The sequence below is a fragment of the Phodopus roborovskii genome, unplaced genomic scaffold, assembly GCF_943737965.1.
Source record: "Phodopus roborovskii unplaced genomic scaffold, PHOROB, whole genome shotgun sequence".
In the NCBI taxonomy this organism is placed as follows: domain Eukaryota; kingdom Metazoa; phylum Chordata; class Mammalia; order Rodentia; family Cricetidae; genus Phodopus; species Phodopus roborovskii.
The window spans coordinates 15593542-15737720 of NW_026126461.1; the positions used below are offsets into that span (position 1 = coordinate 15593542).

Consider the following 144179-nt stretch of genomic DNA (forward strand, 5'->3'; position numbering starts at 1 on the left):
GAATGATCTCAGATTCTATTCGCGCCTGCCTTGGATAGAGTAAAAACTGAAACTGGAGTGTCAGGAATTGCTGGCTCTGTAACACTGGCCTCTACTCTTGAGTATAAGGGCAAGCAGCTTCCTTTGTCCATTTTCTTTCTTTTTAAATTATTTACTTTTTATTAAAATTTAAAATAATCTTATTTTACATAGCAATACCAGTCCCCTCTCCCTCCTGTCCTTCCATTTCCCCCACCAACCCCCATCCCATCCCCCATCCACTCCATAGGGAGGGTGAGGTCTCCCATGGGGGATCATCAAAGTCTGTCACATCATTTGGGGCAGGAACTAGGCCCTCCCCTGTGTATCTAGACTGAGAGAGTCTCCCTCCATGGGGAATGGGCTCCCAAAGCCATTCATGCACCAGGGATAAATACTGGTTCTATTGCCAGAGGCTCCATAGACTGTCCAGGCCTCTCAAATGATTCGGTTTGGGGATCCCACATTCTTTAGATTCCCTGTGCTTCCTCTTTATTACGAAGTAGAACCAGTCCACACCAAGGAGCTCTTGGATTACGGGTCTGCCTTGCTGGCTTCTATGTTCAGCTCCCACAGCGTGTCTGCGGGTTCCCATTTCTTCTATGACGTCGCCACATTTCTTCCCACGGCTCTCCAGAAATACCTCCCTTTACAGGCTGTTGCTCATCACCCCTGTTCTCCCCTCACCCGCTGGGAGGCGGCGGAACCATTAGAGGGATCTTTCGGGTAGGGCCGGAACACTTAGCAGACGAAGGCACACCGCTCTGCCTGAATCTCTATCGGCAATGCACGTCTAAAGGATGTTTCTCGAATCCCTATGGTATTAATCACTTTTCTTGCCACTGTGACAAAATGCCTGGCAGAATGACTTAGAGAAGTGATGTGCTTGGCTCACGGTGGAGATTCCCACTCTTAGCTTCTCTCCTCTTCTCCATGGCAGACAGGACAGAAAGGCGGTAACTGGGAAGCGGAATAGACAGGAGCCCGGGCGAGGTGGTGAGGAATTCAATGGCATGCCCCCAGGGACCTATTCCCTTCAACCGCACCCCATCGTCCTCAGTTTCGCCAGCTCTATTCAAATAGAGTCTACCTTCACAAATCTCAACCCGGTCAACTTGACCCTCACACCTACTGTCGAGAAGTTGCAGAGGGTCTTGTTGTAAGTTGCAGTGCAGCACGTTAGATATTATCCGGGAGGAGAAAATGCCTGGGGACCTCAGGGACTTCCCTCTTGGGACATCATGGAAAGTTTCACAAGAGTGGTGCCTGGGGAAGATCCAGGTTTGAAGAACTCTGCGGATGGCGCGATCCGCATGGCCTCTTAATGAAGAAAACAAGCAAACAAAACAAGGGACCTTGAGCCTGCAGAGGTTTTTACTGAACAGCTAATGCTCACTGAATACATCGCCAACACCTTACCTGTGCAAGTGAAAACATGAGGCTAAAATCTCATTGCTTTTGTAGTAAATAGACCCCTGGAGATGGTGTCCAAGGTCATCTCAGAGGTCATCGGAAAAACAAACAAAGGAGTCTCTTCCTTGGTGAAACTATTAGTATTTGCAAGGGTCAGACACTGGGAAATGGTGCGTATCACAGTGCTAATTACATGGAAGCCAGTGACGAGCGAAGTCATAGACATCATCACGATGTCATCTATGTGACAGGGACATAATATGACAGGGATTCTGATTATATTGTTACCGTGTTCTGGTTTACCAAGGAGCAACATGCCCAGACTTGTTTAAATGACTGTCCTGGAATAGGATGAAGAATTTCTTTCCAATGCAAGTGCCTAAACACCTTGGTGACGGGCAGCTGCTGAGTTGGAATAGTTGAATGGATGAATTCGGTCTGCAGGGTTCAATGTCAGACTAGGCTGACATTGTCTGCGTAGGGCACTTACAAGCCATGGAAGGAGAGCCACTGCAATGCTTTCGTTGTGTGAATGGAAATGGCTCATATGTTTGAAGGCTTGCTCTCCAGTTGGTGGAACTGTTTTGGGAAGGCGTAGGAGGTGTGGCCTTGTTGGAGGTGTGTCACTTGGATGGGGGATGGGCTTTGAGGTTTCAAAAGGTCATGCAAGGGCAAGCCTGCAGTCAAATGTTTCCTTTTGGAAATTGCTTTGGTTGTGTTTTCTCTTCACAGCAACAGGACACTGACTAAGGCAGCCCCATCACATCCTGTCCATGGAGGTACTCACCAGGGGCTCCCAGGAACAACCCCAGTCTCTGGTGCCATGATTCAGTCAGTATTCGCTCACTCATCCAATTTTTGCAACACTACCGAATGTATCATAGTTAATGAGAATTAAATATAAATGATATGAAATGTTAAATATTCATCTTCACTAGTGCATAGATGAGTATATTATTGTCTGTTGTTATGAATATGTATTATTGAAGATAAAAGGAAACAAAACTCGTTTTGAGCTTTAGAGATCGAAAGGTCTCCTTTCTATCCTTCTCTGGATAGTATCATTAGTTCCAAGGAACTTCCATTTTCATTTTACATGGTTCCAGTTAGCTCTGGTCAATTGCTCTGACCAATTCCACCAAAATTATTAGGTGGAAAATTCCAGAGTGGAATTGCACGACTATTACTACTGTCTTATTACTTACTATTCTTCGTCTCCTCTATGCTTGAGGAATGAACATACTTTGTCATAGTGGGTCTAGGATAACGCATGACGCCATCAGTAGTGTCTGAAGTTGTAGGTGTGCCTAGGGCGCTGGAGTGTGTGTTCAGGAGGACACAGGGTACTGTGATACGTTTACCATTATCAGACATCCAGGAAGAGGGGGCAGGGGCTTCCTAAACCACAGCTTCAGGAAGGGGCAGCTATGGAGTTCCCCCCAGCTCTGCATGGATGCAGAAGGCACATTTCCATGTTGGCAGCGGTCTCCTTTGACGTGAACCTGGTTTGTGGCAGGATCCATGTTTGAGTTTCCTTCAGCCCTTTTCGGATCCCGACATCATGGCTTCTTCACTCTAACACTGCAGAGCCGGGCAGAGCCCCTGTTAGACGGTTGCATGGATGCTACCCTCGGCAGCCAGCTGTGACCCCCCCCCCAGTTCTTCCGAGTGGCTTAGACGGGTGCCGTCTGCAGCACGTGAGCCAGCTCGTAGCTTTTCTTTATATATATGTTCAGTCTTCAAAGGTAGAGCTCTTCAAACAGACTCCGCTGGATCTGGGCAGCCGGCCAGCACATCGCAGCACAATAGGGAGTACCTGACAATTTCCTCGTGCTGAGTCAGCAAGAACTGGGGAGATGAGCCATCCATGCTCATCTTTAGGGACCGGGGGACTGCTCTGGACTTGGCCTCTCAACACTGACTTCTTGCTTGTATTTCTGGTGTGTGTGGGGGGCGGGGGTCAAAAGCAGAGGTTTCTGATTTCTTTCTTTCTCTCCTCCTCCCCTACCTAGCCACACTCCTTGCTCAACCCCCCTCCTCTGTTCCTGTCTCTCTGTGCCTCTGTCTGTCTCTGTCTGTCTGCCTCCTCCTCCTCCTCTCTCTCTGTGTGTGTGTGTGTGTGTGTGTGTGTGTGTGTGTGTGTGTGTGTGTTGGTTTTGAGATAGCTTCTTATTATACAATTAAGGTGGTCTTGACTCACGATTATTGTGTTCGCTACCTTAGCCTCCTAAGTGCTGGACACCATGCCCAGCTTTCTGATTTCTATGGTTGAAATAATTACAGAATAAAAGAGTCAGTGATTAAATCGTGGCTTACAGGTCTACAGCTTTGATTTCACCCTGGAGTCTTCCTGTCTATCCTGACCCTATGGCCAACCATAGGGTGTCTTCTTTGCTGCTTGTATTTACCCAACGGGTAAGCCTTATTGTCCCTTGACTCCAGTGACCTCCACGTTCACAGCCTTTTAGCTGCCTGTTTGCTACTTGTTGCCTCCTCCACATTTTGTTGCCCTGAGATGCTGCACCTCTGGGATCTTAAGCTTGGATGATTTACTCAGCTGATCATCAGAAGCTAGTGGGAAGTCTGTACTTCAACATGAGGTGACTGATTTCCAGTTTCCACTTGATGCCACACGGAGCTGTGACTGACTCCTACCTCAGAGAGATACAGCACAACAGCCTGTGTAACCTTCCAGAACTTTCCTCTCAGGAATTCATCGCTTTACTTCTTCCTATCTGCTGGGTGGAGTAAAGTTGTGCTGAGTCACGAGCTAAGCGCTCTCCCGTTGAGGCTGGCAACTACAGCACAAAGGGAACTTGGGTTTCTTCTGCTCAAAAAAGTTCTGCAACAGCCCTGCATCCTCAAGTTCCCATGAGGGTGAATTTTGCTGTGTTGAAGACTCGGTGGTTCTTTGGTTTCTTTGCCCCTTTACAGCTAATCTCAACCCTAACATGTACAATCTTACCGTGTGCTGAGTTTCCTTTCCCTGTTTGTGTGACATTGCCCTTGGGACTCAAGTCCAAGTCTTCCAGATTCTCTCTGGGTATGGTTTCCCTCTTTGCCCAGGCTCAGAGGCCATGCAACACTCATCATCAGGTGACTCAGAGCCCCCGGGGTGCCTGAAAATGCTTGGCCGTCCTGGCCTGTGTCTGTGTGTGGAGGAGCATTTGTAGATGGGATCCCCAGGGGAGGCATTGCTTCAGTCTCTGCCACCGCCACAGCCCAGAGGCTCACTATGGCAAGGTTGCTGACTGAAAAAGGAGCTGTGGAAGCAAGCAGGGTCCTGAGCTCAAGGAAGGGGCTGCAGTTATGTACAGTGCTTTGCAGAGTAGTGGAAAGGACACTCGCTGGGCAGAGGCCCGCGGACAAAGGAGGCTCTCCTGAGGGCTGCACTAGCAGGAGACAGCACCACCTCCCTATGAGAGGTGCCCGTGTGTCAATCACTTATCGACTCTGGTGTGGATGCTGCACTACAGAAATCATCATGGAGTTCAGCGTGAAGAAACCCCTATGGGAAAAATTAATGAGCAGGGCAGATCTGTAGGAGCCAAACATGTCGTCCCAGAGCGAGCCAGACTAGTTAGTAAATATCCCTGAGAAAATGTCATCTTCCTGTGAGGCAGCAAAGGGGACTGTCTTAGTTGGGGTTTTCATTGTTGTGAAGAGACACCATGACATTTAATTAGAGGTTCAGCCCATTATCATCATGGTGGGGAGCATGGTGGCGTGCAGGCAGATGTGGTGCTGAGCTTCCTACCTCCTGCAGGGGACAGGAAGTCAGCTGACCATCACACTGGAAAAAGCTTGAGCAAAAGAGACTTCAAAGCCCACCCCCATAGTGACACACATCCTCCAGTGAGGCCACACCTCCTCATAGTGCACCTCCCTTTGGGGGCCATTTTCTTTCAGACCACTGCAGGGACTTAGGCCTTCTCTCCCATGGAACTCCAGAATTCGTCAAGACAGAAGCACATCTCTGTGTCCTCTAGACTGGGATGTGAGAGACAGTTAGCAAGTGTTTGTTGACTGACTACATGAAAATTTCTTGACTACGGGCTGAACCCTTAAACTGGTTCCATAACGACAGAGTTAAGTGGCATGACGGAAGAAAAGAGACCACACAGGCGTGGAGTGGAGTCAAGAGTCTCAGGAAAAGCCAGGGCCGTGCGGTCCGAAGCCGGAAGGAAAGCGGACCGTCGCTGAATGCGGGTTCCAGGTAAATTGTGCCTTCCCTACGAGGATGTTACTAGACTCTTTTACACTAAGTGCATGTGAGACAGAGCATGTCCCTGGAGATCTGGGTGCCATCTTGGCAGGAGACAGCCACTGCTGATTAGTATGGGAAATCCAGAGTGACCCCCTCATGAACGGTCCCCGCCCCCTGGAGACAGGAATAGTCCCTGAGGTCTAATAAAGACTTGAGTGGCTTGAACCAGTGTCTAAATGTCCTCTGGTGGATACCTCACAACAAAACCGCTGCAGATTCTGGCTGAGTGTCTGTCTTCACAGATCCACTACACTGCTGGGCCACACATAGCTCGAGGCTGCGCTAAACAGAGCTTGCAACCACGTGTGCTGATATTTTCCAAATCAGATCATAAAATCTCCCAGTGAGAACGGAGTCTATACAAAATGACAAGTTGTGTGGTTTGGAGGGTGGTGATAAAGTTGTAAGCTACATAAGAACAAGGACTTACTTTCTCCTGATTTCTGCCATGTGCCTGGGCCACAGCACACGGTGGAGCTGAAAGTATTTGCTCACTGGTTGATTACAGGGCCATTATAGCCCCTGGTGTAGGCTTCCTCTCTTTAGGATGGAAGGAGGTATCAGTTCCTATGGCCATATCACATAGACAGGATAATGAAACAGGATTCACTGTCACAAGATGTCATTGCCCAGCCCCCAGGGCTCTCAACTTCATCCCCCATCCGCCCCCCCCCCAACATTCAGTAACCAGCATTCTGCATATCTCAGGTTCTGTAACCATCCACCCTTAGGTGAGTGAGACCGTGTGGTTTTTGTCTTTCTGTCCCTGCCTACTTTAACGTAGTGTGAGGTTTCCCACTTTAATCCATGTTGTCAAAGACATAGGATTTCCTTTTTTTTCCTACAACTTCCTTACATTGCTGTGCTCTCCCCCATGCTAAAAAATAATGAAAAACTTACGAAAAATATTAGACATAGAGTACTGGTGTTTATGGCAGTTTAGGAAGGGCCCGCTGAGTTTGTGAGAGCTCTGTTTGGGTCACAGAGCTCCTCGTGCCTTTAGAGTCAGCGTGTCTACAGGCAGAGACATGGTTCGTCAATTCACAGCTCCCTAGCGGCTGGTAACGCACCTCCCTGCCCGTGACATGGCTGGTGGGAGCTGGAAATAGAACCTCCTCTACCGGCCAGTGTGCCTGCTGGGGCTGCCACCTGCCCTGACATGCACCGGGCACTTCCGCTCAGGGGGAGGTTGAGCTCTCATTTTTGAACACTGGAGCCAACGTAGGGGCTCTGACGCACATGCCTCCTCACTGCAGTTCATCTCCCACTAAGTGCAGGATTTAAACCCCGTTTGCCTCTGCTGAACTGAGAGAGTAATGTGATAATCAGTTTGCTGATGCTGATGCTCGCAAGAGTGACGTCCGCATCCGTGTTGCTAGGCAACAACATCCCCCTCCTCCGCTTCCTGCGCATCACTGGGTGGCTCGGAGCATCACGGACTTCCCTGCCAGCAGCATCCTTGGCACTAATGCTGTGCTGAGGTGCCTCCAGCTACCGTCTTGCCTTGACCAACAGGGATGCCTGCCTGATCTCATGGGCGAGACCGTTAATATGAACTGAGTCTTCAAAGTTGTCCGTGGCTACTTTATGGGACACTGGCGTCCTCAGTATGGGGCCCTGAATTTCATCTCTACAGGATCTGCTTGGTTCTGACTCCTCCCCTAAGTGGGTCAGGGTAATTTTAGACGACATCATTGAGTGTTCACAGACATCCTGTGAAGTCATGTCCCCATTTTGCAGAATGAGAAAAGAACTCTAGAGAGCCTGAGGAATCTCGGTATGATGTGGATTTACACTATGTCTGCCAGACTTGGGACTATTAAATCTGCTTATGAACGGAGCTCCCAAACATTGCTGAAAACAAAATTACCTGGAAGGTATTTTTTGTTTTTGTTTTTTTAATTTCTAACACTGAGGTACCACCACAGCCAGTTACATCTGAAGGTCTGGGGTAGACAGTTGGGGACCCACAGGCTTACAGACTCCATCGCTGTTGGCTCTCACCCAGCTGCTTCTTAGAATCACCAAGGGAAACATTTCCACATTGGCAGTGTCCACACTCAGGAGCTTCTGAATTACACTGTGTGGTCCTCGAGTCCAGGAGAGCCATGGCTGAACTGTGACAGTGAAGAGAGCCCACCATGTATAAAACAAAGGCTTTGCGCTCTGGGTGATGGCACACACCTCCAATCCCAGCACATGGGAGGCAGAGGCAGGAGGGTCTCTGTGAGTTCGAGGCCAGCCTGGTCTACAGAGTGAGTTCCCAGGACAGCCGGAGCTACACAGAGAGGCCTGTGTCAAGGGCGGGGGAGGTTTGCTGAAGACGCTCCTAGACCCTGTGGGACTTGCATCTGCGCTTCCTCAGCACAGTGTGGCGCTGTCCTCACTCACCAGCTGGAGGGAGAACTTCTCCCTGGCTCAACAAGTAGGTGGAGGAGGCAGGGCAGGGAAGGAGCAGCCAGGCCCCTGGAGCGAGCCTTAGTGCAAGCCTCCCACTGCACACACATAGCTGGCTAGCTCAATAATGTGCTACAGTCATCTGTCCTCTTACGAAAGGATCCAAAATGTCCTTATTAAACTCAAACAAGTCAATTTAAAAATTAAGACACAAAAATAACCCTTTCACTGCCTTAGATTCTCTTACTTTTTTTTTTTTTTTTTTTTTTTTTTTTTTGATAACACCAAGTGTCATTTGTGTATCTGTTGTGTATCTGGTTTTGTTTTGAGTTGTTGCAGTTACTGTGGTCAGTTACACTGCACTGTTGAACAATCCCCAGATCTCAGTGGCTTAATGCAAACTCATGTCCCATTTTTAAGGTGGATCTGGGGATGGGGAGCAGGCAATTGGGGCAGGTGTGGTGCTTGCACAACTGTTTGGGCAGAATAAAGTACCTATTCAGTGCTAGGCTCTTACATTTTCCTGCACTGGGGGAATCCTGTCCAATGCTGTCCCCCAGACACGGCATGGCTGATGTAATCACGAACACTCAGTAGCTATGGCTTCCCCCACAGGCCTGCACAATCGTGGAATAAGACGCCGCAGTAAGAGAGGGACTGGCTGAGAATCGGTCTGTAGGAGCAGGAGGACTAAGAGAGGGCAATGGGGTAAACAATATATTGCCTGCAGGTATGAAATTGTCAAAATTATAATAATTTTTAAATGTCCAGCATAAATTGACACACTCAGTGTTGCTCACATGAGCTATACCTACCTTAAAAGGGACGGTACGTAGGAGGCTATTTATGAACAGCTGTGATGACAAACACAAAAAAATGAATATGTAGATATGACTTCTGTGAGCACGTCTCTGAGAGCCTTGGCAGCTGTCCACAGGATGTGCTTCACAAGGACCCAGCAGCAGCAGGCTGTGGGCGTGACTGCCTGGGTCACTAACGCATGCTGGCAGTGAACTGCACAGCACCGCCTGAACGGGTATCATGGGAATGAGCTACAATGTTTCCTTCCACACAAAGCCAGACGAAGCAGGGGGGCGAGGGAGTGTCACCCTGCCTGTAGATGGTCACTGCACACTGCCAGCCGCCCGCCCGAATAGATAGCAGGGTCCTGGTGTCATCACCGTGACCTTCATTTGCTGATTTCAGTTTCCTTTAATTTAAAGCTTATATACAGGAGCATATCTGATTACAACAACAACAAAACCCAAACACCTGTCCAACAATCAAAAATAATTCATAATAATTTTGAACCTACCTTGAAAAAAAAACCTCAGAGAAGTATGAGAATATTTTTTTCTCTTTCTTCCCTCTTCCTCCCTGCGTGGAGAAGCCCTCTGTGTTCTTCAAGACTCTTGCCAGTGTGAGGTCTTTCTACACCACCTCCTAGACAGAACCGATGCCTCTAGCTGCCCACTCTACGCTTGCCCACACTCTTACAGCACGCATCATGCTGTGCTTCCCATCTATTTGTTTATTTAACCAGTGTACACAGAGCTCGCTGTGATGCTTACTGTTTAACCAGCATCACTCTGTCTGTCTGATCCTTGTGACCGCACAGGAGAGGACCACCGCCAGCATCACTCTGTCCGATCCTTGTAACCGCATGGGAGGGGCCGCTGCCATTCCTTCCTGGCACAGGACACACCCAGCCTCAGAGGAGCAGAAGGCTGGAGCTGGCCCAGATAGAGAGACGCTCTCGGCTAGATCGGGAGCCTTGAAGAAAGAGGGTGGCTATCATGAGCATAGTGCTCTCAAGGGTCTGGGTCAGGGCTTGGCATTGGGCATGGCTGTTAAGTAAACAGACCTGCCCGTGTACTGCGACAGGTAATCTTGGTTGTCAAGGTGACTATAGCCGCAAGGAACTAAAACCCACCCACAACTGGACACGAAGTAAGGGATTTTCTTGATTTGGTTATTTGAGTGGGCAAGAGATCTGGGCCTCTGTAGCTCTCTCCAACCATCCCTACATCCAGGGACCTCAGTTATCCCCTTACAGAATAGGACAAACAACAGATACTTCCTCTTGCTAAGTTACAAATGTCCAATAATTGATTGCCAGTGCCTAGCTTTAAAGAAACATGACAGAAAAGGCCTGGGAACCTAGCTGCATGAGCTTGTGCCTTGAGGGAGGGGCTCAGAGAGGGTCAAGCTTCTTAGGAAGGTCAACAAGCCTTGGAAGCGGCAGAATAGATAAATAAGCTGAGCGGCCGGGTAGCTCCTGGACTCCTAGTGTGGGTTCTATGCAGCAGACCCCACTGCCCTGTTCGGTAGTGGCCTGTTTTCCCTTTCCTTCTGGGCTCAGGCGTTGACTCTGCTGCATGTCCTTTCTTCATGGCGTCTCCGGGTCAGCAGTCTGTGGGGGTAGAGGCAGGCACGGGTAGGCTGGCCGCAGTTTCCCCTACACATGTTCACCGATGTCTTCATCTCCCTTTCCTCCAGCCCTCCACCCTTCCCACCACAGACCTCCTGTTTCTGCACGGCAGAAGACTTCAGCTCAGGAACTTCCAGTCTGTTCGGCTGCCTCATGCACAGGCTGGCTTCGGGGACTGGCATAGTAAAAAGCAAAACCGGCCCCACTGTGTGTAACAGCCAGCTGCTTCCCGGCTTGTTCCCTGTCGCCTCAACAAAGGGGCTAATCCGCCTGCCTCCGCTGCTTGCAACTCTGCACACCGCATCTTGCACGCAGTAGGTACCAAATGCAGACTTCACTACTGACACTGTCCTGGGGAAGCAGGCTTTCCTGCTGCTGTGTCTCAGCTGAGCCTTAGAAAATTGGCCCTCTTGCTGCATGAGTTTGAACCAGCATTTGGCTCCAGGTCTTCGGCTCTTGGAGCCTTATGGGTTGTGGGGGCCTAAGAGCTTTTAAACACGCAGTGTCTTCAGTTTTATTAAAATAGCTTGTCTATGACTCAGCCCATGTTCTTGCTATACAAGACGCTGCCGTACACTGTGTTCAGAAAGGGTTGCTGAGAGGGCCAACGTGCAATCAAAGGCTATCGTGACGAATACGGTAAGAACGGCGGCTTCCTGCAACAAGGACCTTTAAGGACTCCAAAAGTGCCAGACACTGACTACTCACTGTGACGTCTCTCCTTTGGAGGGAGTGCTTCAGGCTGATTAATGGCAACCACGGGTTTTCTTTTGCTTTAAAAATAGACACATGCCACCAACTACTAAGTGGATACACAAAATACAGCGCATTACTGTCCTGCCATAAAAAATGAATGGAGCCAGGTTTGATGCAGTCTAGAGCTCCAGTACTTGACATAAGGGCCCAAGTGACACAGTGCTGTGTTTGGGACTTTTGCTAAAAGAGTCCAGAGCCAGGTGTGGTGGCACATACCTGTAATCTCAGCACCGAGGAGGCTGAGGCAGGAGGGCTGAGTTCAAGGCCTGCTGGGCTACATGGGGAGATGTTCATTAAAAAAAAAAAAAAAATCAGAGGGAATTAGAGAGTACACTTCAGGAGTGTGTGTGTGGGGGGCATGTGAGCGTGGAATGCTGAGTCACTGTGCATACCAAGACAGTAAACGTATCCAATAAAAAAGTAATACCTGTAAGTATTTGCAAACATCTCGTGCCATTTTATAAAAATAGGGCAAAGAAAAACAATTAGAACTATGTACACAGATTAAAAAAAAAAAAAGATCCATAATATTGAACACCTTACCATAGCATCTCATCTCTTGGAGTAAAAATGCAAGGTCTTCTGCGCAGCCTCCCACCCCATTTTTGGTGGTGGCTTGTCAAGGCCTTCAGGCTGCTGGAGCTGCCACCCACCTCACCCCATGGTGTAGGGTGTGCTGGTGGGTGAGTCTTGCTTCCCGGGCCTCAGGAATCTGCCACGTCTTTCTTTAGGACGTGAAAACAGCTGGCACACGGGTGGCTGGTGGAGACGCTTCCCCTGGGCCCTTCCCTGCCGACAGCTGCTCTGCCTTTGTAGCCGACCCCAAACCTCGGCATCCGTCTACACGGATCAGTGGAGAATGATTTCACCCTACTGCCTTGCCTTCTCAAGTTTGAGTGGCTCCGTAATAGACTAAGTATTTGGAGGTTCCAGATGGCTCTGTTCATGGGAGGTCTGCAAGTAACCAGCTGCCTGGTAAGACTGTTCTCCTTAAAGCTTCTGGTACCTCTCCCTCATCTCCTTAAAGCTTCTGGTACCTCTCCCTCATCCGCAATGAAAGTGTTTCTATTGTCTGCACCAACCCAGGCCCCGCTGTGCCCGGAGAATTCTACCTCTTCTAACCAGGTAGCACGATTCTGGTGACCAGAATTTATTGCTGCATCTTAGGGGTACCCTGTAGCGGCACGCAGTCTGCATTGCCTCCCAGGCACCCACTTCCCTCTCTTCCAACAGCTCCCAGAGTCCTTTGCAGGGTGACCACAACTGGCTCAGGGGGCTTTGGAATGCCACAGCATGATGTGCTGTAAGGACCATGGTGTCTGGGCTTTTTGAAAAACTTTCTCTAGGAACCCCCAAAGTAACAGGACTGCTGGGGACCATCACGGCCAATACTCGGGATGTTTGCCAGAGTGTGAAAACACAGGATGCATGGTTGGAGACAGCAGTCCTGACACTCCCCACTCATCGCTGGCTCCAACCGAAAGAACGCTAGCGTGCACCTGCCAGCGTCTCTTTCTGTCACTCAGGCTAGAGACTGACCCCGAGGTTTCAGACCTGATAGGACACCCTGAGGAGGAGCCGTACCCCAGCTCCCACAAACTGCCACTTGCTGACAAGCTGCCTCTGGCTTTATCTAGTGCCATTATGTGAGATTTTTATTTTCCACATTACAAAGGCTTTGCTGTCATAAAACATGCAGGAGACTTGCCATGCTAACACTTCTAAGTGTTCACCCCTGGCCTCAAGTGAACTCTCACTGTTTGGACAATGTTACCTTTGCTGCCAGCATCTTCTCTTCATCCTAAACTGAAACCCTGCACCATTTCAGGCCGACTGCCTCTCTCCTGACTTCAAGCCCCAGTGATTGCTATTCTGTGTCACGAATGACCGCATTAGTATCACCCGAGTGATACTTACTAATCATATAATTATCTGTGCCTGACTTACCTCGTTTACTAGGTCTTTGACGTTCACCACATTGAACAATGTACCACAACGCCCCTCTTTCTTGCTGCTAGCTAATAGTCCACTTCGAATACACGTTCTGTTTCTCCACTTGCGGGCGGGTGGATGTGTGCTATTTCTGGGGTTTTATTTGGCTCTTGCAAATAATGCTGCTGTGGAAACTGGCGTGAAGGTATCTGCACGAGCATTACTGCCGTGTCTCCACCGCGGCATAACTGGCTATGCACCGGTGTGCTTGGGCGTTGAAGGAGCAGCTTCGCTGTCTTCCATGGTGGCTGCATCCCTTTCCCGGTAACGTGCTGGTAGGTTCCAACTGCCCCATCTTCTCACCAACACTTGTCTTCGGAAACTAATTAAAGGGGGAACCGTGTGATTCCGGGAAGAGGCCTTATTACTACCTCATCTTTGTAAGAAGAGAACCGTTGGGCTATTGAGACCTCAAAGCCCGCAGCTCTGGCCTTTTAAAGAGTTCCGTGTTCTTCAGCACAGTCTTCTTAACTCCGCCCCATCCCACCACCAAAATGCTGGGCTGTGCATCTGCAGTTGAGACCTCACAGCTGTGTAGACTACCCCCTTCCCTGATTGGAAGACGTTGGCCACGTATACTTGTTGGCGGCCGCCTTGCCACGCCCGCCCGCCCCCCCCCCCCAGCTCTAGAGCCTGCGGGGAGGATAAAGCCACTTATTTTCCGGGGCCCTTAGAGTACGGACAGCTACAATTCCATCTCACAAGGGTGGGGCCCCGGATGTGTGACCAGCCCCCTCCTTACAGGCCAGAGCCCAGTTCCCTGCCCTCCGCCAGCTCCAGAAAACCTGGGGAAACTTTCCATTTAGAGTTGAGAAAGACAAGGGAAGAGGGAACCAGTGAACTGTGACACCCAAGGCCTTGCTTCTTCCTTACCAGGGCTTTATTTCTCTCACAGACTCTGAGGCACCGTCATTTGTCTCGATTTGGCACCCTCATGATTTTGTTTTTTTTTTTTTTTTTTTTTTTGTAGTGCTTTTCCTTAAACAAGAAAACATTGGGTGAGCTTTGTACACTGTCAGTTAGTGTTTTAACAATAATTTAAAAATGCTGCTGTTGTCTCACTGGTACAGGGGACCAACAGTCACAGTACAGTACAAGGAAGTTACAGTGGGACAGACCGATGCACAGGCAGGTGACGGCGGCGACAGAGCAGTGTATGTACAGACGCCCGAGCGCACATGGGTCGTACAGGGTCGGAAGTCCATCTGAGGGGCTCCGTACCGTTACGGAAATGCCGACCTGCACCCTTTCAGGGTACAGACGCTCTTGCCTTCTGGCCTCGTGGCCGCCTCACTACAAAAAGTTCAGAGTTGGACGGTCTGAATCGTTAAAAAAAAAAAGACTCTTAAAAAACATAACAAAACAAAAGAACTTAACTCTGGACAAAATAAAATTTAACTTGGAACATTCTGAACTCAACACAGAGAAACCCCACCACAAGGGGGCAGTGCAAATTTAACAGAGGCAGTCAAGATTGAGAACAAGGGTGCTTGGAATCTCTTAAGATGTGCGTTTTAAAACTCTTACATCTATTTGTACCTCATTTACCCTTTTTTGTTTGATATATTGTGTGTAAAAAAGATGGAGGCAAAAATAGTTTTCTGAACTATGAAAAACATTATTACAGGCACGTTTGCTGTTTCATTCCCGAAACATCTCGGTTTACCAGGTTGAACATTCAGAAGCCGCAGGTTTTTTTGTTTTGTTTTAAATCTTCCTTGGACCTTGAGAAAGTTGCATCCTTCCTTTGGGGCAGAGGTTGGTTGATGGTGATGGTCCGGTTATGCAGATTACAGTGAAGTATTCCGGTGTGATTAACCCATGCAAGCTTGTGGTCATGTCACAGGCGTGGCTTCTCCTCGGGGGGTTCCTCCTCACCATGCTCCTCCAAGACCACTGGGTCTCCGGGTGACTGAGATAGTGACTCCGTGGGGGAAGGCGGGGCCCAGCGGGACGGGAGGCGGCGGTTTGCTGGTCTCTCTGGCCTGGAGAAGCAGGGCTCTAGGGATGGTGCAAGTGCAGAACAGGGTAGTTCCTTCACGAGAAAGAGAGAGAGAGAGAGAGAGAGAGAGAGAGAGAGAGAGAGAGAGAGAGAGAGAGAGAGAGGCAGGGAGGAGGGAGGGAGGGAGAGAGAGACAGCATTACTCAGACCTGCCGTGTCGCGTGGGCAACGGCCCCAACACAATTCAAACATACCGAAATCAAAAGGAACAGCACAGGCCACTTCAGTATCTGAATGATAAGGCATGCATGGAGAGGAACTTAAAAATGATCAGTAAAACACCCTGCATGAATGGCCCGTGACACCCGTGACACATGGCACATGACCTTTTACGCTGTGACCCAGGACCAACACAGGACAGGCACATGGGTCTGCTTGGAGGGCATCTCCAGAGCTGGACCGGAATACAGAGAGAAGTGGGGACAGGGTCACCCTGCTCCAGTCCCACGCTTGGGCCACTGGAGGGGACCCTCATCCCCTGGGCTAGTCTTGAGGGACCTGGGGTTGCATCCAGCTGTATTAGCAAGGGGAGTCAAACACAACTCTGCCACTATTTACGCCAAGCTGACTGGCAGGCGGCTAAACAAACTCCCACAGTGTAGGAAAAAAAAAAAAAAAATGCTGCAGACAGAAATTTTAATTGCGGTCTAGTTTTCTTTAATGACTCGTCCCCGAGGCGGCAGCAGCCTTACAAACTGGCACTAGACTATGCCCATGTGCTTGTGTTTCAGCCACCGTGGCATTCTGAGGGCTGGCCACACGGCTCACAACACTCGGCCGCGGTGCAGATCATCCGTGGCGGTTTGCTTGTCTAAAATGGATACAGCGCTACGCTACGTGTCCCTCGCCTGTATGCCCGGGGACAGGGATGTCCGAACTTGGAAGTTACAAACGCACGGACAGGCGGAAAGCTGTGTCACGGGCAGTGTGAACCACGGATGACACTCACACAGACCTCGAGGTGGTGTATGACAGGGTCAAAAGGTACAAGGAGGCTGCCATGGAATAACAGAGGAAGTCAAGAGGCGAACGCAGGATTTAGACGTGACGAACAATGGATGAAGAGGGTAGAACAGGACAGATGGAGATGTGTGCGGTGGGCAGGCGATGGCTCTTGGGGGAAGAAGAGAACATGAGAGAGGGTGCTCACAGATGGCCAGTGAGGGTGTCGTGACTGAGCGAGGCAAGAGACCCACAGGCTTCTGCAAAAGTGGCGCAGTAACCGGTCAGCCTTTCCCTCATCCCTGAGGGGCCATGGAGACCACTCCGTCAGGTGCTTCCTCTTGGTAGGCATCCTACCTGACCTAGGAGGATCGTCCCTGGGCCACTGATACCAGCGGTACCACGGCAGCCGGGATGTGCCTAAGCTACCGCCCGGGTGTGCATAGGAAGTCAAGATGGTGCTGTGTTTATCTGTGTCTGGTGACCTGACCTCACAGCGAGCGCCTGGAGGAGGGTGGGTACGGTTTGCGAAATCCATGTCCCTGTTCCCTCCGCTGTAGGCATGTGTACATCTCGCGTTGGCGCGGCGGCCAGCCCTCTTCCCACTGAGGCCGAACAGAACAACCTCTTCTCAAAGACCGCTAAACCTGTGCAGGATGCTAACACGCAGCCGTGATGTGCAGGAAACTAACATTTGCTCAGTAAGACACTCAGTAAGACAGGGACGAGAGATGCTGTCCTTTACCCAGAAGCCAGTGAGGTGGCTGTGGCAATGGCCTTTTCCAGCACTTTCTTGGCCATTCTCCCTCTCTCCCACTACCATGGGGACACAACTTTTATCTGATGGTGGCTATGTCTCCCCTACCCCTGAGACAGAGTATCACTATGTAGCCCTGGCTGGCCTCGAACTCATGATAGCCACTGCCTCTGCCTCCCCAGCGTTGGGACTAAAGGCGTGCGCCGCCACGAACATCACTCTATTCTAGTTCTTAACTTCAGGTAGATTAGGAGGGTGACTACAACCTTGACTCAGACCAAAATGTGTTCTTTCTTATAGGTCTCACTCGGTTCGGGCTCTCGCAGCCATGAACTGAGTTCTCAAAACTACAAGGGACGGCGACATCTATTATTCATTCAGGCGATACTTATCAAGAATTTACTTTTTCTCCAACAGACTCACTTGGAAGGACAAGACACATCTGGGTTTATTCTTTCTGGCATGATTGTGTGAAAAAAAATGAGAGAAGACTGAACACATCGTGCACACCACAGCCCAGCACACGGCAACACACACACACACACACACACGCACACACACGCAATGGAAAGGCCAGTAAGCAGCGGTGGGTGGGTCTACAGCCAACAGGCGCTGGGCTCGAGGACAAGACACGACATAAGCCTGACACGGCCCCTCCTGGCCTGTGTTTCTCTCTTTTCCCAGCTGCAAACTCCGAGAGGAGAGACCTCAGCAGAATCTACACGCTAAGCAGTCGACCCCGGGGGCAGGCTAAGCGGGCGGCGGTGCTCGGTGTCTGTTCCTGGCCGTGAGAGTGGGTCTCCACAGATGGGGATGAATAATGGCCATGGGTACAGCGGCTACACACACACTCTGTGGACGGGAGAGGGCACTTACAGCGAGGCAGGCAGGGCTAGAGTCCCCATGGGGCAGTTAGTAAGACAGTTTGGTTCTGGACAGACAGACAGAGAAAGAAGAGAGAGAGAGAGAAAAGTATGTTTCAAACAGAAGATCAGTACAAGTGCAGTCCCTGCTCCAAGATGGCGGCCCCGGGTTCACTCCGAGGCAGGCTGGGTAGGGGCAGGAAGAGGTGGCCATGACCCTCAGGTCACAGGACTGTCTCCTGCCATGTGTCAACAGGCCGAAGAAGGAAGCGGAACCCAGGACCGGCAGTGTCCTCGAACCAAGGCTGAGGATCAAGAAGCTATTCTTGCAGCTCCCCGTGAAAGAATTTTGTGTGTGTGTGTGGTTCAAATACACTGTGGCAATGGCCCCTCATGAAGCCACACGCCAAGGCCTGGCCGGCAGGCAGCAGGCACGCGTGCACACATGGTTTCCACCCTCTCAGTTTCCACACTTGTGCCAAGGCGTGCAGAGACAGCAAATACGCCCCAGGTACGAACCCTAGACCAGGAAAGAACCCAGACCAAACCACGTCCCTGTGACTTCGAGGACAGTGACAGCAGACGTTGTATGGGTTACCCGGGGCCCGTCTTTCGGCCTGTTCCACGTCACAGGTCACTTCATTTGTGCCAGGTGACCAGGATCCCTGAAACCGCAGCACAGACCCACCCTCCGCGGGGCAGCCGAAGCACAGCTAATAGGGAAGGGGGCAGTACCCAGTTTACCTCCATGGATCCTGGTTCAGCTGCTCCGGCTTCTCCGGGGTGGCTGTCGCTGGTGAGACCGAAGGGGCCATGGGTGGCTAGCTTCTTCTCCTCCCTTAAGGCGTGCTCCAACAATTTCTTGTTGATAATCCGGGCCACATTCTCAGTGAATGTGCAGCCAGGGGGAGCCGATAAGTCCTGCCTCCCTGGCGTGCAGTCTCCCCCACCCTCCCTGCAAACCTCCGAGCCCGCCCCTAGGGGGCTGGGTGACCTTCCTCGGGAACCGGTGCCCGTTTCCTGGCCTGGACCCAGCTCCTGCCGCGGTTCTGCTGAGCGGGAACGGCTCCCGGCTCGAACCCCGACCGGACTGTGGTCAATGATGTTGAAGAGGCTGGAGAGGCCGTCGTTGATGGTGGTGTGCACAGGGCTCTCCCTCGTGGTGGTGGATCGGGCCCAGGCCGACTCGCTGAACCCTTTCTGGGCCACGCCTGGGGAGGTCCTGCTATTTGGCTGGTCAGCTTTTGAAAGGGGCTTTCTCTGAAGCTTGGGGGAACCGTACTTTGGAGAGCAGCAGGTGCGTTCAAACTTGGCCTGCACCTTCTCGATGGCGGGGGCCACGTGTCTGCTCCTAAGGCTTCGGGAAGGAGAAGACACCGGTGTAGTGCCGCCTCCGGCTTTTGGTGTGAGACACTTGTGGGGGCTGCTGGTAACACCGCTGGCACGCAGGGTCTCAGTCTGCAGGCCCACACTGATTGTCTGCACCGTCTGTGTCCCTGATGTCCTGGACCCGTTGGTCTGACAGGCCATATCCCTGACTTGTGGCCCGGTGGGACCAGAGCAGATAGCATTCCTGACAGAGAAGGCCACCTCCTTCATGTCATCGCTCATGTTCTTAGACATATCTAGGCTGTGCAATGGGGAGGTGAATCCCGGGGATGGGCAGGCAGGTCTGTCCAGGGGGCGGAGAGACCCCTCCACATAGTCTCGGGGGTATTTGGGTGGGGCGCAAGGCCACCTGTTGAGCACAGGTTCCGCATGACCTCCCTTGGCATCGGGCAGGTTCCCTCTTGCTCTGCTTACGGGAAAGGGGCCCTCAGGGTCCACCCGGCCCCTGCCCTCACCGCCTGACACTATACTGTCAACCCGGCGGACAGCAGGTGGGCTATGCAACACATGCACCCCAGACTGCTCGGTGAGGACATGGCTCCGCAGTGGCTGCTTCTGGCAGTGCTCTGGGCTGGTCATGGTGTCTGTTGTCATGGTGATACTTGTGGTCAGGTACCAAGAGGAGTCAGGGAAAGGCTCCGCCGTGCTGGCCTCATGTCCTATCCGACCCACCTCGGTCCTGTCAGCCCAGAGATCTGGAGGCCTATCGGTCCCGGCTCTGGGGGGTGTGTAGTCCCAGTTTTTGCTGTTGAACTCCTCGATATACTTCAGGTCATCGGGCGACAGCGGTGGAGTGACATCCTCCCTGCTGCTGGCAGGCGGCAGGCCCTTCTCAGGCAGGAATGGGGAGACGTCCATCAGACGCTGGAATTCAGACATACAGGACACGGAGACAGCCCTGAGGAAAAGAAGCAGAGGAGGTGTCAGCTCCGAGGCTGCGCCCCACACGATGGACACACGGGGTGCCTGCCTCTAGCCTACCTCTACAAACCGGGCCAGCCGCTCGATGGCCCGGGTGGTTGGCATGCTCACCCTACGGATGCCCACAGTTGTGTAGCTCTGCAATTGTGCCTGCAGCCTTGCCTTGGTCTGAAATTTATAGAGTTACCCCCTCAATGGCCGCACAGACACAGGGATTATCTACCCACAGTCACAGCTAATTCCAGACTATGCTCTGGCCACTCAGACCACCGAAGAGCATCCTCTACTGGCTTCCATCAACCCGAGCAGATGAACACGAGATGATCCCTCTGGCTACTGTGAACCACAGGATGCGGCAGAGAGAGACTCTGGTGAAACATGTAAAGGCCCACATCTCTTTCCACCAGACCAGCCTCATCCTCCAACAGCTCGAGGGGCTAACGGTCTCCGTCGGCCTCTTGGAAGAGTGTAAGGAAATGGAAGCCGGGACTCAGGTCTTCAAGTCCTGTTTCAAACAAGTATCCCATCCAGCCCAGCCAATTCAGTAAGAAGGCAGGCACACTGTTCTCTCTCAGCTTTCCTCTCTGTGGCCAAGTGGTCTCTCTCTGTATTAGTGCTTCCTGTCCCCCAGACACGTGCACAGCAGGAAAGGGGGAGGCTCACAATAACTGGACTTCGGTAGCCATCGCCCAGTGGGTACAAATGTGCGTGCAGACCCTCAATGCTAGCGTTTTAACTCCCCGCGTTTCAATCTGACACAACTTTGATGAATTCTTTCCCATCTGCTCTTCAGCCTCCACAGAGGCGGTGGGGTGGCTCATCTGCAACTCAGAAGGTGGCTGGGGTGTCCATGCAGCTTGGGTATTCACCAGGGCAAACAAACGGTCAGGGGCTGGAGGCTGGGTGTTGTCACCAACTCAGGAGACAGAGCCTCCGTGGCCTGGAGTCACAAGTGGGAGGCTAGGCAGACACCAACATGCCATCCCACTAGATCAGTTTCCCCTCGGCTTGACAGAGATGAGACAGGGTAGAGCCGCATGGACCTTACAAGTGGCCACATTGCTGAAACAGGACTGGGTACACCCAGAAGGTGTTTGGGTGCCTCCTGGTGCAAGAGATATGGCAGAGCCCCCATATGGTTATAAGTCAGGGGGCTCATGGCCAGGAGAGGGGCCGGCGCCTTCACAGTTTAGTGTTGGACATTTAATGCTACTTAGAATTTACAGCCCGCATGTTAACCACCTCTGAAATCAACGGATGCGAATAAGATTTTAAAACACAGTTTGAGAGAGAGAGAGAGAGAGAGAGAGAGAGAGAGAGAGAGAGAGAGAGAGAGAGAGAGAGGCCTAGGTTATCAAAGCCTTCTTCATCTGGACACAGAGCAGATTCTGCTGTGAACAGGGCAAAGTGGAGGGACAGACAGCTAAAGTGCGTGAGCTGCTTCTCTGTGTCAGATACCGGCTGGCATTCTGCGTGTTCATACGTGTAAACTGAACAAAGAAAATAAAATACCAAAACCTCTCAAAGAAGCTGAAACTCTCCTACTTGCGAATGAAGCAACCGAGGTCCAAAGCACTCAAGTCCCAGACCCGCGGAAACAGAGCAGTAAGACGCACACACAGATGGCTTCCAGAGACCAAGCCCATGAGTACACTTGGCATTGCCTGGAGAAAACCAGATAAAACGGCAGAACCATGCCCAGGCAACTCTGCTGGCTGTGTGGGAAACAGACATCATAGGCTGCCAAGGAGACGTTCATTTAGAGCCTCCAAAGTCACAGGAAAAAAGAAAGGGTAAGAGGAGCTGGAAGTGGCAAACTGGCAGAGAAACAGGATGCGATGGAGATGATACGCATCCATCCACAGAGGGAAGAAAAGGCAAAGCCAGAGAGCACAGGCTGTCAAGGAGGAAGCTGGCGTGCCCCCAACATGAAGGGCGGCAGCTACGGTCTGCTTCCTCTGGGGTTCACAGCAGGGTCCCCCTGTAGCAATGCCTCAGAATGGACTGGCTTTCTGAACTGTTGCTAACACTAATCTAGGAAATCAATAATTCAATAGCATCCACTTACTGTAAATTACGTTTGGAGAGTACGCAGAAATGCTACATCAAAATGGTGGGACCTGAAGAGCAAAAGGCTCCCAGTTTAGCAATCAATTTTCCTTACCTCTGAAGATTTCCCTTGCGACTTTCTTCTTCCTGTAAAAACAGAACAAATGTTTGTCGGAATCAGTCCATTTTGGCTTCCTAGGAATCCTGCCTGCACTGAGGTGACTTGTTTTGCGCTGGCCCCTTACGATGTGCTTTAAAACGAATGCTCACTGAGGCCAAGTTCAAGGCACCTGCCCTGGGCCCTTTGAAGTCCAGCAGTAAAAGCGGCATCTTTAGCATCATGGGAGGGTAGGAGCTTCAGTAGTCTCCCCAGGGAGGGAGGGGCCTGCCTGAGTAAGAAAGACTGGCTATAACGCTTGTTGAGTAAACGGCTCTCCTGCATCCCCGCAGAGGACTTCCCTGATGTATGGAGTTCACAGAACTGGCAATCCAGAGTAAGTCCGAGTGTGTGTCTGTTGGTGTAGGAGTGGAGGATCAGAGTTGAGTAGAGGTTTGGAAGACCGATGTCCTCTGGTCCAAATCTTGCTATGGAGGTTGGTATGGGTGGCATCTTTGGGGCAGGGACTCCTGCTTGCTTTTGAACATTCCAAATTAGGATTAGAGGTAGAAAACAGTGACTTCCCCTTAAGAGCACCAAGAGCTATCCTGGCAAACAACATGGCAAGGGCAAAGGTTGTCTGTCTATTGAGAAAAGACTTGGTTTGGAAGAAACGCTTGACAGTAATGAAGCGTGTTCACTGGGACAATCATACTGAAGTGAGCCCTTCCTCACGCCTCACGGAGGAGTAAGGTTTTCACTTGGACCTCGTGCTCTCTCTGCTACAAAGGTGGACCACGGACATTGCCTGCAGATCTGTGGCGGCGCAGACCTAACAACGGACATTCTACTGACCCGATGCACACTGCTGAGGGTAAGGCATTTGACTTCACTGACATGACTGTCCCTTAATCCCAAAATTTGGATTCTGAAATTTTGAAATACTTCAAAAGCTGAAATTTTTTTTGACATTTGTTTCACACACAAAATAAACATAGACAAATTGCCTTTAGGCTATGGGCACAACGTATAAATGAAACTTAAGTGATTTCTGCGTTTGAATGGAGTACTATCCCCAAGATACCTTATTATGAATATATAAGTGTCCCAAACTCGGTTAAAGTTGGAAATCTGAAACCCTATCGTCTCAGCATTTTGAACCAGGGACAGTCAACTCACATAATGTCCCCGTATCTCAGCACTTTCTGAAGCAAGTCCCTGAAAGCATGAAGCATTTCACAGAGCAGTACCCAGTACAGCCACTGTTAATTGGCTCACATGCCAGTGTCCCCACCCAAACATCCAGGTTTTATTGAGACAGGGTCACACTATTCCTATACCAGTTTTTAAAATGAAGTTTTAAAAACAAAACCAGGGCAAAAATAAGTGATACTGTACCGCAGAAATTTTGGTGACTCTGTTCAGCTACCTGTTGATCCAATTGTTGGATGTTTCCCCCTTTTGCCCAGAATAACATATTTATAGCGGCTGCCATTTAGTGGCATCTACTAAATGTTAAGATATTCCTTAATATAGAATTATTTCTCAGCTGTTAGTTTTCTAGAATCAGAAAACTGTATTATGATTTAAAAAAAAAAAAGTTGAAAATATGCATTAATTTTGTCTATCGACTATACTTGTTCTTGAGAGTTTTCGTGTTACAAGGGACCCCAGACCGGCATTTCTAAACCCAGACAAGACAGCGAAGTTAACTTGACCACAGCAGGAGCAAGGTCAGGGCCACCAAACAAAACCACCACCATTGGCAAGAGTTCTCTTGGCTCAGTGCGCAGGTTGTCTGGGGAACTTGCCAGGAGGGGAATCTTCCAGACACTGGCTCCATCTAATGATGGCTCCCTGCTACTGTTAGGGACCTCTGAGGGTAAACCCAGGCTGACCTCGTCCAGGCAGTTCCTGAGGGGTGGCGGATCCTCAGGCTCATCATCCAGGGACAAAGCATCCAAGTACAGGTTCTCACTGGCGGAGCACCTGTCCGACTCCTTCAGTTTGGAAAGCGGCCGGTCTTCAAATGGGGAGTCAGTGTCTACACAGGGCCACATGGATGCAGGCCGGGATACACGGGGGCCTCCTCGGTGAGGAGGAAAAGGGAGGCTGCTGTCTTCCTTTTGACTGCAGAGGAAGCTGCTGCTTCTCCGGGGACTATTCTCTTTCTGCAACTGAGTGACAGAAAATGGAAATAATCAGCCTCCCTTTCCAGTGTGACAATTTCTCCAAGACCATCCTTTTTCAACAATGTTGAATTGCATGTGTCTACCTGAAAAGACTTGGCTGGAACTGGGTCCAAAATATCTCACAATATCACATACCAGCACTGCACCAGCTTCCTGATACAAATATTATATTTTTAGGGTTTCTGCTGTTGTCTTCTTCATTTCTGTTGTAGTCATATAATTTGTTAATCAATTATTGCGCTCATGGGAAAATAGACATTTTTTTTTTTTAAAGTTTAATGGGAATAAGCATCGTGTTAGTACTTTCTTTTGCAATTCCCCCCAGAACTTTAGCTATGCTCTGTGGAATACTGCCATGGATGGCAAACTTCCGAAGTGAACCCCGTTTTCCTAACCAACCCAAGGCAGATAACAAATTCTATATATAACCCAAGTGACTGAACTGGGTTGTAGCCATACGGTGCTAAAGACCAACTTTAACCTCGCTGAGAGCTTTAAAACTTAGCTATAAAGATGATTGAAGATCTGACACACTTTGGGCCTGAGTCGGTAAAGACAGTCACTTGGCGTGTTGACGAAGGAGCTGGGGTTACAGTCAGTAGGGTAGCACCAGCTTGGCACACGCAAGGCCTGGGTCCAATTCCCAGCCCTTCACGACGTCAGCGACTGCAGCCGTGCGTGTGTGGCTTGCTGCTTTGTAAGCAAAAGTGATTTCCCAACTCTTGCCCAGCTCAATGGGAGTGTGCAGAGGGAGAGCCGGCAGAGGGGCTTGGCGCGTGTGGCTCACTGGGCAGATACGCACCTTCCGTCCAGTGGGAGATCTTGGGTGGGGGCATTTATCAGAGAGGACTGATGGGATGTTCCGGGGTGTGGCTCACGGGCTTCGCCTCTCTTCTTCACCGCCTCTCTCTTTCTAAACACTTTCAGAAAGTACAATCAAGGCCCAAGGCTGTTCTCACCCAGCACTTTCTAATGCGGTAAGTGCACACTCCCCTAGATCCATCATTCTCTTGACTAAGGCCACTATCAAACAGTCAGAATGGCATCTGTACTTCACTGGAAAGAGCGGCCAGCTCCAGATTTCCAGTCCTCACGTGCTGAGATGGTGGAGGAAGTTCTCTTAAACCCAATCCGAGCCTGCATCCATGAGCTTGCAGGATCATGGCTTGAGAATGGCCGGGAGGAAGCTGAACAGGACAAAGGGGCCTCAATTCATCTTTCTGATTTTATATGTCCCTGGATGCTATTGTTAGTCTATGAGAAAGATAGGCGTGCCAGCAGCAAAATCTTAGATGCCAGCCTACGGCAGGTTTGCTGTTAAATTAGGGAATAACCAGATCACTGCAGATATGAGTCAGTCCCTTCCACTCTCTTCCCCCTTCCTAATGACACATTTCTTCACAGTTCCCTTAATGCTACTATATATACACAGACAGATATATACATACATATATACAAGTATATATGTATGTATATATACACACACACATATATATGTATATATACACACACATACATATGTATATGTGTATATGTACACACACACACAAAGCTTTTTATTGTATTTCTGTAACACATGTCAGTGCAGTTGAGTTTCAACACATGATCCTCTCCCAAGTTATTTTGGGCAAAAGTATTAAAATGCAAGAATCACATTGGGAGCTGCAAATGTGCACTGAGGGTGTGTGTGAAGGGGGAGAAGGACTAAGGAGAGCAATGAGCAAACGCGCTCTAACTCAGTAAAGTGGGGTTCAAACATCAACCCAGGCAGCCAGCAGCAGTTTGCACGGGGGCAGCTAAGTGTCCGATTTCCTTAAGGAAGGAAGGAAGGAAGGAAGGAAGGAAGGAAGGAAGGAAGGAAGGAGGGAGGGAGGGAGGGAGGGAGGGAGGGAGGGAAGGAAGACGAGCCGGAGCAGCCAGGGCTGGCAGTACCTGCTGCTGACATAGACACCTTAGACACTTGTGTGCTGCAGTGATTGTCTAATGGGTCCTTAACGCGCAGGGTTTCCTGGGGCCAACACCTACTGCACTTGGGATCTTGCAGCAGGACGACATTTAATGCAAATAGAAAATTTAACAGGTTTGTATTTCAAATAATTGAGCACAACAAAATCTCAAAGAGTGTCACCTTACAACTGGGCGAAAAGAAAAAAGGTCGCCTGGTGCACAGTTTTTAGAGGACAGGCTGGCTGCTCAGGTTCTGAAGGCAGCTGGCTTGAGAGAATTAACCGGAAGGGAGAATCAGTGACACAAGTATAGGGACTTTCTGTGACAGTGACCTGGGAGCTGACCGATCCTATGGCGAGATCTATGTGACTCCATGAAAGTTAACTAACCCCCCCCCCCAAATCAAACGTGGGCTGAGATGAGAGTTCCGCCTGAGCCACATCCCCACAGCCACTGGCCACACACACCGCCTCTCGTGCTGTAGGAATTACGCAGGACTTTAATGGCGCGGGCAAGTACGAAGCGCAAGCCCTGGAAGGGGAAAGTGGGTTTACTGCTGCTTCTTCCAGGAACCCTATCACGTTATCACGGCCAAGGTCATACAGCTTCCCTGGGGGCCAAATATCAAGCACACACTGTGAGGGATGTTCAGTTACATTTCTGGCTCGTCTATGGAATGTGCAGCCAGACATTAAACCAGCAAGCAACTGAATGAAACCTGTGCACGTTTACACACACACACACACACACACACACACACACACACACATCTCCATGGGCATCTGGTCAACCTCCTCTTTCGGATCGTGCTTCCGGCCACTGTATTCGTTTTCAAGTTGGGCGGTGACTACTCGAGTGGGAGGGCTACACTGATTGCCCAAAGCCATGCCTGCATGCATGCAGCACCCTTGCATTGTGGACCTGCCTGACAAGCAGGGAGTCCTACAGGCACCGGGATCTACAGCACAGAGGCGAGGGCCAGGCTGCTGCAACCCTGGGACGCAGATGTGAAGCTCAGCTCTTGGTTCTTCTTATCATTCCTCACAGCAGTATTAAAGTGAAGGGACAGTTCGGCACTGGGTCACTATTGCTTCAGAAATCGAGTGTTATCAGTCATGTCTGACCAAGTTTTTCCTTTGCTAGAAATTCCTCATCCCACAAAGGAAAGCAAAGGCCTCAGATACCTGCTTAACTTGACAGTGTGGATTTCAAAACTGAAGAGCCCTGGGACAGAATCATCAAGCAGCAAGCAACGGCCAGGCAAAGGGGATGCCCAAAGGACCATGACAGGGATATGGCAGGGACACTTGAGGTGAGCAGTAAAAAGCAGTGGCTAAGGATGAAGGGCCCTAGTACCAGGCTGCCAAGCCTTACCTCTCGTTTCCTAGGAGATGCCTCTAGGAGGGAGGAGAAAGCTTCATGCATTTTACAGGGCCCAAGAAGCACAGAAAGTTAGAAGAATTACCAAGAGCACCCCCCCCCCGTCCCCACCAGGGGTTACATAAGCACTAACAGTTGTGGAGGAAGTGGCTGCCAGTAGGTTGAGCTGCCTGTAGTTTGTGCACCAGAGATGCAGCTCCCATGAGTCATCTTGCTACGGTGAGCTTTTCAGTTGGGTTTCCACCTGGGAGCCACCCAGGCTCCCGTGAGTAACTCCTCATCCATGGTGCTGTGAGTAACCGAAAAACCTCAACGCTTCACTAAGCTAGATTTTTTTGGGGGGGGTCATTCTTGGTCTGAATCAGAACTCCATCTGAGGCAGAGGCATCTGTTCGCCTCTCCTAATGAAAAGTCAGGTTGGGTGTGATAAGTTGCCGATCATTGTGTAAGAATACGGCAGACCCACTCAACCGAGCACAGGCGCTGGGCACAACCTGGCAGATTCTTCACACTGCTGTATTTCCAAACCACACAGGAAATGGTGACCTTCCTCTTGGTAGTGTTTGGAGAATTTTGAAATGGAGCCATATCAAATATTAGCAAGGTGACTCACACTCACTGGTGACCAAACCCAGAAAGGCCTCGGCCCCTTCTGTGCTTTCTTCCTCTCTGTAGTTCCTAAGTCAAAGGCTCTAGGTCATTTCTAAATCACGTGGTTCATTTTGTGTACCTCCTTATGCAAATTTAAACTGGAGTTCACCTTTGCCATTCAACCTTAGCAGGGGAACCGTGTCGTACATGCCTTAGAAGAGCCCCACTCGAGACAGGCTCTCCCGCTAACAGCAGAGTGACCATTTCTAATGGAATGCCGCTGTACTTTATCATTTTTAACTGACTGTTATTTCTTGAGGCTTTGTGCATTTATAAGAGTGACAGGTTGAAAGAGGCAGGTCTCTGTTGGGGTGGGGATCTAGCCAGGGAGGAATTCAGAACCTTCTTCTCAGTGTGAGGTGAAAATTGAATTTGCACGTCACGCTGGGCCTTCTGCAGCTCTGCAAACTGCACCAGGCTCACGCAATGCGGAAAATGACTATCTGGGTGGCAGGAAAACAGTTCCCTCTGCTCTCCCCGAGACCATCTGAGTTTGTTTATTGGGAGATGATGAGCTACCAGATTCCTCCCTTGGTTCTGGTCCTATCTAATCACAGCTCAGCAATATACCCACAGCAGGCAAACAATGACTTCTAACTCTATTTGGTAATTACTTCACTAATGGTAAGGATGCCATTCAGGCTGCAGCCATCTCTATGACCATTTCTCCCACGGCAACCCCAAGTGTCAGCTTACTCTGAGGCAGAACTCATTGAAGATAATCCAAAATGACCACCCCCCCTCTTCAATTTTAATCTTCACATCCCTGCACATGTATACAAAGGCAAGTAAGTCACCTACAAACTCTGCAATAAAAAGACATGTGTCATGTCAGGGTGAGATGATTCCCCTCGACTGTCAACTCCACTGGGTTGAGAAATGTCTAGATAGCAATGCTCACCTGGTGTGTTTGTAGTGGCATTTCAATTAAGGCCATTACATCCTGGGGGGTAATGAAATAATTCCTAGACTAATTCAAAGTTGCTGGCATTACTGGAAGGTAAGAGTCGGGGGTCTAGTTGGATGAACTGGGTCTCTGGGGCTGTGACCTTGCAGCTACGGCTTGCCTAGCCCTCCTATGCTGTTCTGTGCTCCCTGCCCACCATGAGATGAAGTAGCTCCTCCACCATGCGCTCCAGACGCCAAACCACCGCTGACCCCGGCAACGCTAACCACACCTTTCACGTGTTTGCCCCAGCACAAGAAGCATGGGAGTAGACGTCCAGCACAGGAAACCCAGCACCTCCTACCCTCCCTCTGGATGCCCTCAGCAGAAAGCAGGTGACGGCGGCGAGCCCCTGTCTCTAGGTGCTCCCCGGACCGCTCGCTGCCCGCATGCTGCCCGCTGCAGGGCTGCGCATGCGTACCTGCTCCAGCTGCCACAGCAGCTCCTCCTTCTGCCGCCCCCACTCCTGCCGCTCGCTGTCCAGGCGCTCGAGCAGCTCCACCTTCTCGCGGTTCCAGTTCTTCTCCCGGTGGTGGATCTGCCAGCGCAGGTCCATGACCAGGCCGTGGCTGTCGGCCAGCAGCTTCTGGTGGACCTCTCGCTCCTTCTTCAAGGCTCCTCTGCCCTCGGCAGAGGAGTCGAGCTCTCCCAAGCTTTTCTCAGCCTTCTCTTCCAGCTGCAAAAGCAGACAAGAGTCAGGACCACCCTCTCTGAAGTCCAGAGTTAGAGAGAGGAAGAGATCTCGGACATCTACACAGGACCGTCCCAGGATGGGTCCTTAGCCAAGCACGAGTGATCCCGTGGGAAAACAGGGCAAGTTTCATCTTAAAGCCAAAATTAAGATGTAAAATCTCAGATGCTTGCGCACAGCTCTTCTAGACTCCTCGGCTGCACCTCCCAATCTAAGCCACTCTGTCCTCTGCCTCTACAGCTCCTTGTAGGTGACTCAGTCCAGTATCTTCGGCCCCTAGCTGGGACAATGATGGAGCCCAAAACTCGTTAATAAATGTTTGTCGAAGAGAAGGGGGAGGGGGTGGGGTTGTGAAATATAGAAACCAGAGAACTACCTGAGAAAAAAACATAGAACTAGACACAAAGGCTAGGGTATGCACGTAGGTCTTTCTTCCGCTGGGCACCCAGACAGGAAGCACCCTTCAAGGCACGTGGTGCCCAGCAGTCACACAAGGCTTCCCACTGGAAACTACGGGAGTCAGATGATGATGATGGGCACTGCCGAGCAGGTGAGGCAAAAGTTCACACCCCGACAAATGTGCTGGCTGACTCCCGTGAACTTGACACAAGCCTACACAGATCGGGGAGGAGGGCGTCTCAGTTAAGAAAAAGGCTTCTTTAAGATTGGCCTGCAGGCAAGCATGTGTGATGTTGTCATGATTGGTAATTGATGGGGAGGTCGCCCAGCCCTGGGCAGGTGGTCCTGTGTTCTATAAGAAAGCAGGCTGAGCAAGCCATGATGAGCAAGTCTGCAAGCAGCACCCCTCCATGGCCTCTGCATCAACTCCTGCCTTCAGGTTCCTGCCCTGAAATTAACTCTTTCCTCCCCAGGTTGCTTTTGGTCAGAGAGTTTTATCAGAGAAGTAGACACCTAACTAAGACAATGAAATTCTAAATTTCAAGACCAAAGGAGGAAACCCCACACAACACACAATAAAAGCAAAATCAAGATTTGCCAGCAGACCTTCCCTTCCAGACCGACATGGGAGGTTCTTTAAACAGAAGGAATACCGGACCAACACTTTAATCTACACAACAATCCACAATGGGAATAGAAGATATTGGTATAAAACTCATTTCCTCCACTTAAATTGACTTTAAACATGGCTTGTTGTCGGAAGCAGAAACCAGACATGACACATTAGTATTTATAACACATAGTGGAGTAAACAGGATTGGTACAGGGTGAGGATGGGGATGAACTTCCTGCTGGTCAGATCCCAGGTACTGCAAGGTATGCTGGGTAGGGGAAAGGGACCCTCAGCTGAGGAACTGTCTCTGGCTGGCCTGTGCAAATGACTGCAGGGGACTGTCTACTCAGAGAGCCTAGCTGCTTGTGCCAGAAGGGTTTACTCAGCACAACAGAAATGCTGTATTTCCCTATGTTCTCCCCTGCACTAGAGATGCAGCCTTGGGCCTCACAATGCTAGGCAAGTGCTTTTATTTGGAAATTGTTTCCAGTTTGTTACCAAGGGCTGACAACAGACTTGGGATGCCCCTGCCTCTGCTTTCTTACAGTCTGCACCTGTATGTAAACACTGCCCCATCTGTTACTGGATACTCAGTATTTAAAGCAAGGCTTAGTTTGGGAGGAAAAAACAAAAGCAAAATGGAATTTGGGCTCCAATGAAAATATGTACGTTTTTGTTTTGTATTTAAGTAGTAGACCGGCTGACAAGCCAAGACAGCGTAAGCAGCCACTCACTGATCCTGGACTGTGACCGTTTGAAGAAACATCATGAACAGGTGGGCGGAAGATGAATGGTCTGGGCTTCTGAACTGGAGGTCCTAGCTCGTTTCCTGGCAGGAAGGCGCTACTCTCCCCTGAGGCTTTTTGTAGCCAACCCACTGGTAGACCTCAGGCTCCTCCGAGACAAAGATGCAATGTTTGAAAAGTGGCCAGCACCAACAAGTATGTCTTCCTTCCTAACTACAAGGATTCCCCACACCAGTGATACTTCTAAGGGATTTGAGCATTCCTTACACACCTCTCCCCCAGAGTTCATGGCAGACCAGACACCAGGATGAACAGAGGATCTGGTAAGAAGCCCTTGCCTGGGCAGCCAGGGACCATTAGAGCCACGGTTCTATCATTTCATGGCTTTTGGCCTTAGTGACTCTGTTCCTGCTTCTACAAGAACTGAGCCCTAAACCTGATGTCAGAGGACAGAGCAGGTGAGCTTGGCAGATGGCAGCAGGGGTCCCCAGGGTCAGTGGTAGTACAGGTCAACCTGGAGGCACCTAAGTTCCTGCGCCAGGACAGGTGAATTTGGGGGTGCCTGGGGTCAGTGGTAGTGCAGGCAAACCCGGGCGGTGCCCTGGGTCAGGCGGCACAGGTGGCCTCGAAGGGCACCTGGAGGCCATGTGGCAGAACAGTGACCTTGGGAAGTCCTAGGAGAGCTGTTGTCTTTGGAGTGATGGCCCTTTCATCTTTCATCAGCACTGAGGGTTTTTACACGGTGTCTCTTCTTAGGGGACTTTTTCCTTTCATGACGGGGCCGACCCATATAAAAATCTTAATTACTTTATAGTCTGCCCCACAACAAAGGCTAGAAAATGCATGACACACACAGACCTCTTCCCACCTTATGCCCTGGAAGCTCCCTGGTGCAGACAGATGCTGTATTGCAGACTCCCAGACAAGCTGAGCTTGGCAGGGGCTGCTGCTTCCTGTGGGCTGAGCCATTCCCCAAGGCTGGGCTGTAAATCCCCGCTGGAGGTGGGTCACATGGCTTTTCCCACGCTAGCACTGGCTCAGGGTAGAAGCAAGATGCCCCTTCTGGGCCTCAGTTTCCTTGGAATAAAAAGGAAATTGGACTTGACAAGGTTTCCAAGCCATGGAGGGGAAGGCCATTTTCAGGGTTTCAAAAATTCTCAAGGGCGGCCAGTCTTTTTTCAGAGGTGACAAGGACCACAGTCTGAAGCCAGTGCAATCAATGGTGCACACCTTTTAGCACTTGGGAGGCAGAGAGGCGGGTGAATCTCTGTGAGGCTAGCCTGGTTAGCAAAAGTTCCAGTCAGTACAGCCTGGTCTACAAAACAAAACAAAAACCCTCTACTCTGGCTTCCTGGGGTCCAGAACAGTCTGCTGCACATGGGGACAGCCCCGCGCCGCCCCTCCTTCAATGGGACCCCTCCACATCCTTGTTTCGCATCCACAGGACAAATAGCGCAACAAAATGCTACTGGTGAAGGCGTAGCTCTCCCTTGGGAAGGAGACTACTGTGAACAGAGTGGCTTAGGAGGTGAGGGCTTCACTGACAGCCTCAAGCTCTGCTCCTCCGTTGCCCCCTGGCCCCCACCACGGGTTGCTGTGGAGAACCTCGCTGCAGCTCTTCCCCGCCCATCCCGGATAGGGTAGTGGGTTACAGACAGGATTCGGGACGGAGGCGAATACCTGCTCCAGGCGGCACTTCAGGACTGCCCACTCCACGTCCCAGGCAGCCTTGTCGCTGGCATACTGCTGCTGCAGGCGTAGACGGGCATGCTCGTCCTCCCGCAGCTCGGAACGGAAGTCCTCCAGCAGGGCCTTGAGGGCCCCGAACAGCTGCTGGTTTCCCACCGCCTGTGGGAGCAAAGGCAGCGAATGTCACAGAGGCGCTCGGCCAGCGGGGACTGGAGCACCTGCCAGGCTTCCAGCAGAAGGCACTTATGGGGTGGGGTCTACCCTGGCCAGAGACCTCCTGTAGGCCAAGGCTCTGAGCAGGCGTGTTCAGAGGCAGCATGGGTGCTCTCAAACCTGAGGGTTAGTTAGAATTAAGAAGTTGCCCAAGGCCACTGGGAGCCCTAGCAGCCAGCTTTCTGGACACACTGTGGGACTTTAGATATCCGGGCTGAGTTGGGCTGGCTGCTACACACCACTTCAGCGCCAGCTACTGGACTAGAAGCCATCAGCAAGGGCCTTGTGGCTCTCAGAGACTCCTGGTCACTAAGAGGCTAAGATAATGACAGGCAAGGCCGGGTAGGAAGGAGCTTTTGCTCAGCTTATTCACAGGGCATTGCTGATTCCAAGACTGAACTATTATTACCTTATTACTGTTGTGTTTCACATAAAAGCTACGAGGCTTTCCAGACCCTGCCCAGCCTTTGAAGGCACACTTCAAAACTGATTTCATGGGCACTGTTTCACAAAGCCTGGCACACAGCGCCTGTAATCCCAGCATGGGGAGAGTAAAGGAGAAGAAATGCCAGTTCCAGGCCAGCCTGGGCTACACAGTGAGAATCTGTCTCCTAGGAACCGAAGAGGGGAGAGAAAAAGTAGGAGAAAGTCTGTCTGAATTAAACACTCTCAGTCAATACGGCTCTTAGATAAAACGGGCGGCTATGACCGGATCTTTCCAGTTACACATAAAGCACCGAGTTCACGAGTCCTTGATGGATGCTCGTGGTGTGATTTACTCAGGAAACACAGGGAACTAAAAAACCAAGTCCCCCCTCACACATCTGAGTCCCCCCTCAGAGCATCAGAGCCCATGGGATCACACAGAATTCCTGGCACTCAGAATATTCACTCCCTGCTCAACTCAGCAAGTACACAGGTCCCGGCTCAGATTCTACGGGAAAGACCACCCCTCAATCACGTGCCTTCAACTCTCTATCAAAGGAAAGCTATGAAGGCGGGCCAGCACACAACAGCATGCTTACTGAAAACACTACAAACTCCACTGTGGGGTTCTCAGGTGCAAACCGCACAGGTGACAAAGTTGTGTCTCAGACACTTGTGGGCCCACTGACGACAAGAGGCTGCAGTGTCCAGGGGAAGACCTTCAGCCACCATCGCCGTGTGTGGTGCGCTTAGATTTAACAAAGGATTTTGATCACTGGCAGCACACTGATTACTGGAGGGGCATGGTTGTCCCCACAATTTATGAAGAAGCCACTGTGGTTGACTTTTGGCAGAGTGGTGAGGTGTATCACCATTTATTTCCCTTTTTAATTTTCTGACTGGGAACACCAAGCATGTACTTGTGACAAAAGGCGTTCGGAGTAAAGTCAGTTAACGTCTGAAAACTGTGGCAGTTAGGAAACTTTAAGCTCTACAGCCCCTCCAGCCATGTAACTGTTGCCCTGTCCTCATGAAGATGGATGGATGCTCATGGACACACAAGACTCCAAATCAAAAGGACCTACCGGGGACATAAGTGTAAACACAGGGGCAGCTGACCGGTACCAGGCGCTGCAACGGTCCTTTCGGAGACACGCGTCTTCAGAAGGATGCAGGGGGCGGCTCAAGGGTTAAGAGGATTGGTTGTTCTTCTAGTGGACCAGGGTTTGAGCCCAACAACCACATGGTGGCTCACAACCTTCTGTACCTTCGGTCCCAGGGATCCAACACCCCCTTCTGGTCTCTGTGAGTACTAAATGCACATGTGTGCATGTGGTGCGGGCAAATTACCCACCAGCATAAAAAACAAAGGCACATTTTCACATAGCATTTTCTGAAGAATGACGTGTTGTGAGAGACTTATTTTCACCTTTAGATCTTTAAATAAAAATCACTACCCTTTGAACCAAAAGAAATGTAGGTGGAAAATAACAGAGTAATTTTGATTCACTCTTTGGTGCCTGTCAGCTGCCCATTTACGTGGAAGAAAACGTAGTGAGCTGTGTAATACATGTAATCAACACTTCTCCACGAATCCCGAATCATGTGAAGGCTCGGCTTGCGATGGCACAGCGCCCGTAGCACATGAATACTAACATTAGAATCATGTGACCATTCAGCTTCCATGTCACATGGCCACTAAGGACATGACGATCAGGGCTTCACAGCCTCTCTGCAGATGGAAAATTTGCTTTCTCTGGGACTAAAGTGGGCACTTTCTGGCAGTGAATCGGACAAAAATTAAGCCTTAGTGTTTCTAGGTACACTTGGGCTTTTATGCACACACATAAATCCAGTAATGGCAGCCACTGCTACTTACCATTTCTTCCTTTTACTTGTTCTACGTGCATGTGTGTTTAGCCTGCATATATGTCAGTGTGCCACACGCATAGTTAACATGTGGCTATGAACCGCCACATGGGTACCGGGAATCAAACCTGGGTCTTCTGGAAGAACAGGAGACACTCTTAACCGTTAAGCCGTCTCTCCCCTACTTATCATTTCCATGGGCCAGGGTGTGTGCTAACTTATCCATCCACATGACATGTTATTTCCCATCAATCTTGATGTATTTTATGGAGGAAGAACCAAAGCTCAGAACAAACACGCTAGGCTCCGCCCTCTAGAATATAACTTAGGTCATCTCTACCGATGACGGACAAGCCAAGCCAGAAACTAAAACATCGCGTTACAATGTGCTCAGCTGTTTTCATTTTGTTGGGGGAGCCATCCTATCTCTGAGAAACTGTAGTCTCCCTCATTAAGGGAAATAATAACACTTGAGCCAACGAAAAAAGTCACCTTTCCCGTGTCTTGTAGATACCTTTTGCTAGGTTAGGTTTCAGGGTAGAAAGATGACCCAAAGCAAGGCAAAAGGCGAATGTGTCAATCCCAGGAGGCCTACAGACTGATGGCTCTGGTCCACAAAGACTTGTCCTTCTGGAAAATCATTGGGACACAAGAGCTTTTTGAGCCTTTCATGCCAGAGCCGAGCTGTGTATTTTTTCTTTCATTTATTTATTTATGTATTTTTGGTTTATGTATTTCATTACAGGTGAGTTTTAACCCAAACAAAACAAAACCACACGATTTCCCAAATCTCTTCAAACTGGATGGTTGATACCAATGTGTTACTGTTTCCTGCCCCTTCACTTAAGGGTGTCACAGCTCATCTCTCCTGGAGGGAGCAATTTACAAGTCCATAACTGAGGTCTGTGCTTACCGGTCATACTTTATGACGGGATCAAGGTTGGCTTTCAGTTCTCCAGATTGCTTTGCAAGCCTGTGGTGCATTCAGAGCAAGCACAGGTGTGGGGGGGTGGGGGGTGGGGAGGATGGATAAGGTCATATATACCAAGATAAGTGTGATGACATCCCATCCATGGTTTCAGAATCTGAGACTTCTGAGATCTATGCATCACATGAAGTTGTAAGTATGTGAAGAGCAAAGCCACCATGAACCATGAACTCTGCCTGGCTTACCCCTGGGCCATTCATTACCTCAGGGACTGGGTTTAATCTAAGGGAGAGTGGGATACACCGACCTGCCACTGTGGGGTGGCCTGTAGAATGCCAATCACAAAGCAGCCATGATAGCTTCTGTCTATTTATTTATTTCAGCTATTCACAGCCCAGGGGAGTCTCACAACGCTGGGGGAGCTGCCCGGATGGCCTGACCCATGCACGGCCAGTTTCCATTTGACAGAGATGAGAGGGTAGCTTTCGTGGTGTTCAGTAAGAGCAAACAGATCAATTCCAGGCAGTCCACCTATTGGCAGGAAACCCCAAACAAGACCGTAAAACCACAGATCTGCCTATCAGCAACAGTTTCCTAAGTAAGCCTTTTTCCTAAGTAGCAGAGACACAACAAAGACCAACTGTGTGTGATTCTGTGCTCTGGTCTGTCTGCTTTGGTCTGGTTTGCTCTGGTCTGGCTTCCAGCTAAGCTACAGAAATATCAGGGTCTACAGAATAAACCAGGCCATACTACACAAAGCCCAAATGTAAACACTTTCTAGACTCAAGAGGGGAACTTTTTAAAGATTGAACTTTTTTAGGGACTGAAGCCAGGGCCTTGTGCATTTGAGGCAAGTGCCCTACTATTGAACTACATCTACAGCCTCAGTCACTGAGGTCTATTGTTTGTTTTTTTAGACAAATGTTGCTATGTAGTACAGGTTGGCTCTAACCTGAAATCCTCCCGCCTCAGCTTCCTGAATAAGAGTGGTGGTTCATAGTCCTGATTCATAGTTCTGACATGCTAATCTTATCTATTAGAAGTGCTTTTTCTAGAAGTTTCTTTGTCTTGGGAGGGGAAAAAGAAAGAGGCAGCATGAACAGCTAGAAAACAAGGCTTCAAGTACTAGAGTTGGTCAAAGCCTATTAGTGGAAGGCCAGCTTTGGTGGCAGCCTCTTATGGCATTTAACACTGGGGCTGGACTGGGGACAAAGGACCTTAGCATCAGGATGAAGCCTTAGAGCTTAATGTGAAACCACATTTATTAAGTTATTACTGTGAATCTTATGTTAGGTTCGCCACATTCACAGTACAAACTGTGTCATATCTCTGAATGCCAGAGTAACTTCCCTTTAATTCATTATTCTAATGCCAGGAAAACAAGCTCTTTTCTCTCTAGCCATGCAAGACATCCCAGGACCACAGGGTCCCAATACTGGCAACATGAATCACTTGTGTCTCAGATCTTGGTTTCAGGAATTACGAAGAAGAGTATGAAATTCACAAACAGCCTCAGGAATGCTGGCCTCAAATGGTCACCGGTAGCTGACAGCCTAGAGCTTGATGTGAGCGATACAGCAATAGATTCTCTCCTCTGCTCAGCCACAGCTGCAGCTTGAAAGAAGATGAAAGCTCATACTATGCAGAAAGTCACTGCCATGGGATGATGTAACTAAAGACTAGGAGACAGGGAACATTGGCACAGCCAAATGTTTGCCAAACGGATGGATTTTGCTTCTAACCTGCACTCAGTGTGAGTCTGTAATTTGGTATTTTTTTAAACATCTCTGCATATGATAAATGTTGCCATCTACAGCATTCTGCGGTGAGAATGTGCAGAAAGATACAAACACACAACTGGCCCCCAGAAATGTTACTTTTTGTTACTTGCTTGGGAAAGCAGACTGGCTGTGCTTCCCATGCTATGTATCGAGGCTCTCCCAGCTTGGAGGGGCCATGCTCTGCCTAGGAGCTCTTTAAAGCATATCTAGCAGCTCTTGCATGCAGGCTGCCCAGCTAACAACCGTGCCACTCCCAGACAGGAGAATCTTCTAACGGAGAATGTTCAGTCTCAGCCAGCCAGCTGTCGGGTAGAGCTCATTAATCTCCTGTCTTCTTCCGAATGGCACTATGCACCCATTCGCTTTCACAGCTGAGGGCTGGCAGATTCAATGAGATACAGACCTAATCCTGACATGCGCACTCCCCCATCAGCCCATCCTCCAGCACGCTGCACCCAGTGGAAACTCACACGTCTGGCCTACTTTTAAGAGTAACCCCAGAAGAGAGGGGAGATAAACACTTAAACCCTCTGATGGGTGGTTCCGGCTCATTGACTTTACATTACTTTTCACCCCAAAGGGTAACATTTTCCATGACTGCTTAGAAAACCAGATGTGTTGCACCTCCTTCCCTTTTCCAAAGCCTTTGGATGCGCTCCTGGGAGATGCCCAGCACATGATTTCAGTTCTGGCACGTCTGTCTGTCTATTGATAGGAGCCAATCACGGACGCTGCAGAGCACTAACTGACAATACCTCTTTTCAAAACAAGAAAATACCTACACTTTAAAGCTTTGTTCATAATTTGTAACATTCTAGTTTCTAACTAGATCACTGCTGGAAAACTTATTCCATGACCTCAGATCTCCCCAGGGATTCTGGCGCACTGACGCACTTCCTGATGACTCCGAGGAGAGGCCCCTTTGAAAGTTATTATCCCCATCCTGAGTCACATTGTTCAGGGAAAACGAAGGTGGGTGGGGTGTAGACAAGCGTCCTGATTTGAACATGAACAGAAAGTAACATCTCCTTAGCCTGCACTGCAAAAGGCAAAAGATAGCACTTTCTCATTGGAATTCTGCACCGGAGGCCTGCCAGCAGCCATCTCCACTTGACCCACACCACTTTGGGCACAGGGGACAGATGAGAAGCAGCAGCTGCTGAACAGGATTGCAGGAGTAATCCAGGATGCCTGTGGCTGGAAGGCTGGGTCATGCCCAATGCCAAAATCTGCACCCTTACACCAGAAAGCAAGCCCCCTGAGCGGGGACACCAAGCTTTGTGTAGGAGCCCTCTGAAAAGCCAAGCAGGCTCAGGGAAGTACTTGGAGAGCTACCTCAGGTTCGAAAGGAATGCAAAACAAATAACTAACATAATAAAGCTTACCTTATCAATGGTGTGTTTGGGGGATTTGGCTTTCAGGGTTTCTTTGTGGCACTCACTGCAGTACATGTAGTAATGTCACAAGTCCACTGCTCTCTACGCACACTATGACTTTTTCCCCAAAGTGTCACCACGTGTTTTCATCTGGGTGTGTGTTTAAAGAGAAACGTGAAATACTTTGGGCATGATACTTCTGTATTTTTCCTTACAAACTATGTTACCAGTGCAGAGCCCTTGGCAATGACTATTCAGTTAAACACCAACCAAAGGGCCCTGCAAGGTTGTCCCCTGGCTGTGATAAAAATGAGTGGCCTCTCTGCTTAGAAATCTGTCTAAGGAATAGCTTTCTTCTGAGGCCAATTTTCTGCATCCGAGGAGGCACGAATACTCTGATAGACTTGATCTTACAGTGGCCCTGAGTTATGGGTTAGCCAAGTGAATAGATGAGCTGACATTGGAGTGAAGGGGCGAAAAGCCCGACGGCTAGCAACACTGTGGCCCCACCCCCACAACTCTATTCCCCAATACTGACAGGTGCTCACGTCAGTGAGGACTTCTCTGCAGCCAGGAACACCAACATCAGGAGTAAGATGGCAGAGATGTGGCCTAGCAGTCACCTGCGGGTACAGAACGCCGGGCTTAGGGTAGGCACCCACCTGCCTGTTGAGGGGTCCCCCATCTGCACTCTGCAGCCGCGATCCATTGTCACTGGTCTGAACTGGAGAGTGTGGGGCATGCTCTCCCACGGGAAGGCCGCAGCCTCGGTCAGCGTCCTCGTGGTCTGTTCCATCTGTCTGGTGACCCCCGGGGATGACCAGCTCAGCAAATGGGGGCGCACTCTCTGGATGTTCACTCTGAAAGCAGCACACAAGACGATCACAACTTTGCTCACACTCTTCTATTCTACACACTGGCGTTTCCCCTGCGACGGCGTCTCTTTATGGGAGCAGCTCAGCCGTGCCTGTGAGAAACGGAACTGCTGGTCCCACACACTGGAACTCTGTGTGGCCTGCCCGGTAACCGAACCGCTCACCTGCAGCTGAGCCCCTAGGCGGCTAGCTTCACTCACTGCCCTTCTTACACTTCAGCAGCAGAAGTGCTCCAAGCATTAGAAAAGGTTAATTCTTTGTAAATGATGATTGCTCGCGGTGGCAGTTTTATAAATGACAGGAGGAGGAATTCCAGTGTACTGGTCAACAAGAAACCTCACAACCACATCTAGGCTTTGCTTAACCATGTTCTTCCAAACCATGGACCCTGGGAACCTGGCTGAATGGTTTAATGACGCTCTTCCAGCTGAGGAGAATTACCATTGGCACGCGGTGTTCACGAGAGTCAAAAGCAGACAAAAGGGTTCCTTCAGCAGCAGCTCGGGGCTCCATCTACTCACAACGCCAGAGCGGCTGAATCAGTAGCTTGTGTGGCCGCAGGGGCCGCCCACACCGTGTGTAACCGGACTTTGACAAGGTCAAGGCTGGGGAACAGACGGGAGGCGCAAGCCACAGGGCACTGTGACTCAGTGACAAGTCAGGAGGCTGAGGTGCAAGAACTTCTGCGTTCAAAGCCAGCCTAGGCCACATACATACAAAGATCCCATTTCACAGACAAAAACCTAAGGGGCATGAGGAATGGCTCGGGGGCTAAGGACACTGACTGCTCTTGCACAGAGAGGGACCTGGGCTTAGTCCCCAGCACCCACAAGGTTGCTCACAATCGTAACTCCAGTTCCAGAGGGACCCGACGCCCCCTTGTGGTCTCTGTAGCCCCCCCCCCCCGGGCACATACATGGTGCACAAGACACCTGTATACCAAACAAACAAAACCAAATAGAAAGCCACAAACCCTGCTCTCCAAATCAAGGGATTGAGACACATGGCGTGAGCACACACAAATGTCAGAGGTGACAAAGTGACCCGCGTGACCTCTACATCCCTCCAGCGCGTGGGAATACGTGCAAGGACAGGAAACATTTGTGCACCAGCTTTTATAAACCAGTGAGTTTGAGCGACACAGCGAAGACCCCGGGTGATGACTGTAAAGATTTATATCCATCCACAGCAAAGGGGATGTGAGTAAAAACCGTCCCAGGGTGGAATTAAAGACCTCAGAGCTCTTAGAACCAAGTCCAGCTACAGCACCCGCTCGTTTCCCGGCATGCTGGGACAGGCCACTCTGTTTCCCTGGCTTGGATTGATATCGAAGGGTAAGTAAAAAAAAAAAAAACAAAAACCAAAAGGAGACAAGGGGTGGCACGGTGGTGTGGGGGTGTCCAGGGTAAACAGATGTGCATTAAATGGGCCGCATGGGTGGGGGCGTTACCTCCGTGAGGTCCTCTCCTCCCTCCTCCATCTGCTTCCCCTGTCTCCAGTGTTTCAGCAGCCACCTCAGCTTAACATAGAAAAGGAAGATGTTCTGCTTCAAGGACCGGAGCTCCTGCTGCAGCAGGTTCTTCTCGTCACTCCAGCTCCGCTTGTGGAGGGTGTTCTGCAAGGCCAGGCTGTGCATCTCCAGCTCTTTCCACCGCAGGGCATAGAGGTGGTCCTCCTCCATCTTGAACAGAATTGAGAGGAAGCTATGAAGAGCAGTCAGCCCCATGTGCCATCCAAACCCAACCAAGGTTCTCAAGAGCCATGTACTGTCCAACCCCATGGTTCACAGGGGATGTGAGGCACCGGAGTTCTGAAAAGTTTAGGGCGATCGACGACCCGATGTACAAACCCTCTTGAATTTCGTGATTTAGAAGCAAGTGCTATTGCAGAAGAAGGGATTGAAACCATCTTCATTGTCAACCTCTCTCCGTGCTTTTTAGATATTTCCAACCCTCATCAGGAAAATGTTATTTGAATGCATGGCTTGCGATGGACTCGGACACCGTTTAAGGAGACCGCACTTCCCCTGGGTGCCTGCGCTTGGCACATAAGGACTCGTTACTATGGCAGAGATGAAAAGTCAGAAATTCACCCCTTACTTCCTGAGGTTTCTGGCTTCTCTCAAGCCCTGGTAGAGAACACTGAGGCAATGGAAGACCTAGTGTGCACTGGGAAGTTCCTGAGTGTGCAGGACTCAACTGCACAGGCCTGCAAGCAAGTGCGATGGCCTGCTTCCAGGCTTTAGACTTAGCGTGCCCATTCGATATGCTCACCGCTTAGGGAAACAAGCAACACTGGAGAATTAAGTCAGGGTCTCACTATGGCCTTCAGACTGCCTTCCTTCTGCTGGGTTAAAGGCCAATCCTTTGCCCCACCCTTCAAAGTAGCTGGGCCCACAGGAACTACAGACACATGCCACCACACCTGGCTGAGGCCTTCTTTCCTTCCTTCCTTCCTGTTTTACATTTATATGGAGCTCTTCTGAGCAGCAAGCAATTATTGTATTACTGTATCAGTACTAAGCAAAATGGAGGAGCAAATAAAATCTTATTTTGCAGATAAAGACTCAAGATAACCTTCACTGTAGTAGAAGTGATACAGGAAACCAAAGGCTTCTGAAGCAGACCAAACCCAGGGTTAGGAATGGCGGCCATTCCACTGCCTTCCGACTTAACGCTTACATCAAAGGCCAAGGAAGTGGTTTTCCCATAAAACACTAGATTAAACCTCGAGAACCATAGGAGTCTAACGACGGCTGCCTGGTGGAGACAACAATATGGCTGATGTCTTCTGAGAAGGTCCACATGGCTATGCAGGGACCTTCACCTGCTTGGATTTCAAGCTGGAAGGGGAAACTCCTCAACACTCCTCAGAGTCACAATGCTGGTTATCCAGGTAGGGGGCGATGGCACCGAGTTGGGAAGAGCTTGGCGCACTGGGGACCCAGCTCTGCAGCTCCTCATCCCAGCTACCTCTGTGGGAAGCAGCAGCTTCTTCCACGATGCTGTGGAAAGGTCCGGGCCTCTGAGGGGCTGTGCTGGCGCCAGGCAGTACCCTATCCAGACCCTGGGAACCTGCGGGCCTCCCCGCTCCCCTGTCGGTCTGCTTTCTCCGGTTAGGCGCCTCTAGAGCTCAGAGCTTGGCCTTTAGCTCTCTGTCCCTCCCCTCCTCAAGAAGCTGAAAGATAGCGCCTCCTCCTGGAAGCCTTTTCAACACACTCCTTTATGGTAGGCCTGGATGCTGTGCACAGCCACTGTGTCAACAGCTTCTCCAGTGACGGCCTCTCCTTTTGTGGGGCAATGAAAACGCCTGCACGTGTGTGCATTGCACGTGTGTGCATTGCACTTGTGTGCGTCGCACGTGTGTGCGTCGCACGTGTGTGCATATGTGCGTGGGGGGGCCGTTTTCTCTCTTATGTAATCCTCTCTCTTTGGTAATACGTGAACCGTCGCCTCTGCACGAAACGTTTGGAAAGGAGTGTGCAGCCGAGGAGGACACAGCGGGAACACTTATGACTGTGGCTTCCAACTCTGCACTTTCAAGGCTGCAAGGTACAGCAGACACTCCCTCAATCAGCCTGTGACCCGCGCAGCACACATTCCCAGCCAAAACAAATTCTTGGAGGTACGGAATGACTCATTGTGCATAGTATATGGGTTTTGGAACATCAAGGTTTGTTATTCGATGATGCCAACTGCTCTGTTTTGCTTCCTGTTGAAGCCACAGCTCTCCCCTAAGGAGAGAAGAGCAGATGTGGGAATTCTGCACCCAGGTACCCGCTCACAACTTAATTAGATGGAAGGAGGCAGTGCAGTGTTCCCGGACGCCCAGGACGGGAACACCTGAGTCTGGGAACCCCTTAGTGGGTCAAGGATAATTAGCCTGCAACACTGTGGTTATTTTAAAAATAACCACAAGTTAATCAGGCCATAGCTAGATTAATGGTAGTTTTTTTTTTTTTTTTTTTTTTTTTTTTTTAAGACAACACTTTAGGGTGAGTCGATGTTTCTATCGGATAAGTCCCTTCACAGGGACAGAAATGCAGCCTGATCACATGTAAAGCCCTTGTTTCGTGTTAGTTTACTGCAAAAGTTCAACTAGACCTGAACACTACATTTCTCCCTATCCAAGGTTTTGCTTTCTGTGGTTTGTTGTCTGTGGGCCAATTCCTCCACAAATATTAAATAGGGAGCCCTCCCCCCCAAAAGCTAATTTATCCACCTTAAATGTTTACCGCAGGATATTGTTATAATGGTTTAGTTCATCTCTACCATGCATGATTTGCAAGTTAAACAATACAGGAATAAACATCGTATGAGAGGCTTGATACTCTTTGTGGTTTCAGGCATCTATGGAATGTTCTAGCATGGCCCCTCTGAGGATCAGGAGAGAGAACATTACTGAGAAACGTGCTACAGAGTGGAGGACAGTTTTCCCTGAAGCATCTAAGCGGGGACCACTCCGCTGAGTGGCCTATCTATGTGCCTGCGGGTCTTGGCACCTGCATGCAACGGACAGCGTTATTTTAAAATGCACCGTGGCGCTGCTGCGAGGGCCTCTGCAGTCCTCAAAGCAGGCATGCTGGAATCCGCATGGAATATTTACCTTACGGATCTTGTTTGTGTACGTCTCTGCCTCCTCTTGATGCAGTCTGGCCGCCTGCGCGAGCTGACCCTGTAGCTCTTCTACCGACACACTCTGCTCAGGTAAAGCGGGGGAGCCCCTGAGCTGATTGGCAGGATAAAGGAAGCGTTTAGTGGAAGTGAGAACTCTGCCTCGGGGGATGACGCAGGACACACAGCTGTACAGGGTGACACACACGGGGGACATGGCAGAGTGTCTGCAGCAGTGAAGTGAGCACACAACCTCCCCAGGGCTTTGCACAGTGTCCTGTCCTGCTGTCCTGGCTTCCATGGCTGTCTGAACTGCTCTGTGTCCTTTTATGTAGGTGAGGCAGCGGGAACCTTTAACCACGCACGGCCAGAAACCAGCCAAGGAAAAAAAGGTTAGTCAGGGTGGGCCAGAAGGCTCTCCGCTACCACAGCGGCTTCTAACATTCAAGTAGAAGGGCCCGGTGACCACACCTCCGTTCAACGTGGCCACCACCATAGTCAGCAGCCTAGATTTCACTCCCCTGAGCTAACAGGGGCCTTCTTAGGGGATCCAGCTCATCTGGCCATATGATTGCATACTGGGGACTTCCCCACCCCACCAAAGGTGCCTTTAATCCCACAGCGTGGTCATGGTCACTCAGAGTAGGTATGGCTCCTTCCAGGACAGACACCTGCTCTTAAGATTCTCTGTGTCACACCACGTCCAAGGACCACCCAGATCTATTAATACTACACTCCATCCTAGGGACAGGCCAAGGGATCTGTACCACTGTCCTTATTGATAAAGCTTATACTTTATGACCAATGGCCATGAGAGATTATTCATTATTTTTTGAAGGAATGTTTTATTAAAATCTGAGGCACCATTGAAATTTAAGTAAAATGTTTTCCCACTAAGTCTGTGCTACTTAAAGGCAGGCAATTAAAAACAAAACAAGAAAGAAAGAAAGAAAGAAAGAAAGAAAGAAAGAAAGAAAGAAAGGGAAAGAAAGGAAGGAAGGAAGGAAGGAAGAAAGGAAGGAAGAAAGAAAGGGTAAGGAAAGAAAAAAAAAATCAGGACAGGGTCTATGTAACCAGGCCGGCCTTGAACTCTATATGTATTCCAGGCCGGCCTTGAACTCACAGAGACCCTCCTGCTTCTTCCTGCAAAGGAGCGTGCCACTACACATGGCTGGGTAGGTAGGTGGTTTTATAAACTAGGACCTCGCGTGGACTTTTGTAATAAAGACATGGTATCTCACTGGCCCCTTCTGCCTGCCTTTAATTAATTTCTACTTCTCGCTGAGAAAACTGTTCTAGATGTTGGTGTTACTCGGCTTGTCATTGGGCGAAGACCACACCCCCAGGAAAGAAAATACAGAACTCAAACAGGCAAGCATGGAGGCAGAGAAAGCTAGACACTGGGGGTTTGACGCCTTTGCAGTACACTTGGGAGGTCCAAAAGACTTAAAGTCACCGGAATGGTAATGTCTGCCCTTAACCCTAACACTCCTAACACTTGGAAGGGAGGCAGAGGCAGCTATTCTGGTTTTACATAGTGAATTCCTCTTTGAGTTTATCATGATGGCTAACTTCAATTCTAATGTCTCAATTTCTTTTAAAGTATGTGCCAACTTGTGTAGCAACATCTTACTCTTCCCTCATGCCTGTCCGGAGCAGTGTGCAACACACTCAACGCTCATCGCCCACTTGATAATGCCATTTGCCGTCTGAAGTTCTCAGTCGGACCCTGCTCTTGGCTTACTCACACTCTCCTTCTTACCCATTTGCTTCTTTTGAAGTTTGCTATTTTTATAAATAAAAACTCTCCGCCCATTTCATACGCCTGTCCTCTGTGTTTCCCGCCACACACTTGTCTTCCCAACACTTTCCACTGTCCTGTCGTTCTTCGGAAATCAGTTTTGTTTGCTGTGTGAGGCTGCAGGGTTATTTCCCTGCTCTAACTGGTGGACATTTTTCTCAACTGTGTGTGTGAGCCCCTTCCCCCTCAGTGGGCTTTTATTGAGTGGTCCTGCATACGGCTTGGTTGAGAGCGTGAGTGTGATTGATTACAAGTTGACTTTGTGCTTGCCAAAGGCATCGTTTTAGACATAAGCCTTGGGGATTCTTAGAACAAACTGGTAACGTAAGTTCGGATCTTGGTCCTGAGTATGGTCGGCTGGGGTTCCTTTTCTTCCCAACCCCACAGCCTGTGCTGGTGGACAGGTCCTTCTTTCCTTGCTTCTGCCTACCAACCTGTAGGCACATTTTTTCCCTCATTGATGTTGGCCCCTGTCAACCCCTGACTTCTGTTCCCTCGGAGCTACCGAAGCCAGTGGTCACCGCTGTGGGCAACTACCATCCGAAACCGCATGTGTCTAGGCCGGATACTGCTCTCTGTCCTCCTCGGCGTGAGCTCCAACTCTAGAAGATAGCTGGGGACTCACTATTCAGGTGGATATTTTAGATACATATTTTTAAATGGAGATATTTACTTATATATGTGTGCCTGTGTGAATTCATGCGCCTGGATATGAAGATGCCTGCACAGGCCAGAAGAGGGTGTCAGTTTCTCTGGAAGTGGCATTGCACTTGATTGACAGTTGCTCAATGTGGGTGGCTGGGAACCAAACCCAGGCTCTCTGGAGGAGCAGCAAGTGCTGTGGACTGCTAAGGCGTCTCCCCAGCCCTGGAATGCTTTGTATTTTATATGGTGTAATTGGGTACTTACTATTCTGTGAACCACCCACAGCACTGGGAGAGTTCTACAGCTCAGGGATTTTCTACAGGGCTGTTTCAGGGGGCCTGGGTGCTGGCTGCCAACCTGACTTTCCAGTTACACATTATGGATTCGAAATGTGAGCACCCTCTAGATTTCGGTGATTTCGATACTAGCCAAAGTGTTGCATTACTAAGACACAAAGCAGGCATTCTAGTCGGGTTCACTGTTAAGAAAAGCATACGATAAGCTACCTGGGGAACTAAATGCAAAATTCATTTATGTTTTATGTGCACCTTAAACACACAGCCTGATGATAATTTTATACAGTTTTTTTAAAATAATTCTGTGTGTGATGCTGCATGGTATGGGATTTTCTATTTATGGAGTTCAAGCGTTTCAGATTTTGTAGCATTTTGGGTTTCAGTGAAGGTATGCTCAATCTTATATTACTTCAGTTTTAACCTTAATAAATATTTAAAATAATTATAAGGAGATGATAAGCCTCTCTTGAGCGACATGTGACTGACAGCATGCCTTTCCATTTGAGCAACACTTGTGCAGGGTCACAGAGATCCTGTGACATCATCTGAGGGTATTCGCCTGGGGTAATGGATTTACTATAGAGGGCCAGTCCTGGCTGTGGGAACCATGTGCTCTTAGGATCCTGCTCTTTCAAGTTTCCCTTTCATGGGCAGAGAAACATGAGAACACGTGTGGTCACTCCAGTGTTACAAAGAACAAAATACAAACACACTGTGTCAAGAAGTCCTTCTAGAATGATTCTACTGCCACGCAACTGCAAACAATCACATACATTTAGGGAACAGTTGCACACAACATAAATTTCCTGTAGAAAAAAAAAATCAATATTTTTACCACCCCAAGGTCTGGGTTTAAAAACCACCCTTTGCTCACTTACCTCTTTTAACCAGAGGGATCAACGATCTCACTCTGATGTGTCTATTAAGTCAGTCTGTTACACACTAGACATACTTGTTCTGAGCCTGCTAAGACACCAACCTCGGCACCAGACCTCCCTCCCCGTCAGCATCCCGAAACCCACCAACCGGACCCCTCCCCGCTCATCCACACCGCTAACTTTTTGATCAGGTGCAGGTAAAGCAGCTTGTATGACCTAAGAAGATGACGTCACTGCCACGCTAAGCAAGAGGAGAACACTTGCCCACACCCTCCTCCACCCAGCAATCAGCAGCACAGTAGAACCCTATAACTGCTCTAGGACCATGACTTCATTTCTGGTGAATTCCATTTTGTCCTGGCGACTTTCCACACCATTCCTTCCACACGCAGTGGTTGAGGTGCACACATGTCCAAATACTTGGCACGAGCCCCATGTACTTTTCCTGGGAATGGTATTTCACAGCTGAGACACAGAGGAGCACAGATGCTGTGTGCTTCAGTGGTCTGGGGATAAAGGGGATGAGCAAGAGAGAAGAGCCCTTTGAGATCTGACAGAGAAACTCAATCCTCTGGCACTGGCTCCGTTTCATTTATGTGTGAAACCCGACCAGCGTCCATGCTTGGCCGATTCTCTCAAGACTATTTTTAAGGCGCCTTGCACATTCCATATGAAATGTCCTATATGATGCTTGCTCTTAAAGAAAGTCGATCTCTTGGCAGACTTAATGGGACAAAGCCAGGGATCCGGGCACACTGGCAGCCTACTGCCAGTACATACTGGGCGGACAGGCGACAGGAATGTTGAACCTTCTAAGTCTGGTTGCTCGTGAGTGTTTTGGCTGCTAGTTTCTGTGCATTTGCATTGTGAGTTAGCAGGAGTGAGTGGGTTCTGACTTCCACCTTAGAGAACGCTGGCCGAGCACACCTTTCCTTTCCCGGTTTGGTGAAGCGTAGCATCTGAACAGCCGGCTGTTGCATTACACCTGCTCGCTCTCTGCTAAGCATGGACTTGCCTTTTCCTCTCAGCATCAGCAATGCCTGCCACTAGAGCGACTAGCAGCGACCATATAAACCCCCCCCAAAAGACAAAAAACCCAAAGCATTCTTCTAAAGCAGCAACTTGCTCTTCCAGACTCAACAACAGCACTTCCAAGTCCAAAACCACACAAGGAGTCTCACAGACGGGCCTGGAGGCTTTTTTAAATACTTCCATCTAAATTCTGAAAGATGGCTTTTTAATGCCAGGGATCTTGCCTACCTCCAACCTCCCCCACCTCCATTCAAAAACCAAGGCCAAAGAGCTCAAGGAGTTCCACACACGGGTTCAAAGTTGGCTGGAGGACAGACTCCATGGTTATTTAAAGGGCGATGCAAGAGGGGACAGAGGCGACTGCCAGCAGGTCACACCCCAGCTACATGCCAGCTGCATGCCAGCTGCACGCCAGGCCTCACTCTGGATCACTGGCTACACTGGGCCTGGGGTGTGGCTCAATGGTAGAGAGCAGTTGCTTAGCATGCACCAGGCTCTGAGTTCAACCGCAGCATAACGGTTGACAAGTACCATACCTCCTTTACCCCCCCCCCCAGTGACCCTAGAGTCTGTGTGAGTCTTCAATGCATGGCATCTTTGTGATCAGGCTGCCCTGCAAACTCCTAGGAGCCCCATGCTGCAGCCATGACAGGCCTCACCTGTAGGGAATTTGAAGGTATTTTCACTGGGAGGCTTTCCTCGGAACTGCCGATTGTACAGCGCTCTAACATAATGTTACATTGTAACCAGCAAGTCAATAGGAGAGACACGCCCTGTGCCAGGACAGGCAGCCTCCCTGACTGGATCCTTACAACTGAGGATTGTTTTGACAAAAGGAAAAACTACAGCAGGACCAAGGGCTACTGAACGGTTAATTGCATTTTCTAAAAGTAGATGCATTTACATACTTGATCCTTTTTCTTTTCCACGTGGGACGCCTCTGTGAATAAAATGAATGGAAAATGTGAGGTTCTCAGGCCTTCTAGGGAATGGTGCTCCCTTCACCTGGCCCTCTCTAATGTTCTAAAGGTACCTCCCTTTAACACACATGAATTGAAAGGAACCTGAACTCAAAGGACGGTGGTGCTATGGTAAGACACCTTGCCATCGAACGACAGTGGCCGGAAATACAGCCCTGGAGAGCGTAGGCTCTGGGCTGCTGGGCTCTGCTGTCACAGAACACTAGGGCAGGCTAAGAAAACTGTTCTGGGCTCAATTCTGTTACCAGCTGGCTTGGGAGGAGGGATGGGGAAGAGGGGTTGGCAGTCACCGTCTCTGCAGGGGCCTCATTTTTGCCGTCCACAGAACAAGACTCTAGTGTGAAGACGAGATGTCTCCTCCCGGGCTCTCTGAGCTGTTGGCGATGTTACCGCCCACCTTTACTCAACCACCTTTTGTGGATGGAGACTGATAGTCCCTCTGTATTTACTTCAGTTTTCTCTCCGCAAAACTGTGGCTGGCATCTGAAGGCTGTGATGCCCGTGTGCACACATCACCTCAGCACCGACAGAATCCAGGAGGCGTCTCACTGGTGAAGAGCTCTGAGGCTTAAAGACTTTCTCTAGACACGACATGCTAGAATAACCATTCTCCTGAGGTGGAGGCTACATTTCTCAAGTAGTCCATCACAGGAGGAAACCACTACCATGTGCTAAGGAGCTACAGTTTTCATCCAGGAACGGGGAGGTGACCCAGCTCCTGGAGCACTCTGCCCCTTGTTCTTAACCTTCCTTTAAGCTCTCCACAGCATATGCTACCTGGGAGATAATCTCCATTCACAGCTTCAAGAACCACCGCATGCAACCACAGGAGAACAGAGCAGATCTTTGACCACTTCATAGACGAGGTATGGGGGGAGAAAAGCCTCATTCAGGAGATCAGGCTAGTAATGGACACCCAGGCTGAAGCCTCAGGGCTCAGAATGTCCTGACAGGCTGGGAAAAGTGTATTCCGGGGCTGCCCTAGTGATGAGTCTCCAAGAGCCATTTGAAAAGGGTGCATTTATGCCTGCCCACACAACTACCAACCTTCTTAGATGGGGACCCTGTGTGCCGTGTGGGCTACCAAAGGGCTTTGTGTGTGCGTGCATGCGTGCTTGCCTGCGTACATGTGTATATGTGCATGCGCACGTGCATGCGTGTATATGTGTGTGTGCGCGCGTGCGTGTTTGTGTGTGTTTTTGTGTGTGTGTGTGTGTGTGTGCGCGCGCAAAGGTTGTATTGGGGAAACGGAAGATAAAGTGACAGACGCTCACACTGGGTGCCCTGCCTGGAAGGCCGGGGACTCTGCCACTCTTCGCACCTGGTGGCTCTCTCCACGGGTGTATGGTGACTGGTAACTTAGCACCAGTATACGCTCAGCTCAGGGGCTTTTCCTGTCACACTCCTCTGCATAAACCTAGGTAGCACCTTCTCAGGTGACCTGGCACCTGAGGTTCACAGTGGGACTGCACAGGGTGCCTCTCAACACTTTTGGTTTCTATGCTTTTGAGGTGATACACATGCCTTCATGTGCTCAACCACAGGGTATACACGTGATGCATGAGCTCACGTGTGTGTGTTTCTATGCATGCGCGTGTGTGCACGTGCACAAGGGTAAAGACGTGATGCATGCGCTCACGCGTGTATACACACGTGTGTATGTGTGTATGCACACGTGTGTATGTGTATATGCATGCACATGTGTGTATGAGTATGTATGTGTATATGGGAGTGTGCATGTGTGTACACGTGTGTGTATGTGTGCACAGGGTAAAGACGTGATGCATGCACTCACGTGTGTGCACACGTGTGTATGTGTGAGTATGCACACATGTGTATATGTGAGTATGTATGTGTATATGGGAGTGTGCATGTGTGTACACGTGTGTGTATGTGTGCACAGGGTAAAGATGTGATGCATTCTCTCACATGCTGTGTCTATGTCGGGGGAAACAGATCCCTAAACCAGAGATGTTTGGTCTCTTTTGGCTGTGACCATCTCTGGTAGCGGCATAAGCAGCCCCTACCTCATTACACAGTGTCACTATCACTATGGGGCCCCTTTTCCAACCCAGCGGGCTTGCTTGCCATCAGCTATTTCCATCTGAGCCCCCCTTTCAGCCCTGAGACCTGGGAGCCGCTCCCGGGTCTCAGAGCTGAGTGGGAACGGCTTCACAGTGATGAAGGCATACAGAATCTTCAATGCCTCAGAAGTCCTGCTCACTATCCAGGGGGGAACCTATTGTGCTAGACTTCCAACTTCACTGACGCCCTCCCCAACCCTCTCCGTACTGGGAGTTACTGGCGACTCAGAAGCCCCCTCCTGTACAGAAGTGCTGTCCACTTTTCAACAACACAGGAACTGTGCAGGTGATTTCGAAACTGCATATCAGGTTACCATAGTAACGGAGAAGGCTGAGGAAGCTGTAGATGGAAAGAAGACGTCCCAGACCCTGCCCACAGGCCCGAAGAATGTTCCCAGACACCATGAGGGCACCTCGAACAACACAAGCAATGATGAAACACTAAGGAGCTTCCTGCAAACCTGCCTAGTTTCCATCCCTCCTGTCTGCTGTGGGACAGAAGTCAATGGAATGCTCACCGATCCATGCAGTATATCTTATCACACCCCAGACACTCCCAGATCTACTGATGGGGGGAGACATGCTGCTGCATTTGGCCATCATTCCATCCATCAGGAGAGTTGCAAGTCACCCACGTGCAACTACATAGCATACACTCCCTAGTTATTCAGTGCAAAGATGCTGATCCTGGAAGGTCCTCCTGGGCTCCACATCCTCCTGTAACAATCCTCAGGGCCTTGCCATGGGTAGGAAACTTCACGATGAGCCACATGAGTGGTGGTGGGGGGGGGGCGGGGGAGCAGCAGTGAGCCCAGCAGCACACTTACCTCTACGCTGAAACAGCTCGGGCCTCCCAGCCCCTGGCTCCCGGGGTCCCCATCAGCACGCCGGTGCAGCTCCCGAGTGGCGCGGAGGCGCAGGCCCTCTCTCTCGTCCCCTCGATCCTGACTGAGCTGCCACTCCAGCTGGTCTCTTAGTTTGGACTGTTGAGTGCATGAAGGGGATTTATTTTGTTTTGGATTATTTTAGAACAGAAGACAGAGGGGTAGGTAAGGGGCAAAAACAATAGTGGGTAGGTGATGGGGGGGGGGGGGGAGGGACCTACCAGACAGAGTAAAGCATGGATGAAAACAACTGAAACACTTAAGCGGACGGACGAGGAGCACAAAACCGAAAGGATCGTGGGCCGTGGGATGCGCTACCGCGGAAAGCGGGGTGGAGGGGGTGGTTATGCATAACACTGGTTCTAAGACACATGCATCGGTGGGGGCACGGGCGTGGGGACGCAGAAGAACTACCCACGAAGGACATGGGGAAGAGGCTCCGCCTTCCTTACTTGTTGAGCAGCCAACGCCACAGTCCGGGGTGGCAGCTGGGCCATGCACCCGGGGCGGGGCCTGGGAAAGCCGTCCTTGCGTCCCCTCGGCCCTCACCCTGGGCAGCGAGAGGGCGGCAGGAGCGAGTGGCAGCCGGACGTTTCCATCAAAAGCCTTCTCAGGACCGGCTCCTCTCCCCCATCCTGGCTTATCTTCCAGAGGGAGTAGGTGGGCCTGGGGTGCCTGAGACTTCTCAGAGCTGCACTTGTCCCTCTGGAGATAAAACCCAGAGGGAGCTGGGCGTCTGTTACTGAGTCTAAGTGTCCTGACTGTGACGGCAGTTGCTCTGCACTCTGTCTTAAACTCCTCACAGCTTCTTCGTCAGGGTGGCTGCCATGGAAGGAAGGCTGCATCGGTCCCTAGCTGCCTCCACTGGCTTAGCCTTGCCACAGGAGGCCCTCTAAACCAGGAGTAGTGGGGGCAATTAAAACAGGAAGGGGGGGAGGAACAAGGAAGTAGAAAGGAACTTACAAAACAAAATTAAAAGAAAGAAAAAAAAAATGAAAACCAACCAAGAGAGAGGGTTTGTTTGACGCCGAAGCTTTTTAGTACAATGCAGGTCTGAAATTAAAACCAAGCAGCCGTGAGCAGAGCCAGCGCCAGAGCAGCAAGACCAGCGAGGAGGAGGAAGGACGAGACGGAGCAGGGAGGCGGAGCCGCGAGCCCCCTTACCTGCAAGTCTGGGCCCAGCTCCTTCCCCAGGGTCCCGATGGGGGAGTCCCGGGACACAGAAGTCACAGTGGAGAGGAAGCTGGGTGACTCTGTGAGGTGGGACAAGGGCGACAGACCGTCCGCAATCCGGGTCATCTGCTCCAGGAAGGCTTGAAGCTCCTTCCTGAACGCCCGCATCTTCACGTTGATGGTCTCCAACAAGCGGGGCTCGTCCTGGCCGCCCTCGCCTTCACCTTGGACACCAGGCGAGGCGGCCCCGCTGCCCCGCGGGCCTGAGTCCTGGATGAAACCATCTGTGTCTGTGATGAGGCGCTCCACCGTGCGCTCAAGCCGCTGGGCCTCCTGCTTTATGGTCTCCAGGCACTCGGGGTCTCCCCGCACCCTCAGGAGCTCTGCTGGGCACGGCTCGCTCGCCTCCGAAGGCTTTCCGCTCCCAAAGCCTGAGGTCTTCTCGCATAAGTCCTCGGAATCGCTCTCCCCACCTACAGGCCCTTCTCGCTTGGGCTGGGGCAGGCGGCCCTCCTCCCCGTCGCTTTCCTTCTTGCCCGCGTCGCTCTCCGCGTCACTGTCTCGGGGGCTCGGGGCACGCAGCCCCAGGTGTGCGGCAAGGTCGCACCGCTGGACATTGGACAGCAGCAGCCGGTTCTCATACTGCAGCTTCAGCACCTTCCCGCTCAGCTCATCGATCTGCAGCCTGGCAGACTTGAGCTCCTCCTGCAGGGGGACGCTGGCCCCAGGACCCTTAGACACACTGTCCCCAAGCCACCCTGACGACTCCTGGTGAGGCTCAAACTTGAACTTGCTCAGCTCGTGGGTCAGCCGCCGATTGTGATCTTCAATCTCGGATATGGACCTCCTCAGCAGCTCGGCTTCTTCCTCCACAAACTGTAGGTGCCGGCGCAGCTCCGCGGAGGACTCCAGCGAGTCCCCGAAGGGTGAGGTAGGAATGCTTGGCACGTGCTCCCTGCCCGTCCCCTCTCGCTCATGCTGAGCCCGCATGTCGTCCATCTCTGCTTTGAGGCCACGGTTTTCCACCTCCAGTTCCACGATCTTCCGGCCCAAGATGTTGGCTTCCTCCTCCACCAACTTCAGTCGCAGCTTCAGCTCCGCCTCCCTGGTGCTGGGGGGCCCGCCAGCCTCCCCTGTCGGGAGGGGGCTGTCCACATCACCATAGAGGGACTTGTACTTCTGCAGCTCCTGCTCCAGCTCATCCTTCTCCCGCCCCAGCTTGGCCATCTTTTTGCGCATCAGGGAGGCCTCCTCTTTGGCAAACTGAAGCTGGCACTTCAGGTCCGCGCTATCGTCCTGCCAGGCAAGAATGGGTGTCTTCTTATGTTCTCACACCTCACCCCCAACACGTGTGCACACACACACATGCACACTATCCATCCTGATGGTGCCCGTGGTTTTTGGAGAGAAAAAAAGCCATGACAAAGCAGCAATGAGCCCGGAGTCTGCAGACTGGGCCCTGGGAAGACCCAGAGAGGGTTGCTTTGCCAAACCATACACATAAAAACAATCACACAGGTTATATATGAAGAAGGAGAGAGTTAAATGAAGTCTAGCATGCGTCAGTAACATGGTGGCCCCTGGTAACTTTGTGAAGCTGGTATGGTTCATCATCAGCCCCCAGAAAGAACAAAAAAAAAAAAAAAAAAAAAAAAAAAAAACAAAACAAAACAAAAAAAATCACCAAAAAAATAAATCACCAAAATCGCTCATCAAAGCTAGAAGTATACAGAGCTAACGGGACTTGTGGACTGTATCTACCCCACTATAAACCCTCACATGTCTGACAGTCTGGAAGGTTCCTCCAGGAAGGGGCTGGGCAAGTGTAAGTTGGAGCCTATTTTTCCACTGAGTAGCCGAGGTACATGAAATGGACTAGACAGTGGGCATCACGGAGCTTTGAAGTTTGGGGTACTACATGAGGACACACACTGACACTGAGCACAGCCACGGGCAGAGACGCCAGGGCTCACTGCCATGCCGGGACCACTTTAGAACCCTTTCTTCCCTTTTGTTCCGGCCTCTGTTTTAGTTTCTGTGGCACCACAGGAAATCAAACACAGAGACCAAAGAAAGAAGCTAAGTGTTTGCAAATCTGAGAAGTGGTCCTCAACAGAGCACCAGGGAATTCAGAGGGCTCCCAAGGCAGGTGCTCATGACCCTTTCCTGACAGAGGTTAGGATAGTCAACTGCGGTTTCCGCCGGGTGCCCGGGCCCTGAAGCAATCTGTACTATGTTGGTCTTAAGCAACTGTTTTATTCTTTGGGTTCAGTAAATAGGAACAGTGACTTCCACAAGGCAGCCCTGTTTGATTGGCCCCATGAATCCTAAAAGATTGACAGGGGCGGGGGGTGATGTCTGCAGAGCCTCCCTCATCACATGGAGTAAGAAATGACACCAGCTCTGACACTTGCTGCTGCCCAGGCTGTCAGCCATATGATGGAACAAACTTTCTGTGTGTGACTGGCTGCCGTCCTCCCTGCATCCTGACTGGCTGCGGTCCTCCCTGAATCCTGACTGGCTGTGCTCCCTGCATCCTGACTGGCTGTGGTGCTCCCTGCATCCTGACTAGCTTGCCGTCCTCCCCGCATCCTGACTAGCTGCCGTCCTCCCCGCATCCTGACTGGCTTCAGTGCTCCCCGCATCCTGACTGGCTGTGCTCCCTGCATCCTGACTGGCTGTGCTCCCTGCATCCTGACTGGCTGATGTGCTCCCTGCATCCTGACTGGCTGATGTGCTCCCTGCATCCTGACTGGCTGTGCTCCCTGCATCCTGACTGGCTGATGTGCTCCCCGCATCCTGACTGGCTGCCGTGCTCCCTGCATCCTGACTGGCTGCGGTGCTCCCACTGTCCAGGAGAGTAGATGACATTCTTCAGCTCAGAGAATCGCAGCTTCCCTCTGCCACCCCCTGGCAGCACGAAGCCATCTGGTAGTAAGAAGCTGCTTCCTTGGTGCCTCGAGCTTGCTGCCTGCCCACGTCTCCCTCACCACAAACTCACGGAAGAACCGAGTGGCCTGGGAGACACAGAAGAAATCTACCACCAAACTGCAGAATGCATGACATGTGGGGTGTCCCTTGGAGCCTTTGTGTACGCTATGAGTGTCACAATCCCGCCGCTGTCCTCTGGGATCCCGGCCCCAACACGCACCCTTTGATCACTCTGGAGAGTGATCTACACATGCCACAGTCTTCAACTTCCGGGAACTTCCACCCTGAGGATTTAGTTTGGGTTAGGCAGTCCAAGGGAAAAAAAGAGGGTTCTCTGACTAACTGGAAGTAAGGCTACCTACCTATTTCTTTTCTTGTTTTGTTTTTTGAGACAGGGTCTCCCTATGTAGTTCTGGCTATCTTAGAACTCTCTACATAGACCAGGCTGGCCTTGAACTCACAGAGTTCCACCTGCCTCTGCCTCCTGAGTGCTGGGATTAAAGCCATGTGCCACCATGTCCAGCTGCTGTACTCTTTTGACCACTAGGCAAAAATGAGTTCATAGCTTATGGGATTGGACGGGACTTTCTCAGAAAGGACTTCATGTAAGACGTCAGTCAGGACATACAGTGTGCTTGACCCTGACACTAAGGACACAGAGCTGCCCCTTCCCCCAGCCACCCACTCCTCCCCTGACTGTCTAATGAACACCTGATGAGTAGCAGCGACTGGCATGTAGTTTTCAACAGCCCAGATTTCTCAGAACATTCTAAAGTAGATAAACAAAGTTCACTTTCCCAGCTTCCTACCGGACAAGGGATGCACACACACACACTGACAAGTCTCTGCTGTTCACATGAAGAAATGGAGTTTAAAGGAAGCTATCCTACTTATCAATGCAAACAGGTTGTGAATACGTTCCAACCATACCCTTTTGGGAGTTAAAGGCAGGAACTAAAAGACTCAGTGTGACCAGAGTGTGCCCATTGGACAAACCCGCCTGAATGACCCCACCTCTACCTCTGAGGCAGACAGTTCCTGCAGCACAGGCCACTGGCGAGAATTTGCCATTCAACCAGATACCCTCCTCTGCCTGCCTCCAGCCTGAGACTCTAGTGGGCCAGACCAAGAGAGGTTCAGGGCCGTCTGTTGTAACCAACGTGAGGCCTTGGCATCAGAGGGTAGGGACGATCCTGCCTGGCTCTAGAATCAACTGTCTTGAAGCAGGAGCCTAGATCAGGGACTCTGCAATCTCGCAGGGGACGGAGGTGAACCCAGAGACTGGAGAAGCAGGCTCTGAGACCCTGAAGTCCCCAAGTGTCTGCCGTCATCGGCTTCTACAAGCAGGACATCCCAGAGCCCTGCAGTCTGTCACCCTGCTGTCTAGAAACCCTGGACGGCACCCTCATCTCCTCCACCCTCCACCTTCCCCATCTCAAGCCTAGACCAAGGGAGAGTCACGGCAGTGATTCCACAAACGGCTGAAAAGATAGACGTCCAATCTGCAGACCGCCTGAAGATGCATCCTTGAAGAGAGATTCTGTGCAAACGACAGGCGCTCTGACACACGACGAGGCATGCTGCCGTTTCTACCAACACCCATGCAAACTACAAGCCCTGGCACCAGAACTAGAGCGGGCGAGGGGGAGAGAAAGCGAGAGAGAACCTTAGAGCCTGACAAATGAAGGAAGTGTAGGAGCTGGTCTCTCTCCCTGATGTCACCACAGCTGAAGCAGGGGGCATCCTAGTCTGTGGGGTCTGAGAGAGAGGGAGGAGGAGCCCACTCCTAATGAGATGAGCAGAGCTCAAACAGCTGGCACTTATATGTTATAAGCTTGAAACCATAGACTTCTGGAAAACTCTGCCAAGGCTCTGGTGGAGGGATGTAGGCTGAATCCCACACTGGGAGTAAGAAGCTTGAGTTTCAAGAGCCCACGAATAGCTCCACACACGGCATGAAAGCACAAGGTGGAATCCGTCTTTCCAAGGGAAACTATTCCAACTATGGGCACAAGAGGCAAGCACGGCATGGGGGTCAGACACACAGGGACCAGCACCATCACCAGCAGCCGGAAAGGCTTGTCAAGCAACAGAAATATATCACTGCTGGAATATATTCTTTGCCTTGTAAATCTGCCATCTAGCCAGCACCCCAGCAGCCAACTGCCCGTGTGCCTACCTTACGCCTTGGTGCCAGCTTCCTTTGGGTTTTGGTGGCCGACCTGCAGTTCCCAGGGCGATCCACTCCACCACTCTGCCGAATAGAAACTCCTCTCTCAATCACCCTGCGGCCTGTGTGCAGCAACTCCTCACCGCACGGGTTGCTCGTGCACAAACCCAAGAAGCTACAGCTCCTGCGCCTGGCATGTTATACCCAACCTCTTCACCAGTCAGGAATTGCCCTTCCGGGGAAAATCTCTTTGCTGGGCAAGAGACAGGGAATGAGCAGCATATTCTAAACCCAGGATACTAGAAACACTCAACAGTGGCGTGCCTTCAATTTCCCTGTGCTCAGTGGATTCTGAAATGAGATTTGGTTAACTAGTGGGTGTGAAAGAGAGAGAAGTCTTCAAGTGGCAGGGATTTTGGAGGACACGGGAACCTGGGTGTGGCGGTCTGAATGTCCCCCCATAGTCTCCAGCATTTGAGCATGAGTCCCTAATTGGTGACAGTGCATGGTGAGGCTCAGAAGCATGTGCACCACTGGGGGCAGGCTTTAAAGGCCTCCAGACACCCCAAGTTTGACCTCTCTGCTTCCCGCCTATGGTTCAAGATGTGAGCTCTCAGCTTGCTGACCCAGGCGCCATGCATGCCCTGCCCGATGCCAGGTTTCCACTATCTTGATGGTGAGTGATGGACAGACGCTTGTCCTTCTGGAACAGTAAGGCCAAGCAAACCCTTCTGTAAGCTGCCTTGACCATAGTGTTCTTATCACAGCAACAGAGCAGTAACTAATTCATGAGGAAATCATAAATGAACAGGGTGTTTCCAGGGACGGTGCATGCAGACCTTGAAGCCCTCTTCGTGAGCCGGACTCACTGCATCTCTCTAATTACCACTTCCTATTTCGTTTGCTGAAACTATATAGCAGTATCATCTTTGCTCTCTTCAAACGCCTAATGCTAAATAGAAAGAGAAAAGGAATCCATCAAGGCAACTTCAAAAAGCCTGAGAGACTAGAAGAATACTACCCTGTACGTAAAAGAAGGCCATCTTTCTCAGTTTTCCTGCTAGAATGTTTTACTTTCCAGTAGGTCAATGTAAGGCCTTGTTTACCTGCATATCTAAAGCACGCACACTCACGAAGCAATGGCATACAAATGGCCCAACCATCCAATGGCTGCATTATCATTACACTATGTGAGTGGCTACAAAGGCCACAACACTTTCTGGCAGTTAGGAGAGCCGCCAGCCAGTTTGTTCTTGTCCCTAAAGAGCCTGCAGGCTATCAGAGCAAGAGGAACAAAGAGACAGAGCTGTGGGAACGGTAAGATGTCCACCCTGAGAAGGTTTGAGAGAGCTCCACTGTATTGGCAGGTGATGTTTCTTTTAGTGTCCTAAAAGCAAAGAGGAAATTCAGAACAGGTGACTTCCTTCTTAGGATTAGACTTTTGGGCTGAAAACCTCAGCTTACCTGGCTAACGGTTTTCTTCTCTTTGTACATTTCCCGGCTGCCTCTTCTCTTCAGGGAACTCTGAAAAAGATCCAAGTGTCACTTTGTTACTGAGGGGGTCACACATGACAGCTGGCACTTGTCCCTCCTGGTGGAGGGAGCTACTTGATTCTAGAAAACAATGCCCTACTCCCTGATATTTAAATGAGTGTGTGTGTGTGTGTGTGTGTGTGTGTGTGTGTGTGTGTGTGTGTGTTTGGTGAGGGTATATGTGTTTGGTTTGTGTACAGCATGAGTAGTTGATATGCTAATTACTGCCACTGGGGAGCATTCCTCAGTCACTTTGTTTCATGCACAAAGAGGGCGGCTTATGTGAATTAACAGTAAAAAGAAGGCAGGAAGACAAACATGGGAAGTTTCAGGAACAGATACAAAGTAGTTCTGGAGTTGGCTTATTTCCTCATTACACCAGCTACTATCAAAAGTATTTCTTGTAGTCTGAATGGTCATAGTAAAAGCAGCAGGCTCTTACTTATGGAGAAAAATGTAATTAGGTTGCAGTATTATTAACAACCCAACACCATTAAAGCAATGTCTTAAGGATACAATAAAGCTCTTATGTTATTCTTACAAAGAGGCCTTGGCTTACATGTTGCCTAGATCCCACACTGCCAGCCCCAGTGCTCAATCTCTGGAAGGGATCTCTTTCTGGATCCTGCAGATACCAAACCCCAGGGATGCTCAATTACCATAACAACATCCTGTAGTGTTTGCATGTAACCTATGAACATGCTTGCATATACTTAGAGTTATCTCTAGATTATACATAATGGTTATATAAACAATACTACACTACACTGCTTAGGAAGAGATAAGAAAAACATTCTATACATGTGCAATTCCCCCCCCCCAAATATTTTCAGTGTGCAGTTGCTTGACTGTGTGGCTTTGGAGCCCCAGTAAATACAACCCATTAGGACCAGTTAGTGACATCACAAGACACCTCTCCCTGCTTTACTCGGAAAACCGTATGCATGCATGAAACACAAACACAAACATGAATGTAACTAAGAGCACCACGGGTGCCTGGAACAGATGGACAGGGATTTGGAACTGCTCTTGCTAACACGAAGCATGAAAAGCGGGCAGAGTAAGATGGGGGGAGGGCAGCACCCTGGAGGCATGGCTGAGAAGATTCCATTAGTTCTAAGGAAAGCTGGAGTGACCTACTGTATGGGGCAGAGCCCAGCTGGCCAGCTTCTGCAACCCCTCGGCCCATCACATTCTCCTGATGCCTCTCTCTTCCCTCCCTGGCTCAGCTCACAGGGTGAGGTGCTCTCCTGGCCTGTCTTGAGGTGAGCCTTGTCATCATAATTTTGGAAGGACCTAACTGAGCTTGTCACTCATGCATGTCACCTTAGGTGGGTGGTGGTGGTGGTGGTGGTGGTGGTGGTGGTGCACACCTTTAATCCCAGCACTTGGGAAGCAGAGTTTGAGGCCAGCCCAGTCTACAGAGTGAGTTCCAGGACAGCCAGGGCTACATACACAAAGGAACCCTATCTTGAAAAACAAAACAAGCAAACACACAGACACACACACACACACACACACACAGGTGCGCACGCACACACACACACACACACACATAGAGCAATGTGCTTCCTCTCTAAGTGCCAGGACTTGTAGCTATTGTAGAAATTTTTAGGTTAAAAAATTCTAAGTCTAGCTATCTCTTAGCCTTTAGGAAGCTGGAGAAGAAAACCAGTAACGGAGACGAGCAAACGCGTCATGAAAGCTAGCCGAGGGGGCTGAGGCACGGTCTCCAAACGCTACAGGATTGACTTGGTTTCTTTTTTAAAGCTTTCAGAAAAGGAAGGGTTGAACTACAAGGTCAACCGGCATCCTGACGCAGGGACAGGGAAGCCTGTCTTGGTCTGTGGTGAGTTTCCCCATAGCGAGTAGGCGATCCAAGGTTTTCATCTCAACATGCAGCTAAGGGGTCAGCTTATCCCGATGAGAGGACCTAGACCAAAGCTTCTGGTCTTGGAGAATTCAAAAGAGCGGCATTGGGGGAGGGGGCTCCTGTTCCCTCAGCTTTAATACCAACAATAAACACAGGTCTACAATGGCGATAAATGTCTCCATGAGCAAGATCTGCCACCAAGAGCGACCCTGAGATTTACCACGGTCTTCCACTGGCAGACGCTGTTTGTGGCAGAAGAAAATGAAATGTGTAGGTGTGAAATAAAACCTAGGAGCAGTGGCAAAAGGCTCCTAATCATTGGGTGCCGGAGGGTGGCTCGCACTCAGGGTGCGGCCTGCTGGGAGCCGGGAGCCGTGGGCACACTCCTCCAGTCCTGTGATCTAACAAACCACAAGGCTGGGAACCACAAGACTGGTGGGAAAGAATGAATTCATAACGGCGACCAGAGCGGCGGAAGCCGCGGCGAGGCTTAATGTGCACCAGAAATTCGCAGGACCCATGGCAAGACAGACAGCAACGATCAATGCTGCCCCACAGGAAGACGCTGTGCGAGAGGCCACAGAGAGGCCGCCTTTCTTCATGAAGACATGATCGTTTTGTCCAAATCTCTCCCCCTTCACTATGTAATTTGGGAGAATAATATGCAATGTGTCTATAACAGGCAGCATGTATCTGTGTGTATGGTGCATGGTGTACTTTTGTGTGTGTGTGTGTGTGTGTGTGTGTGTGTGTGTGTGTGTGTGTGTATGACTGTAGTCAGAATTACTAGGGCTGTGAAGGTGAATTTTGAAACCGCTTGGTCTACAAATACGCCATGAGGAGACAGCCTCCGTTCTTCCCTGGATGCTCACACAGCAAAGGCAGAGCTAAGAGCAAAGACAGGCAAACTGTCACCACCCACAAAAGGCAAGGACGATCGATCGTAACAACCACTTAAATCGGGCACCATGCTTAAGCCTCGGCTACACATCTGTCATGGACTGGATCTTTATCTCCTCCCAGCTCATAGGCTGAAGCCCCTAAGATCCAGTGTGCTGGTGTGAGGAGAGAAGGTCTTTGGCAGATAACTACGTCTGCTGAAGTCAGGAGGATGGGGCTGATGTCACCCTGAGAGAAAGAGACACCGGCGCTTCTGTGTATTCCCCAAGGAGGCAGCCTCTGCAAGCTCCCAGGCAGCCTTAGGTAGAGCGCATCCATGCTAACGCTCTGACCCTGAACTCCATAGCTTCCAAAACTGACAGATCTGTTATTCAAGTCAGGGCTTATAGAATCTTTTCTATTCCTGGCATCTTTGTGCCCAACCAATCTTCCATGTGACTTCAAGCAATAGTTACTGGTAATAAACACTCACTGGTAATAAACAATAAAGAATTTATCTAAAACCAATTCTGCTACACACAGAATTTTTCCATCCATTAAGGACTAAGGCAAATTTGCATACTAATGAGGTACACGTGCTTGTTTACTTTTACATAACGAGCGACATCTTGGCTGAATATTTGGCAGCACCGGATATAAAACGTCTTCAACATTTTTCATGGTTGATCAATATTTTGATTTTATGATTGTCAATGCTGAGAACACCACTTGGCATGAATGTGCAGTAGAAATAAAAAAAAAAGCAGAAGTATATATAGGGCTATTTCAGAAATGGTTGGAAATCTATCCTAATCCCCAAGCAGATTCCTCAAAAAAAAAAAAAAAATTATTTTATAAAAACTCAAGTCGGTAATGTAGACAGCAATCTCTAAAAAAATCAAGCATTTTAACAAAATAAAATCCTAAACTATACTAACATGAATTTATGTGCTGAGGAATGATGGTAAGAAAACATAAAATTGTTGACTAAACTATTATGCTTTTATATGAGCTGAATTTTCAATTAACAAAGAAAAACACTGCAATTCATAATACAACCTGGTCCACCGAGTCTGATACAGTATCCTTTGGTGTCTGGAGGTAAGACGGCACACAGGCAAAGGTAGGTGTCCAGCGCCCAGGTAACAATGAAGCCCCAAGATGAACACGGGCAGGCCCTTCCAGGCATGGGGTAGTGATACACACACTACAGTGTATGACACCCAGCCTGGGTTAGCATACTACCAACTAAAGCTGAATGAGATGAGAGGAAGAGACAGAGAGGGGAAGGGAAACGTATGAATCAGATTACAAAGTCGGTGATGCTGGCATGCCCATACTAGGGACACCAGCTTTAGGACATCTCACCCCATGCTCCTGGTCATGGTCCCCAGGCTGTTAGAGCCCCCGTTCCAAAAATCACAGAGTCTTCCTCACCTCCCGGATTTTAGCTTGTTTTTGTTTTTTAATTTATTTTCTGAGCTCCTCACTGTCCTGTTTTCTCACCCCCAAAATGTCTTCCCTCCCTCTGGCCAAAGAGCCTAAAGAACTATTCTGGGAAGCCACCCGCCTCCCGAGGCACGCCTCGCGCACAGCTATGAAGATACCCTTGCTGGAGCTCGGGGGCTTCGGTCAGAGCTGAGCTGCAGACGGCACGCACCCTGTCATCAGCAGGCAAAAGTACCACAAAGTCAACGGAGGAAATCATATTAACACACACTGGGCTGGAGAAAAATGACAATAGGAGTTGATTCCCCGTGGCCAAACCCTAGAGAGGTGAAAAGGACAAACAAGAGCAACGGCCTGTAAAAACCAGAGTGCCCACGAGGCCCGTGGATGGACAGGGGCCCCCCCCGGTAAGGACACTCAACCCATTAAATACAACTTCCCCCCAGGGAGCTCGGTGACCAGAATGGCAGAACAGAACGCATGCACCCTTGAGGAATGGGACCCACCGATGCGCTGAACTACTCGAGTAGGTTGAATAACTCATTTCAATCTCTACAGACATGTATCTTGAAGATTGCTCTGAAATTCTAGTAACAATAATATAAAATAAATTGAAGGTGATGACGGTAAATTAAAATGTACATGGAGAAAAATGGGAACTCATATTCACTTTGTTTTCCCAAGGCAAAGGGCCCTCCCCACAAAGTGTAAGAGCCCCCACTCTCCATGAGCTGTCATGTGGTCGTGGGTGCCACCACCCAGCACTGTAGGAAACAGCCAATCAGAGTCTGCATTTCAGAAGCCGGACTCCTTTAGTAGGGAATTGAGAAGTAGTCCTTGTGTGGTGATAAAAGTTGGGGAAACATGCCAGTTGCCTGAAGATAAAGCTGCATTTGTCTCTGGGAAGAGTTGGGTGTGGTGGCACTCCCAGAACTCAGGAGGCTGAGGAACGTGGACCCACATATAAGCCAGCCTGGCCGTACAAGGAGACCCAGCCTCTAAAAAAACCAAACCCCGAAACAATCTGCCTCTGTCCCCCCTGATTTACTAGAGGGAAAACACCCAATCCACAGACAGGCAAGCTATTTCCTAGTGTAATAAAATAAAAAGGGAAATGCATTGAAAAATGAGGGAGAGTTGAAAAATTATACGAACAAATAGGATTAAAACACTGTGCCCTTTGCAGAGAAATTTCATGGGTCATTTCTTCAGATGCGCCATGACTAGAAAATGTATTAGTTATTTTTCACTTAATTTTCAAACACAATGTACATAAGGTTGTGAGCTACGTTTGATAGTATTTATAATTATAAATTTAAGGATGGGTGGGTTTATTTTGACTCCATCATGGTACAGAAGTCATGGGCAACAGTGGCTGAAGGTGACTGTGTTACACTGTATGGTCAGGACAGAGAGGAGAGAAAGGTTTTGCTTTACAATCTAGGACCACGCCAGCCTTCCTCTGGGGCAGGTCTTCCTGCTTAGCCTAATCAAGAGAAGCCAATCAAGAGAAGCCATCACAGGCTTGGCCAGAGGCGAACCCAATCTGAGTAATCCCTCTCCGATGAGTCCCGAGGGCTTGTCCCATAGGTGACTCTATTCTGAGACCCTGACAGTCAACGTTAGCCATCGAAGGTACCATCCCAGACAATTGAGTACACCATGAGACTCACAGCCTTCACACTTGTCAGAACTCAGTGAGTAAAAAAAAAAAAAAAAAAAAAAAAATCCAAGACCCTGTGCATTTCAGTAAAGGAAAACATCCTGAACTAACAATGTGCATTGGGGAAGTTATAATTTATTTTCAAGTGCACCAAAAGTAAATGAATAAATAAGTCATAAGGGCAAATGAGCAGATGGGATAAACCAAGTGTGCAAAATATTAATGCACACTGTGAGGGGAATAAAGATGTTCACTATCAAGTTTATCATGGTAAAATGGGATGTCAATGTCACCGAAAACAGTTAACGTAATATTGCACAGCCATTAAAATGATCATTAAACATTTTTAAAGACAAAAACTAATTTAAAAATATGGGAATTATTTTATATAAGATCTTACTCTTTTCAATGTAAAATAAAAACCACATATAACCTTAACATGATTAAATATTTTTATCTTGACAACGTTTGGATGCTAATACGCTTTTAAAATACCCACAAAGGGGGTATGAACAGCTAGTTCAGCCGTTAAAAACCCTTGTTGCTTTTCCAGAGGATCCAGGTTCAGTTCCCAGCACCCATGTGGCTTCACAACCATCAGTGACGCCCTCTGTCCCAGAGTATCTGACGCCTTCTCCTGACCTTTGTGGTACCAGGAACACACATGGTGTACAGACACACACACAGGCTAAACACTCATGGACATAAAATAATAAAACAAATCTGTTTTTTTAAATTAAAATGCTAGAAGCTATTTGTCAATGAGTAATAGAATTATGAGTGATTACAGATTTTTACAAATTCCACTAAAAAGTCAAAATTAATAATGTTCTTTAAGGCTCAATGGAATTATATCCTGATAAACTCATATCAAATAGAAAATATTCTACTTCTAAGAAATACTTTATTTTCTCTACCAAAGGCAGCGTGGCACATGGAGGGTCATGGTGGCTTCCACTCATGTCTGCAGCTGTCTGGGAGCCGCTGTCCAGCACAGTATGAGAGGGTACTTCCTGCATCAAACACTCCATGGTCCAGGACAACATCAAAACCCAGAATTCCTAGGACAGCTCCACGATGTTTTTGCAAAACTGCAAAGCTGGTAACTCCTGAGTCAAAGCCCTCTAGTCAAGGATGATCTATACTACTCTTTCGAATCAGGAAAGATTTCTGTTTAAGGACAGTGGAATCAAACATTCACCATCCTAATTAATAACCCTTTGTCTTCCCACCTACCGGTGATGGGTGAGAGGCCTGAGCCTCACACCACACAGAAACCTATAGGAAACTGAACAGGATTAACCTCCAGACAGATTAGCTAGTTCTCCGTGACTGGGGCCCCTCATGTACATCTTTGCAGAGGGCAATACAGGTCTAACGTACACTTGGGGCTAGCAAACAGAAGTCCCGACCTCTAATTGCCTTCCAGGGCTCAGGGCTTCCGATCTGGAGAGGCGCTCCTACTACTAGGCAAGCGTCCATCTGACTTACTGACCCGAATCTGCCTGGATCCCTGTTATCTAGAGTCACAGCCTGGTTCCATTAATCATCCACCACACTGCTCAAACACCAGCCTGGCTGGCACCGAACAGAAAAGCCATTCCAGTTAGTTCTAAGGGCAAATCTCCAGTAATTCTTGTCTCCAGGCAGTGGCTACACCTAGATCCTTTCTTCCAAGCATTTACAAGGGGCACACCCCAAATGATGTGTGGGAGGTGTGGGTGGGAAGAACATGCCCCGTGGTTTTACGATTCTTATGGACCAGAAGCTTTCTCTGTTCTCCATTTGCCTCCATGAGTCTGAGAATTACAAGTGATTTAATTACGTAAAGGCAGTAACTGGACCAAGGGGGAGGGACAAGAAGTGTGAGATGTCCCTAGAGGCCACCAAGCAGCCCTGATGCTGCGGGAGGGTTGGCCAGCCCTGGGGAGAGTTAGAAACAAACCTGTGCCCCGGGAAAGGCAACCTGGGGACGTCAAGAGCAATAACTGCCCTTGGGGCTAAGGACGGGCAGAGGGCAGAACACACCGTGGGCTGCAGCGGCTGGCACGCCGGCTCTCAGCTGTCTAGAGCACATCTTGGTGAGGAAGGTATCTAGGAGAGGGTGGCGCTGGGGTCAGCGTTCTTTGGAGGCCCACAAACAACCGGAGATGTACGTGGTGAAAATCAAAAGAAAGCAGTTTCATTATCTCCAGGGCTGAGTGTCTCTCTTTAAGAAAATGCTCTGGGCAGGTGGCCTGATGCTCGAAACCACCAGCATTTCTGCCACTGTATTATATTCATGAGACAGAATATCTCACAACTGGAAAGCATGATCAGTCACCAGACCAAATGTTTCCAATGCAGCTCCTCAATAGCTTATCTAGAGAGGCACGATTTGAGCCACTGTTATCTGCTAGACCCCCACGTGGGGACCCAAGGCTCCAATCTCTGATGCTGTGACAACTATAACAGAGCCTGGAAAAAGTCCTTCTGGCAGCCAGCCGACTGAGCAAGGCTGGTACCTTGGTGAGGCCAGAGCTGGGTGGGGTGACTCACAAGGGAGAGGCCACACCGGGACAGAAGTGGCCCCTCACTGGGTACCATTCTGCGTTCGCTTCTGCTGACATGTGGGGGCTGTCGCGCTTCCGAGCTGTGCCTCTGTGTGCGTGTCCCTGGGGGCGGGGGACAGATGTGTCTGTCCCTTGCAGGGCCTTATTTGGGATTTCTAAAGGACATCAAATCTGCTGTGGTGACGAGTTCACTGGGGCTTACGGTTGTGGAGGGTTCGAGCCCTTGATCACCCTGGCAGGAAAGTCGGTAAGGGAGCAGGCGGGCATGTCGCTGGGGCGGCAGCTGAGCGCTCGTCTTCAGACAACAACCACAAGTCAGAGGGAACCATGTGGGAAACAGCACGGGCTTTTGAAACCTTAGGAACTACCTCCTTCCACACAGGCCACACCTAATCCTCCCCAGGGAAGGATTCAAATGCATGAACCCATGGAAGTCAATGCTATCAAACCCCACGGCTCTTTCACAGGAACGTCCTTATTTACAGTTTGGAGTAACAGTAATGACCGGCCTGGCCATGAGTGTGGTGGCGATTATCCCGGCACACTGAAGGTCGAGGCAGGGGTATCTCTGTGAGTTCGTGGCTAACCTAGGCTATACAGAGAGTTAGAGGACAGCCAGGGATAGCGAGACTCTGTCTCAAAAATAAAAACAAAAACAAAAACAAGCAAATAATAGCAATAACTGCCTTAGAGAAAGGGTTCCTGTAGGGATGAAGTACAGTAATGTGCTTAGTAAGTAATAAGCACAATAAACAAAACTTAGGGCAAGGGCGATTATGTCTTTGCCTGATTTAAATTTTAAGTGCCAATTTAAAAAAAAAATTAAGCATAGAAAAAAGGAACACCACTATGAATCACTCAGGCTTCGGCCTCTCCAGGAGAAACCCAAATGTTCAGGGAAAAAGTGCTTTCCACTCTGCACAGAAATGACTAAGTGGGGACAAACTTGAACGCGGGGGTCCTGTGTGTTCTTTCTGGACCGCAGTATCTCACGGTTCGCACAATCTGACTACCACTGCCTGCTCATCCTCACAGCAGAGATGTTAACAGTAGAACTCCCCCACAATAAGAAGGTGTTGCTCCCATCACCACGGAAGCTAAGTAGGTCAACATTTACATGATGCTGCTAAGTAAAGGCCAGAGCCAATGGGAGCCACGATCTCACACACGATTTATGGGAGATGTCAAACCACTAGAATACAAGTTACAACAACATTCTCTCCCCACTTTCCGGTCCTAACTACTGCGGGGGGGGGGGGGGACTCAGGCTTTCCTTCAGCATGTTAAAAATGTGAGCAGGGAGGCTGGCGATCAGCATTGTGGAGATTCAGGTCTGGGGTGGCCCCTTGGGACAGCCCCACACAGCTTGTTTTGCGTCTACTCACAAGACATCCCTCCCAGGGCCCTGACTCTCGGGTTCTTTCCAATCCCCTGACCATTTCCGGGTCTCCACTGTTTTCTTCTCCAAAACTGAAAACCGGACTTGAGAAGCTCAGCCTCCATCACGAGGCTGCCCCTGCACTCGGGAGGAACATCTCCTGTTTGTTCCCGTAAGAGAATCGTAAATAAACGGAGCTGTGGGCTGGTACTCCAGGGTGGGGGGTTTCTGTGTGCAGCTGCCAAGTCCCTTCGGGCTCCAGAGCATACAGATTGTCTAGGTACCTCCGAAACTATTGAGGATGAAGCGGAGAAGGAAGAGAAGGAACAGAGAATCCGGGACACAAGCAGAAGGCTGGGGGCCGCTTTCCTGTCCCTGTAGGTCCTAGACGCTGTGCTTTCTGTCACCTGTGGGCGAGGCCTCTTTCCACCACCATTACTGCTCCGATCTGTGACTTTCGGGGCCCCTGGAGGCCGTCTGTCTTCTGTCATCACGGACTCTCCGCTCTGCTCACTCCCAGCACACGCCACCCACCCTTCCTTGCCTCCGCCTCTCCCACAGCCTCAGGAGGACTTCAGCACCTGCACGGTCTCTAGAAGGCCTCCGCACTACAGGACTCACTTCCGTGTGGCTCTCCTCAATCAGTCCTGAGCTATCCAATAACATGGGGAACCCACAGAGACACCCCTACTTTACATTAATGCGGGGGGGGGGGCACAGGTGCGGCTGGGTGGGTCTCTCACTGCAGGGAAAGGGCGCCGGTACCCACGTGCACGTGCAGAGGAGGGGGGTGTCAAGGTGTCCTGTCTTTCACTCTCTGCCTTATTCCCTCAAGACTGGAGTTTGCCTGGCAGCCAGCAAGGCCCAGTGATCTTCCTTGTCTCTGCCCCCTACAGTACTGGGGCTGCAGGCCCACATGGTCACGCCTTTTTACACGAGTGCCGGGGATTTGAACTCAGGTCCTTGTGATTATTCTACAAGTACCCTTACGCACCGAACCACCTCCCCAGCTCCCTCCCATCTACTTTACTTTTATTAGCAATTAAATCCGTTCACACGTACGTGCGTTATGTATTCCCTCTCTTATTTCCCTCTCATCCCACCAAGCCCTCCTCCCCTCCTGCAGATCTCTTTTCCTGTCTTTTTGTTTTGTAATCCACTGAGTTTAAGTTAGGGTCGTCTATCTGAGCATGGCTTTAGAATTATCCACTGGAGCCCCATGGGCTCACTGGTGGCTCTGCAAATGAATGCAGAACTTTCTTCTCCCCAAGAATCTACCCACTTCAGCAGGGGAGGGCATAGCCCCACAAGCAATGCCCCATCCATGACTGACTGTTGACAAGGCAGTTGTGTCTGACTACGATGGTTGTGTCATCCCCAGAAGATGGCATGGGGCAGCCTTCCTCCTCCCTCTTCTCTGAGCCTTTGCATTCTTCCTGATCCTTCTCCACAATGCTTCTGGAAGACTTAGTCTCAGGACCTGAAGCAGCCATGAGTCTTCTGTATTGACTGCCACTCACTGTTTTCCATCTACTTTTAATGTCACTCATTTTCAATGTCACTCATGACCCTCCACTATGGCTACCTCTGTGGCTGAGTGAGGTGCATATTCCGTGCAGCCCTTGAAGGTACGTGATCGTTGTTACCTATAGGGAATGTGCAACCCAATACCATGTGCCCATTCTGCTGGTTGCCAATGTGTCCTAACACGTCCTCCCTAAAAAAAAAAAAAAATCTCAACCCATAGAAACGTTTTAAGACACTGATTATCAGGGACTTAGATACACAGGAATACGTCAATGTTCCAATCACACTGCGGCAGCAAATGATGAACATACCCAAGTGTCTGTCAAAAGATAGGAAGGCAACCAGTGTGTGGCTCAGACCTACACTGGACTCATCAGACAGAAAGAAGAAAACAATTTGACAGGAGGCAGAAACATACACAGATACTATGTTTCCACTAGTACACTGGGGTACACAAATTCAGAGACAGGGAAGAGAGCAGGCTGGTAGTGGACCAGAGGAGTAAACTAACTATTGCTGAAGAGGAGCAGAACCCCTCTCTGGGATTACGAAAATGTTCAGGAGACCGTACTGATGGCTGCCTGCCACTGAGAGCAAAAGCCACTGAATTAGAGGCTTAGCAAGAGTTAAAACGGCAACTTGTGCGTTGTGTATATTTACTATAACAAAAAATATAATTAGACCCACATTAGCCACATCTACAACTCTCATGGGTGCCGTGGCTAGGTTTGGGGTCATCGGTTTGGGGTCACGATGGACCCTCACCCTCTCTCCCATGGGTGCCGTGGCTAGGTTTGGGGTCACGATGGACCCTCACGAGTTATTGTACTTGTCCCCGGTGCAAAGCTATACATTCCCTTTTCTTTCCTTTTATGGCCTCACAGCTAAGATTAGCCAGCTCTGTTTTCAATCTGTAAAATACACGCTGGAGCGGACTCTTACTGTTTATAAACTATGTGAAGGCAGCTTTTAAACACGCTAAAGCTTTAGCAAGGGTTTTCTCCAATGACTTTTTTTTATGGTAATACACTTTTTATAATTTGTATTTTCTTACACCTCCTCTACAGATACTTCAGACCTGTCTATTCTGATAAACTACCGTACAGTAGGATGCTTCCTTTCTAAGTTAATAATTCCTCCCTCACTCATGAAAAGGTATTTCTAAAATTTGCTGGAAAAAGAAAATACTAGTGGCAGAAATTTTGATCCTTCACAATTATTAAGTCTTAAGATTTGTTGAAGGCACAAGTTCTACATTCAAGAAAATACTTTCTGCAGTATCTTATACACTTGTTTCATGTGCACACACTCACACCTGCACACACTCACACCTGCACACACTCACACCTGCACACACTCACACCTGCACACACTCACACCTGCACACACTCACACCTGCACACACTCACACATGCACAGACTCACACCTGCACTCACTCACACATGCATGCACACACTCACACATGCACACACTCACACCTGTACACACTCACACCTGCACACACTCACACATGCACAGACTCACACCTGCACTCACTCACACATGCATGCACACACTCACACCTGCACACACTCACACACACACTCACACACACACTCACACATGCACACACTCACACATGCACACACACACACTCACACCTGCACACTCACACCTGCACTCACTCACACATGCATGCACACACTCACACATGCACACACTCACACATGCACACACTCACACATGCACACACTCACACATGCACACACTCACACATGCACACACTCACACCTGCACACACACACACACACACACACACTCACACCTGCATACACAACACTATCTTCTGGAAATATGGGAAAGAAAAAAAAATGGCAGTCACCGAAGGAGTTGGAAAGAATGGGGTAAGAAAACGGACCTAAATCAGGAAAAAGTCAGAGTCTCGTTTCTCCTCTTAGCAGTTTTCCAACATGAGCTCCCCTTAGCCCCTGAGTTAACTGAGAGCGTTTGACTTTAAATGGGCTAGCAGGAAAAGGAGAGCAGATGATAATGTATACAGCAAAGGGCTGTCATGAGGGATGGCAGGGAAGCTGGTGGACACATGGCTTCTGTTTTGTGTCTAGTCCCCCCTTTTAGTGTGTAGACATCTGACACAGGAGGGTACATATTACTCCTATGTCATCTATCAAAGTGCAGAAAGTAGCTTGCTGCCCCACAGCCAGATTTTGGCTTGGCCCCTTGGAAGCCCACGACTCCTACATCCCCACACAACCTCTCATGGGTAGGAATCCAGGGGAGCACAAGCCCAAGGCCCTGAGAATGGATGGCTGTTCTGTGTTCCACCTCCTTCCAGGTCTAGTAGCCACAGGCCAAGGTCTAACATTCTCTGAGATACCAGTAGGAACAGAAAGCCTGTTTTCATAACAATCAGCCATTCATGACCATTGCACGTTCTCTAGAAACGTGTGCCAATTACATGCCTTCCCAAAGGTCCCCTGCTTGGGCAGGCAGCTTGCCCTGAAATAAGGGCCTCATTATCGCCCTTTGAAGGGCTTTCTTCTCCTGAGATTGTTCTCATGCAATTGATAACAAATGAGAACCTCTTCAACTGTCCTGCAAGCAGGGTCTCAGAGTGCCCTTTGGGGAAGCACTCCCACTCCTAATTAACGACGGAGAGAAAGGTTGAAGGGTGTGTGGCCCTGGCCAGAGGCGGTTGATAAAAGCAGCTCCTCAACTGCAAAGCGGCCATGTTCTGGCCCAGTTGCAGTCAGCAGGTTCTTCCGGAATGCCTCCTTAATCTGACTCCGCCATATGGCTTAAAACCTGCTATGGGCTTAAAACAGAATGGACTGAGCCTCAGAAAAGATGTTTGACAGCGCTGCATAAGTGTCTTCTGCCTTGAGGAGAGCAGGCATTAACTTGCGGACCCTAAGCCTCAGAAGTGAATCGACTACCTAAAAACTGGTAACTTTTCCCCTGCACCCCAACCCCCACGCTTTCTTTTACCTTTTCTCCTTCTATGCCTTAGCACCAAATGACTGTCCCAGACCACAAAAACCGGAAGGCGAAAGGGAGGGAGCTCTTACAAGGTTGGCATATTCTAGTCTCATCAACTCTATTTTGAACACCTGTTGTCTGGTTCCCTGGGTATCAGCAAAACGTACAGACCCTATGCTCCCAAGGCTATTACTGTCTGAGCACAAACAGCAGACAACCCAACTAACGCCTAAGCACAGACAAAGCTCAGGAAGCCCCACGGCACTGGAGGCCACAGCTCTGGGTTCAACCCCACCTTTACAAATTTGCCAAGTTGTATGACTTAAAATGTCAAGGCAGAACAATCAGAAAGATCTATCCATTGCCTTCAATCACCCCAAGTTCTGTGGTCAAAGGCACAGTCTGTAGATTATCTACAGAGCCAGAAAACTCGAGATCATTTTCCCCGGGGAAATATAAGGTGAACCATGCCAGACGGGTAAGTGGGAAAAACTGACAGTCATATGCTGGGCGCCATCACAGTGGTAAAAGGAAAGCCAGTGACAAGCTTTGTCAGACCCTGGCACAAACCCTCCCCAAAGGGCAGCTTGACAGCTTTTATCTTCTGCAAATAAAAAGTGAACAAGCCAGGTTTTAAAACTCTTTATCCTCCACCGTGGTTTGGAAGCCAGTTACAGGAAGATTCGTCTTCTTCAACACAACGAATGTAAAATGCGACTGCATGCCCAGATCTACCAACCTTTATCAGACCATCCCGTCAGAAGAGGTACTTCCTAACCAAACAAAACCCCTCAGAGGTGGGAACGGCCTCTTCGGGGTTTGTGCGTCTGGAAACATGCCTGTGTGTTTGTGGCAGATGTGTTTCTACAAAAGGACCCAGGTCAGGCAAAGACATAACACCTCCTTCCTGTCCCAGGTCCCCTCTGCAGCAGCCAGACTTCCTCAAGGCTTCTGACCCAGGGTCAATGAGCAAAAAATAGTCTCTCTCTGGCCCTCCACAGCCCTCCTGCCTCCGGCCACCTCTACTTCTGTTTCTGACCTGCATTTTCTATCCATGCATTATAGGACTTTTCCTAGGGGGTAGTTCAGGGGCTCAGCACCCTCAGGCGTGAGGAATTAAACTTGCCTTTGCAAACACTAAAACCTAAAACAGCAGAAAAGTCCACTGCTATGGAAGGGTAGGGCATTCTAGACTCCTGGAAGTTTAGAGACAAGGATAGGAAGTATGCTGAGGTGGCCCATGGCAGGACCAAGATGGTTAGATTACTTTTTCCAAAATGCTTGGGATCAGAAATATTCAAACTTCAGGGTTCCCCCTCCCAGACTTCAGCACACTGGCACATGTAAAACGAAATATCTTGAAGGACCAAAATCTAAACACAAAATTCGTGTGTACGTTACATGAGTTTATGGTATTTTAAGATATTTTTTTAAGCACAAAATAGTTTTGGGTATGGGATTTTCCACTTGCGATGCTCAGAAAGTTTTGAATTATGGAGGACTGTTGACTTTTGGAGCATGGGTGCTCCGCCTGTATTTCTAACTCCCACCCACTCTGTCAGGAAAGCCGCTGGACTTGTTTCCTTTTCCATGTTTGCAGTGGAATTTATAGGCTCAGGTCAACTTTTTCCTTATGTCTGAGGCTTCCGACAGCAGTCTCTATGGACTCTACTAAAGGGCTTGGGGGTGGCAATTCCATGGTGCTAGCTCTGCCCCCCTCACTAATTACCAGCGAGTCGATGGTGCCTCCCTTGCGTCCCGTTAATGTCAAATCATTAGAGGACAGGACACTGGACAACCACGGCCACTAGACATGGGTGAAAATCACCTTCATGTAGAAGGGGTCTCTGAGGTATGAATTCATCTCACTGAATAGACCTCTCAGGATTTACTACATACAGTTCTTCAGAATTAAGAGATTTAAAAAAAAATACAATTTCTGAGCGCATCACAGATGCTAAAAGCTGACAACACCTGGGTGCTGGTCAGAATGTCACCATTTAACTTGACAAAGACACACCCAATTTTTGCTTCTCTTCCTCCCTTGCAAAGGCTCTAAATGTTTCCTTCCTCCCAAAAAAAGAGTTTGTTGCTATACTTCAATGTTGCTGAAAATGCACCTGCATACGAATTTTAAGCCCTTGTCTCCGATAAATAACACTCTTTGTTCATGCCTAGCTAAGATTAAGCTCTCAGCCTGTTCTACAGAAGAAACACAGGGAAGGCTAGCCAGCGCTACAATCTCCATGAATGCTGAAAATACCCACAAGAGACCCTGGTATTCTGTGCCAAAACACAGGCACCTGCCGTGCGGGACAAAGCTGCTGTCCCGCGGTGTGTGTGGCAATTCTGCACACTGATGTAATAAGTGCATGAAGGTAGTCACGTGAGAGCTGTGTGTTACCATTTGCCATGCAGCATCTAGAAGCACTCCTGTTCTGTGCAGGACCGTGTGCTCTCAAGGAGGATGAGGGCTTGTCTCTAAAAGGTGCCTTAGACATCATTAAAAATAGTTGTAAGCTGTCACAAAAATGGGTCAGGTTAACCTCGGGCCCCCGAGAGAGGTCCTGGAGGATCAGAGCTGCAGAGGCTCAGGATGGTTTTCTGGGACAAGGTCAGTTCCACAGAAGGTGACCCATACCCTGCGTCTTATAGAGTAGCAAACATAAAGAGGCCTCGGGGTCCATCCTCACTTACAGAGGAGAGGGGATCAAAGCGTAAACTCTGGTTCTGTACTCGTGTGACGATTTTATCTCCAACGTAAGAGCAGCACGCAAGTCCAAAAGAGCAACTGCAAGCTTGGGCTCGGGAACCCTGGAAGGCCACACGACGCTATAAAATTAATGTGGCCATCTTCACGGGCAGGTTCCCAGCGACTCCAAAGCTGTGTGTGCGAGTGTGGTGACTAAGTACCCCACCCCGGCCGGTAGTGGAGGGCCAGGCTGCTCACACCCGGGGGCCTCTTTGATGGTGCCCTGCAGACTGCATCAAAGAGTGAGAGTGGTCAGAGAGACTTTCAGATGTTTCCACCTGTAAACCACTTTCTTCCCACCGCGCCTGCACAGCCCTCTTCCCGCAAACACCGCTGTGCCTCCTCCACGGGAGACAGCTCACAAGGAAACGACAGGAAGAGGGCGGGCTGCGGCAGCCATACTGTTGCTCCTGGGAACCAGGCGGGCGTGGCTGCACAAGAACGGAAAAACGAAAAGGCTTGCAACCATTCTCCCTGGGGCCCCCATGAGGTGACGGGGTTCCTTTTTAATCGCTGGCGTTTCATGAGAAAGCTCTTGGGTTGTTTCGCAGCCTGGTTCAGCAGCCAAGGTCGAGGACTGACTCATCTGTGCCTTCCACATTCACAACAGGTGTGACTGCACAGTGAGAAAGAGCAGGACAGCAGTGTCTGCTGGCCGGTCCCTGTCCTCCAAGTCCACGGGGAGATTAACATACTACAGAAACGTAAAAACCATAGCCAGACACTCCAGCTCACACTGCGCTGTGTGCCACGAACCCAAGGCCAAGACCAGGCTTCACCTGAAGGATGAGGCAGCATCTGCTGGCAGCTGAGACACCAGCCCACCGCCAACAGCATGCACACCAGGTCGCGCTTCCTGACCGTGGGAGAGGGGAGCTGCCTGGTACGTCCTGGGGGACGGAATCCTCGGCCTTCAACCCAGAGGTCTCATGTCTTCTTCTGCATCCAGAGGGACGCAGCAAGCTCACTTTTCAGGCTGTGAGTAAGCAAAAAAAATCTAATTCCAAATGCCAGTAACTTTATTTTAAGTAATGGTTTACTCCGATTTTAAAAATGGCTTTGAAGAGATGGCTGTGCACACTCTTCCAGAGGACGGGGGTTTGGTCCAGTTCCCAGAACTTAACAAGTGCTTGCAGCTCCAGCTGCAGGGGATCTGACAGCACTCTGGCCCCCACAGGCATGCTCACATATTCACACACGCATGCATACATACAAATATACATACATCCGTACGTAAAAAAAAAAAAAAAAAATAATGAAAATGAACCTTTGAAAAAAATTTAGCCTTTATGACTGAATCTGCATTTGGAAAACAAAACGAAACAAAACCACACGCATTTAAATGTGATCTATCCGGCACCTGACATTTTAAACACACTGTCCTTTTATGAAATTCGCCTTTCCCATGCGGTGCCCTGGATACCCGGCTTACATGTACAATGTAAGCATGTACAATGACGTCAGTCCAAAACATGCACAGCTTCAGCCAGGCAACTCCGATGCCTGCCTGGACTCCGCCTTATTCATTCCTCTCCTAAGTGTTCCTGGGCTTCTGTTGAAGTCAGCAGGAAAAGTTGGGACTGGCAAGAAAAAAAAAAAATCAGCCGTTGATTTTCGCTCCACTCCCCCTCCAGACACTCAAAGGAGCCGCGTTAGGAAATGCTGCCGTGGATGATCACCCACCTCCCTGGCTGGCTTCTCCCTGTTCCTCACCGCACGGTACTCATGCCCTACAGTAACTGGGACCGTACAAAACTCGGAGCCTCTCCTGTTTTCAGAGCAGGCTTTACACCCAGTGGAGGGTGCCAATATCTCAGTAGTAGACCTTACACGGGGTCACTTCAAGTTCTCTTCTGTGACCCGATTTTCAGGGTCTCTCTAATCCTATAGAGGGTTGAGGTGGTAGCAAGGAAATTTTGTTAAATGGCTACCCCAAGAACCTGTGTACCTGCAAAATAAAAAGCTGCTACATTTTTAAAGTGTGCAATAGCATTTTCCCTGAGTGCAGCATTTGCATGTGATATAAGTCCTCGTGGAAAAAGAGGGCCTTGGATCCTCTGGAACTAGAGTTACAGGGAGTTGCAAGCCACCATGTGGGTGCTGGAAACCCAGGTCCAATTAAGTGCTCTTAACCACGAGACATCTCTACATCCCCCAAGTCTCTACATCTTAAGCTGGAGACATTTTTCACTGTTCATAAGCTTTCTGTTTCAGGTGCTTTCTTCTGAGCCCAAGAGCTATGCCCGTCCTTTCTTAAGTAAGCTTTCCCTCCAAATCAAACGTGAAAACAACTCACAGCTGCTAAAGGAAAGCATAAAACTTTTAAAACGTTCTATTTGGCCATTGCCCTGAAAACTATTCTTAGTCCACATGCAGCCAGGACACGGTAACTAAAATGTTAAATAAACAAGACTTTAACAAGCTTTTCAAAATCACTACTCCAACGTACAGGTGGTATTTATAAGCAGTCATGACATTTACTCAAAATCAGCTGCCTGATGCTCTCACTTAGCACTCCTGACGATGTTTAATCCTGCTTCATACTCAGCATGGGGCCCGCCAGCTGTCTTCTCCCGGGATGGATGCCCTCCACCTCTGATCCAGGGTGCCCCGAGCAGGGCACTACCTTCCCCCTACCTTCAGCTTACACACCCATGAACAGCCTCCTTTTAGGATGCTACCACGCCAGCTTCTGCTCCAGTTTCTAGTCTAAGTGGTTCTTACACACTACGCCCAGGTTAGTGAGATACATTCAAAAGGGGCCACATGGGCTCTGTCATCCATCTCTGGGTATTTGTGTTTCTATTTTCACCCAGTCCTTCATGATGAATGACTTCGTTATGATGCACACCTGAGCCCTCAGCCCTGTGTGCTGTGCCTGTCTGGCTTGAACCACACCGTGCAATTTGCGGTGAGCCTGGTTCTGTATTGGGTCACTGCGGCTCTATAGTGTTGCCAGAGGGCACTTCAGGCTTCCTCTGTGGTAGAGGCCCTGAGAATGCGGCCATTATTTTCAGGTTACAGGGATATGGGAAATGGATGCCAAACACAGCCTCCCAATCAAAGATCCTAGCAGAGAATTCAGGTTTCCGTTTGGGAAAATTTTACATGGCCACTCTCATACTGCACAGGACAGTAGTAGCAACGTTAGTTACATTCCCCAGAAGCATGTATAAAATATCATGTTATGCTCCTGGGTGGTCACTGGAAGAGGCATGTTTAACATCCACGCCTATAAAATTTAAAACATAGAACCCACAACTTGGCAAGATTCCCATCCAGGGCCTTTTATGATGGAACCCACACGAGCTATGTCCAAACATGTCAAAAGTCTATTTAAATATTTAAGCAAAAAAAAAAGTGCAGAGTCGGCAACAGCCCCAACCTTATTTTTCTTCATAAACTTTCTTTTCCCTAAAATCCAGACAGGCAGGGATCCAGTACTGGTGGCCACGGTCACGGGACGGGGACAGGTGTGGTCTTCTTCACCTCCGGAGCACCCGAGGGCAGCGGTAGCCGGGACAGCGACCTGGCCACAGGCACCCTGCAGCTGCAATCGCCTCTGCCCCACCCCAGTGCCCACTACTCACTAGCAGCTTCATGCACACAGAAACAGAGAAGAACTCCGCAGGCCTTGTCCCAGCAAGGCCGGCTGACAGGCCCTTGTTTTATCTGCAGACCGCTCCACCGTCATGGAGGGCTCTCCTAAGACAAGCCCCCTGAAGTCAGGTGTGCCGCTGCAGTGCATTAAAACGTTAAAAATCTTATAGGAAGAGAAAAACATCTTCCAGTCCCCTTTTCTCTGCAGGAAGGCACCCGGGGTCAGAGTTTACAACCCTGAGGAAGAGGACGCAGCAGCCACCACTTCCCCCCATCGGATGTAAAGGTGGGCACATCTTGCTTTTGCACATTCAGCCAGCCAGCTGACAAAAAGCTATTGCCTTGGCGCCTGATATGCAGCTCTCTTTGAGAAGCTAGGGACACAGAGAAAATAGTGGATGTACCCTTATAAGGCAGGCTTGGGTCTGGGCTCTTTCCAGGACCCTTGTTCTGGCAGCCAATAAATGTTCGTCATAAAACGTTATTGCCACCAAGCTAACACCAGCTTCACTACGCCCACTGCATGGAGCCACAGAAGCAAATTCCAGGTACCATCTTAGGTTGTCTTTGTAGAGTTGCATCATCACTCAGGGCAAAGTGTAAGCTCACAAGGACAGAGCTGACGATCACAGGAGGGGACGCTGGCATTCCTACTCTGCAGCTGCTTATGTCCAGGCCATTAGAGCCACTTGTCCACAGCTACCTAACTGCTACACGACAGGCCAGAACTTACGTCCACGGTGCATCTGACTTTCTATCTGCTCATCTGTGCCATCCCACCACGAGTGAGGAGATGCTTCTCAAAGAAGAGCATCCCAGAAACTGAAAATGCTGCTCAGTAGCCGGAAGCTGACAAACAAATGCAATAAACGGCCAAATGCCTCTGAGGTCAGCTGGGGCGGGTCCAGGGTCTCTGTACGTAACAGAGGTGATGTGTGTATCCCCTGCAGGGAAGCATCAGGGGTGCTGACGCCGCCGCCCACCAAAGGACCGCATTTGTCCTTATATGAGAGCAACTGCTTGGAAAAAGGTTAACGCGGATGATGGGGGAAGACGCCGCCGCTGTGACCACCTGGCTGGAAGACAGAAGAACGCCTTGTCAGTCACTTCACTCATCAGGAAGCTCCCTTCCCTGATCTCACCGTGATCCACCAATACTGCAAAACACAGAAGGCGCTCCCCTGAACTAATGCAGAAAGGAATTCTAAAGACTACAGAAGCACGCGGACAACCCTCCCTCACTGCGCTGCCCACAGAACACACACGATCATCTTGTACCTTCTCTGCTCTCAGAGGCTCAGGGGAGATGACTTGTGGGTACAGGCTCTCTGCTGGGCCCAGCACCCACGGGGTAGGACAGAGCTGACCCCCACGGCCCAGGCCCAGGCCCAGCACCCACGGGGTAGGACAGAGCTGACCCCCACGGCCCAGGCCCAGGCCCAGCACCCACGGGGTAGGACAGAGCTGACCCCCACGGTCCAGGCCCAGCACCCACGGGGTAGGACAGAGCTGACCCCCACGGTCCAGGCCCAGCACCCACGGGGTAGGACAGAGCTGACCCCCACGGTCCAGGCCCAGCACCCACGGGGTAGGACAGAGCTGACCCCCACGGCCCAGGCCCAGCACCCACAGGGTAGGACAGAGCTGACCCCCACGGTCCAGGCCCAGCACCCACGGGGTAGGACAGAGCTGACCCCCACGGTCCAGGCCCAGCACCCACGGGGTAGGACAGAGCTGACCCCCACGGCTTTTGCCCTCTGATCCCCACACTTGCACCATAGCACACACACACTAGATAAACAAACAAACAAAAGTATTTTTAAATGTGACTATCCTGTTTTACTGGTCCTCTGAATTTCCATTCCTCCTTAGTCATATAAATCTGTTGCTATTAACTACTTTTGTTTTCTTAGTTATAACTGTTGGTGGTTTCTTTAAGTCTGTTGGGATTTTCATTTAATATTCTTCCTCCAAATAGGGATTCATAAAATACCTCACTGTCAGCAGAAACCAGAGCAGGGGAGGGAGGTGTCTAAATGGAAGTGTAAGTGTTTACCATTCTAAAGAATGCTTCTAGGCCTCTCCTGGGACAGAAACAACAGCAGATCGCAGGCGATGCCACGAACGTCCTGGGTTCAAAGCTGCGCGGAGCAAGCCTGGCCTGCCGTCTTGGGAAGGCTTCCACAGTCCTAGTGGCTGGTGTCGGCTATTTAGCTCCCGTGAAGTCAGTCAGTCACTCATTCATTCATTCACGCATGCACTTAGTCATTCATTCATTCATTCCTACATGCATGCACTTAGCCAATCACTCATTCATTCATGCATGCACTTAGCCAATCACTCATTCATTCATGTATGCACTTAGTCAGTCACTCATTCATTCATTCATACATGCATGCACTTAGTCACTCATTCATTCGTGCATGCACTTAGCCAGTCACTCATTCATGCACGCATGCACTTAGCCAGTCACTCATTCATCCATGCATGCACTTAGCCAGTCACTCACTCATTCATTCATGCATGCACTTAGCCAGTCACTCAGTCCTACATGTATGCACTTAACCAGTAACTCATTCATCCATGCATGCACTTAGCCAGTCACTCATTCATTCCTACATGCACTTAGCCAATCATTCATTCATTCCTACGTGCACTAGTCCATGCATTCGATAAATGCTTTCTACGTTTCTCCTGGACTTAAGCAGTCGCTGTAGTGGAGAGAAAAATGAGTGAGACCATGCCTTCCTTCGCAGAGCTGTCTATCTAGTAGGGAGTGCTGGGCATCTAGCAAGTGCCCAAGTGAGCCGCTAGGTTCTTGGGATAGAAAGGAAGACGGTAGAAAGGGAAGGAAGTCCCCGGGTTGCTGGGTGCGGCCCTGACTTCGGGGGTAGAGAGGAGTGCTGCAGAAGGTTCGAATGGCAGCTCTGGGCAGAACTTCACTGGCGAGGAGGCACTGAGGCAGAGGTCCGCCATGGACTAAAGTAGTAAGGTCCTGGGAATCTTAGCTCCATGGAAGCAGAGAGAAGGGAGATCCACGGCAAAACCAGAGGGCTCTGCGGTGTAGCGGCTCACTGGGGTGCTGGGTTATCCTCAAGGAGAGGAGGCCGCGGTTAGGCCTGAAGATCTAGCGTAGAAGGACAAAAGGCAGAGCCAGCACAACTCAGAAGGGACAAAAGGGATCAATCAGCTCCTCAAAGCCCACTGAGGTCAGGGTGCCCCGGAAACAAGATGGGCCCTAGCATGCGGCTCAGGCCACCTATGCTGTGAGGGGGTGAGGTGGGGGATGGGGGTGGGCGGTGTTAGGGGGAAAACGTCTGCAGATGAATTGCTACCAAGAGGAGCAATCAAAAAGAAACAGCACCGGCTACTGATTCTGTGCTGGCAAGCTGTGTGTCTTAGCAGGTCCCCTGAGGATAAGAGCTGCTGCACACCTTACTTTGCCTGCCTACCCCAGCGTTGGGAGTTGACTCCAAGAAGATATGTTCAAGTCCTAACTCTGACAGCAGTGACCATAAAGGGGTCTCGACGATGTAATCAGGTTGGGATGAAATGTTCCACCGTGGTTAAGATGCTCAGAGGCAGAGGGAAGAGAAGCACACACCAAAAAGGCCGAGTGTGAGCTACGGCCGGACATCCAGGATGGCCAGACTTCAATAGTCTTCATGGAGTGTGTGTGGCTCAGCGACACCTTGACTTCAGGCTCCAGGGCCCCCAAAATATGAAATAGTAAGTGTCCAGTTTAAAGCCACCGCCTTGTAGTCTGTTGTCCCAGGAGCCTGAGGAAGTCACAGAGCCAGGACTATGGAGCAGCAGCTCCCAGAGCTCACTAGGGAAGGAAGGCATCAATCAACCTGCCCGTCCAATGGCTGACCGAACTCTCAGATTTCCACCAGGAAGGCCGGGCCAATATGGAACAGACACTACAGAAGAATAAGTGTTGTGATCCAAAGCAGGCCCCAGCATCAAAGGCCAGTGTGAGGAGAGAGGAAAGAACTGGTCAGTAGAGCTTCTTAGGCTCGGTCTTCAACTGAATGCCCTGTACCCATCAGAAGCAGGGTCCCCAGAGACGTCCATTAAGAGAAGGCCACACTGGAGTAGGTGGGACCTGATCCCCTCGGGACCAGGGTCCTTAGGGAGCCACTCCCTCTTTTCTCTAAGAACAGAGTGTCCACCCCCAACACACTTCCCAGGAATTGCTTTTGCATTTGCACGAAACTACATCACTACGTCACAAAAGGACGGAGATTTCCTATAGGAAGCCAGAAGAGGTCAAGCCAACTTAGAAAGAAAGAAAGGTCTCACTGTTTATATACCTAACCCTCAGTAATTCTTTCCTTGCCCTTGGATACAGTGAGGTAATGCTGCAAAATTATCCTGCTACCTCTAGGGCCCAGTGCACACCTCTAAGACACGATTAGCAAATTGCCTAGAAAGCTGATGTCTGTATAGGAGAAATGGAACAGGCAGTCTGCTCACATTGACCATGAAGATACATCCCAATTGATTCTAGAACTTAAGTGTGTGAGTCAAACACCCAAATACATTACAATAGGTTCTTGCGCTTGGCATATAGTATGAGGATGAAGCTCATAAATTTAAGCACAATATAACAAAAACCTCTATTCTTCAAAGGTAGCATAGACGGATGAAAAGCCACCAGTCTGGGAGAACAAAGTAAGTGATATAGGGATGCCCTGAGGAGTTCATAAGGATATCCCAATTAAGAAAACTAAGAGTGGGGTGAGGTGCCTTTACTCCTGCAGAAGCATGTGGACCTCTGTGAGTTTGAGTTAGCCTGATCTACAAAGTCACCTTTCAGGCCAGCCTCACAGACCAAGTCTCACAAACAACAACCAAGTATGAACACAGTAAGATACGTGTACACACACACACACACACAACCACGAACACAGTAAGATACGTACGCACACACACACACAACCACGGACTTCAGAAGCCAACAGGAGAATGGAAACTGAAACCATAAGCATACACTGTGCTGAGTCATACACAGTGCTATTCAGCAGAAGGCAAACATCAAGTCCAACTGCTCAAGACTTGTGACAGACACAAAACAGAAATTTTACAAACATATAAACGGTTACAACCGGGGGAAAATGACTTGCTTTTACCTATGGAAAGGAACAGCACATGTAAAAACCTTGAATGGATATTTCTTCAGAGACGTGCAGATGGTCAATAAGCACAAACATCAGTAGATGTCGAGTGTCGAGAGACCTTCAATCACAGAATGAACACCATCAAATGAGGGAAAATCTTTAATCCGAGCACTTAAGGAGGCAGAGGCAGGGAATCTCTGAATTCAAGGCCAGCCTGGCCTACATATGGCGCTCCAGCCCAACAAGAGGTACATGGTGAGATGCTGTCTCAAAAATATTAAATCAGAATAATGTTGAAGTGGGACGTTAGAGCAATCAGCACCTTGGTGTGCCTCTTGTCACAATGCAAGATGGCACAGCCACTGTGGAAAACACGTTTCCTCCAAAAATTAAAAGCGAAGCTACCAAAGAATCCAGCAATGCCACCTTCAGACAGACACCCAAAAGAATTAGGAGAGGAACTGTCTTGCACGGGTGTGTTCGAAGCACAAAAAATGAGGAGTAAAGCTCACGCCCTTCAGTAGACAGACAGTTACACAAAAATGGATTCTTACATAGTTCTGCTACATGCGGCCAGCCAGGTGGGCTGAGCATGGAGGGCATTGTGCCAAGTGAAATGAACCCAAGGGGGGGGCACGTGCCCTGCATCCAGCACGGTGCAGGGTCAATCCCAAGCAGAGTCTGCCAGCGGGAGTCTGCACTGTCTCCATGGCTTCACTTACTCAAAAATAAAACACGTGTGTGAGCCGCACTCAAGGGAAAAAAACGACATCAGTTATTATGGACTCTTTCCGCTTGCTATTTTATGTTCTACATTGTGTGTCTGACCATACGCGCGTGCACGCGCGCGCGCGCGCAGGCCCACATGCACGCACTCACGCACACACACACACAGAATTCAAATGTACTGATAATCATTTGTGTGGCTCTCTGACATTGGCTTTCTAGAAGTCAGCACACAGGGAGGGAGAAAGATAAACAAGAAAGGTAGTGTTGACAATGACTGGGCTGAGGTCCTTGCAAATTCACTGAGCCGTTCCCTCCAATGCTATGTTTGAAAACATCCATGATTGAGATTTAAAAAAAAAAACCACAATCCAGTGAGACTCCACTGGAGGAAACGCTTCTTCCTCCCTAACCGTAGCCCTGGGAAGGTGGGATGTCCTGTACCGCACCTCCAAACGCCTGAGTGACCACGGCAAACTGAAGGGGTCAGGGGACGCAGGGCTCCCCTGCAGACCCCAGGCTCCTTCTCAGAGGCTTCCCTGAGACCTCATCTTCTCTAAACAAGCTCACCTGCTGGGGCAAACCCATTCCACAGCTCCACCAAGCCAAGAGCCCTGGCTTCCAACCGCCCCAAGCCAGCTTGTTTCCACAGCCATTTAACTCTCCATTAACTTGATTTGATGAGTTCCTGGACGGCCACCAAGCACATTGAGAAATAAAAGTCCAGACAGCAAGCCCGGCATAATTTAACCGTATCCATCACTGCTCCGTGTGTCCATCTGTGTGGCTTTGGCACCAAAGTAAACCACTTCTGGCCTTGTCTTCCCCCTGACCTTTCCACTCTGTGTGCTGCACGCCTGGCGTGCCCTTGCAACTTCAGCTACTACACCGCTTATCTTCCCCATCCCACAATCCTTTACTGGTTGCACAGTTGGCTGCTGCCATCCCTGTAATTTTTGTCCTGGAGAAGCATCCAGTCCCCACTTAAAACATCTGGAGTGCGGACAATGGGGTAGAAGGCGCTTGCTATTCTAAGTAATTTACTTGAAGTTCGGAAAAGCAGAAGCTGAAACAAAGGACACTGATGAATGGCTAAACCCTGTCCTCATTAACTCTCACCAGAAGGCTGGGAAGGGGACGGCCAGACACAAGTACTGTGTGCTAATTAGCACCACTAATTAGCTAGGGTCAGGCAGACCACACCTCGGACTTCATCACACAACCCCAAACTCCTTCACCCATCCACTTCAAAATGTCTAAGATAACTCCACCTCTGCAAGCACTGAGTTGTGCAGAACGCCGCTCACTCTCCCAGAGCTTGAGAAAGTCTTGGCTCCGCCAACTAATTCTGTAAAGGGAGAGTTTAGGGTAATTTCCGGACACAGTTCAGTAGTGAGAAACCCTAAGAGGCAAGAACAATCTGGTTTAATGTTCACGTCCAATTCAATGAACAGAAGAGCAAATACCGGAGATAAGGAGAGAAAGGGCCCTCAGTCCTGAGGAAATCTGCCTCAGACAGCTCTACTTCCTAAATCAATTATCCAAGATTCCTGGTCCTCAGTCTCCCTAGGCCTGGGGGTATCTGCCTGATAAGGGTGATAAAAATAATCGATCAGCAGCCAGCCTGCCTCCCAGGGCTGTTAAGGGCAAGTAAAACCAATACTGGCCATTATCTCGCTCTCAGGCTTAAGCCTTTCTCAGCTGCATTGAGAGAGCTGCAACTCTTTCAATGGTTTAAAGTTCCCAGCACAGGGAAAGACAGCTCTGAAGGACAGGGAAATGCTAATCGTCCCATTGTTGAAATGCATCAAATCGCCCTGTACTCCATAAATACGTGCAATATTGTGCCGAATTGAAATAGGAATACAAAGATGAGAGTACAGAGATCTCAAAGTTTAATAAAAACTATTGTTTAAATAAATAATAAATACTGAGAGAGAGAGAGAGAGCTGGGGTCAGGTGTTGTGGTGCATGCGGGGTGGGGGGAAGGGGTAGGGGGGGAACAGAGGCAGGAGGATCTCAGAGTTTGGGGCCTGCATAGCCCTTCCTGGAGAGAGTTCCAGGACAGCCAGGAATACACAGAGAAGTCTTGTCTTGAAAGACAAAAGGAAAAACAAACAAGAAGGTCTAAGTGGCGCACACCCTTAGTCCCTGCACTTGGGAGGCAGGGACAGGAGGATCGCAGTGAGTTCCAGGACAGCCAGAGCTACACAGTGAGACTGACTGGGGAGCAAACGTAACAAAACAAAGCGAAAACAAGGACCAAAAGACTGATTTTAGTTAGGTTAGGACCCAAAATATACACAGCTATTTCATTTTTTAGGTTGATTTTGTGTGTGTGTGTGTGTGTGTGTGTGTGTGTGTGTGTGTGTGTGTGTGTGTGTGCAGGTGTGCACACAACCCAAAAGAGCTCAGGAGAGGTCATCGTGTCCCCTGGAGTTGGAGTCCCAGGCTTTTGGGAATCACACCATACAGATGCTAGGAACCGAATCTGGCCGCTGTGGGGAGCAGCCCGGAAGCAGCTCTCCAGCGTACCCTCTCCCCAGCTCTTCCTTTAGGAAGCCATGACTAAGGCGCATGCCTCCAGACTGCAGAATGGGCAGGAGGAGTCTGTGACTACTTAACAAGGGGCAGTGTTCTTGGAGCTGCCCTGACAAAGAAGTGTGACTCCTTTCTTCTCCTCCACAGAGATCACGGTGGCCCTTTGTACTAACACAGGCTCCCTTCTGAGCCCAAGCCTGGGAACAGGGCTCCACAAGGCCTTTTGTTACCCTGACTTTGGAAACTCTGGGGCCACAATCCTCAGGGGATACATTCAGGTCACCCAAGCAACTATCCCGCTGATGCCTGAACTCCCAGGGTACGTGTAGGCATGTTTGTCTCCTACACACACTTACCATGAAGTTCCATTTGTAAAGTGGGCACATTAAGAAATTCACAACAAAAAAGTAAAACAAGCTGGATGTGGTGACCCTTGAACCCTAGACCTCTGGGGACAGAAGCAGGTTGGTGGGTCTCAGTGAGTTCCAGGACAGTCAGGTCTACATAGGAGACCCCATCTCAAAAACAAACAAAGAAGCAAACCAAGAAGTAAATACAGGTGTGGTGTGGCTATGGGAATTGTCTAGAACTTGCTGCTTTCTCTAAACCCACCCTTAACAGAGCCATAAACTGCCTGGCCCATGCCCTCAACTACATCTCCAAATGCAGGCTTAATGCGTGAAACTCAGAACCTTCCAGCGAATCCTGGCTGTTCCACTGTCTGGCTTGTAAAATAAAGTCAGCCCCAGCATCTGTATGTGAACGCCCTGCTCCAAGACTTCAGTCCCATCAAAGAGAGCAAGACGACTCCAGCAGAGGTCCTGGGAATGGTCTATGCCATGAGTGCCCTGGTATGAAATACATTAGATGATACACGGAGACCACATACATGCACATATGCAGCACGCGCGCGCGCGCGCGCGCACACACACACACACACACAAGGCAGGTGTACACTTACACATGAATGTGTCTGAAGTCATAGCTTCTTCTTCTTCAGGTCTGATTAAAACGACAGGCCTTCTAATCTCTGGCCTGGTCAAGTCGGTGAAAAATGATTTGTCCCTAGAAAGTAGCCATTCCCAGACTGTTTGTGATTTGGATTTTTAAAATATGCAATAGAATTGTATGATTCTTCATCTTTGTCTATTTATTTTGAACACTCGTAGCCTTACACTTGAACATAACAACCCCGATTTCTATGACTTCTCGTTGGAAGAAGGAAAGACATTTTGACTTTTAAAGGTGTCTTGGCCCTCTAGACTCACTGTTATTCACGGTGCATGGACCTCTCTGTCACTGACCTTGTGTGTCCTGACCTTCTGCTGTTTACTGTGCATGGACCGCTCTGCCACCGACATCGTGTGCCCTGGGAGTTAGATCCTACTTGCCCTGGGATTCACTTTTCTCACCAATGCCCCTCACAAATCACTGGGTTGCCCTGAGAAGGACCAAGATTGGCACTCAGATCACTGACAGCCACACCCTAGTGCCTTGGGAACTTTCAGCTGGTGTTGGAAACTCTGGCCCTCTCACTCCTGATGGAATCGGCAGAAATGTGCTGAGTAGGCTCACCTAGGCTGGTCAGCTGTCCTTAACTCTTCCTAAGGCAAAACGCATCCTGCTGCCCTGATCTGGTGGCTCTTATTTTTTAAAAGAGCGAGTCTCTCAACTGGGCGTGAGGGTCTAAACCTTTAATCCCAGCACTAGGCAGGCAGAGGCAGGTGGCTCTCTGTGAGTTCCGGGACAGCCAGGCTACACTGAGAAGCTGTGTCTTGACCCCCCCCCCTTTTGGGGGGAGTTCTCTACCTAATCCTAGCTGTCCCGGAACTTACTATGTAGGCCCAACTAGCCTAGAACTTACGGAGATCTGCCTGCCTCTGCCTTCTGAGTGATGCATTAAAGGTGTGTGCCACCAGGTGCGGTCTGATGAGAGGCATCGGGGACAGTGCCTGACTGATGCCTATTGTGGTACTGTCTCAGTTCGCCTGGAATGACAGGGACACACACAACCAGCAGCAAATCCTCGGGGGGGGGGGCACAAAAGGAGAAAACCAAGACGGTGGAGAGGGTAAATGATGGGTGTTGGTTTCAAATGACCTTCAGACACAGGTCACCTTCCTGGTCACTAGAATCAGGCCTCCGATTTGTAATTAATGGAAAGGAAACCATGGCGTTATTGTCCTTTACAACTTTCGAAGTCATAAAAACCCAGGACTGCCCTTACTAACCCACGGGAGTAATCACATGCTGTAGCTACCTACGATGTCTGGGCGGCCAGTTTGATGCAAAGCGGTCGTTTGCCTAAACAAGCCACTCCAAATAAAACCTCAGCCACATAAAGCAGTGTGGGGTAACTCTTATTTCCTCCTCCCTGACTCGGGGAGCCCTGCATTTCCCTCAGGCGGGACACTACACAGAGGAAGCCTACCCTGCTGTTAAACCCAAACAACCTGGGAACTGTGAAAACCACAGAAGCCAGGTCCCACGTTAGGCCTGGGTGTGGTGTGGATATCAGGGGTCCTCAAACAGCGTGGGGCCTAAGGACTCAACCCTTCACAGGCATTTTACACTCTTTCCCCAAGAAACCCATGCTACAGGAAGCAAGTTGCCCAGCGATATCCCTCAGACTGTGCCATAATCTTCCTACAAACAAAGCCTACAAACAAGGCTTTGCAAGAGGTCAACATGCTTCCCACCTGATGCTCATCTAGCTGATTTTAACCAAAACAAAAAACCAAAAAAAAAAAAAAAAAAAAAAAAAAAAACACGAAGGCCGGCCCACCCAAGAAAATGCCCAATTACTAAGACTTCAGATTCCACAGGCAGCTGAGGAACAAGATGAGACCAGAAGAAGGCTTGCAAATGAGAACAGAAGCTGAGCCCTGTTCACCTCATGATCCCGCCAAACAAGCCCTTCAAGAGGAAAGAACCAACAATCCCCCCACCCCTGACCTAAGGACAGCAACTTGGTTTCTGCATGTACTTGTTTAAGTCAACAGCTCTCAACATCGAGCAAGCTGACCCCACCCCTGGCCTAAGACACTGAGCAGTAAGTATCTGCAGACTGATGATCCTAAACTTGGAGCTGTCCACTATCGATGCTGTTATCCGCCTGGCAGCCACTGGGGACAGCTCCTACCACAAAGAGTCACCCATCCAAGATGTCACAAGCTCAGAGGCTGAGCGAACCCGTTCTAAGCAGATACTTGGAATGGATCCCTCCCACAACCACCCCCTCACGCACACCATGGTGTTTCCCGGGGCCTCCATGACATGAGGGAGTATGTGTCAATACTTCCCATAGACACATAGATCACATAGACAGCATTTGTTTACAAATAAGCCCGATAACCTTGCCCCCAAAATACCTACATTCCAACCCCTGAAAACAGACAGGAAATGCTTGGCGTGCCTTCAAAACTAAAGGCAAATAGCCTGGTCACACCCCCAAAGTGACTCAGGTTCACGGGGGAGAAGGAACGACCCTTCCTGTTCTCTCCTCCCACAGGGACGTTAGTGGGATGCTGAGCTCCTCATCACTCAATGTCACGGGGCCCTGCGACATTCAGTTACACCTTTCAATTCCCATGTTCCTCATACTTTTCAATGATTAATCCACGGAAAACTTTTCTCAGTGATTAGTTTATAATCCCCTCATGCATGAGAAAACAACCATGTTATTTGTGTGAACACACACACACACACACACACACACACACACACACACACCCCTCCAAAGCTCCCCACACTCTTCTTGCCTCTCCTAGGCCACCCTCTGCCTCTCCTCCCACAGGAAGATATGAAGCCAAGGGAAACAAAACACAGGCGTCTACCGTGGATGCTCAGGGTGATAAACACAAATAGGCGTTTAATAAATCTGCACAGTTCTGCCTGGACAACCCGCTCACATCAGCACCCAGATGCCAACCATCTGATGGGCACCCCTACGTCCCCACATGAAATTCCTTCAACACAATTAACCAAGCTGCATAAATTAAGAAGGAGGAAAAGTATGCTGTCTTCTCCCCGAAGCTCATCGCTAGGTCAGAAGTCAGTATATACATAGGTTCCTGCTACATAGCTCTGGCTAGCCTCAACCTCTATTATATAGACCAGACTGTCCTGGAATTGACAAGAATTCCTCTGCCACCGCCTTCCCGGTGCTGGGATTAAAGATGTGCATGACGACGCCTGGCTTGTTTTAATTACTCTTTAAAAAGGCAACTAGAACAGGGCTATTTTGCTGGAATTCACAGGTTCCATTCTGATGCCCAAGGGTCACTAGATGACAGGTGGAAATGTTGCTTCCTATTATCAAAGATTCTCACTAAACAGGGCTGGGGGGACAGGAGAAGAAGTGGCTGGAGCCTAAAACCCTGGGAGAAGTCTGTAGATCGCACTGACGCCCTGATGTAGGCACTCCAAAAGACGCTGCCTTTGCCTGGAGAAGCCTCTAGGGCACCCCGGTGCTGTGGGGAAGCCTCCACTGCACACAGGGCCAACTTGGCACAGCATGGCCCCAGTGGGGCTTGGCTGGATGCTCAGGGACCTTACAAGCCACTGGCCAAACATGAAGCTCTTATGACTCATCGCCAAAAAAGCAAACTTACCTACAGTTGAATTACTGGCTCGAATGAACTGTCCTGGGGTAATCATTTACAGAATTAGAGGTTCCTCGGGAAGAGATTTTTATATAATGACACAGCTCTTTCTTTTATGGAGACAGGGTCTCTCTGTGTAGCCCTGGCTGTCCTGGAACTAGCTCCATAGACCAGGCTGGCCTCAAGCTCAGAGCTCCCCCTGCCTCTGCCTCCTGAGTGCTAGGATTAAAGGCACATGCCACCACCACCCAGCTCAAAAGTAACAAATTTCTAATGAGTGCCCGAAAGGCAGGGGTGGATATAAATACCACAAGGCAAAGATGTGATTGATGGCCCAAGAGCCCAGTGAGGGATCAGATAAGCCGCACGGCTGGCCGGCCTAAACAACATCAAGCAGCAGCAATTGCTGTGGGGGTAAAGAAGCAAGCACGCTTGGTTTTGCAGAGAAAAGGAAACAGAACCACACAAATATGCCCACAGATAATTTTGGGGGTGCTTTTGTTCTGTGTGTGTGTGTGTGTGTGTGTGTTTTCCTGAGAAAGGCTCACTATGTAGATCTGGCTCACCTGGAACTCACTATGTAGACTAGGCTGACTTTCAGCCCTCAAAGATCTGCCCGCCTGAGTGCTAGGGTTAAATGTGTGGGCCATCACCATGCCAACTAGAGTATAACAGAAATCCAAATGGCAGAAAGGTGTCATTCCCACATCCACGTGGTGGTGGGACAACTGGACAGACATGGGTACAGGAAAAACAAGGCGATAAAACGAAGCCCAGAATCTAACACATATCTTATACAAAATGTAACTCCACCTGAACTGTGGACCTAATGTGAAACAACCAAGTCTTGAAGTGGGGGAGGAGGGACCCAGGAAACATTCCGTCTAGAGCTAGGACTTCAACTGCTAGAGCTCTTAAAGCTGTGACCATAAAAGGACACATCTATAAACGAGCTTAGAACTGAGAAAGACCCTGTGGACACGACGGAGACGGAGAATCTGTAAATTGTGTGTCTGACACAGGACAGTGTCTGGGACACAAGGAGAACCCTCAAACATGAGACAGTAAAATAAACAGGGACTCTAAATGCAAAAGTCAATGAGAGGAACACGCAAGGAGACATGTTCCCAAGCGAGAAACAGATGGGAAACAGTATGTAAAAAGAAGGCTGGCGTCTCTAGCCGTAGAGAATGCAAATCAGAAACACAATGACATAGCCCCTCTGAAAAACAGGGTATGCTGGGCACCTCTAGTCCCAGCACTCGGGAGGCAGAGGCAGCAGGATCTCTGTGAGTTCCAGGCCAGCCTGGTCTACACAGTGAGGGTCTGAAGGTCAGGGGATGGAGCTTGCCACTAGCTCACTGTGGAGGTGGAGGTCTGTGCTGACAGATAGGAAGTGAGGTAGCTGGGCAGGAGATAAGCAGGGAGAAACAGGAATCTAGCTCTTATCTGCTGAGGCCCTAAGGAGGTAAGAGGTGGTGGTATTTTCTATGGATCGTGGCTGACATCGATTTTCTGAATCCTCAGGCAAGCTTTAATAAATCATAAATAATACATCACTACAATGGAGACCTTAGAACGCCTGAGCATCACCAATAGCGGGGAGAGCCACTCTGAGAACTTTCTTTACAGAGTTCAACATGCAACTACTATACAACCCAGGAACGGGCCGGGTGTCTATCCCAGAGAAATAAAACCTCACGTTTCCACGGATACAAGCACACACTCTATATGATAGCCCATGAGGTGTGGATATAACTAACTGCCTTCCTTGCCCTTAGTGCTAACTCAAAGCAGACCTCTTCTGAGACAAACGTGTTAGGTGTTCTCACAGTGACGCCATCCAAGACCAAGTGGGGGTTAAGTGGGGGTCAGGAGGGGCCAGGGAGGGTCAGATGGGGCCACATGGGGGTCAGGTGAGGTCAGGTGGGGCCAGGAGGGAGGTGCTATAATAAAATTCAATGCTGCCGCTTGAGCATCAGACGGAGATGCTCTGTAAGACCTCCTGGCCCTTAGATGCCTGCTGAAAAGGTCAGATCCTGGGCTACCTGCAGCATCTGCCCCAACTTGGCTAAAACAAGAAGTTCTCACCACCCGGGATTCAATTATTTGCTGCCATCATTCATGGAAGTCAAAGGGAAATTTCACTCCTGTTTAAAGCACTCTGTTATAAACAGATGCAGCTCAGACGTATCGGGTAAAGCCGCCTGGAGCAGGCTATGGGAACGTGAAGCTTGCAGGGTCCCCACAGGCTCTCTGTTTTGGAGTCACAGAGGGCTTCGCTGCAAAGGCATGGTTGGTCACAGTAGTGGCTCTTGATGATAACCTGACCTCTGCTTATCTTTTGTTTTTCCTTCCAATGTTGGAATGGAACAAAGCCCCGCATGACGGGCAAGCTTCATCACTCGGCCACACCCTTAGCCAGATTAACAGAAATATCCCTGAGTGGCTCACTCCTTGCCCCTGCTCCCCAAAGATGGCGAGAACACCTGCCCTCTCAGGAGCACACACCCTCACCCCTTTGGAGATTAAGATGAGCTAGGACGGAGAACATAAGCGAGCTGTACGAATGTGGCCCATCGCTGGCTGCATCTCAACACCCAGGAGGGCGGTCCCAAGCAACGGTGGTACCTAAGGACACCACCATCGGCTCAGTTAGTGAAAAGATACCCGACATATCTACGGGTATGCTCAGACCATTCAGAAATTCCCTTCAGATCCTGTGGGACTGCATCACCCCTATCACAGTTTGATTCAGAAGTTGATCACAGCAAGAGATTAGCAAAATAATCAGAGGCAGCACGCTGGGAGGGAAACACCGTTGTCTATTCCAGGGGCTTTCACTTTGTATTTTGTCCACAGCTGGCCTTCAGTAGTGGACACGCTGGAACGTGAAGCCAGCCAGAGAAGGTAGGACGAGCGACTGCACTTTCAAGCCTGGCTGCATCCTCGCTGCGTGAGACCTTGATATTTCTGGAACTCACTCACCATGATCCTCACACGCCCTACCTTTCCAGCGACCCCCCCCCCACTCCCCACGGGATTTGTTCACCTGTCAGCTTCCTTCCCCGAAGGAAGAGGAGCACTTCTTGAATGACAATAAGCCATGTGATTTCTGGAACGACACTGTACCTCATCCCTACCCTACAGAACTGTGCGGTATTTCCAGTTCCAGGCAAGGAGTTTCTATTCCTCAAGTTTTCCACAATAATCATTTAATAGTTTCATCACATGGAAACATCTGTTCGGAGTTTGGAATGCTACGGAAAGCTTCTGTGAGGAGCTGGCGTTTCCAGGAGAATCTTAAAGAATGTACTAGACTGTTGGCAGAGGGGTGGTCAGGAACAGGAGGCACAAAGGCCCTGGGTGGAAGGCAGGACCGATGGAGCAAGATGCTGGGGCGGGTAGGGGCCCACACTCACTGCCTTGGAAGGAAAACCTTCCTTCCCCCCTCCTGCAGGGTTCTCATTAGATGAAACAACACAATAAGTACTTCTATAAATAGAAATTAATTATACAGAGAAGCGTCAGCGGGTCAAAGGAAGGCACGGTTACCTTTCTCCAATTACCTGATGGTAGACCGGAATTGCCTGCTACCCTTCCTGCCTTGATGCTGGCTCCAGAGCCCTCACCGGGAGTCCTGACACCAGTCATCCGCCTCTTCTAGCTACACTGAAGAGGCTCAAGCTACAGAGGAGGAGGAGGGTTGACCCAGGGAAGGCCGCTCCCCCCTGCAGTGACCCCTCAGAGGGTCTAGCCCTGGGCTTCTCTGCTTTGCAGAGAGGGTGGGCCCAACTCCCTAGGAATCCTTTGGGCTTGGATGCTCAACAGACCAGACACTATAAAAGTCAAATTGCTGAAGATGAGTTTGGGAGCCTGAGATGCTCCTGGCACAGGAGGAAGCTGTGGCCTTGAAGAGGCTATCGGAGTGTTGCTCTCTGCCTCCCGACCACCACAAGATGAGACGGCGGTGTCCTAGCCAACGATCCAGTCTTCTACAATTTTCATTTTACCACAGGCCTCAGAGGACCACAGGCTGCAATCTCTAAGAATGAAGGTAAATCTTTCTCCTTGTAAGTCAACCATCTTAAGTAATTTTTTTTCCAGAGATATAGACAGACAGACAGACAGACAGACAGACACACACACACACACACACACACACACAGAGCCAGAGACACAGGGATGGACAGACAGAACACAGACGCCACAGGCCAGCTCTTCCCAAGTTCCAGCATTAGGACTTAACCAGACACCACTGACTCCTCCCCCTCCCTCCCTCCATCCCATTTTACAAGGTAATTAACTTCACAGGACACAGAACTGGGATATCACTTAAGTCACCAGAGTCCTCCCCTTCCTATACCTTAGCTGGGGTCCCCCTCCACCCACTCCCCACACAATCACACACGGAGACATACAGTGACCAGAGACTGAAACCACAGACCGCTGGATTCCTTCACCGCTGTCCTGCGCGCAGTGTATCTGTCTGCATTTGAACTTACTAGGTTTTGAGCTAGGGATGGAGCGTCCACCCAAAACATAACAGGTGTCCTAAGGAGAGGTCCACTGTAAGATTCTGCTGATGGAGAATTTTATCGCCTTCCCCAGGCAAATCTTTGTTTACCAGGGGAACCACAAAGTCTGAAACCGCCAGGGATGAAGTTTGCTGCACCACGGCAGAAGGACAACAACTATCTATTACTGTGTATGTGCCGACACTTGCAGACTTCCCTGCCTGTCAGACAGCCTGGATGCAATGGCACAAAAACAAAGCCCTAGTTTATTAGACCAGAGGCCAAGGAGCAAACAGAGAGCAGAAGCCAGGAAGACAAGCCCTGAGCACAGTGGGAGCTAAAAGCCATAGTGAAGGGAGGAAGGGGGCGGAAATAAAGCTGAGCAGCGAGCAGACCCGCAGCCCCGCAGCCAGGGGCGAGCAGAGACAAATGCCACTCAAAGCTCCAGAGCTGCTGTCCTGACAATGTCCTCCAAACCCCATGGTCACACTCAGTTTAGGAATCCCAGTGTGTCGGGCTACTGTGACCCTTCTTCCCAACATATAGCTAACATGCTCAATGAAACACAACAAACGCAAGTTTCTGTTTAGCTGAACCTGGGGAAAAGGAAAAGACAAGACTTCTCCACTGTCAGGGATGAGTAAGTGGTTGACACAGGATGTGTTAGGGCAAGTGTGGTGACGATGGTAGACTTTCTCGTTCCTCAGAGAGGGGCATGCACACATGACACAGAAGACTGGCCTCGAACTCAGAGACCCACCTGCCTCTGCCTCCCCAGTGCTGGGATTAAAGGAATGCACCACCAGGCCCCGAATGCACGTTTTGATGGCCCTATTCACACACGCCATTCTACCACAGGCCGGAAATGAAGAGCTACGTCTCATCAATAGCAGATTGGTCCAACTGATTGTCGGTTGCTCTCGACAATCTGATGGCAACGCCCTATCCCTGAGGGCGCTTTCATCTCCAAACACACAGGAGCTGAGTTGGTGTCCAATTAGAAGCTCCACTGCTAATGACGAGCATTCACGGTGCGGGAAGGTACTTTTCATACCACCAAGAGGGGAAGAGGAACCCTCGATACATATCACACAGCTATAAACCATGTCTGTGACCTACAACAGCAACCTGCCTGCAACACATACTGGTGTAATAAAACCAACGCTGTTGGGCTGGATTTAGGGGTACTCAAGAGATGGAGCCCATACCCGATACTGACAGTGGCCAAGAACCTGGGAGAAGAATAGGTCATGGGCCTGGGGGGGGGGCCTGGGGGGGGCCATGGGGGGGGGTCTCGAGGAAAACCTAACACTATTTTTCTGCTAAAGAAACACAGCAATAAAAATGACTCCTCATAACGTATTCATAAACCCATAGAGCAGAGAATCACTCGACCCTCAGCAGAGAAGTTTCTTCTTCCAGGAAGACACCACAATTGGACAACAGCCATACAGTGAGGGGCTCTGGAGCTCAGTTCTAAATGGGATGTCCTCATCAAACCCCTCACCTATGAGATCAAGGATCTATCTAGAGGGTTAGACAAAAAGACTACAGAGGCCAGAGAGGCCTGCTGACTCCCAGGAAAGAGTGTGTCCCAAAACAGGACTGGTGCACGCATGAACTCACAGGGACCGTGACTGCACGCACAGAGCCACACATGAACTCAGAGAACGTGACTGCACGCACAGGACCAGACACAGTCTCAACACTGAAAGGGGGGAGTGGGCACGGACTCCTACGACGCCTACCTCAGCATCTTTCAACTGAGTGTGAAGCAAAAGCATTTTCAGAGCTTGTTTACTAATCGAAACTCCCAGCTTCTATAGCAACAAATCACAGCGAAGAACAGGAGAAAGGAATACTCAGGAACAAAGTAGGTCAAGTGCTTGCCATGCATGCATGAGGACTCAAGTTCAGATCCCAACATCCACATTAAATAACAATAATAATAATAATAATAATAATAATAACAACAACAACAACAATAATAAAGGCCAGGAATGGTGGCACACATCTTTAATCCCAGCACTGGAGAGACAGAGACAGGCAGAACTCTATGAGTTTGAGGACAGCCAGGCTATATAGAGAGACTCTGTCTGAAAACCCAAAACAATAGATATTAATAATAATAAAAAGCTGGGCATCCTGGAACATGCCAGGATCCCAGCCGTAGGGAAGAGAAGGGACGATTCCAAGGGCTTGCTGGCCAGGCAGACTAGCTCTCTCCGTCAGCTCCAGGGAGAAAACCCATCTCAGAAAATCAGGTGGGAAGAGAGATGATACCCCACATCAGTGTCTGGTCTCCACATGCTAGTGGACACAGGAGGATGTGCCCTCACACAAACAAGTACACACACAAGCATGACAGAGAAAGGAACAAGCCGATAAACATGCCAATCAGTGAAAATAAGCACTACCATTAGGCATGTCAGCCAAGAGGGGTGACTTTCAAAGACGAATCTAAACGGATAATGACAGGGAAGGGCAGAGCGCTTTAGCTCTAAGAGATGCACATCTTACTTGGGAAAAGAAGCAGCGTAACAATTTTAAACTTCAAGTCAAACACACACGTGGAATAACTGAGTCACATTAACATCAGAAATAGAGAGGAAACATGAGAATTAAAAACTCAAGGAAAAGGCAACATTTAAGAAAACAAAAAAAAAATGCATGGAAAACAAAGAACACAAAATACAATGACGGAAAGAAATCAATACTTCTATTAACAGCCACGACAACATAAATGAGTTAAGTTCATTGGTTCAAAAGTGCTTCTCAGATATCATTTCAAAAAAAATATTGCTATATTCAGGTTCATAAAAAAATAACAACCTAGAACGTAATCATAGAAAATCAGAAACTAAAGGTACCACAGAAAAGCTATCCCAGGCAAGTGTCAATAAGATACATTTACTAGAGACCATAAAATGAGAAAAGTTGAGACTTAGGAGCAAAATTAGAATAAAACAACCCCCATTGCCAACTGATGAGGGTCATTTATCCCAAAAGTTCTAAACCTACTTGGATTTTAAAACGCAGTTTCAAAATACATAAAGCAAGGGTTTGACAACAGCCTGAATTATAATTACAATAAGACCAAATATAAAGTATACAAAAAACTCTATGAATACACTTTTACAAACTGTAGCAATACAAGGATGGGCTGCAAAACAATTAAAAACAAACAAGGCTAAAAATATAGTAGATTCCACAGAGAAACATTATTTCTTCCAACCTTTACTTTTGCATACTGAATGTATAAAATGTTCTCCTTGCCGTGGGAGAAGCTGAAGTTTTAAAACTTCACTCTAATGGAATTACATGAAAGGCTCCATCCAGGGTAGCCACAACCTCTCCTGCACACACCAGCATACTATAACCACTGCTTACTAAGCACAAACCCACAATGACATCACAGCCAGAGTCTGGAATAGGTGGCCTGCAAAAGCCCTCTGGCTTCTAGTGGCTCTTGTGACTCCTATTAAATAAAATATATGAGGCCGCTTATTTGCACAGACTCAGTGAACCAGAGCAAACACCAATAAAATTCTCCAGCTGAAGTTCCACACAGCACACTCCAAGTGCAAGCCTGTCTGACGGCCAGAGAAACCAGGAGAGACAGAACAGGAAAATAACATGAACAAGCCAGTTACTACCGATGTGAAAAAGCCCTCTGCATGACTGCTCGCAGGACGGCAACCTGAACGCCACCCACCAGGCTTCTTCCTGAGTCTTCTCTTTCCCTGTTCCTTCGCCTCAATCCCACAATTCTACCACTGGCCCAGCGGGAGGGCTCGTTCTGTTACAAACATCCCAAATCTCGAAATCACAACTACAAACCAATGGGATCTGATATCCAGTTTATCTCTCAATACTCCTTTCCACATATCTCTGTTCCTAGAAACTGCCAACTAATCTGGCTACCTATTATTTGTGTCTAGTATATAACTGTAGGCAAAACTGTTGGGGGAGGGTGGTACTGTAGAGTGGGAAAACATAAGGTTGACCATCTTTGACAAGGGGAAGCCGAGTTCACACACTTTCACTTTCTGAGATATGGTGGCAGATCTGTGAACAAACACTGGGGAGCTCAGGAGAGCAATTACCCAAGCTCTGCGGCAGGGCAAGGGGTCTGGTTCCTGGGCGCAAAGACCGTGAGTATTTGAGCACAGGGAGCAACCAATAGACCTGGCCAGGTAGGTCAGCCCGCCTGTCTTCTCTTCTATCAACGACAAAGTGGGTTTCCCACAACACACCTGTTTTCATTTAAAGAGGACCGGGGGAAAGTCCTTTGTCACACTTTAGACAACCCTATCCCTATCTGCATCCAGGGTGGGGAAAGGAGGAGAGAAAGTAAAGGCCAGGTAGGAAGTACTGGTCCCCTGTGACACATTAAGGAGTCAGACAACTGAGAACCCAGGCACGTTTGTTTAAGACTGCCAGAACTCCGGGAGGTAGATGGGAAGGAGGACTAGAAACCATGCATATTTAATGCACACTGCCACCCCGCATCTTCTTCCAAAATACTGGTAAAGTATGACAGGGGAACACCGGCTTTGAAAGGGGTTAAAATTCGCCTAACATAAGACCAACCATTTCAAGAGCATAAATCAATAGCATTTGGTACATTCACATGTGGTATAAAATTACCGCCTCTGTCTGCATGGTTCCAAAATGCCCATCACTCCCACAGCAAGTCCAAAACCCACAGGCAGCTGGCCTTCCTTTCCCATAACTACTGGAAACCTCTCACCTGATTACAAAAAATTTTCAAAGCCAATTATCACCAAAAACAGCAATCCAAAGCTGGTGGCAAATCACTGAAGATGGGGGGGGGGCGGTAGAGACTGTTACCACCGAAAGCCCTAGGAACCACAGGACCCTGGGACAGGCAGAAGGAGGCTTACAGTAATAGGAAATGTTTGGGTTTGGTGGTGTCTACCAGGCCCCTGGAATATGAAAACCACGGAGCTTTACTGAAGGACCACAGCAGAGATGCTCAGGTTGTCTGAGGTCAGTCAGCTCCACACAAGGACTCCGTTATTCAGGAGCAGGAAAAGCCCTTGCATTTTTTGGGTCATCGTGCATCTATCTACTAATTGTCAGTGGTGAACAATGAAGAACCCAGCTCACCAGAGCCAAACTCAACTGTGTCCTGTTTAGCTTTTGTGAAAACAATCCATCTCTGGGGACAACAGCTGGCACTTCCCAGCAATCTCTCTTCCACCACCTTGGGATCCTACATCCTGTCTCCATCATTCTCTTTGCCCAGCACCCTCTGCCAGTGTGTGGCCCTCAGGAGATGCCTATACGTTATGCAATCCTGTAGCAGCTTGGTATAAAAATATCGTCCCACTGGGCCGACTGTGACTCCGGGGGTGAAATGCTTATTCCATCTCAACTGAGCCACCCCTCTGTGTCATTTTAACGCCCAGGGAGGGGCTGACCCCTTCTCTCCACTCCTCACTCTGCCTGAGCCTGAATGGGGCACCGAGATGGGCCTGCTTCCTGTGGCTGTACTTTTCATGTAAAACACCAGCAGTCACGTCTCCCTCCCAAGGAATTCCAAGTCTTATACAACCCATTTAAACACATGCATGCAGACTGTCCTTGTTTAAAAATATATATGTGTGCGTAGTCAGTCTTCTGCATCCCTGTGTTCCACACTGGCAGATTCAACCAACCAGGGGTATAAATAGTCCACCAAAAATACTGCTGTCAACCTAACTACATCTCTAAACAACATTAACAAATCAACTCTTCTTTCTTTCTTTCTTTTTTTTTTTTTTTTTTTTTTTTTTTTTTTTTGATGTTTTGAGACAGGGTTTCTCCGTGTAACAGTCCTGGCTGTCCTGGAACTCTCTTTGTAGACTGGGCTGGTCTTGAAATCACAGAGATCCACCTGCTTCTGCCTCCCAAGCGCTGAGATTAAAGGCATGAGCCCCCCCACAGCCTAACAACAAATAAACTCTTCATATAGTGACTATATTGTATTAGACATTATGAACACTGCAGAAATGATTTAGAATATGCACATGTGTTCAAGTTCTATCCATTTCATGTTGGAGACTTGAGCATCTCTGAACTCCAATATCTGTGAGGGTCCTAGAAACCCCTGGTATCACTGTATCCATACATATATACATACATACACATATGTTTATATACCTACTTATATACATGCATGTATGCATACATGCATATGTTTATATGCATATATGAGTATGCATGTGTTACATATGTGTACACAACTAGAATATATGTAGTTACATATCAATACCAAAACATCTATCCAGATCAATTTTGAAATATACTTCTGCCAAAGGGTAAGTTGCAGGGAGAGCAGGGGGGGGGCAGAGGAGGGGTGGAATTTCTGAACTATTTTCTATGCACACGGGTAGGGCTTGACTTGTAAGATGAAAGGAAAAGCAGACAATGAAAGGTATCAGCGCCAGGTGTGGTGGGCGCCTTTGGTCCCAGCACCTGGGAGGCAGAGAGAGGCAAGGGCAGTAGGAGTCCCGGCAGCATCCTTGCTCTGCTGTCGCCACAACAACAAAAAAGCCCTGGGTACCCTGAGGGACGGGACTGTACGTTCATGTCTTCAGCCTCAGAGCTCAGAGCCTAACCAGGTGTGGTGCTGGACATTTGGGTGGGGAATGATGGGAAGAAACAAGAAATGTACCCAAAAGACACGAACTGCTACTTGAGGCTTTTAGCAGGTCATAGGCCGGCTTGAACCAGAAAACACCCAGCTTCCATCTTCTAACAAAGTCAGAAAGAAAGTCGTCAGGATTTACACTGCCGTATGCAAATGGAATGTGTTTTTTTTCCAGACTACTTTGCTAGAATAAGCACTCTCTAACATTCGAAAATATCTATACCTATATATAGATAGGTATCTGTGTTGAGTCACGTTGGCTGACGAATATACAGATATGTGTGTGCAAAAGAGCATTGCGTGTAGCATGTATCCATTTACAGAGGGTTCTGATGTTGCTATTTAGAGGCATGGCCCTTACTATGTAGTCTTGGATGGCTCAGAGCTGGCTGAGTAGATCAGGATGGCCTTGAACTCATAGTTATCAGCCTGCCTCAGCCTCCCAAGTGCTGGGAATAAAATGCATGAGCCACCATACCCAGATGTTTACAGAGTTTTGATGGACAAATATAATATACTCCCAGCTCATTGGAAGAGAAAAAAATTCGGCAGGGGCGGGGGCTACTGTTTAATTCTGCAATAATACACTACATTTGGACACACTGAAGGGATTAATAGTTGGTTCACTTGAATAGAAATGATAGGAAATGGATTTAGATTAAGAGTTCCAAAGCCTTTTATGTAAAAGGCAAGAGAGCAAATATTTTGGCTTTGTAAGCAACCTACAATCTTTGTTCCATAATCTCCTTTGCATCTGTGTGTTTATGTGATTTATTTTTTTACTTGACTATAATGAAAATGTGTGTGCGTGTGTGCACACAGGTGTGGGTGTACATGTGTGTGCGTGTGCGCATGTGTGTATTTTTTTTCCTTAGCTACTGAGCCAATATCCCCCCACTGTTTATTGATTCCTATCTTCCAGTACAAAAATGAGTCCCTAATTCCCAGCAAAGCCAACTACTGCCCCCATGTCTCCCCAGTACCTCTTTGAATCTCTCCAGCTCATTCTGCAGGGCCTGTCTGGATGTCTCCACCTCGATCATCTGCTGCCGGAGGGTTTCATTTTCGTCCTCAGCTTTAGCACGCTTTTCCTCCACCGTCTCCAGTTCGTGGTGCAATCTGACGGACACATCTTTGGCTACCTGCATTGGATATTCGGGGATAATCATCAAGTCTGAGGGGATGCTAAGGGAATATTCTGACAACCCCAGATGAAGAATCCTTAGCTTAGTCATAGCAAGGATTCAGGAAATACTCGACAGACCTATATATATATAATGGAAGAAAGTTCTACATGTCGAGCATTCCCTGACCCAAAAATTGAACATCTGAAATGCTCTCAACCCTTTCAGACACAAACACTTTGAATAATGAACACAGTCTTAGTTAGTGTTCCTATAGCTGTGGCGGTGCATGCCTTTTATCCCAGTACTTGGGAGGCAGAGGCAGGTGGATCTCTGCGAGTTCTAGGCCAGCCTGGTCTACAGAGCTAGTTCCAGAACAGCTAGGACTGATACACAGATAAACCCTATCTGGAAAAACAAAAACAAAACAAAACATTTTTATTTTATGTGTAGAGGTGTCTGCCTATATATGTCTGTATGCCACATTCATTCCTGATGCCCACTGAGACCAGAAGAGGGGCTGGAATTACAGGTGTTTGTGAACCACCGTGTGGATTCCTCTTGCAGAGGAATCGAGTCCTCTGCAAGAACAGTATGTAAGACATATTGGGTGTGTGGAGTTACCACCTCAGATTATAGGGATGGGACGCCCCGTGAGCTTGCTCACCTTCAAGTCCTGCTCCAGGCTTCTGATAAGTTCCCCATCCACCTGGCCTGTTTCTGCCACCTTCAGGCTTTTCTGTTCGGCTTTCCTGAGTCGGTACTGCAAGATCCTGCAGTTCTTGTTGGCTCTGTCCAGCTCTCTCCGGAGCTCCTGCAGCTGGTAGCCATCCTCCTCTAGGTAGCTGTCTCTCATCTCTTCCATCTCTGCTCGGAGTTCATCCAGCTCATCCTAAGAATCCAGACACCGCAGGTGAGCCGCACCCCGGCTGCATCCACGGGCCCACCCCACTCCACCCAATACACCAAATGTCAAATGCCTACATGTACCCATCAGCCCGTGGCCATACCACATAAAACAGCAAGGGCCTGGAAACTCTCACATGAGATGATAATGTCACCAAGTATTCTACCGAACTGAGGATCTAAAACAGTCACATGACTCCTTACAGCTTCTACAATTTACCGGCTTCCTTTACTTCCTGACATCTCCAGAGGTGAAATCAGTTCTGCAAATAACTAAGCCTTCAGAGTCAAGCCAAAGGCACAATTTAGGTACTAAGATAAACCAGACAGACCTCACCCCATCGGTGGACATAAAGTTTAGTAGGATAATAACTGTCGATTGCCCTGGAATTATAGCAAGCCTTCAAACGACTCTAAAATTCTATTCTACAATACAAATGTCAGTGATTCTATGTAATGAGAAACAGTTTCCACTGTTTCAAATGCACACTGAGTTTAGGATTTTTCCCCCATCTCCTATCCTGCATTTCCCATACCTCCCCTTTTTACTATAAAGATGAGCATTCTCTAAATGCTAGAAGACATTACATAAAATGATAAGAGTCCACTGTTCTATGCCAAGCTCTGTCTGGCCTTAGGCCCCTACACAGATCAGTCTGAATATCAAAATAAAATCATACTGTTTCCCATGCCCCCACCAAACAAAACTGTGTTGTTATGTGACCTTCGGAAAAATCAGGATGTCCCAAACAGGCCACTCTTGATGCCATGGTGACATACTCCCTGATGCTTTCATCTTCATCAGGAGGAGGGTAACCTGCGGTAACCCAAGAAGTACACTGCTATTTTCCTCTGGCTCTGTCTCCTTGGTCCTGCCTTCCAGGGAGAGACACTTTGAGACACCCAGACTGATCTTTGTTCTTTGTTTCTGCTGTCTTTAGCCTGTCTGTAAAATCAACCTCAGCCCAAGGAACTCTAGCTCCCAAGGAATGAGGTGAGCTTGGTTCTAGAATTACGAACAAAACCACTTCCTTATCTGAGGCTTCGAGCGTGGTGGCTCCCAGCTCTCCCAACCTACAGCCCCCACTCCTGCTAGAATTATCATCACCTCCATGGGAGACTCTCCTCCCAGGCTCCCAAATCCCAATCCTAATTCAGGTTTCGGCCTCAATCCTACAAATAAGCAAAGCCATTCAGGGCTCCCCGTTTCCGAGCAGGCCTCCAAATCCCTCCAATTCTACAGCTGCAGAGTTAACCTTTAGCATGTTAATCCAATGACTGTCCACTACCAAAGCCTCCAGGACGCCACTCAGGGACTGTACACCTCACCTGCCTTTCTACCCCCCTAAAAATACCCCTGCCTAGATCCATGGGGGCCATGGGGACCACACCCTCCCATCCCATACCCTCCCATGATGTGTAAAGTACATGGGGCCCTGTGACCAGCCCCAGGCCGGCTGGCTATCCGTCTCTTTCCTCCCATCTCCTATCACCATTTAGTATTATTTGTGCATTTATTTTCTCCTTCGTGTTTTTCAACCTACCACGAAAGTGAGCTTTGGCGACCTGAGACCTTGTCCCCTGGGCCTCACCCAGGTAGCATAAGGTGCACAGCGGGCGCTCAGAAAACATTTGTGACATGAGCACACAGGAACATCATCAACACGTAGGAGAGACCAAATCATGAACACAGCCAGCGCAACTCAAACTTAACTGCAACATTGCTTTGCTCCAATCTTGGGGCCTAGTAAAGCATCCCCGCCCCCCCAAAGCCAGTAAATATAGCTGCAGTATACAGAATATATATTTTACCGAATATGAAGTATTTCTAAATATTTCAAGAAAGAGCAATTTGGGGAGAACATTGAGGAAAGCATTCTAGAAATGATTATAGCGTGCTTAATAACTGCTGATTCAAATGCCACAGAGTAAGAGGCTCTCAGTTATTCTTATTTATTCTGTTAATGCTGACACTCAGGAAGGAGACACCCCGCCCACACTTGACTGCCCCTCCCCCAGCCTCTTTTGCCCTGCTATTTATTTATTCAGTTTGTTCCGGGGTTCTCGGGGTTCTCAACACCCTGCCTAATCCTGATTTGTTCTTAACGCTGGGGATTTACTTACAATAAAGAACAAGGTTCCCCACGTCAGGGCCTCAGCCCTGCGAGATTATCCTGGGTAAAGATGAAGTTAAGGAGACACGTGGAAACAGGTTAGAGGCAGGCTCGGGAGGAAGATGCTCCCCCATCCACCTCAGCTAGCACAAACGTGGGAGCCCATCCCCCTAATCCCAGTCTGCAGCTTCCTCCCAGCAGTCCCAGATCAACGGGACCCCCTCCTGTGGCTTGCTGGCCAGCTAATCTAACCCAATCAGTGAGTTCCGGGTTTAGTAATAATAAAATGAAAATCAGCTATCAACCTCCGGCATCCACATGAACACACATACATGTGTATGCCTGCCTGAACAACACACATGCAGTGTACACACAAACACATGCCACACACACACACACATGCAGTGTACACACAAACACACGCACCACACACAGAAACCTTCACCCACTTTCTAATGCCCAAAAATAAAAATCTCACCCTCTTACAGACTGTTTTATGTTAACACTGAACTATTGTGCTGGGTGTGGTGCCTTTAATCCCAGCACTCAGGATGATGGCCAGGTAGGTACAGGAGCCATGGTCTTTATCAGGGGTTTTCAATCTGTGGGTCATTACCCCTTTAGGATTGCCTAAAACCATCGGGAAACACAGATATTTACGTTATGACTCATAACTGTAGCAAAATGACAGTCATGGAGCAATGGAAATAATTTTATGGTTTCAGGGAAGGCCACCACGACATGAGGAACTAAATATGTTGAGGGGTCACAGCATTAGGAAGGCTCAGAACCACTGTCTACACAGTGAGACCCAGCCTCAAATAAAATAGAAAGAAAAAGGCAGAGGCATGATTGCCTAGAATGAACTGTCCAGCTCTTAAAATGCTGTTTGCATAATAAAATAGAAGACACAGTTCTCAGATACTAAAGTGTCCTTACTTTTCACCCAGGACAACAGGGTTTCCTCGTCTACCCCTGCTGCTGGCTATGCCTGAGTAAATACCCATGACTGGCTAAAAAGAGGCACCTTCACCTCTGTGAATGAAGTCCCTGGAAGGAGCCTGCGGCTGCAGACACTGGTGGACGGGCTGGAACTTCAGTGCTGTGGGGAGACGAGGATTTTGCAGGTTCAGAGCTAATCGCTTTATCTTGGGCTAGTGTTAGCCTTCTGGGACAGCCATGCCCTGCCCCACTCTGTATCTGAACTAACACCTCGTGATAATAAATAAAGTCCCCTAAAAGCTATTTACTTCGAAGAGCAACAGCTTCCATCAATCCAAGAGCAAAGCACCGGGATCTCCCCCATAGCTGTAACCGCCTCTCTGGAGCACCCACCAGGGTTTTAAGGTTGCTTCGCATCTGACTCCAGGGGAATTGCTGCCATGTTAGAACATGGAATTTGGAGTAACCTGAATCTGTGCTCCCGGGCATGATCACTCCAAAGGGCTCCAGAACAACCTCTTCTTGGTCCCTTTCAAATGAGAGCCACGGTTTTTATGCTGATACCTCCAAATCACTCACAGGCCATATGTAAACAGATAATTTTATTCTGGGCACAAATAACCACCCACACTAGTAGGATTGAAAACTAGAGAAAGACCAGAGTTATTTTCATTTCAACCACTGTTTCCATAACCTCATATTTTACATAAATTTCTGAAACAGAAGGCACCCTATATGATGCTCTTAACCCTCCTTGCTAACCCTAAAATAAACCTCCATTTTTAGAGACAAACCGAACTGAGGGCAGGCGCTGTAATCTATGTCTCAGAGCTAATAAGGGAAAGTTAACTGCAAACATGGCTGTCTGCTACCACAGACACCCCAGCTTCTAGTAAACACAGCAAATTAGCTGTTACAGGCAGGGCAGACGAAACAGTAGCAAACCTACAATTGCACTTTTTAAAAGCCCAACATCCATGTCAATTAGGAAAAGTTGCCTGGCATTTGGAGCCTGAGAGTGGATGGGAACAAATCCACATCCCCTGGAGCAATTGGTTGGTGTTTGAGAAAACCAAGCAGCAGCCAGGGAAGGCGCAAAGAGCCTCAGAAGCCAGGAACCCGTTCAAATGAGAGCTCAAACGTCTTCCTGCCACAGCAAGCTTGTTTCAACAGTAAATTGAGGCTGGCATTTCAACTCTTTCCACGGCCTGGGAAACTGTGATGGTCAATGATCTTCCAGTGGAAGTCGTTAGTTACCCCGGAGGAAAATTATTTTACCACATAAGATGTTGGCAGCCTCCTGAAACACAAAAGGTACTAACTATGACTCGGACTGGGCTCATGGTGGATTGGGATTGTTCAAGCTAACACTACACTACATTAACTTCTGATGACATGCTAAACTCCAGAGGACAGTATGTTCCTGAACATTAGAGACGTCGGCCATTTTTTTTTTAATTTTTAGGACTATCAAACAAAGCAGAACATGCATTGTTTCTGACAGATATAATCTCCATATAGAAAGTGAAGGGCAAATACCGATGTCTCCCACCATGCACACATTTCTTTTTAAGATTTGCTGATGTTTTTTACTTATGTGTATATGCCTGCATGAATGTATGTAAACCGAGTGTGTGCAGAGGACAGAAGGCATGGGACCCTTCAGAGCTGTAGTAAGGTGCAGTGTGGGTGCTGGAAATGGGACCCAGGTCCTCTGCGACATCTCTCCAGCCCCTGATGTCCTTTTACACATGGGATTTATAAAAAAGGAAGGAGGGGGTGTTCTTAATCAATAGTTTGTTTTTAGCATCTTGTAAATATTTAAATATTATGCCATTATCTCATTGAAAAAAAATCTACTTAAGTTTGTAACTACATTTTTATGACATATTTTGACCTGTAAAAAACAATAAATTACATTGTATTTCTTCTTGGGGGAGGGTTATGCACCACACACTTGAGACGGGTGGGTGGGTGGCAAGGATCAAACCCAGGTTTGGCAGCAACTGCCATGACCTGCTAAGCCACCTCCCTTGCCCATTAACTACATTTTTAAAATATTTCATATAAAATAGATTCTTGAGGTTGTGTGAAGCTGTCCAGTGGTTTCCCTTTGCTACATATAATGAATCAAGCCTCTAATCAAATTGGAATCGTTTTGGGTGCCATGCGTACAGGTGAGTAAAACAATTTTATCCACAAAAACCAAATCCGGGATGTCTTGATATAATTAACCAAACTCTAGATTACACTAACCATTATATTCAAATCTCATTTCCCTTAATCAAAGGTTAATGGTGTGAAAATGCCATAACAAAATGCATCCATCATTTTACCTGAACTTAAGATCAGTAACTATTCCTACCTTAACAACTCCTTGCAAACAGACCCAGTGGGAAACACTAACAGCCTTAAGCTGTTGCAATAGTCTCCTCTTGTGGGAGTTCAAAGCAGAAACTGCTGTCCTTTGTCATATAGGAGTAATCCGCCTCATTTCCTTTGGGACAATGGCAGTGCTCTGTGCAGAGGACCAGCTGTAGATGGGCAGGCCCAGGGACTGCCACTATTGTTTACCAAGTGACAGTCCAGCCGCAGCTGAGTGGCTACTGTCCCACCACAACATCTTGCCACCTAAGATTAGCATATTGGTGCTTTCATGGCTGAATAAAGAATGCCTATGTGAAGCAGAATGTCAGGGAAGAATAAATACTATCCATGTTAACACTGCCCCAAAGTAGTAGATGGGAAGGGGAGGGGAGGGGAGGGGAGGAGAGGGGGAGGAGGGAGGGGGTGGGGAAGAGAGGGAAGGGGAGAGGAGGGGAGGGGAGGGAAGGGGAGGAGAAGAAGGGAGGGGAGGGGGAAGAGAGGGGAGGGGAGGGGAGGGGAGGGAAGGAAGGGAGTCCACCTTCCAGCAACTGAGATGCCAGTTCTTCCTGCACCAACACCCCACCCTCCTGCCATCCAGCCAGCCAAATGGAACAAACTAGAAGTCTCCCCCAAACCTTTTGGTGCCAAGTCTGTACTTTGTATATGACAGGGGCTCAATCCACATCATCTCCTGAAAACCTAAACCCTCAATGGCCTATTTTAAGGGATCACTCCTCCCGAGAAGCCAGTTACCTGACCTCATTTTCCTTTTAAGTAAAAGGATTCTTTCTAACTCAGAGCAGAAAGAACCAGCCCTTCCTATCCTAACACTGGGCCGCCATGCAGGACATCGATGGAGTGCCCACTGTCCGGGGGCAGGTTGTGAGCACACCACAGTAAAAAGTTAAGACTGCTAAGAGCATTTTCAAAACCCACCAATGAACTCGGTGATTACCCCTGAAAAGGCCGTAGAGATGGAGGGCATAATTAATATGTCGACAATGAGCCGCCCTGATTGTCTGATTGTCCCAGAGCACTCAAGCAACTCGACAGGCAGAGAGGAACCTAGCCAGCGTTTTGTGAAGTCTGTCCTCAGCATTAAGAAACTTGTCTGGGTTTGTCTAGAAAAGACCCAAAGGCATTGGCCTTAATTTCTGAATATTATCTGTGAGTTCATCAGAGGTCAAAGGACACCCCAAGTGTGCCTCTGCTTGTATTTTCATGCAAAGGCAAGCCACCTGAGCTGAGGCAGTCTGCTTCTCTCATCTAATTATCTAATTTTGGCGAGAGAGCAGACGGTCAGAGAAGACCCTATATGCCACACAGCAGAAGAGAAAGTGGACTCAAGCAAGAGGTGCCCTTTCAATTCCCTTAGCAACGAGACATCCTCCCCAAATAACGTCAACCTTATTTTCTTATTCCAGACACTTTAGTTAATTCTGCAAGCCCTGCACCACCATGGTGACAGCTCAGGAAATAACACAATGCCTCGAGCAGTCACAACCATCCAGCACCTATCAACATAAAAATCTCTGCAGACAGATGCCATCTCAGGAGTTCCGTGCAAGGGTCACACATTCCTCTACCATGGTGGGGGGGGGGGGGGAGACATGGTACCCCAGTGCAGCATCAATAAGCAAAAGGCAAAATTAAGTTTATGAAATACACAGTCTAGCTACCATGTGCAAAAAAAGGAATGACTATGGCCCACACCTCTCCAGGCCACTGCTATACAGTCCGACCAATTTCTAGGCAAGTGGGCAGGCTTGCTGACCTGTAGGAAAGTCCATTAGTTGGAAATCGAACTACTATATATGTAACTCAAGCTTTGGAAGAACCCAGCAGACACATGGCATACATACACAGGCAATTATTCGGCTTCCTGCTCTCCTTCAGACCCTGTCTAAGCAATTCTTTCTCCTGCTGTCCAAGGAAAGGCTGAAGGATGGACTCCACAGGCTCAGCGAACAGATGGCCGGACACTTTCTCCCTGGGATGCAGCAACACAACATTTCTTGCAAATCAAACCTTAGCAGTGGGTTTTCTGTAGCCCTTGAAACACAGGGCAGTGAGACACACTCATTATGGGCCTTTCATCTAAGAAAACAGAGGTCCCCTGGGAAAACTTTAAAAAAAAAAAAAAAAAAAAAAAAAGCTCTGAGGCATTGCATAGTACACGCCAGCTTTGCTAGGAGTGGAGTGCAGTCTGGTATGCAAGCAGCCTGGTATGCAGGCTCTTGAGGGGTCGACTCAAAGGCTCAAAGGCGTAGTGTCTCATCCTGCCTGAGGAACTGGAGCTGTGATATGGCAGCAGCAGGGTCTGGAGGCAGGAGCATAGATCTTCCTTAGTGTGCTCAGGCCCTGAGTTCTACACCTAGCAGGGTGGGGTGTGAGGATGTGGGCCAAGCCCAGTCCACGTTGGCAGGGGCCCAGTGAAAGACAAATGCATCCAAATCAGACTCCGAGGTCAGACCACAGTTTTCCTTCACTGGGGATCTCATCGTGTGTTTAAAAGTAAGTAAGTAGGCAAGACAAATAAAGCGGTTATCCGAGAGTTAGCCTAGAAATCATGGCTAGGTTGCCTGCTCTGAGGTCCTAGAGTGCTGTGACAAACAGGTTCTTTAAAGAAAACTCCATTTCCCATCACCCAGCAGTTTGGGTCTGGCAGAACCCAGGTCAGAGGCTGTGGGTTAGGGTGCCTTTTCTACCCACACCTTTGAAACAAATGCACTCTGCTGCCTATTACATAAGACCAAGCGGCGAGAGCAAATGCGTTATCAGAAGCATCCATCCCCAAGCGCTTGTTCTAGACTCCACCTGTGTGCCTTGCTCTGCCTATGACAACCTAATTACTGGGCTCGAGAGCAAGTTCTGATAAACGATCTGGGTTCAGAGACCCACCGTGTTAGCTAAGGTGTGCATTCCAGCTTGAACTGTCCATTTCATTACCATCACCTCAAAAACCTGAACCTCCAGCAGGCAGGTTCCACACCTGCTAACTAAACAAATCGCACAACCCCACTATATAAAGCATGGATGGACAGCCTGGCTCTGTGCAGGGTAATCAACGAGACCTTAAGATTTACACTCCTGGAGTTATTTACTAACCTGAGGGCCACAACAAATTAGTTCACTTTCACTACCCCTTTGTTTTCTCTTATCAAATCATCTCAACTGTCCTTAACTCACCCCCAACAGGCCAGCCCTGGAGTGAAGATGGAGTCCGATTATCCACCCCACTGCTAACAAGACAAGACCAGGGCTAGCATGCCACACTGGGTAACAAACACTCAGGGGTGTGGGAGGCTGCGGTTCCTTAGAAAGAGCCGGTGTGTCCTTTCTTGACACGGGTGTTGAAAGACTACTTGTGGTTACTTACAAAGGGCTGCTCACAAAAATATCGCTGTACCTGAACACAGGCCACAAGTTCAAGGCCCTACGTCTGAATTTAATTGTTATTATCTATCACTAAAAGGACCCGGCCTCCTAAAGACCTGGAGGACACAGAGTGGGGGCCCAGCTTTCTGAAGCCACTGGAGGACCTGCGGCTAAGTCCGGCACCTGGAAACACCACCAAACACAAGTGCACGTGTAGGGTCAGGGCTGGGCATCTAGATAATTCTCAACAGGTGGCAGTGCATGGGTCAATGTACTGAGAACGATTTATAGCCACCCAAGAGGCACCGGCGAGGACACGCAAGACTTGTAAAAACAGTTGAGAGCCAAGGGTTAAAAACCAGACCTACAGGTCCTCCCACAAGTTTGGGTTAAGTTACCACAACCTAGCGGATTTGGGGAGCAGCGAGGTGCAGACCAGGGGAGGGGGTAAGGCGTTAATGAGACCCCACGAGACTGGGCTCGCAGGGCCCCCGGGAAGCCAGAGGACCCGGGGTCGGCCTCCGAGACCCCTGACACCCCAGAGGCCGCTCACCTTGAGGTAGTCGTTCTCCGAACGCAGCTCCTCTATCTCCCTCAGCAGCTCTTCCTCCTCGGCCACCACCAGGAGCCGGGGCTGCTCGCCCAAGCCGGGCTCCCTGGGGGTCCCGAGAGTCGTCCTCTCCGGCGGCGTCCGGCCCCCGACATCCTCCAGAGAACCGGGTCCCGGGGAGCCTGAGGGGGCCCCGCCTGGGCTGCTACGGCCCCCGGGACTGGCACCAGCGACAGGGGGCGCCGTGAGCAGCGCGGGGGGCTCGGGGCTGCCCGGGGGCGGCCCGCGGGCTCCGGGGCTCTGGGTGGGCGCTCCGCGCAGGGGCTCCCGGTCACTGGAGCCGGTCCCCGACTCGGCGTCGCTGCTGGCTGCGGGGAGCAGGCGCTGCTCATCAGACAAGGGTTCGGAGGCGCAGTCCGAGAGATCCGAGCTGCTGTCCGTGTGGCTGATACGCGATCCGGCCACCGAGGTCACAGAGAGGGTCACGGCGGGGACCCGGGCGGCGGGAGCCGGGGGCCCGACGGCGCGAGCTGGCGGCGTCCCGGGGCCGCGCTTGGCTTTGCGGCCCTTGGCGACGGCAGGCGGCGGCTCGGCCCCAGGCGGCCTCCCGGCCCGGGACAGCGGTTCCGCGGGCCCCGCGCGCGCCGCCCTCCTGGTCCCCGGGGTGGCCTTGGCGCCGCCCGCCGACCTGGCCCCGGCGCCCGGCGGCGGCTTGTCCTTCGCGCCGGGGACTACGCCGCTGCGCCGGGAGAGGCGGCCGGGTGCGGCCGGGGGCCCGGGAGACGGCGGCGCCTTGCCAGCGAGGCTGGGCGAGCGAGGAGCGGCGGGAGTCGGGGCTCGGCCCGCAGAGGGGGTGGCGGGAGCGGGCCGCGTGTGCAGATCCTTGAGGAGAGGTCTGGCGGGCGAGGGCGCGCGGTGCAGCCGCCTCCTCTCGGCCAGCGGGTGCAGGTGGTGGTGGCGGTGATGCTGGCCGGCTGGCTGCGGCTTGGCGTCCGGGGCGCCGCCGCCCGCGGGGCCGTTCAGTGTCTCCATGGCCCGGGCGGCGGCCGCGATCCGCAGCTCAGGCGGCAGATGCTCCGGGCGGCGGCGGCGGCGTGCAGCCTCCCCGCGCGCCCGGTCATCACTGAGCCCCTGCCCCGCCCGGCGTGCGCCCCGCGCTCCCGCCGTCCCCTCCCCCTCACTCGGCGGACCCGGGGGAGTTTCTCCCCTCGCTGGGGTCAACGGCGCTCGGGTCCTCCCGGCACAGCCGCCTGCGCGGCCGCTCGCATCCCCCGCGCCGAGCGTTCAGAGCTCGCAGGCAGCCGCGGCCTCGCACACAAAACACTTGTCTGGCGGCGCGCGCCGGGCTCCTGCGTCGCGCTCCCCGCCCACTGCCAGTCCGCGGGGACAGACGGGCAGCCACGGCTTCACCCGGCGGCTCGGGCGGAGAAAAGCTGCACGCGCGTCCCCCTCCGTCCCCAGCCCGGCGCGCACGCCCCGCCTCCTGCCACCCGGCCGGGGAGGGGAGCGGAGGGGCGGGGCGGGCTGGAGGGCGGGGCCGGAGCTCTGGGGACGCAGAGCCCGCGTGCCCACGCGCCCGGGCCGCCAAGGACCACTGTTCGCCTTTGGATGCGCGAGGGACCCCGCCCAGAGCTGGCTGGGGAGGGAAGATGCTGGGATAGAGGGAGGGAAGCGGGAGAGCGCGGGCCACTCGGGGACGCTGAAGGTGCGGGCGCTGTGGAGGGGCCTCCGCAGTGGGTGCCAGCTCTCTCCCCGATCCGCCCAGCACCCTCTGTCCCGTCCTGCCCTGCCTCCCCGCTTCGGCTCGCCCCCCACCGCTCCTCCCGGAGCTTCGCTGGTACCGGATGCAGCGTCAAGACCGGCCCAGTGCTCCACAGTTGGCACCCCCAGTGGCCTGGGCAGCTCCCGAGAGGGAGGAGAGCCGCTGTAGAAATAGGAGAAGCCGCTCGCCAAGCTCGGGGTCTGAAAGGGAGCTCACATTTATAGTTCCTGCGGCCTTGAGCCAGGCGCTGCTGACACACGCTTTATCGTCCTAGTAACAGTCCCGAATTGGAAACCCTGTCTTCAAAACCAGACACGGGCGCGAGGAGGTGACTGAGCTCCGTGGCTGATCCGGGTTTCGAACCCACGTCTGCAGGAGTCTCAGCCGTATACCTTTGAGCCTCAAGGAACCTGAGCACAGTCTCCGCCCGCCCCGAGGGCAAGACGCTTGACCTTGTGAGTCCACCTGTGGACTCACAGAACACCGAATCTGACTGTATTCTGATTAAAAGAGGAAATAGGAAAGTGCATTTGACGGGTAGTGAGCATAGTTATGCCCCAGGCTTTGGATGGACAATAAAGGCGCAGAAGACAAGCTTAAGTTGTCTTTTGTGGAGCCTTGGTGTTTGGGAAGCAGGGAGAACGCTGTGGCTGTGTCTTCCTGAAAGATGCGCTGGTCTTTGGGCAGAGGCCAGTTCACAGCGCAGTGTAAGGATTTAAGGCTGTGGAGGGGAGCCGGGCGGATTCTGGGCCTGATTCATCTCATTTGCTGAGAAACAAGCGGATCCGCAGGCTGGGGCAGAGTGGGGGTGGCTGTAGCATGAAACACCCTAAAGAGTGACTTGGAAATGTCAAAGGAAAACTGTACTCCAAAGTCTGTAATCTGAAGGACAGAATGGCCCTACTTAGCCAGAACTGTCCGAAGCTGCACGAGAAACTGCCTTTTTTTTTTTTTTTTAAATCCAGAAAGTGCTCCGTGAAGACACCATGTCTTGTTGGGGCTTGAAATCAGACCCTATTGAAACCAGGCCAGGACTTTGAGAATCTCTTTTCTGGAAATCTTTTGAAAGCGAGACACACCAAATATAATCCGTCCTCAGTAGCCTTGGAGTGCTTAGAGGAAAAAGACATCAGTTGGTTCGATTGTGGGCCAGGAAAGAAAATAGAGGCCGGCAGCCACGCATGATTAACCATGACCACTAGAGGGAGCTCCAGTGTCCTTCAGTTCCCTGCAGGTGACCTAGAACTCCCACACCCTCACATTCCTGAAGAATTACGTCCAGCACTCTAGGCACAGCATGTCACCTCTTCAGACTGTACACAGTCAAACAAAAATTCACCCAAATGTGTTTCAGTGAGCTGTCTTCCAAAAACATCCACAAGACTTGTATCCAACGTCCTTTAAAGAGGACAAAGTTCCTCTTTCTGAGGATGATGGTGATGCTCCTGCACCTGGCCTGGGGTATTAGGTAATTCTTTGTTTTCCTGTAAGTTGATGAGTTTAAAGAGGCACCTGCCTGTTGGGTTGGTAACTTGTGGCTCACTGGCGTGGCTCAGGGCAAGCATGCAGAAGGACTGGAATTCCAACCCCTGCACCCAGGCAAAAAGTAGAGAGGTCCGTGTTCTCCTGTGACCTGCACACTGGAGGGAATGGATCTGGTAGATTCCAGGAGCTCACTGGCCAGCCAGCCTGGCAGAAACAGATGTGTTCTGGGGTCTCAGGAGAGTGAAGCAGAGATAGGAGAGAGGCAGGGAGAGAGGAAAGGAGAGAAAGAGAGAGAAGGAGGGAGGGAGAGAGAGGAAGACATCTGCCCTTCGCGCGCGCGCACGCGTGTGTGTGTGTGTGTGTGTGTGTGTGTGTGTGTGCACATCCTGGAATACACACTATACATATAACACACACACGTAGGCGAATGTGTGTGGGTGCTCAAACATACACAAATACACACATATGGTTCTGCCACCTATGGGTAAGATGCTTAAAGTCAACTGTAATTTGAAAAGAGATTTTTTTTCCTCTTATTAAATTGGTCTAAAGATTAATGGTTTATAATTTAAATGAAACTTAAGTTCTTTTTTCTGTAGAACAATAACACAGCAGAATGTGCCTATGCCTGTTGGGTAGAATTGCCCTCAGCCCCCTCTTCAGGAAGTGATGAGCCAGCCTGCCTCCATCTTAGGCTTAAAAGCCAATAAAACCCAGTAAAGACAAACTGGGTTCATTCCTGATGATGACGAAATCTGTCTCTCAGGGATTGGGCTATGCCCTACCTGTAACCTTAACTACAAATGGGTCTTTAGTGGCTGTGCCAGGAAACCACATGTCATTGTTTCAAAAGTTGTGCATAACCGTCTTGCAACCCTACCTTTATTTCGGAAGTTTGTTACGACCCTCTTGTAATCATGCCTTTGTTTCAGGAGGTCATTGGGACTATCTTGGTATACTTATGCACCTCTCCTGTAACCCAGCCTATTTTGCACAGCAAATCCCCCATTTGGAAACCCCCACCCCCACCCCTGAGCTATAAAATCTTTGCCTTCCTCTCATCCAATGCTGACCTCTTGAACCTCACCTTAGGGAAAGACAGCCTGTGTACACAAAAAGTTCGCTTTGGTTAATTGCTGGCCTTGATTAATTTGCCCATGATTATTTGGGTCGTGGTATTTTTCCTCCAAGCTTTGGGACTAACAGAAGGTGACTAACACAAGAGTGGTTTTGCCCGTCTTCTTCACCAGGGGCTTCCTGAGCATCTCCCTATCTCTGGGTGATGGCACTTCAGTAATGGCTCCTCCTCCGATGGCCTAAGTTCTTTGCTTGCCAGCCTCTGTGTCTCTCAGTACCCCCAGCTTGGCTCTGGTCCCTCCACCATCCCTGTGACCAGCCGTGCATGGGGCCGTGTTGTGGTTGTGGCGTCCACGCCAGGAGTTTGTCCTGCATAATTGAGGTTCCTTGAAGTCACACACTGCATGGTTTCTAGCTGCATTGCTACCTCCTCGTCAAAGAGCAGTGTGGGGTGTGGTGGCCAGAGCTGGGGCACAGATAACCAAAGCGGGTCCAGGTCCTGCCAAAGCTTCTGTTCTCCGTGACCTTCGATGTGGACTTCCTGGAATTTTCTTTGTCCCTTCCCCTCCCCTCCCCTTTCTTTTTCTTCCCTCCCTTCCTCTCTCTCCCTCCCTCCCTTCCTCCCTCCCTCCTTCCCTCCTTCCCTCTTCATTTTGCTATGTTGCCCAGGCTAGCCTTACTGCTGTGCTCATGGAACCCTCCTGTCCCAACTTCCCAAGTTAGATGGGATTACAGCCATGCGCTTCTTTCCTCTTACAACATTTTATATGTGAGTCAGTGTCACTCGAGAGATCCCAGTTGTCACTGTAAGACACCTCCATTTGTCTGCACCTTAACAACTGCTTCTAATGGAAGAGTACTTTGGTACATATTTACTGCTCTGTTTATGCATACATTTTATTTAGTAAAATACACGTTTTGTTTTTTGAGATAAGGCTTTTCTGTTGCGTCTGAGCTGCCCTGGAACTCACTCTGTAGACCAGGCTGGCTTTGAACTCATAGAGCTCTGCCTCCTGAGTGCTGGAATTAAAGGCCTGCACCTCCACTGCCCGGCTAAAATACACAATTATTATAAATTACTCTTTGTTTTTATTATGACCATTACAGTGTTATGTAAATTGTTGGGGTGTGGTGTGTGTGTGTGTGTGTGTGTGTGTGTGTGTGTGTGTGTGTGGACTTTTTACTAGTATCTATCATGGTTGGGAAATGTCACATTACGCCTGCCCCTTCCTCCTTTCCACGCCCCACCCCGAGACAGCGTCATCTCACTAATACATATCCAGGCTGGCCTGGAACTCCCCGTAAACCAGTTGACCTCAAATTCTCAAGAGATCTGCCTCTGCCTCTTCTGCCTCCAGAGTGCTGGGATTAAAGGTATGTGCCACCATGCCAGACCTAGCTTTTAAAAATATATGTCTAGAGTAATAGACATATAATAATTCTCTTCTTGTGAGAAGGACATTTTCCTAAGGAAAAACAAAAAAACGCCCTTGGGCTTAAGCATCCAAAACCACAGCCTCTTGCCCAGACAGAACTGAGCCAAGCTGGGGAGGGTGCCCCTGGTGGTCGGCATTGGGATGACAGCCTCTCCCAGGGGTGCACACAAAAGAGAATTTCAAAGTGTCAGCCTTGGGAGCGATTAGTCCAGATAGGAGTGGGTACCCTGTGTAATTTCGGATAGCTTCCAGGGGGATCCTAAAAGGCCTCTTCTCATCAAAGGCTGAAGAACTCCTTTAGACAAGCTTCGGCATGATTGCCAATCTTAGAATTAACAATTTGGACTTCTTTCCTCTGGCAACGTAAGTGCTAAATTTTTTTTTCTAATTATATTTAAACACTGTTCTGGGCCTCTAAGCTTGGTGCACAGAGAAAGCATGTTTTTAAATAAGGAAAAGTAATGGAAGCTCTCTTCCTTCCTGGCCAGCACCATGTAGAGCTGGGTTGTCAGTCTTGATTTACAATGCTGCAATTTTCACAGCTTTTCACAGGCTGCCTTTTGCCTGCTTTTGACGTAATTTGCCAGTGCTTATTTCTAATTCTACAGAGTTACTAGCCCTTCAAAGTGGCGACAAAGGTGTGAGGGCTGGGGATGTAGCTCAAGGGTAACATGCTGGGGTAACCTAGCATGCATGTGGTCCTAAGCTCCAGGGTGGGGGGATACTAACACGTCTTTCTCATTTATTTGTCTTAAAAGACTTATTACAGTTGGCCACAGTGATACACGCCCTTAATCCCAGCACGTGGTCCACAGAGAGTTTGAGATCAGTCTAGTCTACAGAATAAGTTTCAGGACAGCCAGGGCTACACAGAGAAACCTTCCTCTCTCTCTCTCTCTCTCTCTCTCTCTCTCTCTCTGTATATGTCTCTGTGTGTGTGTGTGTGTGTGTGTTTGTTTATGGTCACAGCATGCACGCACACACAGGCACCCTGGAAATGGAGGAGTTACAGGCAGTTGTAAGCTGCCTTGTGTGGGCGCTGGGACCCATCCAGTGTCCTATGCAAGAGCAGTAAGAAGTAGGCTTAACCACCCAGCACCCAGGCATCCCCATAACCGTTTCTTCTTGCACTCTGACCAACTTTCCTGCTCATTTTTACATGTAAAAGGAAGAAAGCAAAGCTAGAAAAACTCATGCATAACCCAGAGTGGATCATACTACGAAATCAGATTCCACTGGGGGGGGGGGGGATGTCACATACAAAAACACATTTTCATTATTATTTATACATAAAATTATCCGGAAATTTTTGCTAATAAAAATTGAGGTGGTATGAGCTTTAGGTCTGGAAAAAAGTATTTGTCCACAAAATAGCTCAGTCCTTCTGTCTGTTTGAGGCACCACCCATGTAATTATGACAATGAACTTTAATATGTTATACCTCTTGGATTTGTGGGCCTAAGGTTGAGATGAACTTGCAAGTGCTAATTACCAATAGGGTATTGATTATCCGTGGTAAGCTGTAGGTCACTTCTGTTCACTCCCAGACAAATCAGACTGGAAGACAGTGAGCAGAGGCAGGAGTTCCAGTCTGATTCCACCCTCAGCACTTGGTCCAGAGGCCACGACCACCTGTAATTCCAGCTTTGTGGGATCCAAGTCCTTCTTCTGACATTCTCACACACATGGCAAACACACAAGGGACACATACATAAGTAAAAAGATGATAAGCACATTGTAATGGATGACTAATATACGGAGGAAAGTTAGTATGATACAATGTATTTGTTGAGAGCTAACCATGTTTTGTGTAAGTTTCCTTGTGGAGGTAGGGTGGACAGTTGAGATAGAGTCTCATTGTGTACCCAGGCCGGCCTTAGACTCACCATCCTCCTGCCTCAGCCTCCTTAGTGCTGGGACTGCAGTTTTATACCAACTCAGCTTTAACTTTGTAATATCTTTGCGTTTAAATGTCATTCCCTAGAATTCGGGAACAGGATTTTAAAGAGTGTTTGCTGTTCTCAAATGTCCCCCTGTGTTTCGAGAAGCCTGTATCTGGCCTCTTCCAGTCAGCGCTTTGAAGCTGTTGTCCCTACATTGCAATTTATCATCCAGACTCTGGGACATTTATGACTCCATAATTACAGGGGTAACAGGTAAGAGCCAGACCCGGCCTGGGCAGTTCAGACCGTGTGGTCACTGTATGATTAATGCAAATTTCTCAAGGTAAGAATGTCTCTAGTCAAGCTGACTCATCTGTATGTACATCCACACAGAGAGGACACTTCTGTAAGAGTACAGGTTTTTCCGCCCACTGCCTGGTCTGGTCCCGCCGCCGCGCCAGCCCCAAATAACACACAGAGACTCTGTATTTGATATTATACTGTTGGCCAGTTACTACTTTCTTATCCGCTAGCTCTGTCTTAAGTATTAACCCATTTGTGTTAATCTATGTATTTCCATGTGGTCTTCTTACCCGGAGCCGGCTGTCGCGTACTGCTCTCTCCAGACTCTCCATCTTGACTCCTCTTTACCACTTCCTCTTTCCTCCCTGTCTTCTAGTCTCTCCTATCTTCCTTTCCTATTGGCCAACAGTGCTTTATTATTAACCAGTATGAGAAACATATATACAGAATGACCTCTCCCATCACACTACCACTTTCCATTTTAATTCTTCCCAATAGACCCAGAACAGAAGACATGAAGAAACCCAGCCCAGTCCTCACTCACTGGTACATCCATCCACCAGAAGGCTGTTTATCAAATACCTAAGATGCTAAATTTCATATACATCCTAAGAGTTGCAGGACCAGGGGCTGGAGAGGTGGCTCAGAGGTTAAGAGACTGGCTGTTCTTCCTGAGGACCCAGATTCAATTCCCAGATCCCACGTGGCAGCTCACAACTGTCTGTAACTCCAGTTCCAGGCCACCCAACACCCCCACACAACATATGTACAGGCAAAACACCAGTGTACATTAAACAAACAAACAAATAAGTCTTAAAAAAGAAAGAGAGTTGCAGGGCCAGGAACAAAGCATGGTGCCTGCCTTTGGGGGTCTCATAAGGCAGAGATGTTATGAAAAAGAGAAAAGCTATCATCGGCATCCAGGCCTTCATGGCCATGGCCACAGGAACCTGCCTGGCTCTTTAGGCTCTAACACAAACTATGTCAGGGCCTCAGTAACACAAAGGGCCACTCTGGGGCCATGCTGGATGAAGAACAAACCAAGGTCATGAATCTCCTGTCATGCAGTGTTACTCATCGTCAGTGAATACACAAACACGGACACTGAATTCACATGTCAGGTCACACATGCTACATTTGTATTTTGAATCTTCTACATTTGCATGGGTTGGTCTTGTCACCAGAGCAGTGGAAACATTGTCCCCAAATGAGCGCAGCTGCTACTGTTTTGCTTTGTGATGGTTATATGACCTATAGACAATCAATCGTCAGCTTTGTGGGCTGATTGGAGAACAAATGCTAAGTAATGCCTACTGGTAAATCAGCTTCCTTTAGGCAAAGAAGATGCTTAGGGGTGCGTTTCCCATTGAGCGGTACAAAGCAGGTATTTCGATTTGCAAGTTGAAGAAAGCAAGTCTACAGGTGCCTGGGTTCAGTGTCTATTATTACAGAAGGAGCAATTGAGTTCATGGGAGAGAAAGTGGATCCCTGTTGTGGGTTTTATAGGTGTTATTTTCTAAGTTTCACAAATGAAGAAGCCACAGCACAGGGGACATGACCACTTTGGAATGGTGAGAAGGCTCGGTGGGTAACGGACAACCCTAATTTGATCTCCAAGATTCACAGGGTAGAAGGAAAGGACCAACTCTCAGGTGTGCACACACACAAATTAATATGCACATAACTGTAACTTAAAAATATTTTCAAAGAAATAGCTATTCTTCCAACAGAACTAGATTATCATGAGCCCAGGGGAAATGGCAAGTGCTCACATTCCCTCACAGAGCTCTTCAGTCTACTTACACATAGATGGGGTCCTCTGTGTAGGATAACTTAGTTTGCATACTTAAGCCCTTCGTTCCCATCCCCCAGGATTATCCTCTCACAAATACTTTCCAAACACAACAGACTACTGAGGGACAAAGCACCCTGGTAAAAAGGACACATGACACTGTGGTGCCTGAAACCCCATCACGCATGACGCATGTGATGTCTGCATCAAGGGGTCTGCAGGCCACTCAGCATTGTCCTATTGCTGGGGGCATTATCTGTCCTGGTTGACTTTTTTTTTTTTTTTTGGTCAATGTGACTTAAGAGAGAATCATCTGGGAAGACAAACCTCAGTTGAGGAAATGCCTCCGTCGGATTGGGATTGTCTATAGGCGAGTCTGGGAACAATCTCTTCACTATTGACTGATGTTCAAGGGCCCAGATCTCTGCGGGTGTGCCACCTCTGGACGGGCGGTCCTGGGTACTATAAGGAAGCAGGGTGAGCAAGCCATGGGGAGCAAGACAGTAAGCAGAACCTTCCATGGCTCCTGCTTCAGCTCCTGCCTCCAGGTTCCTGCCAGACCAGAGAGTTGTAAGATAAAAGAACACTTTCCTCTTCAAATTGCTTTTGAACATGGTGTTTTAATCACGGCAATGAAAGCCCTAACTAAGACACTGTCTGTATAGTCGGGATTCTCTAGAGTCACAGAACTTAAGGGGTGAGGGGTGAATGTGTGTGTGTGTGTGTGTGTGTGTGTGTATGGATATACATATATATGGGGACTTATTGGAATGACTTACAGACTGCAAACCAACAGTTATGAAAAGTCCAGGAATCCAGTAGCTGCTCAGTCCCATGAGGCCAGGAGTGTCTGCTGGGATCCTGAAGAAGGAAGCAAGCTCAAACAGGCAGAGAACAATCTCTTCCTTCTTCCACTGTCCATATATATATATATACACATATATACATATACATACATACATACATACATATATACATATATATATTTCCAGCAGAAGGTGTGGCCCAGATGAAAGGTGTGTCCTCCCACCTCCAGGCCAAAGGCCAGTGTCTTCCAGCCTCAAGATCCAGATCACAAGTGTGCCCTCCATTTCTGGATAATAGTTCAATCCAGCTAGAGTCAAGTTGGCAACCAAGAACAGCCATGACACCATCCATCCATCGGTCCCTTACTCTACCCAGTCCTGTACGGCTGAGCCTCCAGCAGCTCTCCAGCTGGGGTCAGTCTGATTACCTGCAGGACTCTTATGCATGGCATCACCTTTCGGCCTCCAGCAAATCCTCTTTGAACTCTTCGGCCTCTTTGACATTTGTAGCCATCCTGTAACATAAATAGACGCATGTATGTGCCACCTGAGGATTGGTTGGGGTTAGAATAAAGTCACAATGGCTGATGGGAATGCTAGCGAGGGACATGGAGACTACTTGGCAAGTTTCAGCTAAAGAAACTGACCTAGCTGTGTGTCTTAATCTGAGGGAGAATACGGATGGTTGAAAGAATGGCCCGCCGTTTCTACTAGGAAGATACTTCAGAGGACAGAGCAGGAAGGGACTTCAAGAAGAGCCCCAGGCTGGGTATGGCTGGGCATGTCTTTAGTCCCAGCACTTGGGAGACAGGAGCAGGCGCATCTCTGTGACTTTGAGACTACCCTGGTCTACATAGGAAGTTCCAGTCCAGCTAGGGCTATATAGTGAGAGCCTGTCATTGTGTGGTCCTTCTGTGTCCTTTTTTCCATCCTACAGTTCACTACCAGGCTCCAAGGGGCCATCTGCGCCCTTCTCCTTTTGTTGAGGGTCTACTATGTGCCACAGATACTCAGTAGTGACCCTTCTCCCCTGTGACTCCAACCCACCCTGCACGTCTATCCAAGCCCTCTAGAAGCCTCTGGGTGGCCACCCACAGTCCGTGTAAAGCAGAGGGAGGACGCTTAACAAAGATTTGTGATGCCCGATGCAAGTTTCCATATTTATCCTGCACAAACAACATAGGCACGGCTATACAAATTTCAGGATAAATCTGGAAACTGCACTGCCAGTTGCTGAGAATTCTTTTTTCAAATAAAGGGAAGAAACATGTATTTTTGCCATGTGAGACTATAACCCCCACCCCCCTCCAGATGTATCAACCTGAATGTGCACATTTAAAAACGTTTAAACTGAGGACAAGCAAAAGAGCATCAGTCACTATTAGATGCCTATAAATTTCAAATAAAAGGAGAATGTGAACAATAAGACAGCCCATTTTTAAGCTCTTAATTCATAATAACATTACCGCTTTTACTGCTATTTAGACAGCTTTTATGAGAGATGCAATATACGTATTTTGATAATAGCAACTCTGATCAGTAAGTAACTACTTGGAATGCTAATTACAATTTATACAATGTCAATATTATTTCTGTTTTAAGAAATGTGCTCTTAGCTGGGCAGTGGTGGTGGCACATGCCTTTAATCCCAATCCCAGCACTAGAAAGAGACAGGTGGATCTCCGTGAGTTCGAGGCCAGCCTGGTCTACAGAGTGAGTTCCAGGTCAGGCTCCAAAGCTACACAGAGAAACCCATCTCAGGAAAAGAGAGAGAAAAACAGAGAGAAAATGAGAGAGAGAGAGAGAGAGAGAGAGAGAGAGAGAGAGAGAGAGAACCTTAACTTTCTTGAGCCAAGACCTTCTAATGAACCAGGCTGACCTCGACACTCAACCTGCTCCAGCTGACTGCCAGTCAGTCACTACAAGAGTGAATCTGGGCAAGTTGTGACTTAATTCCTCTGTGTGGTTAGGCAGTTTCCCTTCTCATGAGTAATTTGGTGATAATAGTAATGGAGTTTCCCCAAAGCTGTTTGGGAGATTTGAAAGATGTTGTGCCAGGAATGGTGGTGTACGCCTTTAATCCCAGAATTTAGGAGATGAGGTGGACCCAGGGGAGGAACTCTAGTCTACATAGTGAGTTCCAGGCTAGCCAGGGCTACATAGTGAGACCCTGTCTAAAGACAAAACCAAAACAAAACAGTCCACCAAATAAATGCGACACTGCATATAAAATCCTCTGCACTTTCAAAACCAGCGCGAATTCCTGACGGCCGTGGGACTGCTTTGGGCACCTCACCGAACCTCCCTGTGAGTGTCTCCTACATACAGTTCTCCATTCCTTTTGCCCAGCAACTACAAAGATGCAGAGGCTCCTAATCAGCACATCCAGCAGCAGCCTAGTTCTGCAGCTCAGCTACTCTTAAAATGAGCCTGTTTCTATGTAAATCTAGGTCCCCAAGCCTAGCAGGCTTGTCTTTAAGAAAACTGCCTCTCTCACGTTGACATTTCCCATTTCCTCAGCAAACTGTGTTCACTGAGAACCACAGGCACATAAGCTGCCCTAAAGAGCTAACAAAGAAAGGGCAGTATGAATTTTCAAGATTTTTCTTTGTCATCAGTGATGAGGTCAGAAGTGACCCCACGTGTGGAAGAGGTGTTCGAGGACCAGGGGAGGCTGTGGGAGCCTACGTCTAGTGGAACAGACAGCCACATATAGGCCTTTTAGTTGGAAAGGGTTTGGTGTGTGTGTGTGTTACACGTGTAACAATCTGTAATCAGGAACATCTGCCAGGCAGTTCCCACCTAACCAATCACCCAGACATACACACAGTCCTAACCAAGTCATTCAACAAATGAATTCTGCCAAACACAGAGAATACCAAGATGACCAGTCATAGCTTTGGAACTCAGTTAGGAGCCCATCTGTAAACAAGGGTCACTGTTAATATTGCATCAGAGAGGGTGGCTAATGTATTACATCATCAGGGAAGATGGTCGCTGCTGTGGATGCTCCCATAACGGCTGACAAGAACCCGGTTGGACATCTGGTGGCCTCTTAGGGTTTTCCTAGGGTGTATTCCTGCAGTCATTACATCTTTCTGCTCCTCATTCTAAGAAAGATGCTAATGGCTCCTACCATTGGTCTTTTGGGCACATGACGATGTCCCAAGCTTATTGTGTCAGTGGGAGACCTGGCCTTATGGCTGAAAATCACAAGCAAATGAAAATTTTGCTGGCTTTCTTGGACATGTTTGCTGCCTCTGAAGAAATCTCTCATTAGCTTCCTCCTGAGGGGGAAGTCTGGGGCTGATCAGCAGCTTGTGTCTATAGATACAGGGCAAGCAGCGACTGCTTCTGCTCCCTGAACAGGACTCTATAGTTTGGTGTGGAAACAATAAACAAATGAACTTTGCTTTGGGTCACTGTCTAAACATTGGTCATTGTGATAAGTTATTTATTAGAACAATGCCATTTTGAACTAAGAAAACTATAGAGCAGAAGTGTCCCCTTCACTTCCCCACATGCCTTAGTGACTGACACTTTGTGGGTTCCTGTGTCCTCAAGACCGGGGTTCTTACATTGAGCTTGCCCGCATCACCTGGTACCCAGAGCAATGCAGCAGCGTCCCTAATCAGCGAGTCTGGGTAGACACGAGGCTCTGCATTTCTGGTGAGGTTGGTATGCTACTGAAGCCCACAGGCTAGCAACCTCAGATCATGACTGACACTGGGGAAGCCTGCCCTGCAGACCACTTCAGAATGAGATTTAGTAGACTCTTCATCCAAACAGAAAGGCCTCTGGAAGGCAATGCCCTTTACCCTCAATGGGACATTATACAGGAAAAAAAAAAAAAAAAAAAAAAAAAAAAAAAAAACAGTCATTAGGAGCCAGGGACCAGATGCCACCAGAGAAGCAGGTTTGTTACAGATCAGCCTTGTGCTACTTGGCTGGGTGAATGGGTGACAGGTTTCCTACAGTGAGTCTTTATCTCATGAAAGCTTATCGTTAAATCCATCTTTAAAATCAAGAATTCGGTCCCCAGTACTACAGAAGCAAAACCCAGTTCTTTGTGTTGGCCATGGCAGCACAGGTCTGTAATTCTAGCACTTGGAGGGTGGAGGCTGGAAGACCACAAGTTCAAGGCCATCCCTCCCCTGCCTTAGGGGATCACCAGCTACATGAGACCCTGCCTGAAAAACAAAAAGAAATCAAGTTCTTCCCAGAAGAACACTGGGAGTCACGTCTCATAAAATTACACTCTGTTCCAGATTAGATTTAGGTCACATCATCTTTCACAGTGGAACGCAAGGTCTCTTGAGTTTCTATTATTTGAAAGACGGTTGCTCCGAGGATAAACAGTTCTCTGGCTTTGACGAGGTGAAGGTATTTCTGGACTCCTGTACTGGAAACCAGACTGTCTTCTGACTTGCCCGACTCTGCTTCTCTCTGCAAACTGGGCCTGGACACATTGACTTCTCTTCTGTCATTTCTGTTGGTGACTTTGGTCACCTTCAGTAAACGTCCGAACTATAGGCACGTAGGACATGGCAGTTCTCTCTGGCTCCTTTTCCCAGTCACTATGTCTCAAAACTCTCGGGAGAAAAAAAACTGATGGATCCAGCTTGGGCCAATTATCTGCCTCTCCCGCAAACAAGGGGAAGGCATAGGGGCCCGTGGCCAGCACAGCCTCCTTTAAAAAAGCATCTGGTAGGGTGGCAGTGACAGCCATGTGCCCCTCGGGCTTTGTCAAACACAGGACCACATGTGTAAGACACTGAGGACGGTACAAATCACAGAGTGGATTCCTGACACAGAGGTACTGTGAAAGACAAAAAGCATTCAACGGCACGTGTCAGGTCACGGGAAGGGGAGCCTCATTTGGGACCATCTGATAGGTGTGCAGTATGGGAGAGGGGTTTGGTTCAACTCCAAGCACAGCCTGGGCAGGGGGGAGGCGTGGTCGGCAGGGGGCGTGGTCGGCAGGGGGCGTGGTCGGCAGGGGGAAGCCACCAGAAAGCAGCATCGGGTGTGATGGGGCTATGGTTGAGACACGCAGGCTGTGTGAGTGAGAAGGGCCTCTATACACTCACACGTTTGCATACTTGGCTGTCCGTTAATGGAACTGATCGGGAAGAATCCAGGGGCGTGGCCTTATTGGAGGAGGCGAGTCACAGGGTGAGCCGGGGAGGCTTTAAGGCTTCAAAATCCTCCGTGAGCCCCACCCACGTAAACCCTTCCCTCTATAATGGCGTTTATAATGGTAATGGTGTTTATCACAGCAACAGAAAAGGAACTAAGACAGGGATAGTAATGCAATGAATTCACCCCTGTTTGGTGGCTGGAGGCTCAGTGCTACGCTAGATCCCTACTGAGGTGTGAGAGGTCACTGGGGTCAAGCCTGCAGGAGGGATCAAGATGGCTCCCGTGGTAGGCTTGGCTCCTGTGATTGCAAGATGCTGTGAGAGCAAGTTCAGTTCTTGATCTCTCTGCCCCAGTATGCGGCCCGTTTCTCCACACCTCTGTCACAGTGCATTAGACCCTTGTCTTAGTCAGGGTTCCTGTTGCTGTGACCAAACACCATGACCAAGAGCAAGCTGGGGAGGAAAAGGCTTATCTGGCTTACACTTTATTTAGCATTACTGTTCATCACTGAAGGAGTCAGGACAGGCACTCAAACAGGGCAGGAGCTGATGCAGAGGCCATGGAGGGTGCTGCTTACTGGCTTGCCACCCATGACTCGCTCAGCCTGCTTTCTTATAGAACTCAGGACCAGCAGCCCAGGGATGGCCCCACTAACCACGGGCTGGGCCCTCCCCCATTGATCACTAATTGAGAAAATGCCTTACAGCTGGCTCTCATGGAGGAGGTGTTCCCTCAGCTGAGGCTCGTTCCTCTGATGACTCTAGTTTGTGTCAAGTAGACACACAAAACCACCCAGTACAACCCTCAACACAGCTGAGCCAACGCCCTTGAACCCCCAGAACCATGAACTACGTAAACCTCTTCTCTTTGTAAACCCACCTGATAGTTGAATGGAATTGGCTCCCATAACCTCATAGGAGGGACACATTAGGAGGTGTGGCCTTGTTGGAGGAAGTGTGTCACTGTGGGGGCGGGCTTTGAGGTCTCTTTATCTCAAGCTTCCCTCAGTGTGATGGTCGACTTCCTGCTGCCTGTAAGATGGAGCACTCCCAGCTCCAACACCACATCTGCCTGCACACTGCCCTGCACCCTGTCAAGATGATGATGGACTGAACCTCTGCAACTGTGAGCTACCACCTCAATGGAAGGGTTTCTTTATAAGAGTCGCCATGGTCGTGGTGTCTCTTCACAGCATGAAAAACCCAAACTAAGACAGATAAGTGAAATAAAATAAAAAGAACTTTATCTGAGGAGTCGCATAATGGTGGCTGGTGGGGACTCGGGGAGCATGAAAGCAGGCAGACAGACAGACGGACAGACAGCACTGGAGCAGCAGGTAAGAGCTCACACCTGATCCACGAGCACAAAGAATGGCAACTGTGCCTTTTGAAACCTCAAAGCCCCGCCCAGTGACACACCTTCTCCAACAAGGTCACGCCTCTTGACTCCCGGAACAGTTGCCCCAACCGGGGACCAAGCCTTGGAAGGGAGAGCCTATAGGGGGAGGGGCCGCTTTTATTTTTTGTTTTGAGATAGGGTTTCTGTGTGTAACAGCCCTGGCTGTCCTGCAACTTACTTTGTTAGTCTTCTCGAGAGAAAACTACTCTTTGTCCTTGTGAGACCAAAACGGGAAAAATACCCCTTGCCCGTTAAGAGCTCGGTTTGTGGTTGAGACTGTTAGGAATAAGTTCCTGTTGGTCCTGTTTGTATGATCCATCTGCACTCAATGTGCTTGGTCACATGTTGGCGGGAGGCATGTGGGCAGGAAGCACATCAGGATACATGCTTGTCTGTGACTGACGGGAAATATAGTGAGTGGCCTCATGGATTTGCCTTTAATACGCCTCTGCAAGGTGTTCTGGGAAGCCAGAGATGGACCTGGTCAGAGTTCATCAGCCTGACCAGTATTTAGTAAAAGTTTGCTTCAGATTTGTCTTTAAGTTGTAGCAGTGGTGTTAGAACTGGAACTCTGGGCTCGTTCACTTCCCTTCTACCTTACTTGCCCCTTCTTGTCTCCTCCAAAGAGACTTCAGTCCTCGGGGGGCTCCTGTGTGCTCAGTCATTGTGTGTGTCTCTTCTCCTGCTAATCTACTGCCACACTTCATCAGAGGGCACAGGGACGGATGACCCTTCTTTCCCCGACAAGGACAAGGAGGTAAGGATACGTGGATCAACTCTCCAACCCATACAGAGGGAGAGATTGAGAGCCAGTGTAGAGCAGAGGAGAGCAAGCCCGGGAGCCTCGGCCCACACGTGCTCTGAGAGTCCTGCTCTCCCGAGTCCTGCTCAGCGGAGCTCACCAGGCTGCCGGTATGGGTGCCAACACTGTGTGCGAGTCTCTGAAGTGTGCCCCCTCTCTGCTTTTTAATAGCCATGGGTCCCAAACAAGTCACTTCACCTCTATCCCGGTGATATCTTGGGGACAGACCTGCCATTCTAAGAGTTCCTTCTGAGGTCATCCAAAATGGGGAGTGATGATTCCAGCCTTTAATCTCAGAACTTGGGAGGTGGAGATTGGAGAAGAGGAAGTTCAAGGTCAACCTCAGCTTGTAAACTGGAGGCCAACCTGAGTGGGGAAGGAAAAGGGAGGAAGGAAGGAAGGGAAAAGAAGGAAGGAAAGGAGGAAGGAAGGAAGGGAGGAAGGAAGGAGGAACAGATGCCTATTGATGTGGAAATCCATTGCTGCACAGCACCCTTCAACCTCGAAGCCTCCACCGCGGACTTGTGTTTTGCATACAGCTGGAACCCTCCCTCCCTCCGAAGCCACTGAGCAACTGGCGCTTAGTGGGACAAAGAAAGGCGCGGCTGTTGCCGGAACCGTAGAATAAAGATTTAGCCCATCACAAACAGCCAAGACCCCTATTGTCCTGCCACACTATTCTTCTTCTTCTTATTTTTTATTTTAATTAGCAAAGTTGAACTGGGAGGCCAAGCCTTGGTCTTCATTCAAGCTTGTCTCAAAATCCACGCTAACCTGCAGGGTCTATGGGAACATGATTAAAAATATAAAAGTGATCAAAATCAGAGGTTGTCGCTTCACAAAGCAAAGGGCCCCGTGGAAGGTCACAATCCCGGTGGAGGGCTTCTTAGTATGACTTCAAAAACAAAAGCGCTTTGAGCCTCTTTCTTGGGGAGAGACTGGGGGGGGTGCGTCACTGCGCACACAGGCCCCTCACAGAGGCAGAAGCCTGGGGAGCCCGGTGGTTGCATATCTGATGGGTCCCAGGGCCGCAGCAACCTCGTTCATCATGCGATCCGATTAGCTTGCAGTCCAGGGAGGTCAGGAGCCCAGCTGCAGGTGCAAAGAAAAAGGGCGTGGCTTCCAGTCTCCTGGGTGACAGCGGGGCTGTTTTCCTTGGTAAAATTCACCCGCACCGGAGGAGGAGAAATTTTTATCGGGAGTCCCAGCCTTGAACTTACCCTGCGAACCGGTACAGGCTGACCTCCCATCCAGTGTGACCAGCTCCGGGTTCCTATTCTTTCCAGTCAGTGCCACAAATTCACCCCGAGTCTGACTGTCACTCTTTATTATTTAATTCGTTCTAGCAAGTGAAAGTGCTTCTGTAAAGCAATTAACGCTAAACGTTCGTTACAGTGTGAGGGTGAAACTTGTGTGTGGAGTTATCTTTCTCTCTTATGGCAAAGCAGCGTTTCTCAAATAATCCCAGTAAGCTGTTGATTTAAATGCGGCCCTGTGTTCACCCGTGTGCCCGTGTTCCCCTTCCGTAACAAAATCAGCGATTTTATCAGGCAGGGCACTCTCCCGGCCCTCTTCTTTGGCAGTCTTCATCCGTCATCTGTCAACACCCATTTAGAGACTCATTTACGCCCTCAGGACACACCTGCCTGCAGTCAGGTCCCGCCCTACTACGGAGACTGTCCATAAGTAATTACAACACCAACCAGTGTTAATGGAACCGGCTACTTTTCCTGCTCCTGCTCCCGCCCACCTTTGTGCACAGAGCCTGGCTCACAAAGGCCTCTCTTCTCTTGTGCTGAATCAGGACTGTTAAATAAAAGAACACATGCAGCACTCAGGAGACAGAGGCAGGAGGATCTCTGTGAGTTCCAGGCTAGCCAGAGCTGCATAGTGACACCCTGTCTCAAAAACAAACAAAAATATGGTCCAATTAAGTATGCCTTGATATGGGTGTGAATATGTCTCTGAAATTGGTTCGATTTAATTACACCGCACATTATAAAATATAGATGATCACTGCGGTTATTTTCATAAAGCGACGAGATTACATTTTATAATAACCAGAATCAGTCGATTTTATTGGTGTGGATTTTCAATATTTAAGAGAAACATCTACAATGCCTTAGGGCCAAAGATACATGCCTGAATGTGCCACAGTCCCCACTAAAGACCAGGGCAGTCCTGGTGGGAATCCAGATCCTTACACAGAGCTCTGCTGCAGAAGTAACCTTTTATTTATTTATTTTTTAATGATGTGTTTTTATGTCATGTCTATTTGTGCTTTGTCTGACTGTGTGAGGGTGTTGGATTCCCTGGAACTGGAATTACAGACAGTTGTGAGCTGCCATGTGGGTGCTGGAAATTGAACGTAGGACTTCTGGGAGAGGAGAGCTGTGGCTCTTAGCCTCTGAGCTGTCTCTCCAGCCCTGTGTGTTTTTGTTTTGTTTTACTTCATTTTCCAGGCTCTGGGCCAGCAGGTTCATCAGGGCTCACAGGACACAGTTCTTGTTTTGGTCCAGTAGGGTTCCTGGCGAGCTATTTGCATGCTATTTAAAAAACAAAAGTAAAATCCTGCAAAACTAGTCCCTGGCTTGGGAAGCGGCGGCCTCTCAGGAGGGTAGTTACTACTGAAAGCAGAGCTTGAAAGGACTGGAGATGCACTCTACTTTAGTGCTTGCCTGGCACGTGTGAGACCCTGGCCTGTGTTTCCTAGCACAGAAAAATAGCAAAACAAGACAGAATGCTGATGACGACCGTGATACGATTATAGAGTGTTGTGTTAAACCAACTAAAGGGCAGGAAATACTAAACAGGATTTGGTGTTTATTTGTTTATTTATTTGCATATATGGTCCCACTTCTACCATGGATGCCAGAGGCCAAATTGTGGGAGTCCAAGCTCTTCCTTCCCCAAGTGGGTTCCAGGGTTGGACTCAGGTATTGAGGGTCTGTAGCAAACACCTTTTCCCACTGAGCTAGCCCAAGATTTAAAATAAGGAAAGCTCCAGAGTGTGTGAGAGACTCTGGGCTCAGAACGCAGCGATGCAAGCAAACCAACGAGGCAAGTGAATGAATGAATGAATGAACAATGAATGAATGAAGGGATGAACAAGTGAGGAGGATAGCTTGTAGACGGCCTGAACTAGAACTTAAAAGCACATGCCAGCTTTTAGCAACTGGAGCTGACAGGCTCTCCAAGTGGCTTTGGTGGAGTCCTTGGTCCACACTTGTTATCTTCTCTGTGAAATGGGACAGACGGCTCCGCCCAGGGCTGTCAGGGGTCCTGGTGGATCTCAGGGCTGAGAAGCAGGGTGCAGTGCGGCGCCTTCCGGGCTGAGAAGCCGTTTGCCGTGTGGAGAACTCGGCAGGCTTGGCACTCTAGTGCCAGCCGAACAAAGCCACTTGCTGTCCTTCCTCAAACACTTGAGTCATCTTGGAAGAGCCAAATGTCCGGCACAAAATCCTTGAAAACAAAGGTGACCCAAGGCCAGGGTGAGCCAGGTCGCTCCTTAGGATGATGTCAGAGTGAGCTTGGATCCCAGGGATCTTTTTTCTTTTTCTTTTTGGTGGCATCAAATGAGAGAAATCAGAACATTTTCCACCTCCATTTATCTTAGGAACTTTACGGCCATGCCGTGCTCTGTCCTTGTCTTCAAGATCTCGTTTTTATGGATGAGAAGGAAGGGAGGCCTCATGAATTCTGTGACTTCCCCAGATTTCACAGCAAGTTACAGCTGAAATGGAAGTCGCCTGCTGTCCAGCAATGCCCCTTGGTTCCTGTCTATGTAGGCTCTGGGTCTCTGACTTTACTCCATACACCCCGAGGGGCAGATGGACTGTGGTTCCAGCTGCCACCTGCCACCTCTGTCCCTCACCAACTGTGGGGAGACTGATCCACACGCCGGCCTGGCTGTTCACTTAGCATCATGAGCAAAGACACTCCAGGAGGCAGACGAAGGTCATCACTGAGCTTTACTATTATCAGTGTCAGCTTGCCACTGGCCCCTGGAATCTCACCTCAAAGTTCAGGCCACTCGCCGACCACAGGGTCAGCACAGGTTGGTAGCTGCTGTGGTCCCCTATAGAGACGTGCTGGATGTTACAGAACGTCCATCCATGGAAGCTTTCCCAGAACAGGGAGCTATCATAGTTGAACAGCAAGACTCGACAATGAATTCTGCCCCAGCGACTGTGATGTAAGATCTCTCTGGGTTGCTCCCCTTCAGATTTCCTGAGTCCTTCTCCCCTCTCTACAACCAGTTATTGGTGAAGACCCCAGGATCAAGTGCAGACCGTCATTCTGCTTGGAGATGTTCATCCTTGATTTTAAGTCTACTGCTGTGGAGACAGAGTGGCTGTTCTCCAACAGGAAAGGACGATACAGGGATTTATGTTACCCCCCCCCCCCAAGCTGGGCACAACGGACTGATAGGACAAAGGAGGACAGAGAGATCATCGAGTAAGCTGCTGGGACCATTCCAGGACCATGTTTGTGGAAGGCTATGGGAGGCAACTGTCTGGACTGCTGCCCAAGGTCCCTCAGTACATTCTGAATGCCTTGCTGCTTGCTATGGCCACAGGGCAGATAGCCTGATAGGAGAGAGGCAGAAAGGGCCAGAAGGCCTTGGAAGGGGCTGGTGAAGCGGACTCAGGCTCCATACACAGCTTTGGTAGAGGTAAAACTTATGCTACATTTTTTTTTTTTTTAAAATAATGAAAGAAAGCCAGGTGTTGGTGGTGCATGATTTTAGTCCCAGCATGGGCAGGAGGATCTCTGTGAGTTTGAGGCCAGAGTGGTCTATAGAGTGAGTTCCAGGACAGGCTCCAAAGCAAAACAGAGAAGCCTTGTCTCAAAAAAAACAAACCAAAAACAAAAACAAAACAAACAAACAAAAAAAACCCAAATAAATAAATATATAATGAAGGAACAATTGCAACCCTGTAAGCTATGTTGATGAATGTGACTGAGCAAGGCAGTACAGAGGTTCCTCCGTCTTGTATTCCTACTCAGGCCGCTTCAGGGTTAACCAGGATTTGATCTCCTTGATAGAGAATCCTGTGGAGTATTACCCACCTCTCTCCTAGGACCCAAGGCCAAGATGCCCCAGCTAACTTAGCTTTTGCCAAACTTCTTGTTTCTGAGATGCCAGGATGTAGTTTTTACAAAAAACAAAGCAAAACAAACAGACAAACAAAAACCAACAAAACAAAACAAAGACCTGTCCTCTGTCTGGCGGTGGTGGCACACCTTTAATCCCAGCACTTGGGAGACAGAGGCATCGATTCTCCCAGTTGGAAGCCAAGCAATGCCTAGCTGCTGCTGGTGGAGCTCATATTCCCATCAAGTCCTCACCACAAGGCTTATTTATTTATTTATTTATTTTTGCCAGGCCCATCAACCACAAGGATCAGAATCTGAAGAAACACAGTCGTTCTCCAACATGTTTTCGGAAGATGCCACAAATGTCCTGTGTCGCAGAGACGCTGATATTTTTGGATGGAGTTAATTTAGGCCCAGGTTACCTGGCCTTGATTTCAGCAATGGTGCTAACCCTCTGCTGCCCTCTCCCTGCCACTACCAGATGCCACCAAGTGAGGTATCATCTTCTTCAAGGCTCCGCTCAGACATCACGTCCCAAATCACACATTAACGTTCATCGCTCAATAGAAACACTGCAGGAGGGTAGCTAGTATATGTAAAGAACTGCTACAAATCAACAAGACAGAGCAACGGGCTCAGTAGAGAAATAGCGGAAATGCATTAAGTCCACAGTGAGGGCTGGGACTATAGTTCAGTAGTAAAGTGTTTGCTTAACCTACAGGAAGTCCCAGCGTCACGAAAAAACAACAGTAGAGACAACGAAATGCCACTATTTGCCTATGAGAGTGGGGAGAAATGAAAAGGAGAAACAAGTTAATAAATTATATTTATATAATTAATAATTATATTTATCCCATCATTAAGCAGCTGTTTAAATTTACACGATAAATCAAATTGTAAGATCCACTTTAAGTATTTAAGTAATCTAATCACTCTGCTAGTTGTTTGATTGTGTTTTTGTTACAGAATCATTATTGCAATGGCACTGCATACCATCAACTTAATTATAGAGTGGACAGTATATTCATACGCTTTGTACTGGTGCCAATATAGTAGGAAATGCATGTCGGTTCTGATGCACCCCCATCGTCACCACAGTAAGAACCAGGGTGGTGTTGACCCTGACCGCCTCCGTATGGAACGGGGAGGCTCTGCTTTGTTAGCACAGTGGACACTGTGGTACCTGCAGTCTGACATTTCAGTTTCATTCAGTGAAGTGCAAAGCCAGAGATCTCATCTGTGGGCTGGGCCATTGGGAGAGGCTGTAAGGGCAACCTCTGGGGTCTGGAGAGTCACGGAGAAAAACAAAAGCTACACAACCCCAAATCTATGTCCTTTAAAAAAAAACAAAAACAAAAACAAAACAAATAAACAAAACCACCCCCACCCCCCCAAAAAAAGTGGGCCTGGTTCTGCAATCAGTTCAGCAAACAGAAAGAAATTCCCGAAAACTCCAGGGCAGTCTGGTCCTGAGCCCCTGGTGACAGCCGCTGGTTTGAAGCAAGGAACCTTGTCGCAGCCAGCCGGCTCCTCCCGGGCTTCTGTGCCTGCTTCCTGTTTGCTGTCCACACCAACCTTCTCCTAACTCTTCTTCTGCCTCACTCCAAGTCCCCAGAAGAGAAACTGAGACAAATTTAGACTCCCCTCCCCCTTGCCCCTGAGAACTCTCCGTAGCTAGCTGGTGTCAGCGGGACCCTAATTCTACCGCGAGTTCTTGTGCGGTTCCAGAAGTCACAGGATACACTCGATCTCTCGGTCGGTTTTCCTACTCCCGGCCCATTCCTCCTCCTAGGGGACCAGCACAGTCCCTGCTGGCTCATCCTTTCTCTCTCACTGCCCCAGAGATGTCTGTTATGGTCGCCAGTCACCTCTAACTGTGGTCCATAACATTTAAAACGTGGGACCCAGAGAGGCTAAAGGCTGTTTGAGCTTGAAGACTGGAGCTGGGATCCCCAGCAGGATGGGAACGTTTGAGGGGTGTGGTGGCTGGCCTAATTCCAGAAGGCAGAGAGACAGGGGCTCCCCTAGCCAAGCCAGCAGTCTAGCTGAGCTCTGAGTTGGCCTGAGAGATCCCGCCTCACTGACTTCGGTGGAAGAGCTCCCCACGTTAGCATTTCCATCTCCCCCATGACTTCACACCACACACACACTTGAAAATAGCACAGTAACAAATAGCAAGTAAATGCCTGGTTCATTTAGTAATAATAATATACAGGTTGACCTGGGTATTGTCTCAGGCATACTTGTCTACCTGCTATTGGGAGCATGGGTAAGTCTGAGGCCCTTCTGGGCTGTACATAGTGGGATCGTGTGTGGAAACAGACAAGCAAACACACACACACACACACACACACACACACACACACACACACAAACAAAACCCAGTTGTCCTCCTTAAATAGCCCTTAGGGGGGGAAAAATACTGTGCTGTAACATTATCTTTAAGATTATTGTATTCTGTTTACTTCTAGAGATTTTTCCTTTCTTTTCTTTTCTTTTTCTTTTTTTCTTTTTTTTTTGAGACAGGGTTTATCTGTGTAGTCCTGGCTGTTCTGAAACTTGCTCTGTAGACCAGGCTGGCCTCGAATAGAATTTCTTTAGATCAAAAAAATCTATCCTATGTTAAGAAATCTTCCCCACTGTCAAGTGGAATTTATTCAGTAAAATTATTGCTAAAAATCTAGGGTGCAATTAAAAAAAACGCATGCTCCTCCTATCGATTATCTGTAATACTCAACAAGGAGTTTAAATCACGCATTCACTTTCCATAAAGTGTAAAACGTTCAAGATTCTAATTTAGAAATAAGTTGACCGAGGCAAGTTTGCAAGACGATCATTGGAGCTCTGCCTCCTCCCAGTGGAATCGCGGAGTTACTGCATCCAAGCCAAACCCGCTGGACTGGACTGATGCAGCTTTGATAACAGGAAAGGAGCAGAAATTCAGGTTCACGGTGCAC

At 49.3% G+C, this 144179-nt stretch overlaps 1 protein-coding gene across 1 annotated transcript; it reads right to left on the reverse strand.

The window, feature by feature from the left end:
- Positions 1-14154: 14154 nt before the first annotated feature.
- Mtcl1 (microtubule crosslinking factor 1) lies at positions 14155-119716 on the reverse strand. The gene is made up of 15 exons (XM_051190899.1): positions 118240-119716; positions 108647-108871; positions 107839-107997; positions 61968-62027; positions 55394-56698; positions 54173-54328; positions 45622-45744; positions 42467-42697; positions 40804-41001; positions 33540-33707; positions 29832-30086; positions 24193-24471; positions 22313-22344; positions 18583-20125; positions 14155-15309 (listed from the first exon to the last, which is right to left on the reverse strand). The coding sequence occupies exons 1-15, from the start codon at positions 119266-119268 to the stop codon at positions 15115-15117; spliced, it is 5958 nt and encodes a 1985-aa protein (XP_051046856.1). The 5' UTR covers positions 119269-119716; the 3' UTR covers positions 14155-15114.
- Between the last annotated feature and the right edge of the window lie 24463 nt (positions 119717-144179).

Bases quoted from the DNA above. Each gene is read 5' to 3' on its own strand.
- Mtcl1 (XM_051190899.1), bottom strand. From the start codon at position 119,268: ATGGAGACACTGAACGGCCCCGCGGGCGGCGGCGCCCCGGACGCCAAG. The intron at 62,028-107,838 runs GTACTGGGGAGA...GATCTTTTTCAG, and splicing joins AGCTGGAGAGATTCAAAGAG to AGTTCCCTGAAGAGAAGAGG. The intron at 54,329-55,393 runs GTAAGGGGGCTC...TGCACTCAACAG, and splicing joins AGCTGGGCCCAGACTTGCAG to TCCAAACTAAGAGACCAGCT.